The sequence below is a fragment of the Podarcis vaucheri genome (assembly GCF_965113315.1).
Source record: "Podarcis vaucheri genome assembly, chromosome: 7".
Classification (NCBI taxonomy): Eukaryota; Metazoa; Chordata; class Lepidosauria; order Squamata; family Lacertidae; genus Podarcis; species Podarcis vaucheri.
In genome coordinates, this window is record NC_138765.1 from 50,072,340 (window position 1) to 50,195,030 (window position 122,691).

Sequence of the window (122,691 nt, forward strand, 5' to 3'; positions counted from 1 at the left end):
GCAGGATAGCTTTGCTGAGAGCGAATACCTTCTGTAGCATACATTTTGCCACATGCAGCATGGGGTTAATGGCAGATGCCGTGCTTACAGGATGCCCCGCATCCATCCCTGGCAATCTCCCGCTACATAGGATCAGGGATGGGAAAATCTCCGCCGAGCCTACTGGACAGCAGCTGTCAGCCAGAGCAGACGCACACTATGTCATAGTAGTTAAGCAATGGCAGCTTATTATGTTCAGACAGGGTGAACAGTGCTTTATTTGCTCCACAAACGATGCCTGTGTTTCATCTGTCACCTGGAGAACTAGAATAATAGGATAATAATAATAATTAAAAACTTTGCTTGTGTGAAATGGAGTAAAGACATTTGTCGAAATTTATCTTCCCAACACATTTGCAAGTATATTGTTATTATTATGGAAGTGAACCAACAACAGTACCACCTTTGTTAACTTGGTGCCCTCCAGTTGTTACACTGCAGCTCCCATCAGTCCTAACTAGTATGCTAAGACTGATGGGAGATACAGTCCAGCAACATCTAGGGGGCGCCAGGTTGGCAAAGGCAGCATTAATGAACCTATGCTGTACAGAGAACATTATGTTTATCTGTGGTGGGATCCACCACATAAGAAAATGTTTAGTAACACCACAACTTTAATTAAACCAAAGGTAGGGCTGGCCTTAGAAAAAGGTGGCTGACTTTGTTGCAGGCATAGCTGTCAAGTCCACAAATAATAAGCCTCTTAGAGCGAAATATACATCAGTAGGCTTAGTTTGGTCAGAATTGAGTATACACTTCCAGAGTTAATGGGTGTAAAAATTTGTGTCCCCGGCTTTTTCGTCTACCCATGTACTATTTGAATCCAATGGAGCACATAGGCTGCCAGATGTGAAATTTATATAGCTGCAAAGGCTGAGGCTGCTGAAGAAGCCAGAGATCACATTGGCTGGGAGTCCTGGAAGACCTGCTCCACCTGGCCTGGGAGCGTGAGACCCTGACGACTCCAGCTACAAAAGCTGAGGCTGCTAAACAGACTCTCAGGCTGGGGTATTATTTTGTGGGGGTTGCTGCTTTTGTGTTGTTGTTTTTGTATCTTTATTTTTGATTTTGTTGTGATTTATGTGGAAATTATTGAGTTTGGTTTTGTATTTTTAATGCTTAATTTATTGTTTATGACTACATTTGTTATGTCGTAGCTATGTATTTTTTCATATTGTATGCCGCCATGACCATGATTTGGACTGTGAAAATGGAATTATGTGTGTATTAATCCTTGTGCCTTCTGAGCCCTCTCACCATCAGCAGAGAGCAGCAGTAGTGTTGTTATCTTCCACCTGCACTCAGCCTACATCTCATATTTGTATAAAGCAGAGATGGGTCCAGGTACCAAAAGGTTGTTTGTGACAGGGAAACGAACAGCAGAGAGAGAGAGAAAGGCCAAACCCTGCCACCTTCCTGCAAAGGGGAGAGGGCAAAAATGCTAGCACTTGACCTAAGTGCTGCATAACCATCTCTAACCAGCTCTAAGATTCTATGATTCTATATGGATGCTTTAGCTGAGATTCCTGCATTGCGGAGAGTTGCACTATCTGACCGTTGGGTCTCTTCCAGCTCTAAGATTCTATTATCTTGGCATGCCTAGCAGCTTTGCTGCTACAAAAGCAACAGCAAAGATGCTGAGGCTAACAGGTGATGTCTACCTTATCTCCCTGTTCCTCCTGTGTACTGGTAGTTAAATCCTGCCACTCCGTGAAGGGGAGACAAGAAGGACGAAAAAGCGAAAATGTATAGTGTGGGAGGTGGAGCAGCCTGGGAAGGGGGCACAAAGCACAGGCACTTGGCGACTGTGCCATGTGCCAGCCCCTCCTCCCTTACTTAGAAGCAAGCCTCCCTAAATTTAATGGGGCTTCCAGCCAATAATGCTTACGTAGGGCTGTAGGCTTTGTTATGGCTAGATTCAGATTCTTTTGAAAGACAGAGGTTAGCGGCTCATTTTATTACATTGCTGTTTCCCATCTGTCCTCCATTGTAGAACCCTAAGGACTCTAATGTGGACTTCTGGGCACCGACTGACCACACTCAGAACTCCTTCACTTTAGCAAACCCCTCGTGGTTTCAGTCAATGACTGGGATCCTGATCCATGGCAATACAGGACTCTGAGGCTACCCATGTAGTCCAAGCAGAGGCCAAACATATGTTATAGAAGGGTAGAAACCTTAGACACTATGCATGTAAAAGTACAGGAACACCGTTCACAAAAATGTTGTCTGAATGTCTAGCATAAATGTAGTCAGAAAAATGAAAATCCAGTATAGCTGCAAGTCAATTAGAAACACCAAGTCAGGCAAGAAGATCCATTATTCCACCATACACAAAAAATTATGACATATCACTAGGTGTCAGTTCACATTTGAGAAAGAAAAATGATGAAATCATATTAAGAATTATGTGGAGCCTAGAAAAAGAGACTTGTATATCAACCTGTTCTGATTAGCAGAAAGAAAAAATACATGTGTAAGTTGCAACCATATGTACTCTTCATCACCTTGTCGTGGTGAGTGGGCTTGCACATTCCTATGACCCTTGTGAGCAAAGCCGTCAGGTGTCTTGTACTCCCAGCAGGGTCAACTAAGATAAGGTCACGGGGAAGGAGCTAGACAAAGAATGAGCCAAGACGTCCTCAATGGGAGAACAGGCAGAAGATAACAAGCAGTATGTTACAAGGGTTGTGAAGGCGGATGAAGGCTGCAGCAGATAAGAATCTACCAGTTGCCGTGATACTCATGCCATCAGAATAGAGCTTTACTGCGAAGATTGTTTGTCGGTCAGCGTGCACTGATCTACACACATAAAGCAAATTCACACACAGGCGTCTTCCAAAAATCCATCCCAGATAAGAATGGCTTTCCAAGTGAACCATTCACAGTGGGATCAGGTGTTAAAGAGGCTTGTGTTATCATCCCAACTCTACTTATTATTTTCATCGCCATGATCCTACACTTTGTTGAAGTGAAACGCCCCACTGGAGTAAAAATCATATATCGAACAGATGGAAAGCTCTTTAATCTGAGTAGGCTGAAAGAAAAGAGTAAGGTTACCATAACTTCTGTCATAGAGCTTCAGTATGCTGATGGCAATGTAGCATGTGCACATTCAGAGATTGACCTCCAAAACATCCTAAATATCTTCACAGAAGCTTGCAAAAAGCTTGGCCTATCGCTCAACATCCAAAAAACCAAAGTGCTGCACCAACAAGCACAAAACAACCCCTCTGCAGTGCCACAAATCAAACTCATTGGTGTAACGTTGGAAAGTGCTGAACACTTCTCCTACCTGGGCTGTTATCTTTTCCCAAGAGCCGACATTGATGCCGAAATCCTGCATCGCCTGAGCTCTGCGAATGCAGCTTTCTCCTGATTGAAGTACAGAGTGTTTGAGGACCAGGACATTCGTAGGGAAACCAAAATGCTTGTTTACAAACCTATTGTACTACCAACCTTACTGTATGAAATTATAAACGCCATCTCCAACTCGAAATTCAGCAAGTGTCTCCAAAATTTTTTAAGTATCACTTGGGAAGACAGGCAACTAATGCCAGTGTACTGAAAGAAGCAAAGATCACCAGTGTCAAAACAATGATTCTTCAACATCAACTTTTTGAAATGGTCATGTTGTTTGGATGCCTGATTATCGTCTTCCAAATCAACTACTCTATTCCAAAGCGTAATGCTGATGGACAACAAAAGAGTTTTAAAGGCTCTTTCAAGGCAAATCTTTAAAAATGTAGTTTAAACACCAACAATTGGGAAACACTGGCCTGTTTGTGCTCCAACTGGAGAACAGCCTTTACCAAAGGTGTCATGGACTTTGAAGACGCTCAAACTCAGGATGAAATTGAGAAACGTGCTCAGAGGAAGGCATGTTTGCCAAACCCTTACCATGATCAACTCCCATCCCGAAACCTATGTCCCCACTGTGGAAGGACATGTGGATTCAAAACGGACTCACGGTTATGACCGTGTTCATGGAAGACAATCTTACTCAGCTACAAGTGATCACTAAAGAAGAAGACCTTGCAAATAAAAGTCTCTTAACCAAGTGAGATAGAAAACAAAACACTGAAATGTGTTTAATCAAAGCAGAAACAAGCAAATGCCATGGAGTAGGTGGAGGAAGAAAGAACTATTAGATGTTACAGACAAATTACAGACTGCAGTACTGTATAACAAAAACAAAATATATTTTATTCAAATTAAGCATATTTGCTAGCACCTCAGGATAACCAGTAAACTAGAACAGTCCAACAGATAACCAGTCCAGTAATCCAAGCAACTGAACGTATTTTAGTGCATAATGATGGTAGAAAAGTACCACGACTTGTCACAACACACTTTTGAAACACTCTCAGCCAGCTAGAATGCACCGTCTATTTACAAAGAAAGAAAACTAGTGTGCTGCTTAAGGTCTCAACAGATGCATACAGAGCAAAATGCAAGCTGTGTGACCAAACTTGACCTAAGCACAACACACGGCAGTAAATTTGTCTGTAGTTTTCTTCCCCACTTCAGAAGTATTGGAGGGGGGCAGCACAGAAATCTGCTAAGATTGGAAAAAGAAGATAGTAATTAAATTAAAAAAATACTAGTTACAAGCTGAATCATGTTCTAGCAAATTCTAGTCAAATAATTTGATACAGTCTACTATCTTGTTCAAACAACAGACCAATTCCCCAATGACTACAGCAGAACATCCGTGAAATCCAATGAGGTTAGAGTTTATGGTGTGCTGCTGCCTCCTGCAATAAACCGCGGAGTCAATCACACCAAGAATTGAACATGTCTTACGACCTACAGTACATATAGTCAGACAAACAAGGGACATGTAAGAAATAGGTTTTCTTTATGGTATTTTTTCAAGCTTTTTAATTGTTTGAGAGAATAATCTCCCCCTCTCCATTTTAAAAAAAATATTTTCTTCATTGCTTTTACTGTTATTGGTATATACAACGTATATAAGCAATACAAGCTTGTGGTTTCTATTTGAGATTTGTTATATAAAATATAAAAAATACTGTAACAAAAAAGAAAGAGAAAAAAATGGGGCAGATGGCCATTCTGACACTAGCCAATCCCTGCCAGTCACAATAGTTTCAACCAAAGGTATTTTTACACTTGAAAATACAAGCCAATCTACATGCCTACAGTTGTGATTTTTAGTTATGGGTTTGATAAACTCAAAAACTCTAGCTAATGCATTGTGTTTTTCTTTCTTTCTTTGTGAAATGAGATGTTCTGGCATTCTCTGCATAGCCATGCAGAGTACACACACCGTTGTGGACTCTTATTTGAAGTATATCATCAACCACACTGAATACAATAATCAGAAGCATCTATTTGGTGCTACACAGACATACAAATATTGGTGGGGAGGGGGTTCATCTATTTCTGACAAAAGTGAATCAGGCTATAGGGCAGGCTGCTCTCTAATCTCTTTCCATCTTCATATCCATGGAGATGCAAACTGACTCATAAATATCTGAAAAGTACAAGTGTATCTCACAAATTTATCAGTCCATGGTTGTGACATTAACATCTTCCAGGTTCTTAACAGAGAGTGTTAGAATGCTAATTTATTTAGAAGTATGAAAGGTTTGCAAAGCCACTGTAACTTAACCTCATTCCTCTTATGCTAGCCAGATTGCATCCCAGTATATTATATGTGAAAAGGAAATAAACCACACAATACTGGTTTACACAAGAGAATATTGAATCATTGCTGAAGTAAAAGAAGCAGTTGTTGAATGCCATGATGGGCAGGGAGTCATCCAACTATGGCATGGCCATAATAATCCCTTGAAACTAGAAACAGAAAAAGGGCAAAACACCAAATATAACTGCATCCTAGGAATACAGACTCCAGTTGCCCTCTTTAATGATTAAGAATGAACTTGGCATCAAAAATGGCATACTCCATATCAGTAGTTTGTGGGTGGGGGATGACAACCCACATTTTTTCTCTCTCTCTTTCCATAAAGAGAAACAAACAAAATCCACTGATGGCCATGGTTTCTAAGGCGTTGATCACCAAGACATTTACTGCAGAATAATCATAGGAAAGTGCCATGACTTTCACTAGACTATTCCAGAGTAAATGATTTACAACCCGAGTGTGCTTGTGTAGAAAGTAACTGTTATTGTTCCTCAAAATTAGCTTTGCACTAAATTTAATCCCACTGGTGACAGAAGCTCATAGCCCTACACCCGCCCACTTAATGGAAACATCCAGCTTTATCAGAGATATTTCCCCAGCAATGCTAAAAATGGACCAGCTCTCACAGAATCAACATTACTGAGAGTACCAAAGCAGCTGCTGTCTGCTACTGTGCTTTGAACAGGACATAATACGAGTAGAGCATCAGCTGATAACCAATAATCCAGACTGTACCCATCTTTTTATGTATATAAAAATATTGTTGTAGCCAACTCCTGGAGGGTACTTCTCACAGAAAAACATGTAAAAAGTGAGTGTGTGGGTCCAGTTAAGTGTGGGCCTGCTCACACACCACCCTGGGCTTCCTGACAGGAGAAGGAAATGTCAGTACATAGTCAAGAACTGGTGATTTGCCTGTCACAGTGTAGACCTGACTGAAAGGGACCAAAAATGTATCTTGGGCAGCAATACCACACCAAGCTGTGGAGCACCATTTGTCCTTGCTACAACTGCCTGCCTGCCTGCCTCCACCCACCCACCCCCTTCGTCCTGTTTAGGCATTTCTTGCCACTTCTGTTTGCAAACAATACCACACAGGTCGATTTGTGCTCGGTCCCCTGCCCTACATGAAACAAGCAACTTGAAGAGCAGGACCCCAATCCTAAGGGGGGCACGTATGTCTCAGAGACCATGGCGCTTGCGAGCCACCCCTCCCATGCTGGCAGCATGCAGCAGGCGGTCCTTCTCCCGGATCTCCTCACGGAGTTGGGCTTCGGACAGGCGCAGGCGGCGGATGCTGCCCTTCATCTCCTTCATCTTCACCTCCAGCAGAGCAATGATGTCCCGCTGCTCGTTCAGTTTGCGCAGCAACTCCTCCGACGTGGTACCCGACGACAGTGAGTAGGAGTGGTCTGGCGGGCTGTCCACCAGGGGCCCGTTATCTGTAAGGAATGCCAGGCTAACAGGGCCCCCGATCATTGCCCCGGGGCCTCCCAGCATCGCCCCTGGGGCCCCGAGCATCGTCCCAGGGCCTCCCAGCTCCACCTGCACGGTCAGGTCCATAGGCTTCACATCATCTCCTGCGCCTCCTCCCCGGGGCACACCTTGCCCAGCCGCGGCGGCGGCAGCAGCTCCCTCCTGCAAAGCGAGCAAGACCGCGGCTTGCGCGGCGGCGACCGCGGGCGCCTGGGGAGGCGCGGGGGCGTGGCGTGCGCGCCGGTTCCCACGGGCGCCCTTGCGCTCGTTGACGCCCCGCAAGGGGAAGATGGTGGGCACCCGCACCAGGTAGGACTTGCGCCCGCCGGGGAAGTGCTCGGAGCAGACGCGGTGGCCCGTCGTGGGCTGGAAAGTGCTGAAGCATCCGCTCACTCCGGCCCGCGACACATTCTTCAGCCAAAGGCGGCGCAACTCCGCGTCCTTCGGGAAGGTGTAGAAGTGGAGCGCCTTGTCTCGGTGCGAGTTGTTGTAGCAGCCTGGCACGCAGCACGTGAACCCGGGCATGGTCTGTGTGGTGTTTCGCTGCGCCCTCCTCCTTTCCCTCGGCGGGCCGAGGCAGCCGGGACTACAGATCCCACAAGGCCTCCCGATGCCGAGTCCCAACGACAAGGCGAGCCTCCTCCGCCACCGCCACAGTAGACCGCTCTCCGCAACAGCGCCACAGGAAACGGAACTACCCGCCCCACAAAGCACCGCGCCGCCGCCGGAACTACGTTTCCCACAAGGCACCACTGGGCGGGGCAGCAACGGGAGTGTTTAACTTGGCCGCAGAAGAGCGGGAGAGAAAGCGGGCTGGGGATTCCACGCGCGCTCTGCAGCTTCCCACAATCCTCCGCGAGCCCCATAACTTTTTCGAAGGCGGCAGGAGGCTTTATGAGGCAATAAATAAATATAAATAGTTGGCCTTTGTTTTGGCTTCTGCCGTAATAATATTTGTTAGTCTTTAAGGTGCCCCAGGACTTCTTATTTGTTTGCTGCAGCAGACTAACAAGGCTCCTCGCTGGAATTTATTTCGAGTCCTGTGCATGCTTACCTGGGAGTAAATATAATTGAAGCCAATGGATCTTGCGTCTCAGTAGACGTGGGTAGCATGGCAGCCTGGACTGCGTTCACACGATACTGCTAAAGTACATTCTTTACTTCACATGTATTCTGGGCACTGCAGTTTACCCTTAGAGTTTCAATTCCCAGCCTGAGAGACGGTGTGGTGGTTACAGTGTTGAATTAGGACCTGGAAGATCAGGGTTCTAATCCCTACGCAGCCATAAAGGTAAATCACTTTTAGTGTTATAAAAATTTAGGTTGTACACACATAGCAGACGCACATTCCACAGAAAACCAATCTTTCACCCATCAACATTTAGGAAATATTCCCTGAGAAAAATTACACTTTATTTTAGCACATAGAACAATCCCAAAAAGCCATCTTAGCTCTCCTAAATCTGTAGAAGGAAATATCTTGGAGAAACTTTTCCCAACAGTTATTTCACTTTCAAATCCTGATTTAAGGGCATATTTTGTGTATGAATGGGGTAGGCCTGTGCATTTTTAAAAATGCATTGCTATACTGCTGCTTAATCATGTGGATGTGGATGCACCCTAGAAATTAATAACTGCTAGGATTTTGGTTATTTGTGGAATTAAGGGATAATGCAAGCTGTAAAGGAATTCCTGCGCTGGGGTATTCATACTAGTTTACCTGGCTGGGCGAACAGCAAACCTGTTAGTATGACAAAAAAAAGGTGTTAATAAGACATCAGAGAAGGATCCTTTGCCCTGGGGAGTCAGATGTCATAAAGGTTCCCGGGGTAACTGTGTGTTTGAGTGGATAGGAAAAGGGAGTTTTGAAGCAGGGATTCCTGGGAAGAAGAAGGAGGAAGAAGGGCTGAGATCCATCTTGGCCAGGCAAAGGAAGGATTGCTTGCAATGCCGTAGGCCATGCTGTAAGATCTTGACTCCCTCCATGCAGACTGAAGGTGTAAATAGGTAAATAAACCATATTTCTTAAAGCACAACGGTCTCTGCTGTGTCTTCTATTATCCAAAGGAACACAGACCCTGTGTGTGTGCCTGAGAATCCATGGGCTATTGCCATCGCTCGACAGATAGAAGAAGAAGACTTTGGATTTGATATCCTGCTTTATCACTACCCGAAGGAGTCTCAAAGCGGCCAGCAATCTCCTTTTCCCTTCCTCCCCCACAACAAACACTCCTTTGAGGTGAGTGGGGCTGAGAGACTTCACAGAAGTGTGACTGGCCCAAGGTCACCCAGCAGCTGCATGTGGAGGAGCGGAGACATGAACCTGGTTCACCAGATTACGAGTCTACCACTCTTAACCACTACACCACACTGGCTCTTTTGTAACAATATTAAAAGGCACAATAATATAAAAAATAAAAACTATTACGTATTAAAAATTAAAAGCACAATGTAACAGAATATAATGCAGATGCAACAGGCCAAAAAAGAACCAGAAGTGAAATTACATATATGCAAGTACCTTATTAACTGCCCATACTTTTGTGCTTTTAGCAATTTTAATTAATTGGTTGTGTATACACTATACCTTTTAAGCTGATTTGAAGATCATTATTTACGTCAAAGAATCCTGGGCACTTGTCGTTTGTTGAAGGTTGCTGAGAATTGCCTCAGTGAGGACTAAATTGCAGTGCCCACAATTCTTTGTAGGAAATAATGTGTTTCGAGCTACAGCACAAGCTTTTGTGCACCGAAATCCACTTCATCAGATTCAGTAATCTTCAACTGGCATGCATGCATACACCCACAACCACCCCCATACAAAGGTATGTGAGGGAAATGTAAACGTTAAAGAGTTAAATAGCAATGAAATACAAAAGGCACCAGGCTGTACAGCATACATTTAAACTATATTTCTTTTCCCAAAAGAATCGTGGGAACTATAGTTTACTCCTCACAATGCTACAGTTCCCAGCACCCTTGGCAAACTACTGTTCATAGAACTCCTTGGAGGAGAATAGTGTGCTTTGAATGTATTGTGTGTATGCATCAAATATCAACATGGCTGCAAAAGGAGTACAGTGGTACCTCAGGTTAAGAACGTAATTCGTTCTGGAGGTCTTTTCTTAACCTGAAACTGTTCTTAACCTGAAGCACCACTTTAGCTAATGGGGCCTCCCACTGCGCTGCAGCTGCACAATTTCTATTCTCATCCTGAAGCAAAGTTCTTAACCCGAGGTAATATTTCTGGGTTAGCGGAGTCTGTAACCTGAAGCGTATATAACCTGAAGCTTATGTAACCTGAGGTACCACTGTGCTGGCCTTTTAGTTCATTTTCTATGGGTTAGCCCTTTTACAGACATGTTTTCATATATTGAGGCTCACTGTAGATAGTAGTGATTCTGGATTTATACTATTCTAAAATATCCCGCGCTGAACTTCATACATGCAAAAACTTATGCTGCACCACTCTGTAAGTTACAGCAATATGAATATTTATTATTAGGGCACAGCCAAATGCTAGCCTACCATATTGTCTCAGTGTTTGATCCTAGGATGGGAGACCTGTGGGTGGCCGGCCCTTCAGATATTGCCGGCCAACGATCAGGGCTAACTGGAGTCATAGTTCAGCAACATCTGCAGAGCCACGTGTTCTGCATCCTTGGTTTATTCAGTACTGTAGTTCGAGGAATGCTGTAAATCTAGACATCCTTCTCCTTCTCAGTCTTAAATAATCAGATTAGGGAAACGGGGTGAGCGGAAGTATGTGTTGGCAGAGAATGCGCCCATGTGAACTTTGAGCTCTACAGGTGCATCCACGTACCGGGTTTTATTCGCTCTGTACAGTAGAGGATCAGGGAGGGCGCATGCAACAGTAACAGACAAAGGAGCCTCCGCTGTAGCTACTTCCAACGGCAGAACTACATCTCCCAGCAACCAATGCGAGAGGCGACGACCCGGTCGTGGGCCGAAGCGAGGAATTATCGCGAGACTCTCTCAGCTGATGCGGCTTGAATCCCTGAGCGGGAGAGAAAGAAGCTGGCTTCGGCAGCCGTTTGAGTCTCGCGCCTGCCGGCCGGTGGCCGTTTGCACTATGCGAGAGACTCGCCTCAGCGGCCGCCTGTCAGCAACTAAAACGCAGAAAGAGGCAGCCATGGCTACTCGGGGGAGCTCGCGCGAGGAGAAGCTGGAGACCCCACGGCGCCTGAGGCGGTCTCTGCGGTTGGAGATGAAGGTAAGATGAAGGTACCGGGCGGGGCAGCACGGACCCTAATTATCAGTTATAACAATTTTTTTTATCTCGCCCTTTCAGGATACGTATCTTTCCGAGCAGCATCCATGCACTTTTAAAAATGCACACATGTGAAACAATAAACATTTAGTACTGTAAGTCATAGGGAACTCAAGGGTTGGCCCTGAGGTTTAACAGGAGCAGACTGGTGATTTCTTCTTGCCCTCCTTCATCTCCTTTACAAAGGAGCTGGATTTTGTTTTATTTTTACTTCTTAGGTGTATATTCTACTATTATTGTACAGTGGTACCTCGGGTTACATATGCTTCAGGTTACAGACTCCGCTAACCCAGAAATAGTGCTTCAGGTTAAGAACTTTGCTTCAGGATGAGAAGAGAAATTGCGCAGCGGCAGCAGGAGGCCCCATTAGCTAAAGTGGTGCATCAGGTTAAGAACAGTTTCAGCTTAAGAACAGACCTCCAGAATGAATTAAGTACGTAACCTGAGGTACCACTGTATTATATCCTTCTTCCCCGCCCCCCCCCCAAGGAACTCAGGGCTACAAAGACGGTTCTGACAGCATTACCATTTTATCCTCATAACAGCCCTGTGAGGTATGTTAGGATGAGATACAGCATATTGTCCGTAATTACTCCAGTAAGCTTCGTGGCTGATAGGGGATCTGATCCTCCTCTTGGGCTGTATACGCACCATACGTTAAAAACAGGGCCCCCCCAACCATGGGTCTCTAGTTATTTATAGACTACAGTGCCCATAATCCCTGACCACTAGTCCTGCTAGCTAGGGATGATGGGAGTAGTAGTCTGAAAACAGTTGGCAATCCAGGGAAAACAAGTGTTTTCTGTTTGGGAAACACTGATTTAAAGCATTGTCGTCCCCACCCCCCAAGTTTGGGAAGTGTAGTTCACCCTTAACAGAGCTACTGCGAACAGTTTCCAGAATTCTTTGTGATGGCAGAAATGTGCTTTAAATGTATGGTGTGTACACAGCCCTTAGGCTGATGCTCTTAGCTGCTATATCACCTAGGTTGCTGAAGGAAATGGCATAACTTTGCAGCAGCCTGTTCCTAATGTGGTTACTTTACTCATAAATTAAGCCCTACATAGGTGTTGCAAGAGTGGGACCTGCTCCTGTGTTGAGCTTCTGTCATCACTTGAAAGAAGGGCATTTTTCACATACCTACAAATTATAACTGAATCATAAACTGGAGTTTAAAATGAGGTTGTAATCTTAAGTCTGATTTCTTGAATGTTTGCTAAAATCAAATGAAGGTGTTAGTGACTCATGTGCTTCATTTAAGTCCTCTTGGTGCTTACAAATTTATTAATTTATTACAAATTTATTAATATAAAATAAAATCCATTTTTTAAAGAAGCATACTCTAGTATAAACCAGCTATGTACAATAGAAATCTGAACTATAGACAACAGCTTGTTCTCTCTCATCAGTCCCAAAATAGAATTCAGGTAGCTGTTCAAAAGTTCCATACTCTCCCTGGGATTAGTAGGTAGACAGGAAAGGTAGAACTACTTGTCATCAGCATTTGGTGGCAGTACAAACCATTATTTCCCCCAGTAGCTTCATGTAGATTTTGAAGAGCTTGGTGGTATGATGGACTCTTGAAGCACCTCACAAGCCATAGGACACAGGGTGGAGAAGAACACACCCACCCACCACTGCACTACCTTCATCAGCATTACATCAGGGTCTTCTATGTAAATAAATAAAATGTTTGGGGGTTTTTTAATATGAGTATTTTACTTCATAAGAACAACCCCTAATCAGTCTGCGCAGTAACTATCAGACCTTACTTTAACCTATCAGTCATGGACATTTCATGTTTGTTTGTTTCTGTGGGACTGGTGTTGGACCCAAAGCAGAGAAAAGCAGAAATGAGAAACACTGAAAAGAAGAGCAGAAGACAGAATTGTCCGTTGCTCAGGTTCTTGTATTCCCATACTTAACCTCATTGTAATGGCTGCTGTTCAAAAGAAAGATCGTATATGGGAATCATTAAAGACATTCCCTCAGGAGGTGAAACAGTTTTCAAAAACATATGCACTGACATGGAGGATCTAGTTTCTAAAAGTGAAACAACAATAATACTCAGTTATAAATTAACAGATTTAATGTTCATATTTGTACTATTGTTTAGGAAATATCTGAAGAAGTAATCAATGGAAAACTTGATTTAGATCAATGGCTTATATTGGCCTTTTTCTTGTTAGTTTAAGGCACTTTGATTTAAATCCATTCAATCTAAGACATGCCCTTAGAATTCTGTTGTAACATAGAAGTGTGCTACCTGGCTTCAGGAGTGACTTTTTATCTCCCCAGGAGAGACCCTTCAGATCCATGGCCTATGAAAGACCTGGTGCCTCTATTTATACGGATTCAGTAACACCTCGAACTCTATTCAGGAAGGTTCTGGAGACCCGTAAGTAGGGGATAGAAGAATGTCTCTGGTGCTGTTGAGTAGAGGGAAGGGGCAGTCATAGGAAACAGCATTATACCAATAGACAATTGGTCCTATTAGTTCAATACAATTACTGACTGGCAACAGCTCCTCAGGGATGAAGAAGAATTCTGGACCTTCCTAGAAATGTTGGGGATTGAACCTAGGACCTTTTGTATAAAACCTTCTACCACTGACTTCGGCAGTATGGTTTTTTTGGTAAAGCTGCTACAGTATGTCCCAAAACTAGAAGACAGTTGTTACTCCTCCAAACAGCAGGGACAAAGTGTCATTTATATAAGTGTCAAAGCAAGTGAGGAGTAACCCACTTCAGTACAGTATACCATTCATCCTCTGAAAATAAATCTTCACATTAAGTTCAGTCTCCTGATGCATTTCTGAAATTAATATAAGTCTAATAAATTGAATATATCTGTCTGCCACTTTAAATATTCATTTAAAAAGTTTGTTTTGCACAATGCTATTTTGAGCATGATGTAAAGGACAAAGTCTTTTTTATGGTCACAGTCCAGTTAAATCTCTCTTGTCTATGGCAGTGTTACAGTCATTATTCTCTGCTTTAAAAGTGCAGTTAGACATATTTTTCCCACTCATCTTCTTGCTGCAATTTTAATTTGCTTGGAGTTCCATTAGAAATACAATTTGTCCTTGTATTCTTTTAACAGAACCAATAGTCTCCCCTCTTGTTCCTGAAAAACCTGATTCCCCCAAACCAGTGGAGACAGTAGTCCAAGCTCCTTTGGACAGTGTACCCTGCAGGTAACTAAACATGATTAAGGCTACAATCCTAAGCATATTTCTTTGTAAAATTCTTTTGAAAACCTGTAAATTTTGGCCAGGTTGTTTTCTTGTGTTCTTGCAATACATTATATTGTGCTCACTGACATTACGTAATGGAACCAAAATGTAGAAGTTTGAGGAATGACTATTCAGTTTGTAAGGGATGATGTGATGGATGCCAAAACGTTGAATAGCTGTTGAATGGTTGCTTTAGGCAAGTGGGGGCTGGAAGTTAACTTGCTTTGCTACTGGAAGAGGACCAAATTGAATCAACCAGCCACTTAAAATAACAGATGTTTTAAGGCAGGGATGAGGAGCCTGTGGCCCTTCAGAAGTTGTGTTGGACTTAAGTTCCCACCAGCCCCCACCAGTGTGGTCAGGAATGATGGCAGTTGTATTTCAAGAGTTGTTGTCTAACAGCATCTGGAGGGACACAGCCTGTCAAACTCTACTTAAAGAGGTAAGGGGGGGGAAATATTTTCAGAAGCTTAATAACAACCCCACTGCTTATGTGGCACCTCTTCTATTTTGAGACGCTTTCACAGAAGTAGGGCAACAAAAGTGCTGAGTGGCTAGAAGATGATGCGGGCAATAGTGGTGACATGGCATAAGACAGGTGGTTCTGAGACGGAACTTTCTGCACTTGGCTGGGAGAAAGGGAGAACAGCTCAATAACAAAATACTTGCAAATTTTATTTTAAGTTGGTGTGGGCTCACATTCCTTTATAATGTGCTATGAACACTGATGGTGCTACATAAATAATTTTAATTATAGCTAAAAGCAAACAGATTCTCTCTGCTCTTGTAAATAGTAGGTGGTCCTTGATTAGCAATGAAATATATAAAGCTTTTTTCCAGCAAGACCATACAGAGCACAGAAGTGTGATTAGACATGGATAATGACTTAGAGCATCTCAGCATGCTGCTAATATAGCTAGTATCCTGACATTTCATAAGAGTGTGATTTCTCACTGATGTTCTGTGCATGAAGCATGTTTGTATACTTGCTGACAAATGTTTTACTCCTTCTGAGTATACAGTTCTATCAGATTATGGCTACAGTCCTATCAACACTTTTCTGGAAATAAGCCTAAGTGAACAGTAGGACTTACCTCCCTGTAGGCTTATAAAGGATTGCATTGTAAAATGTCTTTTTTTTTCTCTTTGACTTTCCAATCTGAGCAGGCAGTTTTCCTGTAGGTATGGTCCCACTATGTCACTGACAGTAAGATTGAGCAGCTGTACAGCGGTGCCCCGCAAGACGAATGCCTCGCAAGACGGAAAACCCGCTAGACGAAAGGGTTTTCCGTTTTTGAGCTGCTTCGCAAGACGATTTTCCCTATGGGCTTGCTTTGCAAGACGAAAACGTCTTGCGAGTGTTCCGATTTTTTCCCGCTTCCCCCCTTTTTCTAAGCCGCTAATAGCCTTTTAGCCGCTAATCCGCTAAGCCTTTAATAGCCGCTAAACTGCTAATAGTGCTAATCCGGTAAGCCGCTAATAGGGTTGCTTCGCAAGACAAAAAAACAGCTAGACGAAGAGACTCGCGGAACGGATTAATTTCGTCTTGCGAGGCACCACTGTATGTTGGTATTGTGCAAGCTCTGCTCAGGTCACCCAATTATAGTGACACTAAACTTTAGGCCCTCATTTGTTCCTTAACTATGAAGGCAAATTCTTTCTTCAGCAAGGCTGGAGAAATGTTGGCATATTGCCTGGAAGTTGACATTAAACCATTTTCCTGACTGAAGACTGGCTTTGTCATCTTTCAGCAACCTAGAAATCCATTTGTCTGACTCTGCTCCCAAGGCTACATCTTGGACTGCACTGCTCAACACCAGGTCAAAAAAGAAGGTCCGTCTTTCTGTGTTTGAGAGAGCTGTGGATGAGCAACTTGCCTCAAGTGAGTGGGAGCATTGAAGGTTAGGGTGCACTAGAAAAGCTGAGGATTTTATGAATCTTATTGTTTGAAGGTCAGAGTAAAGTAAACTGTTAAATGAGTTGTCTGCTTCTCCATTGCTTTGGGGAGGTTATAACTTTAAGAAAACCAAATAGGAGAATGTCACCCTTGGGCTGCAATTCACTGACCAAGCTCAGTAATTTAGACACCAATAAAAGTAGGGTTATACCAATCTAACACTAATTTGAAATGGGGAATAGAACTACCTGATATACATTTGTGAAAATTATGTTACATTTAAGTCGTAACTATGAAGGAAAATGAGTTCCAAAAGGTTTGTTATATTATTTTTGTTCTGAGAATATCCTGGAACACCTTACTGTAACCTTGCTTGCCAAATGAAATTATAAACAGCAATGCACCACCAGGGTGGGGGTAGTAAAAGTGAAAAGCCGAAGTGATACTGCCTCTCTACATAAAAAACTCAGCACATGCTCTTCCTTTGACTAGTCAAGTGCCCAAATTTGGGGGGGGGGGGCAGCAGCAGCAGTGATGGCTAAAGAGGATAATTAGCCACTATATGTGTTGCAGATGAAGGAACACCAGTTCCTAAAACAACAAGCATTTTTTCTATAGCTGAAAACAATAGAATGAGATGTTCATGGTTTGCTGGTGCCTTAAGTCTGATATTTCATGGGTGTGCGCCCACAATTTTCGGCATCTGTGCAGACGCGATTTCCGGCGTCATGGAAGCGAGTCCCCACTGGTTTAGCGCAGCGTGCGGGGACTCGCCTTGGGGGCGGTTCATGGGCCGGTTAAACAATCCCTGTGGGCTGCTTGTGGCCCATGGAACTTAGGTTGCCTACCCCTGCTCTACTGCATTTTCTCCTTTTTGGATTACTTGTTTTATCATATTCTCTTTCTCTCTGTCTGAAGGGCGGGGGGAGTATCTGTTTTCTCCTTTCTAGTTTTCTGAAATTGCTCTTTGTCCCCTGCTGGTTATCTGCTTTTTGGCTTAAAAATGCGCATGTCATTCTTGTGCAGGGGCCGTACTAATCTTGGTAATGTTCCAATTTTAGTATATCTGTTGCCAAAGTGAAAATTTCTGCTTTCTGACATAACCCATCGCTCTTCCCAGTGACATGGAAAAGTCACAGCCACCTATTTGACAGACAAAAATGCATTAGAGTTGTTAAAGCTCTGAGTGCACTAAAGAGAATAACATCTGTTGCACGTAGCCTCTTCCACCATGCACTTCTTTACAATGAGACTGTGAGTGCTTCAGCAACTCCAGCATGTCCATGACCCAGCTAATGCTAGTTGCTTTTGCAAGTCCTTGACACAACCCTCTGTTGTGCCTGCCTTAAAGGATTTTACATCCATGCTCCTAGCATGAAGCTCCTCAACAGTCCTACCCAGCTAGAGCTAGTTGGTATTCAGCTTCTTGATGACATGGGTAAGACTGCTTCAATTCCAGACAGGACTTCATCCCCTTCATTTGTTAGCATAGAAAAATTGTCATTTGCATCCATATTTCTTGGTGAGTGGCTGTCTTCCACAGATTTTTCAGTGCCATTTTTTTATCCTAATGGTTGCATGAAGAATCCTGCCAGAATGTGGCATTTCCCTCTCATTTTCTTCAGTTAGACTTCTCCTTTCCCAGAACCAACCTTGGCACCAAATGCCTTTTCCCCAGCTTTCTGAAGGAGCAGTTTATTGGGGGGGGGGACCTTTGATTTTTGCTAGTCTGTCAGGCATGGGTTGTTTTCCTTCCTCAAAAAGACCTGTTGAATCGCTGTATATTTGCTTGGCCATAAACAGAAATGGAGGAAGCACTAGCAGGATAAGGGAAATATAAAAAAGGTGGTTTTATGATTCCTTGCCTCTCTAGGGCAAAATGAGGGCTTAACCAATTACAGTCATACCTCGGTTGTCGAACGCCTTGGTACTCTGATGTTTTGGTTCTCCAACACCTCAAACCCAGAAGTGAGTGTTCCACTTTGTGAATGTTCTTTGGAACCCAAACATCTGACAGGGCTTGCACAGCTTCTGATTGGCTGCAGGGACTCCCTGCAGCCAATCAGAGGCCATACTTTGGTTTCCGGACATTTTGGAAGTCGAATGGGCTTCCGGAACAGATTCCATTCAACTTCCAAGGTGGATGGATGCCTTGTTCACCTCTCCAGAGAAAAGTATGTTCAGGGTAACTATCCAAACTATACATAACTCACTCTGAGCTGTGAAGAGGAGCAGTATAAGTAAAATAAGTAATCCTTTGATGCATGGTCATATTTTTTAAAAAACTATGTTTCTCTCTCTAGTCTTAGAATGTGATATAATTGAACTTTTTCCAGCAGTAAAGCATAGTTTATTCATTAAATAATATTTCTGGAAAACTTGCATGCTTCATTAGCATAGCCATCTAAAACATGTCTTGACTTCTTTTTCAGATCATTCATTGTTGGACATCACATCTCAGTCAAAGTAAGTTATTTTTGCTCTGTGACTATGGTGTAACAACCGATTCTTCCCCTGCTGAGCAACATAAAGTCAGCATCTAGTATATTGTGGAAAGGGATGAAAGAACAATTACAAAATTTTATTGTATTATTTATTAAATCTCTCATCTGCCCTTCACCATAACGTCCCAAAGCAGGTTACAGGAATGATGACAGAAGTGTTGGAAGTACTTGGTTGAACTATAAGTCACTACATCCAGTATGCCTACATTCTGATGATCCTTCAACCCATGGTTTGAAGGGCTGGGAGTGAGCACCATAAAACTTCAAGATGATGAGCTTCCTCCTCCAATTTAGATAAAGAGAGGAGACTAGAAGCAGAAGTTTCTAATCTCCTCTTACCTATGTGGCAGAAAAGGGGAGTACATAAGCCCAAGGACTGAACTGCTTGCTTCTGATCCTTCAAATCATTATTTGGCACAGGGGTGGTTAATGCTTGGTTTGGAGGATTACGTTGTCTACTTGTGAATATCTAGGCAGCTTAAAACACCCTGTTTTTGAACACTGCCAAAATTTAAATGATATATGTGGGAGTGGGGTGCATTTGCTGAGGTAACTGAAATTCATTAGGTATTAATTAAATAGAAATTAAAATGGAATACATGGGGGAAGTAGCCATGTTTATCAGCTTTCTCTTTTTTTTACTTTCCTGCCCAGTGTTAGAGATTTCAGCTTGGTCTGCAGCATGGACAGGATGGGGAAAATCTGCCTATGCTACATCAGCCTTTCACACATAATGTCAATTTCTTGTTTCCTGCTTCAGAACCACAAATATCCAGATTTTGTGTGTGTGTGTGTGTGTGTGTTTTAAAGATACTGTTCCCTGAGTTTACAAGGTTTTCCTTGTGGCAATTCAGTAATGAATTTTCCCTGATTCCCACACTGCTAAAAAACATATTCATGGAAAAGGGTAACACAGCTGTCACTAAAGACCGCAATGACCCATTTTCTCACAGGGTCCTTGTTTTTATTTATTTGCATGGGGAGGGGGGTGTTGTTAACCTATGTGCAGAATTCCTAAAGGAATTCACAGCTGTTTGTTTAGCTGACTGAATTCTATGGCTGTGAGGGGTCTTTCACCAGCTACTTTGTGGGGTTTATCCGTCCACCCTAAATTGTGTTCTTTGAGCTTGGTTTGAGTATGGCTATGACAGTTGAGCTCCATGGGTCCAATGATATGGGAACTGTCGGCTCCATTGGGATTCAGTGAGAAAGATCAGAGTCCATTGGGAAGATGAATACAAGAGCCAGCTGGTGATTCCTTGTATAGGGCTCCCTGTTCATTATACTAACATGCAATAATGACCATTATTAGAGGGAAAGCAGTGCTAGATAAACAAGCAATATGTTTCATGTGCTCTGTTCCTATATTCTCAGGTCTCAGATCTCTTTTAGAACCCCACCACCATTGCGCTCTGCTGGGAAGAAAGGCTTAGTCCGTAGGCCAAAGAATTTCAGAGTTGTCACTGTGAAAGCTTTTGAAGATGGCATTGAACAAAACTTGCTGCAAACAAAAGGCTGTGAGTTTCCTTTGGTTCTTATTTGGACCAGGTGCCTGTGTCTATTCCAGTGCAGAAGGAAGTGTCTGAAAGTTGTAATGGTGGAGCATGGAATGATCAGACTGTTATCTCCATTTAAAAGGCTAATCCGTTTTTGATTTCTTTTTCTCAACAGCACAGAGCTACCTTGTGGCTCCAAGTATGTTATCAAATGATTCCTCAGCACAATTTGCTGATACAGAGTTGTTTGCCCAACCTGAGCTCAGCAGGCAGAGTGGAGCAGGGCTTTCTGCTGTTCATCCTCAGCTTCACCCGACAAGGCAGTCTTTAGCCAAAGGGAGTTTGCCATCTTCTATTCAGACACCCTGGCAGGGTGCAGAGACTGATACGGCTGCTGAAGTTGTGACAAAGAACAAAGGAAATATAAGTGAGTAGTCTACTTTTCCCCATCTGTCTATTTAACAAAAATCAGCTCATGCTTGTATTTTGCCTAGTAATGTGCCCAGCAGCAGAAATAACCAAAGAGGTCTTTTGCAAGGAGACCAGTGCACTGAACAATGCGCACTCCCTTTTGTGGAGGATTGTTGGAAACAATCAGAGCTAGTGCTAATGGTATTCTGGTGCCTTAGCCAAATATGTCTTGCAATGAACAGGCCATGTGTAGGCTTTGGAATATGTCAGTGAGAATAATTGCTGTGTCCTTCTGAACTCACCCATGAATACGGCTCAGATTAACACTGCAGAGAATTTCCATATTTAATATTTCTGAATTGACTAGAGAACAGTTAGAAGGTACACGATACAGTTTTGTTGCTGAAACTTAAGCAGGTCTGGCCCTGGGAAGTATTATAAGCCACTCTGAGCTCTGAAGAGGAAAAGTATAAGTGAATTAAATAAATATTTACACAGTACAGTGGTACCTCGATTTAAGGAACAGTCCTGTTTAAGTACAATTCGGTTTACGAACTCCACAAAACCGAAAATAGTGTCCCAGTTTGCAAACTTTACTTCGGTCTAAGAACGGAATCCGAATGGTGGAAGGGCAGTGGTGGCAGGAGGCCTCATTAGGGAAAGTGCGCCTCAGTTTCAGAACAGTTTCAGTTTCAGAACAGACTTCTGGAACCGATTAAATTCATAAACAGAGGTACCACTGTATTAATCATAAAGCATAGTTGATTCATTAAAAAATATTTTTATAAGATGTAGAATTTGCACACTTCACTACCATGGCCATTCAGTATATGCCTTGATCTGTTTTCTAGCTCATTCATTGTTGGACGACACTTCTCGGACAAAGTAAGTTATCTTTGCTCTGACTATGCTGTAACAACAATTCTTCCTCTACAGAACAACATAATGTCATCATCCAGTACATTGTCAACACTGATGAAAGAGGAATTATTATTTTTCTTATTTATTTGATTTCTTACCCACTTTTCATGATATGTACCTATTGAGGGCTACAACAGTGATGGCAGAGGTGCTGGATCTACTTGGTTGCTCTATATGCCACTACATTCAGTATGGCTTCATTCAGATGATCCTTCAAACAGTGATTTGGAGCACCAGGAGTGAGCACCAGAAAGTCTCAAGCTGATGAGCCTGTTTTCTCCCCGCTGCCCACCTGCAGGAAAAGGAAGAAGATTAGGAGAGGTTTCTAAATCTCTTATTTATCAGGCTAGATGGAGAGAGAAGTGAGTGCATAAGCCTAAGGCTTCTACTGCTTGTTCCTTATCCTTCATACCATGGTTTGGAGCAGGGATGGCTAAGCTGTGGCCTGTATACACAACCCCCAAGAATGTCTATGTCCCCCAAGCAATTTGGCTGCTGTATTGGATATTTGGGGGGAGGGGTTGTAACGTTTTGCAAAGCAGCAAGTGGTGCTGTTGAGCCCTTTAGGATCTTAGTTAGATTCACCTCATTGTCAGGTATTTGCATGAACAATGGCAGACACTGAAGCCAGCAAGGGAGAGCAAATAAGAACTACAAGTAAGTAGCTATAGAGCCTGATTTGGATGGGATGGAAGCAGGAGGAATCATGGAGCATGGCCAGGCTCCCCATCCACAGTTGTAATGCTGCCTTAGAACCATTGTTATTCTTTCACCAAAAGTAGCTGCACGGGAAGTAAGAAGCAGAGAAGGTCCCAATTTTTCCTTCATGGATTAGCAACAGGGAGAGGAAGCTGCAGGGTGCAGTTTCATGGTGTCTTGGGTGTGCATGTACTCCGGGGGTGAATGGAGCCCACCATGCACCAGTCCTTGCCGCCAGAGTGACACCAGCCCCAAGCCACTTGGCAAGGCTGGAATGATCCCAGCCTTGCAAAGTGGCTCCGGGAGGACAGCATGAGAAGGGCACAACAGCCATGCAGCCTTTGATCCCAGCCCCTTAAGGGCAAGGCTGAGATCAATGGGCACCTGGCTTCCTTCTCACCCTCCCTGAGCCAGTCCCGCTTTGCGAGGCTGGGATCTGATCAGATCCTAGCCTTGCAAAGCAGCACAGGTCTGGCTTGGGGAAGGCGTTGTAAGCAGCACACCCCTCAGAAAAAAGTGCCCAGGGTGATTGCCCTGACAGCCCCCCTCCCCCCGCCACACTATGCCCCTGGGAAGCTGGAACCAGTGCAAAAGCCTTTCCAAGCTATTTTCCTTGTTTCTGGAAACAGCTGTGAATGAAATTTTCAACTTGAATGTACATCGAAGGAATAAGGAAAGTAGAAGTGCAGTGATGTTGGATAGTACTTATTGAGGAAAGTGAAATTAATAAGCAATAAGGGTGAGAAAAGGCCATGGCTGCTTTTATGTGTGGCTCCCAGTGGGTTGGCCATGGGCCACTGTGGTCCTCTGTCTGAAAAAAGGATAACTATTCCCTGGTTTGGAGAATTGTCTGATTTTAACCTATGTGTGAATATTTAGACTGTTTTTGCACTGCTGAATAGTATCAGTGGCAGACCTTGGGATCTCAACTTTAAGTGGCACCCCGTGTGACACCAAAATTCAGCCCCTCTCCTCTGCCTCTCACTTTCCATTTTCCCTCATAATTGTGGCACCCCCAAGGCTCCATTGCCAGTGTGACTGAACTGGTTGCACTCCCCTAAATCCATCTCTGGTATCATAACACACACTGTGTGTCAGTAAAAGTTATCAACTTTCTATTCTTACTTTGCCTCCCCATAGTTAGGGATTTCTGCTTCATCAGCATTTGACACATGATATATACCAGGGGTTGTCATCCTGGTCCCTACCACCCACTAGTGGGCGTTTCAGGATTCTAGGTGAGCGGTAGGGGGTTCTACGGCACACGCTGAATCCTCCTTCCATCAAGCACTGGTGGGCGGTAAGGAAATTTTACCATCAAGAAAGATGCATTAGTGGGCGGTAGGTATAAAAAGGTTGACTACCCTGATATATACTGTCAATTTCCTTAGGTTATCTTGTTTCAGAGCCATAAACATCCAGAAGTTATTTTAGCTTTTAAATGAGTCTACAAGTAGAGTTTCCTTATGGTAAATTAATGGCTGAATTACCAAGTTTCCCTTATTCCCACAGTGTAAATAACATATTTGTGGATATGTTATTTATAACATATAATACAACTATCAGTAAGGACAGCAATGGTCCATTTCCTCAAAGGGTACTTACTCTTGTGTTGTTTCATTTTTATTTATCTGAAGGCATTATAGGAACATCAATAGGATTATAGTTACAGGAGATACAATTAAAAATCAGTATGAATATTTAAAGTGATGGATGTTCTTCACACCCATACCTAAATGAAGCTCATGATCCATTGGTGGTCTGAGGACCACAGTTGGGAGCCCCTGGTCTAAGTGATGTGTTTGAGTTAGCTTGGTGGATGAAACTGAAAGATGGGTTTGTCTTCTTTCAGGTTTCATGACACCTTTTTAAGGGCCTGTAGATTTTTTACTTGAGCTTTGATACCTTCAACAGGGGAGCTTGCCCTCTCACTCGCCCTCCCACTACTATGTAAGAACAGCTCTAATTTGCATATTCCTGCCTAGTGGAGTGAGTGGGAAGGACAACCTGTCCAAGGCTCACCTCTATTACCTACATAAAATGAAACTTTACGGTCGGTCCAATGCCACATTTGTCTACCCAGGATTGTGTTCTCTGAGCTTGGTTTGAGTATGGCTATGACAGTTGAGCGCCATGGGTCCAGTGATATGGTAATTGTTAGCTCCATTGGGATTCAGTGAGAAAGATCAGAGTCTGTTGGGAAGATGAATACAAGAGCCAGCTGGTGATTCCTTGTATATGGAGGGCTCCCTGTTCATTATACTAACATGCAACAATGACCATTATTAGAGGGAAAGCAGTGCTAGATAAACAAGCAATATGATTCATGTGCTCTGTTCCTATATTCTCAGGTCTCAGATCTCTTTTAGAACCCCACCACCATTGCGCTCTGCTGGGAAGAAAGGCTTAGTCCGTAGGCCAAAGAATTACAGAGGTGTTAATGTGAAAGCTTTTGAAGACGGCATTGAACAAAACTTGCTGCAAACAAAAGGCTGTGAGTTTCCTTTGGTTCTCATTTGGACCAGGTGCCTGTGTCTATTTGAGTAGCAACCTGTGAGTAGAGGGGAGATTAATATTCCAGTTCAGAAGGAAGTGTCTGAAAGTTGTAATGGTGGAACATGGAATGTTATCTCCATTTAAAAGGCTAATCCGTTTTTGATTTTTTTCCCCAACAGCACAGAGCTACCTTGTGGCTCCAAGTACATTATCAAATGATTCCTCAGCACAATTTGCTGATACAGAGTTGTTTGCCCAACCTGAGCTCAGCAGGCAGAGTGGAGCAGGGCTTTCTGCTGTTCATCCTCAGCTTCACCCGACAAGGCAGTCTTTAGCCAAAGGGAGTTTGCCATCTTCTATTCAGACACCCTGGCAGGGTGCAGAGAATGATTTGGCTGTTGAAGGAGTGACACAGAATGAACAAAAAGAGATATTCACACAATACACTGACTGTGTTGATGGGATTGAAGCTGTACTTGAGGAAAATGCTGCTAATCCAATGGAAGAGCATCAGCAGAGCCTGCAGGATAGTGAAGAAGGATTAATACGCCATCATCAAAAAAAGATGCTAAGGCAGAGCGCTGAACATGCAAATGGTTTGAAAGTTGGGTTCCAGGAAAGGACTGTTACTCCTGAAAGAGGGCAGCAAGAGAGCCTGCATGGGAACAGTGATATGGAACACTTCTTAAGTCCTGGAAATCATCTGCCCACCAGTAAGTAATCTGCAGTGGAAGTGAGGAAAGTTGAAGACTTTCACAACTAGCAATTGCATTAGTGTTTTATCTCCTCCCTTCCAGGTGATTTGGATGCTTCTCTTCTTGCTTCCAATACATTCATTTCCTCGCCATAAGAAATCTGCTATGACTCCTGGAGCACATCTGGGACAAGCTTAGCTAATACGAAAACCCTCCACCTTTCCCTTCCTCCTTTCCCTTATATATAAGGACAAACATTTAGGAGGTGTCTGTCAATTTGGGAATCTTCCTTCTGCCTATCTTTTGTATTTTCTGAACACCTGTAATGCCTCTCTAACTTAATTTTGCTATTGTTAATATAGACCCAGTAAGATCATCACCAAGATCTTTCTCCTTAAGCTTACTCTAACTTGTGTTTCGGTGTCACGATACAATTCATGAATTAATAATAAGAGTCATAGGTCTATATTAGCATTTGAGAATTTCTTCCACAGTCTATTATGGTTGATTGAGTCAAAAGCAGCAGATAGGTCAATAAAGGCAGCAAACAGGTTACTTTGTTCTGTTGAGTATATTTGTTGATGATATGAGCCAGTGTAACACACTGGTCAATAGTACTATATCCAGCTCTGAACCCTGCTTGTTCCTCATATAAGGTGTTATTTTCACTTAGCCAGTCTGTTAATTTGGTAAGCAGATGACGGGCATAGAGTTTGGAGGGGATGTTCAGCAGGCTAATGGGGCGATAATTTTGAGGGAGGGTTTTATCCCCTTTCTTATAAATTGGCACGATGATGTTCAATTTCCAGCCAGCTGGCATTTAAGCTGTATTATTTATATGGGTGTAGACTTTGGCCAAGATGGGTTGCCACCATTCCATATGTCTTAAATAGCTCTGGCGGCATCATGTCCTCGCCTGGCGCTTTATTTGATTTTAAACTCTCTATCAGAGATTTTATCTCTGCAGGAGTTACCACTTGCCATTCTGGAAGATTTGACTGATTGATGGTCACCTCGGCATCAAATTTTGTTTGCGGATCATAATGTTGCAGAGAACATATGTCTCAGGTGTGATCTCAGAAACTAAAATGGGATTGAGTAGTGCCAGTACCCAGAACATAATTCCATTTTTCTTGTGGAGATGAGACTCCAGAGGAATTTTTTTCATGTGCCTTCTCTGCTGAACTCCAGCAATACTGTCAAATCTAAAAACTATTTGGCAATATGTGAATGAATAGTAGCAGATCCAGGTGTATTGTGTGTGACTGTATTTCTAAAAGTTCTCTAAGATTTTATTTGTCACTGAATGAATACCTTATTTGCCTCTAACTTGTAGATATTCAGAACCCTCAAAGTACTAAAGCTGGAACTCCAAGCAAACGTGTAAGTAGAAAGAGATCTGAGCAGTTTGAGGGGCTACCAACAAAAGAAATGGACGGCGGAACCTCTCAAGAAAAAATGCTGGACCGAGAAACAATGGATGACATGGTTTCAGAAGCTGAAATGGATTCTGAAACTGAGGAGGTGTTAGAGACTGAAATGGATTCTGAGAATGTTGGTGAGAAGATTTGTTTTGGGAAGGGGAATGGAATTGTGGTTACTCATGGAAGTGTAGACAAATGGAATTTGAACTACCTGTTGGTGAGCTCATTCCTCCAGATTATCAGAACAGAACAGAGTATTTTAGGACTGTCACAGTGAGACTTATCAATGTACAGCCCTATTCTGGAGCATTACTTGTTCTTGAATTATTTCCTTGTAGATGTTCAGAACCCCCAAATTACTAAAGCTGCAACTCCAAGCAGACGTTTAAGTAGAAAGAGATCTGAGCAGTTTGAGAGGCTACCAACAAAAGAAATGGAAGACGGAACATCTCAAGGAAAAATGTTGGACCCAGAAACTATGGATGACATGGTTTCAGAAGCTGAAATGGATTCTGAAAATGAGGAGGTGTCAGAGACTGAAATGGATTCTGAGAATGTTGGTGAGAAGATTTGTTTTGGGAAGGGGAATGGAATTGTGGTTACTCATGGAAGTGTAGACAAATGGAATTTGAACTACCTGTTGGTGAGCTCATTCCTCCAGATTATCAGAACAGAACAGAGTATTTTAGGACTGTCACAGTGAGACTTATCAATGTACAGCCCTATTCTGGAGCATTACTTGTTCTTGAATTATTTCCTTGTAGATATTCAGAACCCCCAAAGTACTAAAGCTGCAACTCCAAGCAGACGTTTAAGTAGAAAGAGATCTGAGCAGTTTGAGAGGCTACCAACAAAAGAAATGGAAGACGGAACATCTCAAGGAAAAATGTTGGACCCAGAAACTATGGATGACATGGTTTCAGAAGCTGAAATGGATTCTGAAAATGAGGAGGTGTCAGAGACTGAAATGGATTCTGAGAATGTTGGTGAGAAGATTTGTTTTGGGAAGGGGAATGGAATTGTGGTTACTCATGGAAGTGTAGACAAATGGAATTTGAACTACCTGTTGGTGAGCTCATTCCTCCAGATTATCAGAACAGAACAGAACAGAGTATTTTAGGACTGTCACAGTGAGACTTATCAATGTACAGCCCTATTCTGGAGCATTACTTGTTCTTGAATTATTTCCTTATCTCAAACTCCCAGCAAGGATTCACAGCTAGACTTCTACCCAGTGCTAAGAAATCAGTTGCTGGTGAATCACTCAAGCCCTTGCTGTGGAGTATTAGGTCAGCGATGAAAAGGGAGGAAATCCCAAGTTGCTTCAAGCAACCCTATCTGTGACTCACCTACTGCCTTTCAGCCTACTCTTGAGTGCTTCTTGGAGATGGCATGCACAGGGCTTATCTTTTTTCTCTCCCATCAGACGTAACTGAAAAGACACCGGCATTTGTACGTACTAAAGTTGTCCAGTGTACACCACTGCTGTCTGCCCTACATGCTCCAAAAGTGGCTGCCTCCAGGTAACTATATAATTGCAATGGGATAGAATTTCAGCCTCGGCAACTGACTTCTATTAATCTGAAATAGCTGTTTTGCCTTATGCTGCCTATAGCATAAAAGGACTATACATTTGAGTGTCTGGTCTGCACAAGCATTGTAGCTTCTTGAGCTTCTTTGCAATGTTCAGTTTCTCAATGCAAGAAGTACATTGTGTTGCCTAGAAGTCATTTCCTCTGACCTGGAAGTCCTGCTCCAGCTCTCTATTTTTAATGGCTAGTTGCTGTTATTCAGTGATGGGTAAGCATTTTGCACATGCTTAATTTGACCTCAAACTATTCTTTAGCTTTTCTGATTTAATATCCTTGTCACAACAGTGCCTGAGATTGTAGCTGCTGATGCTAAAAAAGGTGTGGGAATGCAGATCTGCCAAGTATCTGTTAAATCTTTCTAGTGGAAACACAGGACTACTCCTTTTTTGACGGAGGCGATGTTATTGGGTTGTTTTTATTTTGATTATACTGTGGTTTTTATGTTGATCTTTTCTGTGAACCACCCTGAAACCTCCGGGTATAGGGTGGTATATAAATTCATTAAATAATAATACATAGGAATTCTGAATTTTCATACTACTTTGCCATTTCTGGCTATTATGTACATTATTTCTTCCCTTTCTGTGTACCTCTGTTGGTAGGCCAGTCACATTGTTACTAATTTACATGAAGCACTCACTCTTTTCAACATTAAACTAAGGTGAAACTTCTCTGAGGAAGTAAAACAGGAGGATTATGTGTTGTGTGTTGCATCTGTTCCTGTAGAGCTTGCTGCATACATTTAACATTTTTTTCCCTTGGAGGTCTCTTTCAAAACAGCATTCAGTTAAGCAGGCTACAAAGCCAGCTGCGAGGGCATGCAGAGGAAAACGTGAGCCGGCTCTCCCCAGCAAGTTTGTAAAAAATGTATTTGCCCACTGTGTGAAGATGCCAGTGGCCAAGGATGCTTTCAAGGCTGTGGAGAATTGGTGAGTAATGGTGAACACCTTTCATACCAATTAATGATGTGGGAGAAGAGGTTGCCAGCTGAACACTGTTGGACCAAGAAAACCAAAGTGTGGCTATAAGGCATGAAGGATGTTGTGCTGTCAGTTTCTATCATTGCCACACGTTTTGAGGACTGGGTCCTCTTGTTTTTCTTGTGGCCTTGCAGCATAGCCATCCCTTGGAATGTGGGAAGGCTGCAGCTTGCTTAACTTGCTTTTCGTATCCTTTTAGTGTGAACTTGTACTTTAAACAACTGAGTGATGACTTGGAAGCCTATGCAAATCATGCCAGAAGAAAGACTGTAGAGCCAGCTGATCTGGAGCTTCTCATGAGGCGGTAAAGGATGTTTAGTTTGTTGTTTCAAGGGCTCTTCATCAAATTGAAGGGATGTTCAAGTCCAGTGCTACTGAAGTTGTGTATATTTCTGAAAACAGATCTCTCAAACAGTAATTGACTAACAGAAGGGCATGCATACTTGAAGACTAACACTTTTTATAGAGTCCTGCGGCCTTCTGCAAGTCACTTTCCAGGCAGCTTTATTGCAAAGCAAGTAGTCTCTAACCTGGCCCTTGTTTTCCTTCAAGCAGACATGGGGTGTAGAAGTAGTCAAGACTACTTCATTGGTGTCTTTGAGTAAAATCTGTTCTGCTAAAGAAAGTTTTGAGGTCATTGTATTACAAGAACCTCTTTCCAATACCTGACATAAAAAAGAGGCAGTTGTGTGTATCATGGGGTATGCAGTACAAAAGGGAACTAAAATGGACATTTCAGCAGAGAGGAATGTGATGAAGAGGGACTGATAAATGCTAACTGGGCAGTCCCATCTTACACTTACACCCATCGTACTCAGTGCCAATGCCCAGCTTTGGACAAATGTCTGGTGAATGTGTTAAATTCAGAGCTGCTATTTGTGCCTGCTTTTGGAGATCCTTAAAAAAAACCTTGTGTGTGTGATCTCATTCAGACATAGGTTTGTGCTGTCACACATCATGTCCCCAATGCTCATTCATTCATTCTTGTCCCCAATGTTTTTAGTTTGACATGGTAAGCGATTTTTGTATACCCTGCCTTTATTTAAAATGTCTGTCTGGCCTCTCGATTATCTGAAGCTACAGTCACAGTTCATGAGGGCAATGATCAGAATGAACAAATTTAGCTGAGAACTCATTTTCTGCCTAATAGCAAATGGCAACCTGATAGTTATTTGAGTTATAGCCATAATGACCATTAGTTGTAAACAAACTTTATTTCCTAACTCATGTATTATTTTCTTCCCCTTTTTAATCCAGGCAAGGACTGATAACTGACAAGATTCCTTTAAATGTGCTGATAGAGCGTCACATGCCTCTGGAGTACAGGCAGCTGCTAATTCCTGTTGCCACTAGTGGAAATAAAGTGTTCCCTCCCATGCTATGATGAGATGCTGGTGACAATCTGTTCTCAATATGGGGAAAGGAATGCAGTTCCAGAAACACCCTGGGAGGCTCTAGAATTAGAACATTTACAGTACACCCAGCAAGTTCTCGGTACTTTACTTAAAAGACTCGGGGGAAAATCTCAATTATGAATAAAATAAGTATTCACTCTTTATACCTTTGTTTTCCTGTGCTACAGAAGCTTTCTTCATATTCCTATACAGTGGTTATAAATAAAGCAATGTTTTGCAGAGCACAAGTTCTGTATTTTATTTTGAAAAACTGATATGTATTACACAGTGTGCTGGAGGACTGAAGAGTCACAGAGGCTCAAGTGTGCCATCTTAAACTTCATAGCATAAAATTTTGCTCCACTGAAGGCTACACAAACACCTGATGAACTGCCTTTGCAATAACAAAGCAGATCTAGGCTTAGTGGAAATACTGGTTTAAATGCCAGAAAGAAACAGAACCATTTTATTTTCATCTCACAGAAATTCTAGCAAGGGAAGTAGATGTAAAGAATCTTCTAAAAACATTTATTCTTAAGCTTTCAATGTGTAGTTGGGTAAACTGCCACTTTGACTTAATGGAGGAGCCTTAGTAAATACTAAATTACATAGCTGTGAGGAGAAAGGCATGCTGCCAGTTGTGAACAACTTTTAGCCCTTTGGTCACGGCCTCTAAGAAGTCAAACCCTCTATTACCTAAGGCTATACTCCAGCAGGGCTGTCACCAGAGCTCTTTGAGGAAAGTTTTGTTCTACATTACTATTCTGTAAAATTTATTACTCCAATTACCCTTGGAAGGGGTGGCTATAGGGTGTGGCCAATTTAAATATTGACAAGAGCTTCTGTTTCTTCTAAAGCATGGGATTGGAGCTGATACTTTGCATCTCCTATAACAGTTCCTTGTCGTCTGATATCTCCAGCCTTAAGCCTTTTCATCAGTATTTCTATGGGGATGGAGACCGCAGGGTCCAATTGGTCTTTGGTAACTTGGAACGCATAACAGATGTAAGACTCCAGGGTTCGCTCTGACAAACCATGGTCGAGTATGCAGAAAGCTGCCCGCAAGTCATCTGGTCTCACTTCCCTGTATGTAAAAAGGGTAAAGTAGTCAATGAGAGTCATTGATGTGTAAGTATGGCCTACATTAGAAAACTGGTATTCAGTTTTAATGCTGATCACCTATCCAAGTTTACTGCATCCTGACCTGCACACTACCAGTACATAGTTTGAAGTTAAGAAAACAGGTCATTAGTCTCACTTGAAGGGTGGTTTTCAAGTGTATCAGGCTGTCAGATGGGTAATCGGTGACCCTTAGTATAAAAAAGCAGGAAATGCGCAAGTCAAGGAATATATGACTGCTTTCCATCCTCACTCAGACTAACACAGGACCTCACTAGCAGACATGATCAGGAAAACACAGGAGGCACACAACAAGTAATGGCTACAAACAAGCAACAACAAAAACAACCCCAAAAAGGCATGGAAGACCAGTAGTCCCCCTAGTTCAGAGAGTGGTTTTGACAGTGTCACCCATGACAACCATCCTGCAGATGAGACCAATGGTCCCTTTTCCATGGGTGTCAGGCCATCAAATGGGGTGTACCCAGTAGAGTTGATTTGCCAGGCTGCCTAGGTCTGCAAAACCACTTGTAACTTTCCTCTTGAAAGAAAATTTACAATGCTTAACAAAAGTTATAGCCCTGCAAATGTCAAAAGCCCAAGGTGTTAGTGGCAAATGAGCCATGATGTGCTCTGCGGGACAGGAAGCTTGAGACACTCATAGGCAAGTTACCGGTAAATAGAGACCTGCAGGTAGCAAGCCGAAGTAACAGGTGAAGTCTTCCTCCCCAAGGTCTTAGGATTAAACAAAACTAGGAGTTTGTCAAGTGGAAGTATTTGGTTAGACTTCTTCCAAAGAACAAAAGGAAGGCAAAATGAAGACAGATGGACCACAGCTGCCTAAGGGACAGAGGACCCAGCTGGAACCACAACCCCAAGGAACAGGCCTGGAAATAAATGATAAGTGGTGAAAAATTCATCTCCATGAGAAAAAGACTGGCAGGCTAGGATGGCAGAAAAACAGCCTGGGGTGTGGGTGGAGGTGAGCAGAGGCAGGAAAAAATGGCAGGCAGGGAAAATTTGGGTGGGAACCAAGGGAGGCAGTCATTGGAGTGATATGGCAGTCTGGGAAGGTAAAAGGGCCAATTTTTAATTTTTAAAAAAGTGGAAAACAGAATCAAGAAGAAAAATAGGAACAAAGCCACTGGAAATCATTGAAGCAGAGAGGTCTGCCTTAGGAATGCAGGAAACGGACTGAGTGGTGACAGAAAGTATCAGTATATTCCTTTACTCTTGTGCATTTCCTGCTTTTGGATACTAGGAGATGCTGACGACTCATCTGATGGCCTGATACCGATGGAAAAATTGCATTTATCAAATGTATAGTCCTAAGGAGATCTCTTGCTGCCCTGGCTAACACCTTTTTTCTTCTATTTTTTAAAGTGGCAAGGAATTCATGAAAAGGAAAGCATCACATATCTCTCACTCTCTTTCTCTCTCTCTCTCTCACACACACACACCTTTGTGTGTGTAGGATTGTGAGAGTGGGCAAAAGAGGGAGAGAGATTAACTGTCCGACCAACCAGGGATTAGATCTAGATGAAGACTATAATACCATACATATAATTTGAGGAGTAAGTCCAATTGAATTTAATCATGCAGATGGAAGCTGCGGTGTAAATTTGAATTCCATTGAGACAAGTTAATCATAGCTTCTATTGAAATCAATGAGTTAATTTCCAATTAAGATAGTCGGGATCCAATTCATTTCAGGCTGACACTCACATCAAGGTTCCTAATTGAGCCTGTATCTCACGGATATAGTCTCTTTTTTCATTCACATATTGCTTCTTGAGATTCCTAACAAAAGGTTCTGTTTTTCCTTCTTCATCCTGCAAGAGTAAACAATCATTTTAGGGCTGGCTTTGTTTGATGCAATTAACACCCTGAGTTGGGAGAGGTAGCATATAATCTGCCTTCTGTCAATGGAGGCAGTGGTCAAACATTAGAAAATTAACTGGAAACAGCTCTCCAGTTTCCACTGTCCAGTGTTCTCTGGACATCTAAGCAGGATGCTTAATTGCTGTTTTTGAAACAAACATGTCCAGCCATTCAGACTTTGAAACAGCAATTAGATTCAGTTGTAGGCTTGGATTTGGACGTTTCTGGAATATGATAAGCTCTTAACCGCTAGTATGGAGAAGCTACATTGCCCCTAGGGTTTGTCAATATAGCTTTAATTACCTACTCTAATGGCAGGGGAGTTGCTTGGACCCTGCCCTCCATGGATAGCCAGTGTTTTTTTAGCTTGGTGTCATAGATAAAACAAAGGAAGAGCCAAAGTTAAGACTTCAGCTTCTGCGACAACACCACTGGTGCACTATGAATTCAGGAAGTTCCATCAGTCACTTAAAAACAGGCACAATGCAGCCCAAAGCAGTGTGAACAGAAGACCTGCTTAATTTTTTTAAAAAATCCATCTAGTCCAGCATTCTTTCACACAGGGGCCAACTAGAATCAGTAAGGCTGTGGCTTTCTCCCATTGATTGTTCCTCTTCTGCTAGTCAGGGACCGTGTCTCAACATGGAGGTCTGTTTAGGCAGCATAGCTGATATAAACCCATCCTCTATTAAAGTGCCTTCTCTCCTTTTAAAGCCATCTAAGACAGTGGCCCTTCACATAACCTTATGATAGTCAACTCCATAAGCTAAGGAGGTGGTGTGTAAAGAGCTATTTTTTTAAAAAAAAAAAAGAATTTACTGAATTTATTGCCCATCTTTAAAAAAAGTACTGTATACCGAATTTTGTCCACAAAGCAGTGTACAATCTCCAAACAAAATTTCGCTGGTCTTGCAGAAAGAAAGAAAAATATTCTCCCCAAAGAAGTTTGGCCAGTTCATTAGCTCTTCTGTTTATGCTATTTTTACTATGTATAATTTTAAAAACCTAATCATGTTCCCCCAGCCATCCTTTTTTCTAAAACTAATTAATTGCTTCTGGTTCTATGCCGTGAGCGGAGAAACCTACCTCTATGAATAAGAGCTTGTATGAAAGAGAGGTTTCAGGATACTCCGGTTTGTAGCCTGCAGCTACAATTAACTCTTGGATAGATTCTTCGGTCTTTAGTGGAAAAGCTGCCCTCAGGGCAACGCTACAGGAGGAGAGAGAAAACCCTTCAGCTTATGTATTGGTTTCATATGTACATGCACTATGTATGTGTGCTGTTTTTTAAAATACTGATGTTTCAGGAGAAAGAGGTGACTTTATGAATTTCCCCATACCATAATGTACCAAAGGAAGGGGCCCCATCTTCACTCCTTGCTTTTCAAATATATTCAGAATACTGTACTATAAAACTCCAAGGCTGTCCATGCAGAGAAAAACAATTCTGCTTAAGTTTTCTAAAATTAAATATACAGTGGTGCCTCGGGTTACAGGCGCTTCAGGTTATAGACTCCGCTAACCCAGAAATAGTACCTCGGGTTAAGAACTTTGCTTCAGGATGAGAACAGAAATCACCCTGCGGCGGTGCGGCGGCAGCAGGAGACCCCATTAGCTAAAGTGGTGCTTCAGGTTAAGAACAGTTTCAGGTAAAGAACGGACTTCCAGAATGAATTAAGTTCTTTTTTTTAAAAGAATAATTTGTTATTAACCAACCAATCACATCAAATCAAACCAAATTACATAAATTCCAAATTACACAGCCGAATTTTAAATTTTTGTTGGGGGTACCCATATTTCAAGTTCCGAAGGAGATCCAATCAACTTCTTGCTTCTTACTGCTGTTTTAATGTCCACAAATCTAACCTTATGATGTTCACAGTACTATCCAGTCCTTTCTTATTGTTTTTCCACATCTCTTGTTGTTATTTTCATATATTTTTCCTTTCTCTTTGTGATCTCTGATAGTCTCCACAAGCTGGTTAGAACAGTTTGTAATCCTGCGTGGATATTTTTTTTTTTATCCAGTAGCCATATCCAGACGTTTTCCATATAACATCACTTCCATACATCAAAACAGTCTTAGTGTCATTAATCTTCACCAATCTGCCTCCTTTCTCAAAACCTCTGAGGAGATTCACCAGGAATGCAGTCTGCAAATAGTTCCGTTCCTCCTCCCGGCTATAAATCCTTTGGCAAGATGGCGACTCCAAATTAATTGCTGCGCCATTCCAAAAGCTCTTATTGCTTCTCGATCTCCATAAAGCATACTTTTGGTTAAAGTTTATCTCCACACAGACCTTAATCATCCTGCTTGGGTCAGTTCAACTGACGATTCTAATGAGGAGGGGTTCTTGTAAATCATATAGAAGGAAAGTAAAAAAGGTTTTCCCCCCCATTCAGTCCCGTTGTCAACATATCCAGCCTTTGGTGTATCTTCATTGTAAAATATTCCTGTTTCTCCAACCCGTCGTCTTCTTTCGCAGAGGTCACTTAAATTAGCAGACTTCACTCCCCTTCTTCACTTGAAATATGTGCATTTGCTTCTTTTGTAATTAATTATTCCAAATTGCTGCAGCTAGTGTGTGATCAGAGACAGCTTCCAGGAGAGCCGAGGTCCACACGGGGGCATTCTGCCTAGGACCCTCACCCCATTCTTTCGAATTAGGGGGTGATTTATGGGCACAGCAGGCAAGGGCAGTGTTCCCCATTTCCTTGGTGCAACAAGGGAGGCTGCCTACTCCCATAACAGCCTCTTAATTACCCCGTGTGGGTCGGAGAGATGGTATTGTCGGCCATCTTCCAATGCGCCCCTAGTGCCCCCCCCCGAATGAATTAAGTTCTTAACCCGAGGTACCACTGTACACTTCTGCTAATGTCCTTTGCACCTGGCTAAAAATGACACCTCCCTGCTCCAAACTCTTACATGAACTCGTCACGTGTCAGCTCGCCAGTATTTGCAGTATCAGCAACCGTCATTTCCCTTGCGAGGTTGGCAAGTTCCTGGAGGTGGCTGTGGTATACTGCTTCATCCAGCTGGGGAAATGAAGGGAGAAGAGTTAGGCTACAGCACCGTCCAGCATTAACTCATTCTGCAATAGGAAAGGAGAACAGTAGCACGGACCATCAGCACAACAACTGGACATCTCAATCAGCTGAAATTATTAAGAGGATTCTTCAGTTCTGAATTTACTCCAACTGCAGGTGAATTTCTCAGAAGAAAAACACATGCACCAGGGAAACTTGCTCAGACGAAGTGAAGAACACGTGATCTAAAAAAACCACTGTGAGCAAGAAAGAGGAATACACAATTTCTTCTTATAGCAGGTTAGGAAAAAAAGTAGACTGGAATTTACTGTCGGGGGTGTGTGTGGTTATGTAGATCTATGGAAGCAAAATCAACTTTAAGTGAGATGAGGGACTGCTCACCTCTCCAGTCAGGATTTGATGAAATAACGACATGGCTTCATTCGATTTATAGAGCTTGATGTTTTCATAGACGCTGTAAGTCCAGTCAAAAGCAGGAGCGTCACCATACCTTTTCTGGAAGAAGTTCAGGAAGAACTCTGGAAAGCTGGATTGTTTGCCTTTCTGCAAGAGAGACAGCTGCAGTTTCTGGAACAGAGTACTCAGCTGTTGAGATTCTTTACAGCTTCTACTTGAATCACAAAAGGCTACCCTCCCAATAATTTTAAACTGCATAGTAAAAAATATTCCTCATCAAGAAGATAGACTGGGAATCACTTGTAGTAACAACTGCTCAGCTAGGTTTGGGCCTCTCTCTCTCTCTCTTTTTTAGTTTAATCAACCAGCCACTCATGGCTAATCACAGGGTTGGTAACTATACTTCTGGATGTTTCTGCATCCAGTTTTGTCACATGAGGTCCTGGCAGCCTCATGATTGAGATCCTGTCAACATGTAACATCTTTGCTCAGAGACTTGCTCAAAGACTTGGTTGCCAATATGCTACGGGGCCAATGTTCATACTATTACAGTGGTACCTTGGTTCTCAAACTTAATTCGCTCCAGATGTCTGTTCAATTCCCGAAACGTTCGAAAACCAAGGTGTGGCTTCCAATTGGTGCAAGTACCCCAAAAACAATAGCCAACAGCCGCATCAGACGTTCGGCTTCCAAAAAACGATTAAAAAACCGGAACACTTACTTTCAGGTTTTCAGCGTTCGGGAGCCGATTTGTTCGTCAACTACGCTGTTTGAGAACCAAGGTTCCACTGTACTACTACTACTACTAATAATAATAATAATATGCAAGCACAAGATCCCAGAGTCAATCCCCAGCATCTTCAGGAAGGGTTAAGAAAGACACCCTGCCTGAAACCATGGACAGCTGCTGCTGGTCAGTGTAGGTAGTACTGAACTCAATAGCCAATGGTCTGACATGATACAACAGCTTCCTATGTTTCCAGTTGCCTCAAGCACATTCATAAGGAAATCCAAAGATACCTGCATATCCGATGCAATTTTCTCTTTCCATATTTCCTTCAGAATGGTCACAATCTCCTTTTTGGTCAGCTTCTTATTCCTAACCACACCATCACACCTCAGGTACACAGGGACCTTCTCGCTTCTCCCCTAGTGAGAGGAACAGTATTAGGTCCTGTGCAAAGCCAACCTCTTAAATCAATACACAAGCCATAGTCCCTACTGCTGCTATTACTTAAGCCTTTATCAGGTGCCTGGAGTGCTGTGCAAGGACACAAAACCGACACACCCACTGCACTTTCAATGCAAGTGAGAAGAAGGGAAATGCCAGTCAGCAGGCCTACCAGGTCTCCACATATAACCCACAAGGCCATTTTGGCCAAGCTGCATCTACCCACCCATCACCAGATGGCTGGTAAAGATGCAGCTGAGAGGACAGCTGATTGTTGGCACCTGCAAACTCCTGTGCCTTTGTCTGCATAGCTTAATTTAAAACTCTGTGAACCTGATGTCACTGAGATGCCAGATGATGGACAGGCAGCCACACCCACCTGACAAACTTGGCGGGGGGGGGGAGGTGGACTGGCGAGATGCAGTCTAAGTAGTGTTCTTCTTTCAAAACAGCTTCTGAACAGTTGCAGAAAAGTATCAGAACACAACATTTTGGCTAAACAGAATTTAGTAAGACAGGACTGTGTTGATTTCAATTATAATTAGTTTGGTTCTGCCCAGAAAGATTGATTTGTTACATCATATCCCATTTTCCTCAGAGGAGGGTTTTATACATACTGTGTATCTCCCCTGCTCCCATTCATTATTTTTATTTCATAAAATTTATACACTGCTTGATTCTAAACAAAAACCTCAAAGTGGTTTACATTTATCCTCACATCAGTCCTGTGAGAGAGGTTAGGCTGAGAGATAGAGGTTTGCCCAACATTTGCTTTGTGGCTGCATGGGGATGAAATCTAGCAAGCTAGCCCTGACGTGATTTGATTCCCCAAGAGGGATGGACAAATCTGTCAATTTGGTTCTCTCTGTTTCCAGTTCTTTCCATTCTTAACAATTCTTCACATTTTCATTGGAATGCAATATTTTTAAGTCCTCATGAAAACTGATTAATATTTTAATTTATTTTAATTTATCCTACTATGCACATATTTATATGCAATTTTGCCTAATAGATACATTTTTGCAAAGAAATGGCCCCTAATATAATTTTTGTGTGTGTTATTTTCACAAATATATACATTTTAATGCACACTTTACCCTAGTGTGCATTTTTGTATACTTTACTTGGCTGGAGAATGATACTGAAAAATCTAGAGCACTGTGCATTTCAAAGGATAAGATAGTTGTTTTTCAGAAAATGTCCTGTTCTGGAAAGGGTGAAGTAGGGAGGCTCTCCTTTAAAGGCAAACTGAATCAAATTAAACCCCCATTCCTGCTCTCAAGAGATGGTTAGCGGCTCACTTTATAAATCTTTTGCAAATAAAAGATAGCAAATTTTGAGAAAGCCACCTCCAGTTCCATTTTGCTTTCACTTGCTAATAAAGGAATACAAACAAAAAATGAGATGCCCCAAGCATCTTCTGCAATGTGCAGGTGTTTTTAAGGAAATGGGTCTGTGTGGAAAGTAGCACTTGCATTTGGGAGAAGGTTGTGGTTCAATGGTAGAACACCTGCTCTACACAGGGAAAGTTCCTGGTTCAATCCCCAGCATCTCTGGGTACGGCTGCGAAAGTTTCCTGTCTGAAACCCAGGAAAGCAGTGGTGTACAGAATGCCGAGCTAGAGGAGCCGATTGTCTGATTCAGTATGCAACATTTTGAAAACTGCTCATCTCTTAGGCAGGAACTGCTTCTCTTCCCTTGTCACACTTCAGCACAAGAGAGGGAAGGAAAGGGTCTCCAGGTTGCTGGGAATGAGGCCAGGCCCCTTGGAGAGGTGGAGACCAAGACTCCTCTTGACCTTCTCTGCAAAATGAGGAACAATCAGGTGAAAGTCCCAACAGATGCAATAACCAGCACAGCCATACCAGCGCTACGAAGGTGTCCCTCTCTCTTAGAAGTCCCGCACCAATTTCTTCCAAAAGCACGTCTACCAACTGATCACTAGTTTTGCCCTCTGACAAAGCACTCCAGCGCTCAGCCCCATCTGCAATCACATCTGCAACAACAGGAAGATGTGAGGTATCGGATAGGGCCAAGCAATCCATGCAGCTAGAAGGAGAACGTTATATAAGAATTTAATTAGTTATCAGATTTGTTGTAGTGAGTGTAGCATGTAAAATTATTCCAGGAGCTATTTAAAACACAAAGAAATCTCTGTCGAAAGTGGCTTATAGTCAGTAAAAGATGTGGCTTATAAACTCTGCAAACATTCTACTTGCTAATCAAGAGAAACAGGAGAGAGAGCCAGTCACACATGTGCGCCCTGCTCTGCTTCCTCAATCTTCGAGGCAGCCTGGCACCTCTGATAAATAGACATTAACATATGCAGATTTTATTCACTTTTACTTCATGGGCCTGTGCCCCAAGTCCTTTAAGTAACCAGTAACACCTCTGCTTTTTAAGGCATAAATAAATCTGGGCTCCAGCAGTTGGCATGGTGAGCTAGCTATGGTTAATTAAATTACTCCATTAGATTTATAATTTTTAGACCCTTTGATGTTTTCTGTTGTTCATTGTGTAATATTGCTGTGTACTTGTCCTGGGCATATAAAGACAACAACAACCACAACAGCAGCAGCAACAACAAAAAGTACCTGCACATTTTTCCCAGCTAGGCCGCGGTGTGGAGGACCGCTGGACATTGATAAGGTCATTATAGAACTTGTCCCGTTCCTCAGAAACTTGCTTGTGTATGTCCAGCATTGTGTCATATTCTTCTTGGAGATCATCAAAGTCTTTTTGAAGAATTGTCATCTGAAAGGCAAGGCCAAAGGACACGAGTAAATATGTGGCAAGGCATGCATCTATTCTCTGGAACTCCCTGCCCTTTGATATTAGGCAAGCACCTTTCCTGTACTGTTTTAGCACCCATTAATTTTGCTTGCTCGTTTAGGCAATCCTACTCATACAATTTGATTATATACATTTTAACATCTTCTGATTTTACACACACATGCACATGTGTGTGTGGTGTGTGTGTGTGTATTTGTTCTTGATGTTAAATTTTATTCATGTTTTTAAATGAATATTCTGCATTCTACATAGACTTCTTACATTTTCTGGATGATTAAGTGGTATATAAATAAGATGTTAAAATAGTAGATAGACAGCCTACAGGTGTGTGGGTTGCTTTAAGTGCTTGTCAAGGAATTCCTGTCAGAACATTAAAATCCCTGTCATAAATGCTAAATTGGGAATTAAAAGACATTCCAGAGAAAAGCACCGTATCACTGAGAAAACAGGAGTGTGATTAGGAGAAACCTCTTCCACACATAAAGGAGTCTTGCTTTGAATAATTAAACCCTGCTTCTAGTAAGGGTGGGGAAATGGGCCCTGATTCTGAGATCCAGATTCTGAGGCCTAGATTCAGAAGTGGCCAGCTATTCATGATAGCCACTCACTTGTAGAACATATGATGTCAGGTGACCCAAACTGCAAGCTGTGACTGCAATAGGAGAACTGGGGAGGGGGCATACTGTGCTATGGATTCTTCTTTTCTACTTTTGAAGCCCCAGCTTGAACTCAAAAATAATTCAAATGGGGGCTGCAAAGATTAAATTCAGGGCAACAGAAAAAGGCGTCAAATTTTAAAAGTGCAAAATTCAAGCAGCAAAAAGAAATAACTGGGAATGCACTTCAGCGTGAGCTCCCATTTCTTTGTTTTTAATTTGGCACCACGGATTCACGTGTTAGATGCCTGATGTGATATGACATCAGAAGAAACTCACAGGCGGGTGTGGCTGTCCAAAACAGTTTTGCAGGCCAAACAGGGCAAGCCCAATGGCCTAATTAGGCCGATGGGTGAGAGGTTCTCCAATACTACTCTAGAGCAAATGGGAGGAGATCCCACTCTGAAAACCCTCCTCAAATAATGAAGAATCAGCCAACCTTGGAGCATCAGTAGGGCTCAGCAAAGCCTTTGGTTACCTTTTCAGTCAATTCATTACATTTGTGTTCCTGCAACTCAAACTCTCTTCTGGGCACTACGTCGCCATAGTTTGCCTTCATAGTGTTCAGCTCCACTTGGGCTTTGGTGAGGTCGTGTCGTGCTACCTTTAAAGCAAGCGCCAGCTTCACCGAATCTTCCCCCTTTTCATCTTTAAGAGAAAATGGTTCAGACAGGGCCAAAGTTTCCACTGGAAATTATGCTTAAATTACTCTTCTCCATTAGGGTGAGATTCCCCCACCCCACCCCCCAATATGGCAGTATCTATTGATTGCTCCTGCAAAGGCTGTCTCAGGACAATAAGATAACACAGACCAACTGACTTGACATTTCTACATGATGCTAAGCAGAAAAATTCCACTGACTACATAATGGGCTGAAAAAGTCAAGGAAAGAGGGAGAAATGTTTAGCCAGGCTAGTCTAGGTTAAACTAGGGGGCAAAGCAATGTTACATTAAAGCAACTGCATATTTTTAAAATGTAAAAAAAACTACTGTAGGAGCCATTTGCAAGATCAGTACTATGGAGAAAGGTTAGCCATCAGTCCCTGGCTCATTTCCACCCTGCCTTCCCCATCCCCTGCTATGGTCTCAGTGGCTGAGTTCTTCCATTTCCTAACAGCAGTCTTGGTGGGGAAATTTTTTGACACTGGAGCAGGGAGGGAGGTCCTGTATGCCATGGATCCTGATATACCCTCCTGGAGGCCCAGTCCTGCTCCTCTCTCCTGCATCATCCATTTATAATTGCTAAACGTGTGTGTTAATTGACATTTTTATCCAGCACTTCCTCCAAAGAACTCAGGAAGCCATATATCGCAATCATCCTGTGAGGCAGGTTGATCTGAGACAGGAAATGACTCCATCTTCTGATAGCAAGCAGGGAGGACATATTTGGGACATATATTAACCATCCCTACATTGCATTCCAGTTTCCCACCTGAAGAAGAATCTTCAGCCCACCTTATGTAGAAGCTACCCATAACTGGGAAAACGACATCTTCTACCTTGGATTTGGGAAAACTTCATTTCTTCCTTCAGGCGGTACATTTCATTGAGATCTATAAGTAGCAGCTTGCGGGCATCAGACTCATTCAGGTAACGGAGGTATTCCTCTGCCACTGCCTTCCGCATCTTAGCCACCTATGTGATGTAAGGCAGAGGAGACTGCTAATCACTGGTGTGACAAGCTCACTTTGTCAGTGGCTGAAGCCTCAGCAGTGGAAGCAAGTACTGTGATCTCTCTACAGCCAACCAGCAAGTACCCTTGATGGGCCAAGGAGGTGATAACTTCTGAAGTGACACTGTATGATGCAGTGCTGTCAAATGTGTGTGTCGTGGAAGGAAGCTAACAAACTGTATTTCTAAAACTGAAGGCGGCTGTGTTAGCTGTGTTGGTCCATTAGAACAATGCAGCTATCTGCAAATTTTATCTACTTTGGGGAGGGTGGTAGTGTACCAAATTTAGCTGCCCAAAGGATTCTAGAACTTCTACCACCAAATGATGGGGCTTGGACTATGTAGGAATCTTGCCCTCAAACTATCCTATGAAAAGACTCCTACAAAACTATTCTGTGAACAGTGAAAGAACAGTCCCAGTCAAAGCTACCTGGAACCCAGGGGGCGTGGTGCAGCAGAAATGGACCAGAGCGCCACTGTTTTGTTTTTTTTAACCAGAACAATGACTTCATCAGCCAAAGCACAGAACTTGCTATTGTTATCTCCTGATGTCAGACAACCTCAGCTGATACACCTTAAAGCATAAGGGCAGTTTTTGCAAAAACTCCTAAACTGACTTGTGTTTTCTATTTTAATAAACAGGATGCAAGATCAGATTCTTGAGTCATAGTTGATTAAAGTGTAGATGGGGAGGCGTCTGTCTCACCTGGGTTTCTAAAGAATATTTCTCCCCCTTCATTTTGTCAATAAGCTTCAGTAAGTAGATCCTCTCATCCTTCAGCTTTGCAATTTGTATTTTCTCTTGCTCCTGAAAGGCCAGGATTTGCCGAGTACATTGATCAGAGGCTGTGACCAGAATGGCATTCACTGACTCCAGGGAGTAGATCTTCTCTTTCAGATATGCTAAATGTCATAAAAGACAGGTTCCAAAGTTACTTAAAGTTTCCAGGACCCGTGAAGGTTCCTTTTTAAACTTTTAAAAAAAATAAATGTGTGGGTTTTGTTGGAAATCTTTTGTCTGTTTTCAATGTCTTGACCTCATTAGAAGGGAGTTAATGAACAGTTCATTTATTTATTTTTAGTGGTGAAGTCTACTGTTTACCTACTGTTTGGCCTCTGATCCTCTATAGCTAAGCAAATTTGCTTGTTCAGAATTACATCTGGTATAAAATAATTGATGCTCTCTTACCTATAGTCAGTTCATACTCTCTCTTGATAGAAGCCAACAAAGGCTTGTAGGTTCTGAATTCTTCCATGAAGAACTCAAATACTTCTCTATAGGGCTAATGAGAGAGAAAGGGGGGGGGGGAGGACAACAGTACTACTATAAATCCTGTTAGCTGAATATATTCTATATCTAGACCTGGTACCCAGCAGTGAGATATAATCCTTTATTAAACAAGGATGTGTATCTTACTTTGACAGCTATTAGATTGCTTGCACGGTATTTTAAGGAGATGCTCAGTCAGGGGCACTGACACCAGTCCTGTGTTCTGTGTGGCTGTTGGATAAATTGAAATTAATATATCCTCTCCTACCCATTAAAACCTATCCCCAAGTCAGCACTGGTTGTATGAGGCTTCTGTATACACCCCTTTTCCTTTGAGAAAAATCTTGGTGGGCTAAACTTGGTGGGCTAATTGTAAAATTAGAGCAGAGTTTATTACTCAGACCTGGAGTTTAAGTTCCTGAACTTTCCCTTTAGTAAGGTCAAGTGCTTGCAGCTCTCTCCTCAAATGGGATTCCAGATCTTCAAGGTAGCGTGGTTTTGGTATGGAAAGAGGAAGCTGTTCTTTGTTGATGCTGAAAGACAAGAAAATTAAACTTTATACACGTTCACATTTTGATATACCGTACATTTTTGTGCATTGTTGTAACTGTAATATGATCCAAAATATCTGCATTTCAGAATGGAAATTCAATACAAAGTCGCAAACACCACTCACAGAGATGTCAAACGGCTCTCCGTGGTCACATCTCAACAGACAGCTGTTCCTTCTTCTCAGAGAGCCTTGGGAGTTCTGAGAAGGTGTTGGGGATATTTAACACAAGTCTCAACATTTAATTAAACTATGGTTCCCAAAATTTCCTCATGACAATTCATATATGGAACTCCTGTCAGAAACACTCACTGAAAGTTGAGGAAGAGCAGGAATGGAACTCGGAGGGGCTTCCTCCACACAAAATGTCCTGGCTCTCACCATATAAAAAACTTGGACTCTGATTTTAACAACATAGGAACCTTTAGCGCTTGAATTGCTACACGGTAAACTGTTGGTAAGGGTAAAGAGGTGCAACAGGTGCAGGCAAGGCTAGGCAAGTTAAGATGTTGATCCAACAAATGACTCACACCCACCCCTACAACCCTCTTACATAGGAATGGGGCAGGCACAACTTAGCACAGCAAAGGGGACTGTTCCTTCGACTGGGCAAGCAATTGGGAACTCCTCCAGGAAGGCTGGGCCTGAAATGTCTGTCATGCCTGCACTGGCATCTCCATAGGAGCCAACTCCTAGGGGTCGAAGGGGCTTTGCCCCCCCTAAAATATTTAAGGGGGCTGCCCCCCAAGTTGATGGGCATTGCCATTCAAATGGTGTGTGCAACCCATCATGTGATAGATTATGTGGGGCAGGACTTACTTGGAAAAAACCCCCAATATTTTATTCAAGTTTGGCGCCCCTGGGCATCTCCATAACCTAGGCAATGAAGGAGCTGTTGCCAACATCTCTAGAGAAGACAGAGCAGCAGAGTCTTGGGACTCTGGAGCCAGTGCTGGTGCAACAGGCAGACGTTGTGCAGATGCTGTGTGCTGGGAAGACTGGTAGGGAGAGGGGATGGGGTGATCAGAAGCCAGGATCCTCTTCCCCAAGCAGTTCCTCAGTCTCCCCACACCCTGGCAGGGTCTATCCTAGACAGCTGAGTCCCTCCCCATGATTGTCTGCAGAAAACTCATCACCTGCCTTCTAATAATAATAATAATAATAATAATAATAATAATAATAATTTATTATTTATACCCCGCCCATCTGGCTGGGTTTCCCCAACCACTCTGGGCGGCTTCCAAAAGAATATTAAACTACTATGATACATCAAACATTAAAAGCTTCTCTAAACAGGGCTGCCTTCAGATGTCTTCTAAAAGTCTGGTAGTTGTTGTTCTCTTTGACATCTGGTGGGAGGGCGTTCCACAGGGAGGGCGCCACTACCGAGAAGGCCCTCTGCCTGGTTCCCTGTAACTTGGCTTCTCGCAGTGAGGGAACCGCCAGAAGGCCCTCTGTGCTGGACCTCAGTGTCCGGGTAGAACGATGGAGGTGGAGACGCTCCTTCAGGTATACTGGACCAAGGCCGTTTAGGGCTTTAAAGGTCAGCACCAACACTTTGAATTGTGCTCGGAAACGTACTGGGAGCCAATGTAGGTCTTTCAAGACCGGTGTTATATGGTCTTGGCGGCCGCTCCCAGTCACCAGTCTGGCTGCTGCGTTCTGGATTAGTTGTAGTTTCCGGGTCACCTTCAAAGGTAGCCCCACGTAGAGCACATTGCAGTAGTCCAAGCGGGAGATAACCAGAGCATGCACCACTCTGGCGAGGCAGTCCGCGGGCAGATAGGGTCTCAGCCTGAGTACCAGATGGAGCTGGTACACAGCTGCCCTGGACACGGATTTAACCTGTGCCTCCATGGACAGCTGTGAGTCCAAAATGACTCCCAGGCTGCGCACCTGGTCCTTCAGGGGCACGGTTACCCCATTCAGGACCAGGGAATCCCCCACACCTGCCCGCCTCCTGTCCCCCAGAAACAGTACTTCTGTCTTGTCAGGATTCAACCTCAATCTGTTTGCCGCCATCCATCCTCCAACCGCCTCCAGACACTCACACAGGACTGTCACTGCCTTCACTGGTTCTGATTTGAAAGAAAGGTAGAGCTGGGTATCATCTGCATACTGATGAACACCCAGCCCAAACCCCCTGATGATCTCTCCCAGCGGCTGCATGTAGATGTTGAAAAGCATGGGGGAGAGGACAGAACCCTGAGGCACCCCACAAGTGAGAGCCCAGGGGTCTGAACACTCATCCCCCACCACCACTTTCTGAACACGGCCCAGGAGGAAGGAGCGGAACCACTGTATGACAGTGCCCCCAGCTCCCAGCCCCTCAAGACGGTCCAGAAGGATGTTATGGTCAATGGTATCAAACGCCACTGAGAGATCCAGCAGAACTAGGAAACAGCTCTCACCTTTGTCCCTAGCCCGCCGGAGATCATCAACCAGTGTGACCAAGGCAGTTTCAGTCCCGTGATGAGGCCTGAATCCCGATTGGAAGGGATCCAAATGGTCCGCTTCTTCCAGGCGTGCCTGGAGTTGTTCAGCAACCACTCGCTCAATCACCTTGCCCAAGAATGGAAGATTTGAGACTGGGTGATAGTTGGCCATCGTGGCCGCATCTAAAGATGGATTTTTAAGAAGCGGTTTAATAACCGCCTCTTTCAGCGGGTCTGGGAAGGCTCCCTCACGGAGGGAAGCATTCACCACCCCACGAAGCCCATCGCCCAGCCCTTCCCGGCTAGCTTTTATAAGCCAGGATGGGCAAGGATCAAGGAGACAGGTGGTTGGTTTCACTCGTCCAAGCAGCCTGTCCACATCCTTGGAGGTAACAGATTGGAATTGATCCCACTCAACTTGACTAGACAGAACTCTAGCACTCTCCCGCCCCAGCCCTGCTCCCACGGTGGCGTCTACCTCTTCCCGAATCTGAGCGACTTTTCCCGAATCTGAGCGACTTAATAATAATAATAATAATAATAATAATAATAATAATTTTATTTTATTAAATTTGTATGCCATCCTTCATCCAAAGATCACAGGGTGGTTCACAACATAAAAATACAAAATGAGAACACAAAATACATTAAAAAAACAACAAACCAGTAACCCCCCCAACAAATGCATTTAAAAGGCCATAGAATGTGTAACCAGTATTATAAGAATTTTAAGGTCTCACATATAGAATAAATACTCATAAATGCACACATATCTAAATATATGACCCATGTGTCTGAAATAGTATGGGAAAGCAATCCTGAAGCCATTTTGACTCTCCCAATGACCTCGACTATTCCTCTGCAGTAAGGGAGGCAAATGGGGAAAGACTTTCCATTGTCTTTTTGCTTGCAAATCCTGTCTTGAGAGGTGTATTTGTGTATGAATAGGGTGAGCCTGTGACCTGGATTCAGGAACTAAAGTACTGAAGCATAACTTCTTTTATTTCTAATAGCTACTACAAACTAAAGAACTTCTGGCTTGCAGGAGTGTGACAGCTCCCACTCAGCCATCTGGTAACTATAAAGATAAGACTCTCTCCACACACAGAGTCAGGCAGTCAGGAGCAGAAGAACAGAAGAGCAGTTTCCGCCCCCTCCTTTCTCAAAACATCAAATCAGGAGATTCTTGCAATGGGAGGGGGTGAAAATATCAACAGGCGCAGGTGTGCAGGGCCACTGCCATGTCCACACACCTCTTTCCCTGGCTTAGGCTGCTAGTGGCTGCAGCATGCAGAGCAGCCTACGCCTGTGCCACCTATCCATTAGCCCAAGCCCACGCTGCCCAAATCAAAAAAACAAAACAAAACGCAGACATCTCCTTTGAAATGTAAAAATCCCCCTGGATGGGCATGTTGGCCCCCCAAAAGAGGACATGTCTGGGATTTCCTGGACATATGGCAACCCTACCCAAGGGCCATATAAAGAGAACTATGGGGGCACATTTGGCCCATGAGCCTGAGATTACCCACCCCTGCTCTTGAGCATGTGGGAGGAGAAAACCCATTCTGGATATGCTTCGCCCCTAATGAGAAATTTTGGTACCTTTACCAGACTGCAGTTCCTAGATTCTATGCTGAAAACCATGACAGTTGGCAAAAATACAAAATCAGTTTACAATGCAGAGAAGCCCAGAAAACTTCACATTTAATGTACAACATTTATCCTACATACCTTGGCCATTCAGAGGTAGTACATGGTTTTCGATTCTGCAAGATAATGTGTCCTGGTGCGTATGCAGGCCATGAAGACAACTGACTGCTAGAGTGGCTCTGAAAAGTGATATATTTTGATTATGGGCAGTGGCAAATCAGACCTTCAAGCAGGATCCTACCCATTGGTGTGCATTTCAGACCTCCCAACATAATAGTGGTTTCAGCTACCAACCAGTGACATCAGCAAATATGAACTGAAACGTATGACCTTTATTGTAAACATGATCTTCTTCATGTACTTCAGGCATTCAGCATAGGAATGGTTCAGCTCCTTTAACAACAACCAGTCACCCAACAAGGGAAGAGAATAAATCCAAGACTTAGGATGTAATCCTTACTCCTTACTCCACTTACTTAGGAACAGTGCTTTTTTTCTATAAAAAAAATGTTTAGGGGTACTCTCATTTTCCTAATCATATTGAAATACTGCCCCTCAATGAGGCCAAACTTAGATTCACAAAATGTTTAGGGGTATGCTTACCCCTGCGTACTCCCAGAAAAAATAACTGCCTAGGAATAGGCCTTATCAGAATAGTACTGTTGGTACTGTTAGTCCTTTCCTTAGCTCTCGGGCCCCTCTTGCTCAGGGTGAAACAGACTCTTGCTTTTCTTACTTTACAAAGGGAGGGCATCAGAGCATCCTTCTTGCCTAGACCTGTAGCCATGTGGCAGCCCTAGGATAGCTAAAGTAGTTAGCAGACTGCTAAGATCAGAAGGCCTGGCACCGGCCCTGTTGTTGTTATATTTAATTGTCACTTTCCATACAATAGTGACCTAAAGCAACTTACAAATTAGCAAGGGGTGAGCATTGTCATGCCTGATCTGCTCAAACTCACCAGAGATTTTCTTTTCTTCTGAAATGATTCCTTCAGATCAGGTAATTTTTCTTGACAATTTAGATTCTGAGTCCTTTTCAGGATTGAGACCCTGGATAATTGGCAAGAAGGGGAAATTGCAGTTCTATGGAGGAACTCACATCAAAATGAGAATGAGCAATGTCATTTCTCTCAATCTAGGGCCTCCTTACTGCATTTCAAAAGAAAGGCTGTTAACACAAATCAACCAGCTATTAGGAACAAACTCCTTAGTTGCTATGTCTTATATCTGTCAGTGTCAAATTCCTGCATCCCAAGGCTCAGGTGTAACATCACTTATTTTTTTAATGAAGCCACAAGCAGGCATTGGGCTCATGTACTCCTCTCTTCCTCCTATTGCACAAAAGCTTTGGCACACAGATCCTGGTATGTTTAAAGCAGAATTCCCTATTGTATCCAAAACTGGGAATTTTGATTTCATGTCAGTTAGTTTACTAACCAGGATATTAAGGGCATGCATGCTATTTGAGGGTCTATAGGATGCGGCAGAAGCCCTGCTTTGCAGGTGGAACATCAGATTCAATGATTCCAATGCAGATATGCTAGTGGAACAGATATGCCAGTAAAATACTCTATGACAGAGCCATTCTACCAGCAAAGAGAGATAGTGTTCCACTGATGTATCTGGAATGTTCCCATGGTGTATTTTTCATGCCACAGACATATCTTGAATCCACCAATGTAGCTGGGTTTTCACCAAATCCTATGGTCCATCAGCCAGTGTAGCTCAGATATAGGATTGCTCCATAAGGCTGTGTACACAGCACACATTTAAAAGATATACAGTCATACCTCGGGTTACAGATGCTTCAGGTTGCACGTTTTCAGGTTGCGCACCATGCCGAACCCAGAAGTACCGGAACAGGTTACTTCCAGGTTTTGGCGCTCGCACATGCGCAGAACCACTGAATCACACTTTGCGCATAAGCGTCAAATCACAACCCGAGCATGCGCAGACATGGCACTGTGGGTTGTGAACGCTGCAGGTTGCGAACGTGCCTCCCACATGGATCACATTCGCAACCCGAGCTTCCACTGTAATCAGGCCTGCAAGCCTCCTCATTTGGCCCACAAGGCCATTTCAATCCAACCCATCTGCCCCACATTTGAAGCATTTGCATGCGTGTCTTCCACAGCTCCCTGAAACAGTTGCTCCGCAGGCTGAAGAGAGCACATTTGCCAGCACTTCTGCTGGGCAGTGAAAAGTTATGAGGTGATGGGCAGATATCTCTGTCCAGTGTGTGACTCCTCCTTTCCTGCTGCTCAACTGGTGATGGGAACTATGGAGGAAGTAGCTAGGTAGTGAGCAGTTATGGGGTGCCTCCTACCTACTCCAAGCCCCTGCCTGCCTGCCTGCGTCAGTGTGCATGAGAGAACGGATATGGTACATGTGTGTGCAGCCTACTAGCTGCCAGTGAATGTAGTCCTCAAGACCAAAAAGGTGGGGAACCTGTAGTAAGAACTGTCAAAGCCAAAGTTCTTACTGCAACCACAAAGCTAATTTAAGTAATTAACTCTTCTATTTTATTGCAATACCTTTTATCAGAGTCCTGACTACTGACCCTGAAATAAAAAGAGAAAAAAAGATTATTGTATGACTACAAGATGCTGCTGAATCCTACCAAAGTCTAGTTATTTAATCAGCAAAAGTGTCTTTGCCACCGTATTCCAAGAATGACAACAGTCAAAAGCAGGAAACTTTGTCCGTACATAATAATTTGCCCAACTGCCTGAAACACTCAGACACTAAAGGTCACCAGAGCTACTCCTACCATTAATTAGATTGAGGTACTTGACTCAGGCAGCAAATATTGGGGAGCAGGGTGTGGTGGTAAGGTCTTAGAGTGCTGAGCTGTTAGTCTCCTACACTCATGTGCGATGGAGGATGTTGTCCTATCACTAGTGTTGAAGTAATACACAACCAGTGGCGTAGCGTGGGGGGTGCCAGGGGTGCCGGCCGCACCGGGCGCAACATTGGGGGGGGGCGCGTTTGGCCGGCCCTTCGCAAGACAAAAGTCCATAGGGAAATCTCCGGGACAGCGGGGAAGCGCAGCGTGTCTTCCCCACTGTCCTCGGACCTCCTCCGAAGCCTGGCGGTGGGGCGGAGAGACCTTCTCCCCGCGCCAGCCTTCGGATGGCTGTCCTGAAGACTTGTGGTGGGAGCAGTGGCGTAGTGTGGGGGGTGCAGGGGGGGCCTGCTGCACCTGGCGCAACATCTGGGGGGGCGCGGAAGAGACTCGGGTGCTAAAATCCACGGGTTAGGGGGCGCAAATTACTTGCCTTGCCCCGGGTGCTGAGAACCCACGCTACGCCACTGTACACAACTACCAGTCCACCTGACTTCAAATGGAGGGGCACTATCTCATCCTTTGCCAAATGTCTTGGGAAGTATATTGTAAACTAGAAGGTTTGCCTCCATACCGAAAAACATATAATAATCTCCATACTGTGTACAGCATATGAGTAATATCATTCAGGGGTCAGCAAACTTTTCCAGCAGGGGGCCGGTCCACTGTCCCTCAGGCCTTGTGGGGGACCGGACTATTTTTTTTGGGGGGGGAGAACGAATTTCTATGCCCCACAAATAACCCAAAGATGCATTTTAAATAAAAGGACACATTCTACTCATGTAAAAACACGCTGATTCCCAGACCATCCACGGGCCGGATTTAGAAGGCAATTGGGCCAGATCCAGCCCCCATGCCTTAGTTTGGCTACCCATGGTTTACCTCTAATGTTGATTAAAATGATCAGGGCTGAACTGTACCTGGTGAAAAGTCTCTGCACTTACCCTATGAGATGCTGGTTTACATATTGTATTGGAAAGTGTGAATTAGGTAGCTTTGCCTTTAAATGCAAACTGAATCCTATTTCTCCTTCATCCTCACCAGGGAGAACTTTGTCTTAGACCCTGGAGAGCCAGTGCCAGTCAGAGCAGAAAGCACTGGGCCAGTACAACCTTCAAGATACTATTGTCCTCCATATGTTTTGGTCTACAACTCCCAGCAGCCCCTGCCAGCACACGCTGTAGTCCAAACCATCCGGAGAGTACCAGGTTGGGGAAGGCTGGCTTGGTAGACGAACAGGCTGACCTGCTTGAAAGCAGCTTCCAAGTACGTACAGTATGTTGCTAAGCTCGCCAAAGAAACCGGCAGAAAGAACATGCCTCGCTTCATGTGCGAAGTGCCTTTTCTTGGAGCAAGCGGAGGTGATCCCCACCTCTCTGGGATTAAGGATATATATTTCCAGAATGGCCTTTCCCGGCCTTTCCCCCTCCAACCCGTCTCCTTCCTGACGGACTCACGGCAAAAAGGTGGAGGCGCTACTCTTCATGGCTGCGAGGAGGGTAGAGGAACGGCGCCTGCAGAGGATGTTTACACTCGGTCGCCATGGCAACCACCGCCACCTGCTGTCTAGACTGAGGCCGCAGCGCCCTCCAGAGGCGCTTGAGAGGATAACGCACGACCCGAAAGCTGCTTTCCCAGAGGATTTCAAGCCTGTGCCCGGCTATATAACGCGGGTGGCTGGCTTAGTCCGACGGGTGGTGGTAGTGACGTTGGGCCCCAGGATGCTGATAGAATGCATTCGTCCTGGAGGAAGGCATAAGGGAAGGTTTGCTAGCCGTGCCGTGACTCGTGAGCCGTTCAGGAGATGCTACAGGTTAAATGAAAGAGCTAGTCGTGACGCGTCCTATTTAGCTCGCGCGCCCACGCCAACACACGCACACCGTTTATTTTGTTTTTGCTTCTCTAAACGCCGCTTTCCAGCGCGTGAAGGGCTCGATCCTGTGTGTCTGAAACTAGTCCCTTATATAAAAAGCGAGCTGTGCTTTGGGACAGTGGTGAGACTGGTGTCCCTTTTCTTAACGAGATGCATGCGTGACACGGTGTACGTTGCGTATTTGTGTAATTGCCGTCACCGGGTAGAAGCACCAATCTATTTGTCCGTCCATCTCCCTTTTCTACCACTAGTTTATAGCTGGCCTGGATGATCCTATGCATTTTTATTCAGAAGTGAATCTCGCTTTACTCACTGGCGCTTACGTTAAGCATGCACATGACTGCAGCCGTCTTGCCCAACTCCGGGCATGTTTACTGTATGGGGCTTCCCCCCCCCCGCCCCGCCCCGCCCGGCTTAATAGTTCTGAAAGGTGAGAAATCTCCTGGACTGTCCCGTGGAGTCCTTACTATACTCATTATCCCGGCGGGCTCTGCGGTGCCAGGAGTGGGCGGGCCCTCCTGTGCAGTGTTCCTCGGAACTTGTAGTCACTCACCACCTGGTTTGACCAAGTCCAGAGGTGGAGCTCGGACTCGATTTCCCATCGGGCCCTTCGGCTCCATTGTGGCCGAGCCCGCGTCCCATTGGACAGCCAGGGAAACAGGTCCCGCTCCCCTCCTTCTGACACAATAGTGTATCCAAGATGGCGGACGCGGGTGCAGCGAGCTCACCTGGGGGAGACTCGGTGCTGCCGCCGCCGCCACCGCCGCCTCCCCCAGAGGAGCAGGAGCTGAGCGAGCGGCTCCGACGTCTCTACCCGGCTGTAAACCAGGCCGAGACGCCGCTGCCGCGCGCCTGGAGCCCCAAGGACAAGTACAACTACATCGGCCTCTCCCAGGGCAACCTGCGCGTCCACTACAAAGGTAGGGGGTGGGGAAGGCGGCGGGGGGAGACGCGCTGAGGGGGGAGAAGATTCCGGGCGGGGGCGGTTGGGGCGAAGGCCTGGGGCTGTTGGGGGGTCACCCTCTGAAGGTGATGAGCGGTGGGTGTGAAGGAGAGAGAGGCGAAGATGGTGACTGGGTGGAAAAAACGCTTCGGGGAGAAGGCGTTGAGGATCGGCAGGAGGGTTTCAGGAGGGGAGTAAGGTGGCAACGGGCCCTTGTCGCATCGGAGGGGTATCGGGGGGAACTGATCCATGGAAGACCCTGCCAAAGGGCAGTTCTCCTGGGGCGCTATTTGGAGGATCCGGAGCGCGGGTGGGTTTGGGGCTTGGCTCGACCTGACTTAATTGAACTTGCCTGTTGCGCTGCCAGCGATGGGATCTCTCCAGGGGCCAGCGCAGTTCCTGTGAAGCAGGCAGAAGGGGATTTCCTCCCTGTCCTGATAGCTGTGTGGGGTTGGCACGAGCCTTTCCCAACAGCAGACAGCCAGATTATTGTTTACATGATCATGGCAGAAAATCATTCCTTTGTGCCTTCCCTGGAATTTGGAGTGCTGATCTGTTTGCCCCCAAATAGGGCCCTAGTGCCTATATTTCTTCTTGTCCTTTCATGAGAACTGACAAAGGAAGAGACAGAACCATGCATGCTGTTTCCTCGTCCTTTCCCCCCGTGGTGCAGTGCAGGGGCCCACTGCTTTGTCAACCAAGCATTATCTTAAGGGTTTCTGTGCAGAATGATTCTGGCTCTTTTAAAGTCTGTGTTCTAGTCTGACAGCTGTCACTGAGGAGTAAAAGGGCCCGGAACCTCACCCCTTTACCCCTTTCCTATATATGTTGTTGGGTTTTTTTGCAGGACATGGAAAAAATCACAAGGATGCTGCTTCAGTCAGGGCTACCCATCCTATCCCTGCGGCCTGTGGTATTTATTACTTTGAAGTGAAGATAGTCAGTAAAGGTAGAGATGGGTAAGTATGTTCTTCTAATGCCTCTTGGACAGTTTGTCTTTCTTCTTAGAGGGTTTGGAACGAATCTCACTGCATACACTTCAACTAGATAGGGATGCTTTGTATGGTGGGGGGAGCCATATGGATTATATCAAACTCATACTTAGATCCACTGAAATTAATGGACATGACTGATTTAGGTCCATTACTTTTAGTGGGTTTACTCTGAGTGTGATTCAGGTAGGTAAAACCTAATGTGTCTATGCAGCCCCAAATGTAGGATGTTGCACTAGTTTTAATTTTAAAATAGGGAACTGAGCCAGGTCTTTGGTTTTGATTCAGGTTCAGTTGGGAGGATACAGCTGTGATTCAGGTTCAACTCCAGTTCAAGGGAAAAAAAACCGGTTTGACTTCCTGCCATCAAATGCCAAGCCAGTAATATAGACTTAGATGAGGCATGCTTATTATGCTGCTCCCTTTGCTGGCTGTTATGGATAATTATACCAAGCAGACGTCTTAAAATTCCAGTGTGGCTTGTTAGTGTGTTGGGACTGAAATCCAATATGGCAGTGACTGTAATGGATGTGGAGGAGGAGAATCCACATAGCTGAGTGGAGCAGAAGAAAGTGCTATTCTGCTTGTAGTATTAAAAATGTGTATAAGAATTCTCTTTTTGTATTTGCCCAAGACAAAATATATGGGTGACATGGTAGGCAGTTTTATGGTCATGAGGAAAATGAGAGCATAGATGGTCCATTAAATCTACAGGATAGTTGGAATTGCAGTTCAGTAATGTCTGATCAATAGGAAAATGGCAGCTTTCATCTGTTAAAGCAGCATCAGAAAATCTTTTTTCATGTGATACTACATAGGTCATAGACTTGAAAACATTATGCTGGGAGAGTCTTATTGTCTTCTTTCTTGCATGTTGTTATTATTTAAATTTATTAGTCACTATATCTTGCTGAGGACAACCCAAAGCAACTTGCAACCCAAAACAGACTTTACAACAAGTAGCTTTGAGGTAATGAACTCTTAATAATGAACAAAAAGGGTTTTTTCAAAGATGAAGGTCTGGAAAAAAAGAGGCCAAGGCCAAACGTAGAACTCTTCTTAGAAGATATTTCTTCATTTGCTTTGCCAGAAATTGTGTTTGTACATTGAACAGTTGATAACTTGGAGAGAAAGGAAATAAGAGCTTAGCAATGGGAGGTGGACTTTGGTGACTTACATTTGACAAATAGTTACAACTGTTTGCTGGGTGTGGTGATATATCTGTGGGCAACACATCTTTATAAATCCAGTGTCACAACATGGGTGTGGAGACTAAAAAAACCTCTTCTAAATACTGTTTCCTCCCTCTGGTACTACAGTAGAATTTTTTGTGTCATTGTTTCAGTTGCTGAAGTGAGAAATCAGATACCAGCTGCTCTTGAAGTATCTGTTTACTCTGGGCATTGCTAAGACCAGGGTTCAAATCTCTTCTCAGTCATGGAGCTCAGTGGGTCTCCTTGGACCAGTCCCCATCTCTTAGCCTAACCTACCTCATAGGATTGTTGTGAGGATGAAATGGGGAAGAGGAGAAACATGTATACCATATTGAGCTCCTTGGAAGATAAAGGTGGTATATATATAAATAAATAAGTTCTACCAGAGGCTCCATTTTTAGGGTTCCATATAGACAATTGATGACCAATGGACATAGATAATGTTAAGATTCGTAACCAAATATCCTTTGGGGAGCAGTGATTTATACCTTATTAGCTATGCCCAGAAGAAGCTGCTAATGGAGGCATTGGTATGGTATTTAGCCAAGCCATCCTCTTATATTGTACAAAATTTATAATCAAAGTACTAGCCAGTGTGGTGTAGAGCGGTAGACTCGTAATCTGGGGAACCGGGTTCGCGTCTCCGCTCCTCCACATGCAGCTGCTGGGTGACCTTGGTCCAGTCACACTTCTCTGAAGTCTCTCAGCCCCACTTACCTCACAGAGTGTTTGTTGTGGGGGAGGAAGGGAAAGGAGATTGTCAGCCACTTTGAGACTCCTTTGGGTAGTGATAAAGCAGAATATCAAATCCAAACTCTTCTCTTCTACTAAGGTGCAATCTGACATATAGCTTCTTGTGTAAGAATGGGACTCTTACTCATTGCTTCCTTGAGACTGTCTTTGTCCAAAGAGTGGTGGATATGGGATGATGCTTTGTTTGTGAGTCCTGTTGAAAAGGCACAGTTGGGGATTCCAACGCAGCTAAGGGTGGGAGGCCTGGTGATGAACTTGGGAAAGCAGAGGTCTGCTTTCCAAAAATATTGGAAACTAAGTTATGCAGATATCTTCATCCTGGACCACCAAGTGTGTTTTCTAGGCCTTAGAGAAGTATTTCACCTGCAACTAATTTCAGTCTCTTTGGGGTTCAAACTGGGTGTATTAATTAATTTTCACTTGGCTAACCAAATATGGAGCGTGGAGCAATGTGTCCTAGGACAGAATTTCCTTGGTGGTTTTTTTGATGCCATCATTCCACAAGAGCTTCAAAAACATCCAGTAAAACAACTCCTGTGGTATATATGGTTTGTTTTTGTTCAGAAGACACTCATTTTTGTTACCATTTAGTCATGCTTATTTATCCTTCAAACTGGAGAACTAAAATAAAAACCACTTGTACTTTTGGGTTCCAGGCCTGCGGAAAGTGCAATTACCTGGCATTAATTTTGGCTATATTTTGTGTGGGTCTGCATGTAGAGACGCCATTCCTATTTTTAAGTTCAGGATGCATCTTGCCTACTTCATGAAGACTGAAGCAGCATTACCAAGCAGCTAAGAAACTGAGGAAGAAATATTGGCTGAACAGAGTGGCTGAACACTTTTTAAAGTTGGGAGGAATTTGATGCATTGAAGTCCAAATAAAAATCTCTGCAAGGTTCTAGAAATGATAGCAGCATGGCGTTGTCTGAGAAATGCCTAAGCCATTTAATTCTGAAGCACTTTTTTTGTAGGTTCTACTGCCTGCTAGGTCCTGTTCAGTTAACCAGAAAACACTACCTGTGCCAAGGAGCAAAGTTTACTAATGTCTGCAGCATAAAATGCTTTCAGTATCACATTTACTCTGAATATTATTACTTCCTTCCCTAATGCAGGGAGGAGAATAGTGAGGTAGAGAAGAGCTGGACAAAATATCATACGTTTTTGCCCCATGTATTTTGTCCCCCAGCTCCTTGTGGAGTTTCCTAATCAAATAATCTGGCATAAAGTGTACTGATAGTAAGATTTTATGTTGCATAAGATTGGAGACAGCAGTTCAAAGAATGTAGAGTGAATTGCTATTAACAGAGGTTGAATTGGAGGATCTATTTCAACATTCTGTTTCCAGAAGATGTTATCCAGCGGTGGATGCAGCTCTAGATCTATGTAGATAGGCACGTATCAAGACATGGGGTTGTTCCTGGCTAAGTCAGAGGAGATCCATAGAAATTAGTGGATTAAAGTTCATCATGACTAAAATCCACTTATTTCAATGGGTCTACTCTTAGTGTTACTTAACTGGATACAGCCTATTGGCTTACACAATTTGGTGAGTGGATCTGAGTCAGATTTTATTACAGCATTGCTTTTAAGTAGTAAACGCTTCTGGTTGGAACAAATTTAATTTGTTATGCAGTTCCCAGAATGTTTGTAAATATTTGGTATCTGATACTAACTGGTAGGTAAATACAATTTCCAGAGTGGCCATGATTGCCACAGAAGTGGTCTGTGGCCTATAGTGATGTGAGGATTACCCTGTAAAGTAATTTTAAATTGAAACCTTGAGCATAAATCCAGTTACTGGATGTTGATTGTTTTAACTAGAGCTCAGAAAAAGGGGCTACTATGCTGTTCCTACAGCAGGTGAGAATTTATTAGTTTGCTATCAGTGGTGTTATCAGAAGAATAAGAAGAGTTTGGATTTGATATCCCGCCTTTCACTCCCTTTAAGGAGTCTCAAAGCGGCTAACATTCTCCTTTCCCTTCCTCCCCCACAACAAGGAAGTATTCTGTTCACAACAACTGACTCAAAGTGATCAGATCCATGCAGACTAGAATCAAACTTCTGAGGATAACTTGAGTAAATATCAGGTATATGATGTTTGTGCACTTTTCCAGCTGTAACCAGTTGGTCTTGGCAATACAGAAACATTGATTGCATTGTCAAGTCAGAGAGAGGCTGAGCCTGGTGGTGGAAACAGTCATTCCCTGAATGTGGCCTATTGTGGATCCGGTGGGAATTGTCAACCCTGAAGCTGCTGGAATCTTAGAGTATATCTTAAAAACTGTACCAAGTTTGTTCTAGCCACTGCTAGTTTCCAAAATTATATTGGTTCATGCTGATTCAACCTCATGGGAGGAGAGCATGTATATAAAAATTGAAAGTAAAATGGTTCACTTGAAGAACTAGGTTGGTAAACAGTTGCTTAGTACAGTGTGATAATACATATAGTTGTGCCATAGCATTGTGGCTACATCTAACACAGCAGTTGTCCCCCCCCCAAAAGAACTATTGAGATCTATAGAAAAGCTCACACATTCACTATGCATTTGTTAGGGACTGCGTGAAGCCCATTCCATTAATGGAATGTATGAACCCTTCTCCCATATAACCAGTGCAATTGCAGGCTGTGTTGTCAGCAGCAAAGACTTCCTTCTTGGATCTTAGGCTCAGGTGAATCCAGCAAAAAATATGCTATTTGGAGTGCATTCGGTGGTGGCTCACTTTGGTACCCTAGGCTTGTCTGTTCAGACAATTGTTGGACATGTTGTGTTGTGGGAATGGACCTATACCAGGGATGTCCAACAGGTCAACTGCGATTGACAGGTTGACCCCCGGTTGTTAGAAATCAATTGCAGTCGATCGCAGGCTCATTTTTGTCCGTGGGTGAAAAGGAGCATTCGGCCTGCCCCCTCCCTCTTTCCTTTACCGCACAAAATTTCAAGAGCGGAAGACGGAGTTTCTGCTGGTGGAATGACTTATTTTTGTTGCTGCCCACCCCACCCCCCAAAAAAGGTTGACAATTTCGACCTCCCTCCCTCCCCAAAAAATAGGTAGATCACTTCCAGTTTTTCATTCTGTGAGTAGATCACAATCTCTTGGGAGTTGGACGTCCCTGACCTATAGTATATGCTTTATGGAAATAAAGTGATATTGACATTATGGAAAGAGGTCTTGTTTGTGTATGTTTGGTCCTTAATTACAGAATACCCAAAGTTCCAAACCAGTATGGTATGGGGATGACGAGAGAATGAAATAGCCCAGTTCTTAAAAGAGTCATACTGGCTACCAAGAGGCTGATTTTGCAGAAATGAAAGCTCAAATGAATAAGATTATAAATCACTTGGGTTTTTTGTGACCCTTGCAGTAATTGAGAAAGTGGCCTATATTAAAAGGGAGATGTTTGAAGATATTTTGCAAGGCTTTTTTTGGCCTCAACAGGGTTAAGGAGGTGCTTAGGACTTCTGTTTACCTGGGGCAGCTGACAGAGAATCAGACACACACCTTTTTTTCTTACATATATTATTTATCATATTACTGAATCCTTTCTCATTTTCACTGTTTTAGTCAGCTTGCCATTTTGATTTGGGTATCTTGGAGTTAGGACTTTGGGAGGGAGGAAGAACTCTTAAGGGATGTGTAAAGTTCTATAAGGAAGGGGTAGGTGGGTTGGGAAAAGGAAGAGTTAAAAGCTCAATTTGAACTTTTTTTTTTTGTTCTTTTAGCATACCATTACATTTCAGATAGTAAAAACTGAATAATGAAAGGAGGGGTGATGTTAGCATGACAGTAGCAATTAATAATACTTGTTATTTGCACAGTGTGTTTCTGCAATACATTGATAGAGTTTTGAGTATTATATCAGTAAGCTTTACAGCAGCCCTGTAAGGTAGTCTTGCTGGGTGACCCTCAGATTACAGGTGGGAAACTGAGATGTAATGTCGGTTGTCTAAGGTCATCCTGCAGGTTCATGACTGAGCTGAGTCTTGAATCAGGGACTTCTGATATCTTAATTGTTAAATGACAAGATTGTTTTGAATAATTAGGACCCTGAAGAAATAACTAAAAATGGAGACACGTGGAATGCCTTTGGAAACAGAAGCAGATTTTCTTCACAGGAAAGTGAGAAGTCACTCCCATGTTGTGGTTCTTCTGGTAGTACATTTCTGTCACAGTAGTAGCTATAAGCTACTACAGTATAAGCATTTCCAGGGTAGCTTAATGATATGAAACACCCTTCCGTTAGGATTTAATGCATAGTGCCAAGGGCTAACGTAGACAAGGAGTTCCTGTACCAGGGTTTGGGGCACTTTTTCAGTAACAAGCAGAGCCACTAACGGTCTTAGCCTTCTTATAGCTGAAAAACTGCCTTCTCAATTTTAAAGTGGTGGATGATTATGCCTAGACCATTCCTTGCAGAGCAGTGGGTTCATGCCAGTAAAGTGCCAGCTAGCTGTAATGACAAGAGAAAGCCAGTGGACATTGACATCAAACAGTAGCTGAAAGGAATTGTAAGGAAGAGATAATAAAAGGGGGGGGGGAGCCCTCAGGAGCAGAGGCAGCTCAGTACAGTAAGAGCTCTCAATGAAGGGATTAGACTGTCTGCATCTTATTCCTGTAGGCTTCCAAAAGGCTGAATTCATCCAGCATCTGTAGCTGTAGGCAAGCCATTTTAAGTATTTGCACTTTTCCATTTGACCATGCTAATACCAGCCAGTGTATGCTGTGCTGGTGGTGAATGTGTCAACTTTGATGACAGAACACCATGGATTTCATAGTAACTGTTGGTAAAAATGGCACAGTGCTTTTTGTGCTGTTAACTGTGGCATTGATGCTTATGCTACTCAGCTGGTGATGCTGGGTTGGGTGAAGTTTTGTGTTTGAAATAATGGTGATGCAAAGAGTGCTGTACAATTGCTTTGTACTGTAAGTAGGTTTGTATAATTATTGTACAGTCATACAAAGACCAGCGATCTCATGTTTTTAATATTTTGTTGGGAGCTTCCCAGAGTAGTTGTAACAGCCCAGTTGGAAGGGCGACATATAAATAATAAAGTTGTTATTGTTATATTTTCCCTGGAATACTGCAATTTGGCAGCACCGACATTTCGACACGGTAGTGTGTTTGGACATGGGAATCTATATATGTTCAGTCATGACATCTCAATGGAGCATATCAGTCTTTCTGCCTCATTCCATCTGCAAAATGGAAAACAGTTATCCTAGCTCATAGTATTCTTGCAAGTGTGGTGTCCTGATAATACATACCTGCATGTGCATATATAGCTGTAGTGATACGGCATGGCATGATGGTATTGTTGGATTGTTTGCTTGGTTTGGAATTCTGTACCCTGGTTGTACCCGTAAATAGTTTTCTGCTAAATTGGGTGTTTATGCTTGGCTGTGAGAGTGGCTCTTCTTTAGAATGGGGATGAGCTATTAATACAATAAACAGCATGAACTGTGTGACTGTCACAACTAGTATTTCATCCCTGGCATGCAATGTTTATAAAGTACATGGATTCTTTCATATGAGTTACATACACTTAAAAAAAACTATGCTCCAGCTATTGTTCATAATGGGGTTGGAATGTGTCCAGTCCCCCTGAAGCAAACAGAGGTCAGTGCCAGCTGCCCACTGGAGGGCATTTTAATTTTTGAGAGCAACAGTTTTTCTACTTTGGCACCCAAACCTTTAGCAATCTACCAGTAATCTGGACTGATATGAAAGAGTACTTCTACTTGTAGAGTTGCCTGAATCTTCTTATGGGAGCCATTTTGCTTTGCCTTCCCCATTGACTTTGTGAAAGTCATAACTTCTGGTGCTTAAGAACAGTTTTTCTATGTTTAAGAATTTGAGACTGAGAACCAGATCACCAAGGATTGGTGTACTCTTAAATGGGGCACTTGCTTTTCCTCTGTGTGCCTGCAGAACAGTTAATCACAAAACATACAAGCTTAAAGCATAAATGCAATTTAAAAACATTAGTAAATGCCACAGGAAGAAAACAGATAACAGAGAAACATTTCAGAGGATTTTTCTTTTTCTGTACAATTACTCAGCTCCCTGAAATTAAAAACAACAACAAAAACAGGAAAAACAGTTACTGATAAAGTTCAAGAGAACCCCCTTCTTCCTGAAAATATCATATTGTTTGAAAACTGATTAATAGTGAAATAATTGGGGGGAGAGGAGTTTCTCTCCATATTGACAAGAATAAGATCTACTAAAGATGTTCTCCTGTATAAAAGTAGGAATCTTTGCAATGGACTTAGTGGTATTAATACAGTGGACCCTCGGGTTACGTTACCTTAGGGTAACGTAACTTTTGGGTTGCGAACGCAGCAAACCTGGAAGTGTATATTTCTGGGTTTTGTCGCATGCACAGAAGTGCTGTATCATGCCACATGCGTGTGCAGAAGCGGCATTTCTAGATGCAGACTTTTTGGGGTGCGTACGGACCCCCAGAACGAATTAAGTTCTTATCCGGAGGGTCCACTGTAATCAGCTCTGGTGGTAAGGAGCACTTCTTCACAATAATGCAAGGCAGGCAAAACAATCCCTCCAAGATCTGAAGAGCTGTAGCATGGAGGCTAGGTTGTTTTGGTAGCATATGAGCACAGTAGCAAGGAGGAGAAAACATGAGCAAAAAATTAGCAACTTTAAGAGTATGTAGTTAGAAATACTGAAATATGGTAACTAAAAGTGGGTAGACTGCTGAGTGGTTCAGCCAACTGAGATTATGTAGCTGTGGCCTTGAAAGAGCTGCACTGGCTGCCAGTATGCTGATAACCCAAATTTAATGCACTGCTAGCAATGACTCATAAAAGCTTATACAAAATGAGACCAAAATGCTTGAAGAAGCATCTCTTTCTGCATCAGCCTGTCTCCACTCTTCATGCTAAGATCATTGGTTGGATTTCCTCCTGTTGAGATCAGTTATGTGGCAGCTTGGGAAAGAGCCTTCTCTGTGGTGGTGCTCCATCTATGTAATGTCTTCCCTGCTGAGCTAAAGCTGATGTTGAATCTTACTAGATCTTGTTTAGAGGTGAAGAGTTGTCTCCTGACAAAGGCCTTTATGGTTACAGATTATTAATGCTTGGGCCAGGTGCTGAGATGGTTGTACTGGTTTTGTTCTGTGTGTGTCCTTGCTAAGGTTCTCTCTGCCCTTGTTTTATGGCATTACAGTTGATACTGTAGCTTTTTATTTTTATTGTACCATGTTGTGAGTTGCTTTGCAGTCAAGAGCCAGCTTAAAACACTTCTAAATAAAAATAATATGAATAAATCCTTTTAAGGATTTTGGATAAAAACTGGACTAGAGTCTGAGTTATGGGGGCATGTGATCAATTCCTTCCAGCTTCAATATCCTATGAATAATATTACTGCCCAGGGCTCCTTTGTGAGGAAAAATAGAAATTTAATAAATGAATAAAAAATAACTGATGGACTTAACTTTAATTAGAGCTAGACTAGACAGTGCTCTAGACACCTCTCAAGTGTCATCTGCTGTAACACTGGAGTCAGGTTCCTGGTGGACGCAAGCAATTTTGTCCTCATAATGCTTTGCAAACATTTCATAGCAAGCTACCCTTGGTTCTGTCACCTTCAGGGATGCAGCAGTGACTCAGACGTAGGGAGGTCAGGTGAGCAGTGCAGCCCCACCACTCCATCCAGAATGGGTAGTTGGTCTGTGCATATCAGGTAATTAAATCTAGGCTTAGAATTTTGAACATGGACCCTCTTCCAAACTTCTGTTGTCTGTTTTGGAGTAAGGACCTTAACTTCTCCTGTCTTTACAATGGCAGTTAAATACTGCAGGTTCTTTGAATGTGTAAACCTCTTTTTACTTGTCCCAACCAATTAGGTTTCCTTTTGTGTGAAATGGTAAGGCCAAGGATTACAATGTAAAAAGATCAGAAGCTTCATGAACTGTGGGAGGCCAAGATGGGGAAGAACTCCTGCCAGCAGTAGATAATTCAACCATCCTATCTCTGCTCGACAATGCACCCTGCTTAGTCACTGGAGAAGGAAGCAGCTTGTGTGCAGCTGGAGATGAGGCATGCATGCAGTGCTTCTACAAAGCTGCTGTTCCCAGATTGCTGCATGCTAATTCTGCCTGGGGGGTGGGATGCAGCCCCATTTAAGAGGCATCTCTGTGTACAATTCTTACCTTTGGGATAGGCCTCCTAGCAAAATTAATTTACATGTGTTACCAATGACTACGGTATATTTTAAAAGCATATACTTTTTGATATTCCAGCAAAGGGAGGTAGTTTGCTGAGCACATCAAGAAGGTTTGATGAGGAACTACTGCCCTGGCCAGCTGTGCCATTTTGTGCAGGATTTCAGAAAGAATCTGATCACAGTCTCTGTTGAATGATAACTTAAACTGTGCTTTCAGTTAGGAAAAGCAGCATTGTGTGATTTTGCTTGGCCATTCTCTCTTTGCTGTATTAACACACTTTTGTTTGCTTGAAGGTACATGGGAATAGGACTCTCAGCCCAAGGTGTCAACATGAACAGACTTCCTGGTGAGTCACTGTTAATAATTATTTGTGCTTGTCCTGTGTGCCAGTAACCACTACGCTGGAATTGTACAATTCTAAGAGGGGGATGTGCCCACTACTTGTGGAGGCAGAACATTGTTTGGAGGGAACTTTGCTACAAATTTACTACTTAAAATTTGTTAAACACATACAGCTTATGAAACCTCTTCAAACACCCTTGAATCTTACACTTCCTTGCTTTTCTTTCCACAAACCTTTAGCTGTCCACCAGTATTTCAATTTCTGTAATAGGATTCTGAGATGCAGTACATCTTTGATTGCAGCATAGTTCCTTTGTGCCACAGAATGTCACTTGATCTGTCAGATGGGTATGGCGCGTAGGAGAAATGGGCATTGTAGCTTTCTGTTCTCTTTTGCATCGTGCAGATATATTTCTTCTGTGCTTCCGAACGTATTTTAAATCACTTAATATTTTATTCTGTCCCCACGGCTAATTTTTTTAAAGAGTAGGAGTCACTAACTCATTGTCTCAAAACAGAATTCAGCCCTTTGAGAAATGCTGTTTCTGCCACGCACCACCATCACCCACATTTCCCAGTCCCTCACTTTGGTGTGGTATGCCTAATGCATGCTTGTTGACTGGCATCATTTAGGGTGTTGTGGGTCAGTCTAGGTATTGACTTGTGTTCTGGAAGTGCCTCCCTTGTTGTGCTAAGCTGGCTAGATGCTGCCTGGGCTCCTCCCAGTACTGGTGATATTATTTGACCCCAAATGGTGGTAATTTAGTGGCATAGTTCCGGTGCAGACACTAACTATAATGGACTTGGTTTATCCTTGGCATTGTAAGGATTGCTCACTCAGGTGATCTTAGCGATCATTAACAAGTTTGAATAAAGTCTTAGGATATTCAGTCCTCAAATCCTATATCAGTTAGCACAGAAGGACTTGCATTGTGCATGAGTTACTCAGTAACACCAGCTAATCTTGTGATGATGATGAGAGTACAGCCCTAGTTTGCAGTCATTTTATAACAAAGGTATTGATCAAGATTGGAAGAGCCACTGGCTCTGAGTACTGACTCAACACCCTCAGGAGCCACAGTACCTCCGGTAAGCTTTTTAACCTCTGTTGTCCACTATGAACAGCAACAGAGGGTTTACTAAAGCTTTCCCCTTTGTATGCACTGTAGCTCAGCTGGAACTGTTGTATTTCAGATCCCTTCCAACCGTGTGCATTTATACCTATAACACAGGATAACACTTCGTGCTTCTGATGAAGTGGACTCTGTTTCACAAATGGTTATGTCCTAATAAACATGTTAGTTTTTAAAATGACACAAGACACTTTGCTGTGGTTGCTGTGACAGGCTAACATAGTCACCACACTGAAACTCATAATTTTTCTTTGTCTTGATCTGAGTAGCAAAGGTAGTGCCGCCACCAAGTTCTTCAGGGGCATCTTTTGCAATTGTTCTTGAACTTGTCTGAAGCAAACAGGCCAACACTCCCTCTCAGTGAAATGAAGAGCTCATTTCAAATTCCACAGATGGAGATGCATGTCCCCATGTGAGGGAGTGCTAGAGTTTGGGCAGTGGGACTAACTTTCCTTTTGGCCCCTCATGCTCCTGCTCGCAGACAGTTTTGCATCCTTTTGCAAAGTGGTGGGAAAGTGCTGCAAAATGGAGCTTCCTTTACAGGTTGAAAATGTGTGCCACTCCCTCGCTCCTGCTTTCTGCTTAGCTCTAGTTTGAGATGCATAATCAGACAAGGCTCTGCCAAAACCCACTGTTGCTTTTCCCTCAAGAGAGCCCTTGGCTTGTCAGAAGTGGGTAATGGATTGGGATGTAGGATCCTTGGGATCAGGAGTTAAACTAGGAGCTGGATTAAGATGTGGTATCTCCTGACTGCCATTTATTCAAAGCTCAACTTTTTATCTCCATGTGTTTGAGTTTATTTTGGAATCTGTTCTTCAGATAGATGGTTCATCTTTTAAAAACAACATCCTGCAGTGGTACTAATTAATGATCGGTCTTTAATAACAGCTTCTTACTTGGCCTGGAACTGCACATGCTTTAGTATTTAAACTTGATTGCAAGGTCACATGGAAATGACAGTGTCAGGCGAGATCTGCAAACATTATTAGAGAGTGCTCATGTGATTTGTTCTAAATGCAGGTCTTTGGGGCTGTGTTTGCCATTTAACACCTTTGTCACTGGCTACTAAAAATGCACCGGGCTGCAGCTTCCCATAGAGAGTCCATTCATATGGCCAAAGGGCTGGCCTGTGGCCAGACTTTTCTAGTAAAAACATTTTGACAGCGGGTTGCTAGAAACAGCAGGTGTTGAATGTTAATTTGCAAAATTTGTAAGAGATGATGACTCTATCTTGAACATACTTGGAGCAGAAGGAACAATTCAGAAGGAAGAACAGTTGTTCCACATGCCACTCTGGACTTGTAGAATTACTTGGAGCTCTAACAGACTTGGCATAGACGGGTAAGTTAACCTTTGCCATAGTGCTTTGAAGGTACTCAGAAGTAGTTGGAAGGATTCTTCCTAGATCCTAGGATCTGCGAGGTCCAGTGCAAAAGTGAGAGGCTGACCTCCCCTCCCCCAAGACCCTTGCACATACCAAAGGAGTTAGGCAAGAGTGGGTTTTCTCTCCCAAGTAAGATAAGTCTCCCTCCCTTGTTGTCATGCAGAGAGAACCTTGAGGGGAAGGGAGGGAGGGATGTATCACATCACTCAGGGACTGGGCAGATAGTTGCCAGGAAGAGATGACTGTATTTATGGAACTCTATTAATGGGACTTCATAGTCAGCATGTTCATAATTACTTTTAATGTAAAAACAGGGCAATTGGTAGTGTGCGCTTTTGTGCCGCTCTGTTGAGATGCTTTGTTCTAGACATTTCCAAGGTCTCATTCAGAAACATACTTCCAACAACTGCAGATTTCAGCCATTGAGAATCTAGTGGGGTGGCAAAAGTCTTATTCTGTATTCATTTTTTAATGAACTTTATGTAATGCAAAACCTTATTCTAAAGTGTGGTATGTTGGTAAGGTGTCTGTTGGTTTCTGAATTTTGTTGAAGAATCCATTTGTGCCACTTATTATAAAACAGAATGTTGTAATGCAGAGAGCTCCTGTTCAGCAATGCCCTTTCTTTCCCTCCAACAGATAGTCAGCATTCTGTGGTTACTGAGCACGCACTGGGATCTTTGGGTCCCCCCCCCCCCCATTTAGGACTTTTTTGTGCTTATACAAATTTGCGGGTTCCCCCAAGCCTGGTGATACTTTCTTCCTCTTGCTTCTGCTTTCTTACCTACATAAACGATGGTATTCACAGAAGTATATTGATTTTAGGTAGCTGTGGTTGGCAATTTCAAACCCTTCGTTATACTATTTTTGTACTTCCACTTCTTTTCTTTCCAGAATAGAAACTACCTGGTTGAAGGACATTCCTCTCTTAACCTCATTTGTTACTGACGTAAAGCAGCAGCTGTACCCATTGTGAGGGAGGCTTTGCAGGTGTGCGTGTCTGGCTCTTTGGTTTGTCTCCAAAGCTTTTACTGCAGTTTCATTCATCCAGTCCTGTTTCCTATTGTCTACTTTCCTGGTGCTTATCATGCAGATGGGAGCAGCTCAGAATCCAGAGTGCCCTAGTGGCTGGGTAATTCAAGTGCACTTTCAGAAGGGTGTGATGACTAAGAAGTCCTGGAAAATACTGGTGATTCCACTCCTCATTTGTCATATGGGTGTTCACTCCAGAAACTATTGTTGCAAACATCAGATTGTTGTTCATCATTCTTAAATTAGATGATTACAAGTTTGTGGCTCTAAGAATGAAGTAGGTCACTCTGTTCCTTTTTGATTCTGACTTAATAAGGAAGAAGTTGTTTTCAGGTGGAGGAGTTTGGTATATACTCTTGAGTCATTCTAGATAAAGGTGTTGACAGCGTTTGGGATAGTCTGGCAGTTAATTAAAAAGTACTTAGAAAAGGAAGCTCTACATGCCATGTGCCCAAGCGCCTAGTGATGCTGGCCATGAGATTGCAAAGTGGTGTTTACACTTCCTTTTGTAAACTTCATGTCAGCAGATCCAATGTGACATGGAGTATAGTACTACTCCAGAACCTGCCGCTTTTGAAATGGAAGCATTGAGACCCCGTACTGTGTGTGAAATTCCACAATATGCATTACATCAGGGCGACCAACACAATGCCACCCAGATGTTGTTAGGCTCCCAGCCCCTTTGTTCCTGACAATTGGCCATTTTGGCTGGGGCTGATCTGAGTTGGCGTTTAACATCTGGAGGGCAGCACACTGGCTACCCCTGCATTACATATATTCAACTACAAATAATCCAGTCTGGACCTAAGTGGCTTCACTTTCATTTCTCAAAAGAAACCCAGGAGGCAATCTGTTGCACTGGGAGCATAGGGCAATATCCTCATGCTTTTTTGGCTCTGAGTTGCCAGGACTCTTTGTCCTGAACATGCAGTGGGTTATTTTGGTAGCTTTCCTCTCGGGAGTGGGATCCCACTCCTCTGCCAGCCCATGAGTGCTTGTGGAGTAGCAAAGTATATTTAGTCCATGATGACTGGACTGTGGTTTGTGTAACATGATGCTTCAATGCCTCCTTGACTGGAATCTCTGTGGTTTATGTTAAAAGAAAGAGAAATGTGTCTGCAGCATGTGGCTGAACATAAATCTGCTGGAAGCTACACAAGAGCTAGTTTTGTCGACTACAAGGCCTTTCTATTAAAACAAAGAGGCCTTCTCCGCAGCTGCTGAAAGATGGGCTTTCAAGGAGGATTCTTCAGCTTTCCTGCAAGATGCAGGTGCTTATTCCTGGCTCTTGGCAGGCAGCTGGAATCAAATAGTGCTGAAGGCACCAAAGGTGGCTTACAGTCAGCCCTTCATCTCAATCAGAGCTTCATTTTCCACACACACGTGTCAAGAGAACAAAAAACAACAACCTTGCAATGTTAGTGCTGTTCCTATACAGAGATGCTAGCTCTGCATATATGCAGTTCTCAACTCTGGATAAAGGCTGATAGGTAACTGTGTTTTCCTGCAAGATCTACAGCCCAGTACGAATATAATTTCTCAATAATGATTAAGAGATTAGAATGGGGCCATGGGATCACCCCACTTTCCTTTTTAATTAGAATTTGAAGTCAAGACTTGGAGCTTATTCACCAACTTTGGGTAAAATGGGATCTAATAATTAAGGCTGTTAGAAATTAAGACATTAAGGTTGTGAAGTAATTGAGAAATTTAAGCTAAAGAGGGCTGGGGGAGAAAGCATGCATTCCATAGCATGCTCCCAATATCATGGCCATAGTTAAGAAATTGACAGGAGAGAGAGGCCTATGTGTGAACACCACCCTTATATCTTAGACTTCTTCCTGCTTTGTGCTGAACACTGTTGATTATGTTGTTCACACTAAGCATGAAATGCTTCTTCCTGTTCTGGCGGTTATATTCACTCAATAGCAAAATGTGCTTCCGATTTTGGGGTTCATCCATTTGCTACCCAAGAGTGCTATTCCCAGAATTGTACTTGGATACTGACTTAACCCTTGCAAAAGGGTGAAAGCAAACAATATTTAACACTAGTACTAATCAGTTGAGCTGCCCTCACCACATTCACTTATTTGTAGGTTATTTACTGCTATATGTTTAAAGAAGGACAATGGAAACTTTTCAGCCTGTCAGAATAGAGCTTTAGGTCTCTGACCCCAGCAGGCCAAACTGGATAGGTGAGGTGCTGTCTTTTGGAAAGAAAAATGCTTCTTTTAAAAATGGATAATTTTTTAATTCACAAAGGAGCTTGCAGAGCCCTTTACCTGGTGCTTCGCAAGAGCCTTAACTGATCTGTAAAAATGGTTTTGTAAGAAGAATCTCATGTTTGCTTTTTGTATGTGCTGCATTGGAAGTTGCCACTAATTCGTCCTTCTGTGGCAGTAAACAAAAGTGTGTCTTTGAAACAACACCAGAACAGTTGACAGTGCTCCTTGACCTACTGAGTTTATAGAGCTTTCTCAAGTGCCCTCTATCTCCACAGTAATGTGACAAGAAAATAGGAAGAAAAAGGTATACTAGCGGGGGCTGGCACTCAGACTTTAATGCAAGACTTTCTTGACATAATATGCCTCTCCTCAAGATAGCAGATAAATTGGATTACTAGACATATTCCTGGTCATTACTGCAAGAATTGCTTTACCTTCCTTTCCCCACCCCACCCCACCCCTCCTTGACTTGGTTTATTTATTTCTTTGTTGTTAGTGCGTCTTTCTCAGATCTATGTTTACTTTAGTTATTAGCTATTTCTAACCTGTATATTAGTTGATCTGAGGATGGGGTGTATTTCATTGAAAAAATCTCTGTATAAATAGTCGAATAAAACCATAACTGACAAGAGAAAAACATAAGAACACTGAGCAGATCAAAATACTTACCGGTAACTGCAATCAAGAAAGCCCTAATTCCTGAGCAAACAACCAGGCATTGGTGCTGAGACAAGGCCAGTGTTGGTGCTCATTAGACTTCAGAGAGGAGGGTATTCCATAAATGGGGCAGCACAGCAGAGAAGGCCCTTTCCCATGTCACCATAAAATGTATGCACTGCCTGGGAATTTTTAGAAACAAAAAAATATTGTGATTTTTAAATGGATAGTGTGATTGGTGAGTTTGGACCCATCATGTCAATGACATATTGGTCCACCATCTTTATTCAATTTGGTACCTGGCATCATTGCAGCCCATTGCCCCCACCTTGGGAAACATTGTCCTGAATTTGGTGACGATCTCTTGAGAGAAGACCAAACATAATGCCAAGAAATAGGCAAAGTCATGCCAAAGTCATATTTTGATCCCCCATCTTGATTTAAAATGGTGCCCAATGCTTACACAGTCTGCCACCCTTACTCTGAGAACCCTCTGGCCTAGTTTGGTGATGATTTTCACCCCCTCCCATTGCAAGAATCTCCTGATCTCATGTTTTCAGAAAGGAGGGGGCGGAAACTGCTCTTCGCTTCTTCCACTCCTGCCTGACTCTGTGGGGGTCTCTGTGTTATCTATGTAGAGATTAGATGGCTGAGTGAGAGCTGTAACACTCATGCAAGCCAGTAGCTCTTTAGTTTAGTTTGCAGTAGCTATTAGAAAATAAAGAAGTTAGGTTTCACAGCTTTCTTCCGTGTTGTTCATACTCTGCTGAGTTTGGTGCTCACAATGGACAGTTGTGGGTCCAGTGCACTTAGACCTGCTTTCCAGGAGTGGAAGGTCTCGGGAAGTGCTCCAGTCATCTAGCCCAGTCGTGGCAGAAGAAGTTGTTGAGCCCAGTCGTTGATATCGGCTCAAAGGCGTACTGACAGATATCTCAAGAGGCAGGCAAACCTATACCAGAAAGGGCCCAGTTGCATACCATAGTCACAGTTTGGCCCTCAATTCAAAATGGTGCCTGGCACCTAAACATTGAATAGACCCCCCCCCCACCTCAGGACCCCTCGTGCTGCATTTGGCGATGATAACTTGAGAGGCACCCGAACGTATAGAGAACAAACTGACAATCCACTTCCCAAAATTACAGTAGAATTCTCAGTGGCTGAAATTTGCAGTTATTGGGGTAAGTTTCTAAATAAGATATTGGAAATTTCTGGAACCATTACTGACACCTTGAAATCAGACTGGGAAGTATGTTGGCAACCAGCACAGTTCTTTTAGAACTGGAATTATATGGGCCCTCTATGCTTCCACTTAAGAGGCTAGCCACACATTCTGCAATAGCTGCTGCTTCCACGTCACCTTCAGATTTGTCACAGAATGTAGCACAGTGGATTGTACAGCCATTTCCAACCTTATCCCTGGAAATCCAGCTGCCTTATTGACTTTCAGGAGTGTACTACGTCTCATTTCTTGTGGGCTCTGGATCAAAATCAGAAGAATCAGTTAAGCCATGAATTACAATTATGGACAGTAGTGGGGGCAGGGACAGCTCAAATGAATAATGTAGAACCCCTGTATTTCAGCAGAAGAGTCTTGAGGCTTGTAGGTGGGCTCCTGTCTGTTCTATCTGCCAACAGTTGGGCATACCTACCGTATTTTTCGCTCTATAACACGCACCCGACCATAACACGCACGTAGTTTTTAGAGGAGGAAAATCCATAGGCATGCCACCCATAGGCATTCCCTCCATAACACGCACAGACATTTCCCCTTACTTTCTAGGAGGAAAAAAGTGAGTGTTATGGTGCAAAAAATACGGTACCTAAGACGGGGTCATTTGAGGACATTTGGTGCTGCCTGGGTGCTCTTATCTCTCAGGCACAGCATATGTGCCTAGTCTGCTGTCCTCCACGGTTACAGCATCCTTTGCTAAAGGGAAGAAAATGCACTCAAGATATAGCAGAAAGTGTGTGCTGCCAACAAGTCTATAGGTTAAGAGGAAAAGGAAGACCACTTGGAAATGTACATGAGAACAAGTTAGCAGTCCCACAAAAAGTCACAATAATCCGTTGCATAGGAAAGCAAAATTAATAGTAATTGGCTCTTAAGAATGAATGGAGGAGTGGGTGAGAGTGTATGTATACACACACTTACCATGCACATGCACATACGTGTGTGTGTGTGTGTGTGTTATCCAAACTGCAGAGAAACAAACTGAACAAGATGGAATGAATTTTGATGTTATTAGTATATTAATGTTGAAAATAAAAACCTGATAGTCTAGTTGTATCAGCACTGAGTCAGCTCTGTGTGCAGTACAGCACGTAATTTCAAACACCGGTTACATCCATCAGAACTGAGACACTCAAATCAGTCTGCTCATCAGAATTGGATTTCTGCTACAGAGCTTGATGGTGTAAGGGTTACCAGTCACCATTTTTTCTGACTTCTCCTCCAGAGCTTATTTGTGTCTGATATATGAGAGCTTAAAAGTTACCACCTTGTATTTTAACAACTCTTCTTTTCATTAATGCTCTCAAATGTTAACTACATATCTCTTTACTCCTGCTTTGTATGAGGATATATCTCTGCCTCTTTCCTGTTTATGTATCCTATAATATGGTACTTTTTGTTCCTATTGTCAGGCTCAGCCATCGTTTAAACTTGCCGTCTGATGTTGTCTTCTCTAGGTTGGGATAAACATTCCTATGGCTACCATGGTGATGATGGACACTCCTTCTGCTCTTCAGGGACAGGACAGCCTTATGGCCCCACATTCACTACTGGAGATGTGATTGGCTGCTGTGTAAACCTCATCAACAATACCTGCTTCTACACAAAGAATGGGCACAGTTTAGGTAGGCAAACAAACTTCTGGACCAGCTTTATTTTGTTTTGGGCTTACAAACTGAGCCACTGTCTGCTCTTCTTTAACGTACAATCAGCAGGATGATTTCTTGGGTGAAACAAAACCAACATGATCTCATTTATTTGTGTCAATACTGGTAGATAACAACTAGTGCTGTGAACAATTCATGTATCTACATCCAGTTTTTTCCTTTACTGCTATCTCTTTGTCCCAGCTGGAAAGGAAGGACTGATAAAGACTTACTCCCATTTCTCATGGTTCAGATTGGGAGCAAAAGTTCAAGGTTATTGCTCTATATACACTAAAGCAGACTGTCAGCCCCACTGCAGTTCTCTAAGCAGGTGAATATATTGCTATGTGAATATACAAGATTGAGTGGGGAGGGGGAGAATCTCAGTTAATATTCATTTTAGGGATTCTTGAGCTCACAGTGAAGTGTCTTAATGATTAAACTGGTTGCTAGAGAAAAGCAAGCAGCAGCTGAGGAACATTTGATTCAGGATAAATGATGTCTAAGGAATTATAATGAAAATGTTTTAATTGTCCAAATAGGGAGGGTAGAACTAGACATTGAAAATGCATGGGCATATGACAGCAGTCCAAAGAGGCCAAAATGCCATAGGATAAAACTCACGTGCCAAAGACCTTTGGAGAAGAAGACCCTGTATAAGTGTTTATATGCTGATGCTAGAAGCCTCAGAGCCAAGATACATGAGTTGGAGTGCCTGATTTTAAGGAGAGCAAAGGTACAGTGGGCATCATGGAATCCTAGCGGAACAGAGAGAACCAATGAAACAAAATTATCTCTGGATATAATCTCATTCAGAAGGGCATACTGGATGAGTTGTTGCTGCGTATGTCAAAGAGGTTGTAGAATCCCACAAACTAAAAATCTCAGAAGGGACACCCATCTCAACAGAATTGCTGTGGGTGGCAATACCAAGCTGCCAAAATAATTTAGTGCTGGGGATCTTCTAAAATGTTCAAAGTTATCTTGGGATGGAGAATGATACCAAAGAGGTATCCAGAGGAGGAAGTGACTTCAATTATTCCCACATAGACTGGGTACATGCACATTTTAGTCATGACAAAGAGGTAACATTTATAGGTATCCTGAATGACTGAGCCCTAGAAGAGTTGGTCATGGAGCTGACCAGAGGGGAGGTAACCCTGGACTCAATCTTAAGTAGTGCCCACTGTGATGTGAGAACTAATGGAGAACAGAAACCATGGCACTGTCAAATTTAGCCATTTGTAGACAATTGCCAAAAAAGTCCAACACAGTCATATTTGACTTCAAAAGAGGAAAATTCCCAAAAATTAGGGGATTGGTAAAAAGGAAGTTGAAATGCAAAGTCAATGTTCTCTTAAATGCTTAGCGGTTATTCAAAACTGCAAAAATAGAAGCTCAGCTAGAAATATACTGCAGAGCAGGAAAGGGAACACCGAGGCCAAGAATATGGTAGCAGAGTCAAGGAAGGCTTTCATCTAAAAAATAGAAGTCTTATCCAAATGAGGAGAACCAAAAGGAACATAAACTTTGGCAAATAAAGGGCAGGCAGACAGTAAGGGATGTGAAAAAAGTGAGGAGCACATTGCTGCCTGAAAACATAAAGACCAACAACTAAAAAGTTCTTCAGATGCATTAGAAGCAAGCAGAGAGAGAGGCAGTTGGACATTTGGATGACAGGTATGCTAAATGAGACAGCACTGAAGCTGAGTGAATTCTTTGCATCTTCACTGTGGAAGATACAGGGAAAATTCATGTGCCTGAACTTTCTCAGGAAGCGAGTCTGAGGAACTGAGGTGTCAAGAATCAGGTCCAAGGAACCAGATATGAAAAAGTCCAGATGGCACTCACTCAAGAATTTCTAAATGTGAAGTTGCTGATCTTTAAGAGAAATGTGTAATTTGTCCCTAGGATCAGCCTCCATACCAAGAGAAAGTATGCAGATGACATGTGCACAAATGTACTCTTCATTTTGATTTGGGGCTAAGCTGTGGAGGTACTGACCAGAGACTAGAGAGCTATGTAGAGCATGGTAGTCATTTTCCTATCTACTAAAGCCCCGCCCCCCCAAAAAACCCTATGGTTTATTTTCCTTTTCTTTCTGAGCCTTCAGTATCATGGTGAGAATGTAGTCAGGTTTCTTTCTTGTAATCCATCAGTCTAGGTCAGGGATGAGCACCTGTGGCCCTCCAGTCTATGTTGGGCTTCAGCTCCTTTAATCCCTGACCATTATCCATGCTGGCTGGAGCTGATGGGAGCTGTAATCCAGCAAAATGTGAAGGCCACGGGTTGCCTGCTCCAGCCTACACAAAGAACAAGTTCAGCATCAAATACAGCTTCCACTGAAGAATTATCAGTGAGGTCCTCTAGTGAAGGCACTGCATGGGCCTGTTCTCTTTCTGAACATCAGCAGATTTTAGACAGACTTTCCTGCATTCCCATTGGTTGTCTGCTTGCTTGCATGGATGGATGTTGTCTATAGAATTCAACTGCATTTTGTGCTTTAGTTGTTAATTCTGGGTGCAGTCAGAGAGAAAGCTAACATACTGGGGATTTTTAGTTGCAAGAGAAGTTTGCCAAGCTCTGGTCTCCTTTAATTGTCTTTGAGAGACAGCTGAGGTTTTATATAATGATCCATGGTGTGATGGAAGCAGGGTTTTCCCCTCTATTTCTCAATTCCAGAATTTGTGGTACCCAAATAAATTGATTAAGAGTACAGTAAGCCCGCAACTTACATAGGGGTTATATTCTGAAGATCACACCCAAGGCCAAAATTATGTATAGTCAAACGCATCGGGATCAGTGGTGAGTGGGATGGCCAAAGTCTTTTTTCCTAGACTGCCCCCTTTCTTTTTTTAAAAATTGCCAAGCGCCTAAAGCTGAATGTACACAAGTTAAATGCATGTAAGTTGCGGACTTACTGTCATTTCAGGACTGGCCAGAAAAAGTACTTCTTCACACAGCACCTAATTAGCCTATTTGATTGCCTCAGTGCACTGAAGGCTGTTGGCTTAGATAGCTTTAAAGGGGTACAAATTAGTGGTGGCTTTCCACTTAGTGGCTTCTGGGTGTGATAGCTGAATGGAAAGATCCTGATTCAGAGGCAACATGCCATTGACATCCATTGCTGAGGGACAAAAGCGGGAGATGGCTCTTGCCTCCATGCCCTGCTGGTGGGCTTATTAGAAGCACCTGGCTGTCCATTTGTGAAGCTTTGCTGGATTGGAGAGTCATCTGTCCAACCCAACGGATGTTCAGATGGCCTGCTACCAGACCTGCAAGCTTTGTTCTTCTGGATTGCTTCATTGAGGGGAGGATTTTTCCTACTGTGGAGGGCAAAGCTGAGAGACCAAACCTATTCCTAAAAGAACTTCTTGTTGTTGATGGGAATAATAACCTGCTTTCAGAGCATTCAAGTTATTTATTTTAACAATCAGGTGCTGTGTTGCAATTACATTAGCACTAATGTGTTTCATGCCCAACTCTTCCCTATATAGTGCTTGTCGTCCTTTCCAGCCTCCAGCATTGCTGGTCTGTACGTGTTAAAGCTGCTGTGCTTGGCTAAAACTGGAAGCAATCTGTCCTGAGATGCTCCTATTTTAGTGACAGCTTTCTAAATGCCTGTAGAACAACTGTGTCACCAGAGACAGGCAGCCTCTCGTGCAAACCCCAATTAGGGTTAAGTGCACAGAGAGTTGTTCTGGCAAGAGGGAGAAATTGGATGAGCTATCTTCCTGGTATATATCCGTAGTATATTATTGGCTTAGTTCAGGTGGGCCCAGACTGAAGCATAAAGGTTGGTTGGTCAGTCAGTGTAAATTTCACTGATAGGATATTGCACTATAGTTTATGCATATTACCTTTTCCATTAAGGCTTGTTTCTGAATCTACACATCACCCTGGATCTAAACAGACATGTTTGAAAACTGATATTGTCTGAGGATATTGTCTAACCAACAGGTCAGATGAGTAGTTTTGTATTCTGGGAGCTCTTTCACACTATTGGATAGAAATTGTTGCATTTCCCAGAGTGTTTGTAAGAGGAATATAGTCTATCCAAAAGTGAACAAAGAGCAAATTATCTAAAATCAGTTGGACAACAGAAAAAATCTTTAGGTGTTTGCAGTCAAGAAAGGTAGGACAAAGACAGAGGTCTACAAGGAATGATTTCTGCATGGAGGAACTGCCATCTTCAAGCCTGAGGTGCAGTAAAAAGCAAGTGGTATCTTAATGCAAATTCCCCTCCATGGTAAGGATATGAAAAAATAGGTCTCAAATGTAGTGAGGGACTATGCTGTTGTTTGGTTACTTAAGATGTGGAGATGATATTTCAGGGCTTCTGAAAATAAGGTGTGTTTTGCAGGGCTGGTTATTTCAATCTAATACCAGATCCTTGTTCTAAAAAAGGAGCCCTGATAGAATTTGACAAAGTAAGAAATCAATCCATTTTGAGGATGGCAGGGAGTGCTTGCAAATTTCACAACCCAAGCTCCTAGTATTCAGTTCTGTAGGATGAGTCTGCCTGACATTTTCCACCCTGCTGTGAAAGAAATCTGCCCCCTCCCCAATAGCTTAATCTGTTAAAAGGAGGGTATTTTTGGTTCAGATTCCAAATGAAACACCAAAGTTGAAACACCACAGTTGTTTGAGGGGAGGAAATTGATATTTGCTGAATAGCCAGAAACCATAATTTCAAATTTTCAAACAAGAAAGCACAAGTGAAGTCTGGGTAGAAATAACAAACCAGTGATATTAAGTTCAGTAATATCTCTCTCTCTATATATATATATATATATATATGAATCTCTTGTTTATATGTAATCTTATATTCTAGGGCTCAACATCTATACTTGTGAGATCTTAATTTATCTAAGTTGTTACTCAGCATCTCTTTCAAACCTTCAACCTGGTTTGGAGGAGCCTGATTGTATCAGATGTGACGGGGGGAGCAGTTGCAGGCTCCCTGATTCTGCCAGCTAAGTTGGCAGCCTTCTTGAGAGCTCTATAACCTTCTTTGAAACTTCTCCTTGAGAGTCCAGTAGTGCATTGCTTTCTTGAAAGGAAAAGGTGGTGATGGTGGAACATCTAGTTTATTGGGAATTAGAGCTGGCATTGTAATTGACCTTAATCTGGAAATGTACCAAACTCTTTACTTTGAGTTCTGTAACCCTCAGTGTCTTATCTTATCTCACTTGGGTGGAGTGAAATGGCTGTAAGTAGGATACCCTCTGTTAATGCCAGAAACTTCCCTTCCCTTCCCCAAATACAAAGTCTCTATCCCTTATATATCCTGTGTTAAAACTTTCATTCAGATCTTCAGTGCACTGTCAGAGGATTATTTTCTGTGGGACAGAATTACTTCTTGGGTGTTGCTTTAATAACAACACCAAAACCTTTGATTAGATGTGCCTGGAAGCCATTTTGAATTATGCAAAGTATAATTCACAAAGTCTCTGTGGTTTTTCTTCAAGCAGCAAAAGCTATAGGGGTAAAATGTAGGGTTCTGTGTGTGTGCATATGCATGCAAATTCTTCTGTAACAAGTAACGTGAAAACTGTTGCTCTTAGACCTGTTTCAGACGTTACTGCAGGACACCCATATTACAATGACTTTGGAGTCACTTGAATGATTAAGATAGTAGTTTCACTGTGGATGCAGTCAGCTGGTTTCCATCTTTCTCTAAGTTAGGGTGGGCAACCTGTGGCGTTCCAGATGTTGTTGGAATCTATTTTCCATCAACCCTAGGGATGATGGAAGTTGTAGTCCAACAACATCTGGAGGGCCACAGGTTGTCCACCCCTGCTGTAAAGAGTGAAAGTGACATGAAACATACCTGCATCTAACAATTTCCAAGTGAAACGTGTCTCCTGAAACAATGGTTCTCTCCAGTACTATGTGCAGTTACCCTGTAATTCTCATTTTAAGAAATGGTATTAAATCACTTGAGTGTGGCAGTTGTGTTTTTCTAAGGTGTCACCCATGTTCCTAAAATTTTATAGACTAACATGACACACACTCCCAAAGGCCTGGTTTCTACTCTACGGGGCATTCAACCTGAACTTTGTAACTGAAGGAGATGACAGAGAGTGGAAAGGGAAAGTCAGAAATAAGAGAATGAATGTACACAGATGTAGTTGCAGGTAATTGGGCTTTCCTGTAACCGAAAGCAAAGAGAAGAGGAAGCTCAGAGCCAGCTCAGACCTTCCAAACCTTTCTGTCTGGGACACTTGGGACTCTTGCTTGGCCACACCCCTCCCCAAGCCACATTCCTCTCTTACTTCATCTGAATCCTCAGCTGTTTTTCTCTGTCTGAAATAAATCCTTAAATCATGATGATGCCTTAAAGAAACAAATAAAACTAACTAAACTTTGGATGAGTTTTATTGTCACTAACAGATCTGCATTAAATTAACACACACACACCCTAGTTTAATTTGATTCCTTATGCAGGCAAACTCTGAACTACTAACTCGGATCCTATGAATTCCATTGGTACAAACCCATTGACTCTGTTGCAGCTGTCCTGGAGGGCAATAGAGGGCAATGAAATTTTGGTGTTGGTCTTTGTCTGAAAATTTATTGGCAACTTTAACCTCCCTGAAAAGGTTCTAATTCACAATGTGAGTTAATTCACTATTTATGAAACCTTTAGTTCAGCCTTAAGTTGAAGGTTAAGTTGAGGAACTAATGCTACAGTCCTAAATATAATTGCATGGAAGTAAGAACCACCAAACACAGTGGGAATTGCTCCTGAGAAAGCACAAATAGACATTGCAAGTCTTCCTAATGTCACCGAAGATTGCAATACATGGAAGATCCTGCTTCACAAACCACAAATTGCTTCTGTTGAGGCCCAACATAGAATTTATTATGCTGTAGCATGTGTAATACATTAAAGTTGTAGGCAAATGGGAGGAAATCCTCTGTCTTAATTCTAATATTTTTCCCCCCACAGGTATAGCCTTTACAGACCTCCCTGTAAGTACAACTATTTTCAGTATTTTAACAAAAGATTCAAATTGAAGGGAGGGGGAAATTGACTGGGATATTTTGATGTCTTCTCTTTGCCATGCCATCTGGAAGTGGTTAGTATAAGGCTCCTTGCTTGATGTGTTTGCATTGAATCAGGTTGGCAAGTTTCTTTTAGCAAAACTAGCTGCAGAAAGGGTGCTGGTTATTATCAGGCTTTTCTTGGAACATACTGGAAGTGTAGGGAAAACTCAAGTTATTGCAAGGTTGTTTGGAATTCAATAGTTTTTCAGGGATATGGTTTGCTTTAAAATAAACAATGCAAGACGTCTGTCTAGAATAAAGCAGGACCTCTATGTTGCCTTGGGTGCCTCAGGCAAGCTAAAAATAACATGAGTTAGTGAATTGTTCAGCAATGCAAGTTAGCCAAGCAAACAAAGACAATTCCCAGTTTCTGAAATGTTCCATTTTGTTTTTGCTATACAAACTACATCCACAATCCAAACATTTCCTTGCCTCTTGGACTTGCTAGTTGGAGTCGAAATCTAACAACACCGTAGCAAATCAAGTAAGAAATTTCTTTTCAGCATGAGCAAAGTTCAAAGGCTCTTGGATAGAAATGGTAGACTGAGGGTTGCTTTGTTCCATGGAACTTTGCACATGAGTCCCAGAGCCGATAACAAAATGCACATGCATTGGTTCCATTAGAAACAGTGCATATATGTGTAATTTTTCCCCTGTTTAGAAATGTGCATCAACATGTGGGCTGATGCATTCTTGCTTACCACTGGAGCATGTGGCAAAGGAAAAGTGGGAATGCATACCAGCATGTACTTTTAAAGTCTGAGATTATGCATTTTGTGTGCAGGAATCAGCACCAGAATACAAAACATGTAAGCAGTTGCACTTCAAAACATGCAAGACAAACAGGCTTACAAAAAGAAAATTTTGCAACAGCAGTAGGGAGAACAGATAGACCATTCATGAGTTAGGTTAGGAGTGGGAATCTGTGGCCCTCCAGATATTGCTGGGTTACAACTCTCATTTGCCCTGACCAGCAGATCTAATGGTTAGGGGTGATTGGATTTGTAGTAAAACAGCATCTGGAGGGCAAAGCCATTTCCGAGCCTCGGGGAGGAGAGGGGGTTGCGGGCTGACCCCTCCCACATTCGCGGGGGATGGACTTTGGCCCCCGCGAGAGCTAGGGAATCCCTGGGCTTGCCTTCGCCCCTGCCCACCAATCTGCGGGCCGGGGAGGCGTGGCCTAGTGTATTTAAGGCCAGGCACGCCCCGGGACCGCCCTCTTCACTCCTCGGCAGCTGAGCGCGGAGAGGGACGCGCTGGAGTGAATTTAAGCCAGCAGTGATGGCGAGAGCTGCCTCCGAGGGGCCACCTGATGCCTTGGTGATTCAGTTAGGGGAGAACGACCTCGCTTATCGCAAGGCTATTGATTTGAGATGGAACATTTTTGATGATCTGTCTGATCTGACGACAGTATACCTAAACACCACAATATTGTGGTCCTCATTGCTTGAGAGGAGGACATGGAGGGATTGTGTGAGCCCAGTGGGAGTTAATAAAGCGAGGAAAGTTTTAGAGCGGGCAGTGGGACGCAGAGTGGCGGCTCTGGGCGGGTGTGTCATAGGACACCCAAGCATACAGTTCAGCAACGAGGCCCTCTACAGACGAGATGGCGTGCATCTGTCTGATGCCGGAAACGATATATGGTTGGGAGACATCATAGTAGGGATTAGGAGATGGTTACAGGCCTGAAGGTATTGGCGGCGAGCTCCGCTCGAGTGGCGGTTAGGCATTGGCAGGGGTCATTAGTTATGCAAATGGACGGGGGGGGAAGGAAACGCCATCACCTTCCCCCAAGGAAAGAAGGGTAGTCCGGTAAAGGACTCCGGGGGGCGTTGTCTTGTCCGAGACCTAGTAAGGTAAGGGCCTCCGGCACGCCCACGAGCGGTGACACCCGTGGGGTCCTAGTTGGCGTACTTCAACAGGACCCCCATGGTTTGTGTTTAACCCTTCCCGGTCACCATGCCGGGTAGTTGATAGGAGCCAATGCCTAAGGCCAATACCTTCAATTCTGTAATCAATAAAGTTGTGGCCATTTACGCCCATTAACCTTAAATAACGTGTCCTGTGTCTTATTTCATATGGGGGAGGGAACTTGCCGCGCAATAGACTTAACTTGAGCATATGCAAGTGCTGGAATTTGCACTTTGAAAGCTACAGCAAAGATACCAACCTTGTATTTAACAACTCACTCAGTTGCCATGGGCAACCAAGAATTTCATGCAGGCAAGTGAGCAAGCTGGCAGAAGAGGAGCATTCACTCCATCACTTTTCCATTAGCCCACTTGGTATCTCTGCTAGCTGTGGAAGAAAAGAAGTCATTTTCCTCCATAACCATCAGGGAAATGCACCAGATTAATGTAGGGATGGGTTGCTTTTTATCTTTTCTGTCAGCCTACTTGATGGAAGGCGTTAAAAAAAACAAGCACCCGTTAACAGGCCAGTAGTTTGCATATACATGCTGCCCTCTCTTCCACAGCCAACATGGGACACACAGGGTACTAGCCCCTAAGCAGGTTAGCATCCGCACTCCCAGATTAGTAACTTTGGGGAGCTAGTTTACAAGGCTGGATAATATTGCAAGCCAAATGGAAGTGTGCATTTTGTGGGTCCATAGCATAATAGACTAGCTTAATACTTTAAAACTTCTTGAAAATCAAAACCAAAATGTATGTACATGCAGATATTACATGTCCCATGGTTGCTTAGCTTTGAAAGCAACTATTTAACAACCAAGGAACAAACTTTTTGGGGGAGGGAGAGCTTTGTTTGAAACCTTTAAGTCAGGCTTCCTTAACCTTGGCCCTCTAGATGTTTTTGGCCTACAACTCCCATGATCCCTAGCTAGCAGGACCAGAGGTCAGGGATGCTGGAAATTGTAGTCTCAAAACATCTGGAGGGCCGAGGTTGCGGAAGCCTGCTTTAAGTGCAGCTGAATTGCAGTCCAAGGTTTTCATTGCTATTATCAGTCTGGTTGTTTCGCTGTTATCTGTTGCTGCATTCAGACATGTCATTTGTTCAGATGATTTGTAGGTAGCATTAGTTCCTTTCAAAAAGTGTTCATGAACAGTTAAAGATCCAGCCAAGGAGCAGGGCCCCTGCTTGTTTAAATGTAAGTTTATATAATTGCAGAGTTCACTCTTAGTTGGGTACCTGCAAACAGTTTAAGAGGTACTTCTTTGCAATGGCTAGTTCCCTCCCCAATATTCTTCCATGTCCTGCAGCACATCCAAGATCCTGCCTACATGCTGTGTTTCATGCCAGTCCTAATGAAAGATAGAATGCTACATTTTCTAGTCAGCCTTGGCTCCCCAGATTTTATTGGACCACAATCTGCATCAGCCATAGCCAGCATGCCTAATGAACAGGGACAATAAGAATTGTAATCCAACAATATCTGGGGAACCATGCTTGGAAATCTGTTCTAGGTTATGGATTTGGTTACTGCATATGGATTTCCCTGTGATCCAGAACAGGGGGATATTGACTTCACTAGTAGAGTGTGAATTACAATACAATGCAAAATCAATATAGTTCCAGAATCAATAAAAATAAATGAAAACACCTAAATCATATGATTTCTAGCACCCACTGTTAGAAATGAAATTAAGTTGGTTCATATCTGTGAATGATGATACTCTTTTCAGAGATCATCTGCTTCTCCTGTGCTGAAAAGTTCTTACGCAATCAGTCTGCAACTCCATGAAATACTTGCGCACGATAAACATTCTTTGCCCTTTTGTCTACAGTCTACTACTTCTGAAGTTGTCTTCTTTTTCCAGTTTAGTAGCAGTCCTTGAAGCTTAAGCTGCCTTTTATCTAATCCTTCCCAGTACACTGGTTTTCTTACTGCAGTTACTCTGTTGCTTGGAAGAGTGTTGCATGAGTCTTACTCTGAATTTTAGCTCTTCAGCTTCCTTTCTGCCTAGGCACTGAACTCTTCTCTACCTGTCCACTTAATTCTGAACCTTTGGATATTCAGTTCTTAGCTGCATGGCAATGAATTTATTTTCTGTGAGGGCTGTTCCTGTAGCATCACTTGAATTCAAAATCAGCTGTAAAGGAGAACAGCTATATACAATCTTGACTTGACTGGTATCACGAAAGATTTTGGTTTCAAAAAATACTGTGAGTCTTTGGTAGACTGATCCAATCAGATGTGATTTTAGACTTCTTTCTGCTTTGGAATTACAACCAACAGGATAGGGTACTCTTCCAACCCACCCCTCTTCTTTACTGTCACCCTCTACACAGACTCAGGCTGCATCTAGTCAACCAAACCTGTCCATTCTTCCTCTCCTGGTGTGAAAAGTAATGCAATTCTAAGAATGTTTCTTGCTGAGAAAAACTGAGCAGCATATGTAAGGACTTCATAATATTCCCGATAAAGTACCTAGATTTTCAGAGCATGCTTGACCATTGCTTCTCACTAAGGGTACTGGGTTTCAGATTTATTTATTTTTTAAATTACATTTATATATCGCCTTTTTCTCAAAGGAACTCAAGGTGGTGTACATGGTTCTCCCTTCCCATTTTGTCCTCACAACAACCCTGTGAGGCAGCTTAGACCTAGAGACTGGCTGACCCAAGGTCACCCAGTGAGCTTCATAGCTAAGTGAGAATTCAAACCCTGGTCTCCCAGGTCCTAGTCCAACACTCTAACCATTACACCACCCTAGCACCTGGAAAGGAATGCAAGAAATGGATCTTCTAGCTATTAAAAAGAAAGCAGCACAGCAAGATTACCTGAATGAAGATAAGGAATAGAAGAGAATATTGGGGAAGGGTCATAGCTCAGCAGTAGAGCACATGTTTGCATGTAATTGGGAAAAGACTTCCTGGAGATCTGCTACTGAGATACTCAGGACTGAGTGTAGACAGTACTAAGCTAGATGGGGCAATGGTCTGACTTGGTATACAAGGTGGCTTCCTATGTCCCTTTCCACAAAAATGTGGACAAGCTCACTAGAAGGTGACGTGTAAGTTATTAGGGAGGTCAAACGAGTAATTTGGAATGAATGTACAAGATAGATTAGAAAAGCACAATTCACTGCCTGGCATGACTTGTTGGAAAGGAAATGTAGATACAGTGGTACCTTGCTTTTCAAATGTAATCCATTCCGGAAGACAGTTCGAGTTCTGAAACATTCGAAAACCAAACAATAGCCAACAGCTAGGCCTCAGGATCTTGCACTCAGCAGAAGCCGCGTGGTATGTTTGACTTCTGAGGCGTGTTTGAAAACAGAAGCATTTACTTCCGGGTTTACGGCGTTCAAAAACCGAGGTACCACTGTATGGGCTAAGTATCTCACATACCTCTTAAAGCCTTGTTTTGTAGTTATTTGGTATATAGGCCTTGTGACAGTAATCAACGCTGCTTTCTCTTAGTTGCTAGTATGTTTTTCCTCTGCTGGTAGAAGGCCATTTGATCCCTGTATGTTATTTAAAGCTCACCTGTGATTGTTGATTTCTATTTTGATTGGACTGGGAAATACTGCTTGCCTCCAGATGCTGGAAGCTCTCTTCCAGTTCTCCATAGTAGCTTTGCTTTATCTAAGCTGTCTTTTTCTTTCTTGCTCAAAACTGTTGGTGCTGTTAAAGCTCTATCCAGCACACATTGCTTGTACCTTTCTCAGAGGCACTTAGAGGATTTGTTTACAAAGTATTTTTGCCATAGGTAACTACAAGCACGACGGTAAAATGTTGTGGAGGTTCTGGAGTAGCTTTCATTCTAGTCTTGGAAGATTATGAGTACATATTATGTGACTGTCATTAAGGCAAATGATCCTTCCTCCATTCCCACAGTCTGTTTTTAGGAAGACTGAAGTCCCTGGGGAAACTTGCAATCTGCAAACTCATGCAAGGATTGACATGGAGCCATGTGTGTTTAATTTTGCTCTCTCACTTCCCAAACTGCTCTTGGAAGTCACAAAGATTCAGTAAAACCTTACAGCTATGTCATAAAGGGTTGGGGTTTTTTGCTAGTTGGTTCCTCATATATTGTGTTCGGTTTCTTATAAATTGCTCTGAATAGTGCTTGTCACGTCTCCCTAATCTGGAGGCTTCATTTGAGCTTCCTCTAAGTTTAGCACCCTTGCTTGTTTTCAGCTGATCCTTGGAGGCTCAGAGAAAAATGTATGTTAGCTTTCTTCCCGAAAAGGGCCCTATTTTTTAACTGGGGTTTCTTCTTTTGGCAGGCCAATTTATATCCCACTGTGGGGCTCCAGACACCCGGAGAGATAGTGGATGCCAACTTTGGGCAGCAGCCGTTTGTGTTTGACATCGAAGATTACATGAGGGAGTGGCGAGCAAAGATTCAGGGCACCATTAAGCGGTTTCCCATAGGTGACCGGCTAGGTGAATGGCAAGCCATGCTACAGAAGTGAGTGGGAGCATTAATTTCTTTTTACTTAGAAGCTTCATTAAAGAACATCAATTGCTATAGAGTGGTCTGCTTATAAAGTATGTCCTGCACCCCTCTTCCTTTATGTTGGACAATTTTTGTGTGTGTTAAAGTTCCTTAATGCTAATGAGGAACAAAGAGCTTACTGTTTGCTCTGCACATGTGTTTCATTTTTAAAAAACAAGAACAAACCTGCACAAATCTCATTTTCAGTAGCAATCTCAAGAGTGGAGGGCTGCTTTCAGGAACTGTCTGGCTTGATTGCTTTTTAGCCTGTCTGAGGACAAGTCACTGGCAAATCACTGAACCAGATGCGGAGGGAAAGGCAATGGTTTGGAGAAGCATTACAGCTTCTATATCTTTGTGTCCCAGACAGAAATGAGGGGAAATGAAGCACAGAGCTCCAGAGCACAGAATTTGAAGTGACTGAGAATCTGATGTCCCCTCTTCCCAGAAATTGTTTTGGATGAAGCTTTGCAAAATCAACAGGCAGTTGACCATTGGTTGTGAATTGTAGACCACAACACCTGGAGGGAAGCATGTTACATTCCAGAGGACAGGGGTGCTATCGCTTTGGATTTTTTATATATTTTGACATATTTTTATAATGCCCTTTGATTATTTTTGTAGAGTGGTTTACAGCACAGTGATTAGTGTTCTATTATATATGACTTTCAAAAAGGATTAGATAGGCTTATAGGACTGCTACAGACCTCAGTAAGACAGGCAGTGTATTTAATGGTTCATTATAGGATTTCCAGTAAATTGGTCCAGGGTCATTTGCTGTTCACTTACATTAATACAGTATCATTTTGAACATCTTATGAAGTGATACTAAAAAAAAAGTTTGCAACATTAATGTAGGTTTCCTTCACCATAATGCATTCATTTCCTGGGTGCTCTTTAATAACAATTTGACTGTTCATACCCAAGCAGGAGTTGATCGCTTCCCTTTGGCTAGCCTAACTCCTGTGTTGCGTGTGTGAATGTACCAAGAGTAGTGTCTTCTGTTCCCTTCCCAAAATGCTTTTGTTCACCATATAAGAGTGTGACATTTTCATTGTAGGAAGCAGGGCCAAGGACAACTCTGGGATACACCGTCTGACTTCAAATTAATGTGATCCTCCCAGATATATTTTATAGCAGGGATAGCCAACTTCCAAGAGACTGCAATTTACTCACACAGTTAAAAACTGGCAGTGAGCTACCCCTTTTTGGGGGGTTCTGGTCAAAGTTGCTGAGCTTTTTTTAGGGAGGCAAATGCCGTTTATTGGGGGGATCAGAGCAGGGAAATAAATAATAAGTCGCTCACCAAGAGATTGCGAATGAAACAGTCAGCATCGCAGCAAGAGCTCGGTCTTCCGGTATAGCAATCTAAGGGGGGGGGCAGATAGCGGAGCCAGCGATCGTCCGCGATCTACAAAAACCTCCTGGGGATTGACTAGTAGATCATGATCGACCTGTTGGACAGCCCTGTTTTACAGCTTTGCCATGGCTCTGTGCTGATAGAGATACCCATTCTACAATTTGCTTTCTGTATTCTCCCCCCAGTATGGTCTCTTCCTATCTGGTCCATCACGGGTACTGTGCTACAGCAACTGCCTTTGCCAGGGTGACGGAAAGTACAATCCAGGAAGAACAGATCTCTATAAAGAACAGACAAAGTAAGTTTATTCTTACAACTTCCTCACAACTTTCCCTGAAGACTTGAGAGACAGCCCTTCCTGCCTGCAGCATGACTTCAGTCCAATATCCACATATTCAGATGCCAAATGGAAGTGGTCACTAGGTAGAACCTCAATATCCTGCACAACTTCCCTTGGGTCCTCTTCTGTGGCTGCCAGTGTTCCAATGTCTCATCATTTCCCCCCCTCATCCTGCCACTCCCAAACCAAATGTTTGGTTTGAGAACTTTAAAAGCAGGATAGTCTACTCAAGGAAAATAGGTACTCTTTTATTTAATCTGCCAAAGCTATATTATTTATTTCTATTTTTTTAAATGCATACATAAAAAAAGCCTTGCATGTTGTCTTTGGCTGACCTTTTCAAAGAACTCACTGCTTTGGGTACAGAGTTATACCTCTAACTCCATGCAGGATTTATGGCACTTGAAAGACCACTATCTTCTCTCAATTGCTGAATTACTAATATTTATTTGGAATATTTATTGATAATCTTTCTGCTATAAGAATTCCCATAGTGGTTCACAATGAAAATAAAATCATTTTATGTGGGGAGTTTTCCTTTTGCCTCTTAACAAGTTCTCAGAGTAGCTTTCATATAAAGTAATGTAAAGCATCAGTAAACAACTATCAGGTACAAAGTTCAGACATCAATAAAATTAATAAAATCAATAAACCAACAGGAAGCAGCATGAAGGTATTGTAACACCAGCAGATAAATCAGTATTACTGTTCAGTTAAAAACTTAAGACAAGAATAACACTTTTTATCTGACACCTAATAATCTGTAGTTGGCACCAGGTGTACCTTCTGGGGAAGAAATTCCACAACTGGGGTGCCATCACACTGAAGTCGCTATTTGTGGTCACTTTTATCTATCCTCTGAAGTTAGGAGTATCTAGAAAAAGGCCTTTGAACATCATCTGCAATTAAATAGGTTCATGTTCTTCAGGTATTCAGATAGTCCAACATTTTTATTGCCTGTCTACCTATGGGATTATATGCCGCCTGTCATTATAGGCAATCTTACTGTTCCATCCCAGTGATTCTGCTTTCATCTACAGGAATACAGAAGCTGGTCTTGGCAGGAAGAGTGGGGGAAGCCATTGAAGCCACACAACAGCTATACCCAGGACTCCTAGAGCACAATCCTAATCTCCTTTTTATGTTAAAGTGAGTACATCCAAATCCTTTCAAGTACAGTAAGACCTGCAATGTGAGGAACATAAGAAGACAGAGGCTTATACTGGAACTACTGGCTGTGATCTATCAAAACGAGTCTAATGATACAATGATACAAACATTCCAGGTTTGGCAATTACAACTTTGGCAATTACAATTAGAAGCTGTCAGGAGAAGATCACTGCACTTTGAATGGTGGTTAATAAATTTATTAAATGAAGGAAGAATAAGTGATGTGTAGTGCTGAAAAGGTGACCCCATTGGTTAAGGTAGCAGGCTTGAGCCACATTCCAACTTATTCCAGAAGAGCTGGGGATTGCAAATCATCCAGTGAAAGGTTGCTTTACCTATAGAATGATGCTTTAAACATCTCTCTCTGTTAAGACATTATTTGCAATGGTACCGTTTTCCTCCATGGTATCATTCCTTGTCCTTCTCTGTACTTCAAGACATGCATGCAGACTTGAATTGCTTGTTTTCATTATTAACACTCATAAAACACCTAACTTTTTTAATTGCTGTACAAGCTCACAATCTAATAATCTAGTACAGGTAGATCATCTGGTTGTAGTTCATCAACATCTGGAGATCCAAAGGTTCCCCACACTGGAACTAGTTGGTCATACTAAGTAGTGGTCTATACCACTTTCACAGAGATTCAGTTTTTTTTACTCTTAACACACTTGTGATTTTAGAAGTGGCTGTCTGCAGTGATGGAACATGGAATAAGGTGCTAGGCTTTGCTGTATCTGTTCTTTCAAACGTAAACTATGAAAGGGTCTTGTAATTAATTAATTAATTTGATGCCAAAGTAGGCTTCTAAGCAGCTTACCAGTATAGAAACTTGTCTCATTTCTTCTTCATGGTTCTCTTATTAACACTTGCTGCACAATGCTAATTTCTATGAGAAGCAAAGCATTAAGGGTGAATGGTTGCTCCCAATGTGAAGCCAAAATGCTATGGCTCAGTGGTAGAGCACGTGCTTTGCATACAGAAGGTCCCAGATCCAAGCGCTGGCATTTCCAGGAAGGGCTGAGAAAGACCCCTGCCTGAAACACACCCTGGATTAGACAATACTGAGCTAGATGGATGAATGGCCTAACTTGGTGTAAGACAGCTTCATGTGTTGATCTTATCTACTAGCTCCAGCTCCTGAAGAATACTAATTCAGCAAGAGAGAAAATTTTCACTCGTTAGTGCCACTTTCAGACATTTTAGTAAAAAGATTTTGCTCTGTGGCTGGAGTGGTTTCCTGTCTTGGGAAGGGGCTTAACGTGTGTCTGGTTCCTTTATACTGGGCTTTTGAATGGAACATTAAATTTATGCATCATCTTGTGGGTGACATCTCTAGCTGAAAACTTTACTTTCGACACCAGAATGCTGCTTTTCTCATCTGGGTGTTTCTAAAGACCCTTGTTTGTTCTAGGCTGCAGCTACTAATGGGTGCTAAAATGCTTGTATGCTTCTCATGAACCATTGCACAGCATCCATTGCTCTGACATTTTGTGTTTCAACTCTTTCTCTTCCTGTCTCCTTGCACACAGGTGCCGGCAGTTTGTGGAGATGGTGAATGGAACAGACAGTGAAGTACGTTGTTTCAGTGCCCGCAGCCCCAAATCCCAGGACAGCTACCCTGATTCCCCCAACCTAAGTCCAAGGCACGGCTCTAACAATTTGCACATTCACAGCACTGGTAAGTGTTGATTTCTCTGCTAGGTAATCAGTTACTTGGCTTTCTTCTACAGAGCACTCTAGCCACATTCAGGCATTCTGCAAATGAACCCTAACCCTTTTAGTACTTTTCCAGCTCCCTGCCCATTGGTACTTATTACACAATGTGCACCCATAATGAAACACTTGAGATGTTTGGGGAGAATTCTTGGTGTGTTCACACCTCACTCCACTTGTTAGGAATTCTCTCCCTGTACTGTGAGAGAAGAGCCAAAGCTCAGGAGGGTGTGGAGAAGTACTGTCCTATAGGCCTTACCACTGTATTCATTCAGTGCCCTGTCTGTACATAGGAACATAGGGGGCTGCCTTATACCGAGTCAGACCACTGGTCCATCTAGCTCAGTACTGTCCATGTTGACAGGCTGTGGCTCAGGGAGGGATTTCCTCAAACCCTACCTGGAGAGGCCAAGGATGAAATCTGGGATCTTCTGCATGCAGAGCTATGGCCTTTCCCCACTGTAGGTTCTGTAGGCCTACAGGGAAGGCGAAACTAGAAATTACCTTGATGTGTAATTGGATATCCTGTCTAATTTTAAACTTTAAAAAAGTCAACAGGGGAAACGGGCATCCAGTTAGATCAGGGCCGCAACACTAAAGGATGGGGCTGGGGCCAGCCTTTTCCTCTTGTGCCGTTTGCCCATTTTAAAACTCCTTCCACTTCCAAGAAGAATTGTCTCTTAAGTGTTTTCCTAATAAGGGAGATAGCAGGAAGAGAGAGGGTAGTGTCACCTCCTCCCAGCACCACAGTCTTGATCAGAACCCACACACAGAAAAGTAAGTATATGGCAGATCCATGGGTGAGGTGAGAGAGGTGTAAATCCTCTGGCCTTGAAATGCTGTCTCAGGGACCACAGAATTGCTCCTTAAGGAGCTTGTCTTTAGAGGTATTGTCCAATATGGATGTCCATGTCACATAACCATTGCATTAATTAATATCCATGTTGCTTAGGCACATTCCTCATACCATTTTATCTTGCCAGTGCCTGTCTACTGATAGTAAGTACTTGGCCACTTGCCTTTGCCTGGATATGTGTGCTCTGTGCACATTTCAGTAAGATGTATTGTGGTGTGTGGTTTTCAGCTTTGAGTAAGCATTAAATCAGACCAAGGTCTTGCTGCTAGTGGTTAGCTGCATCAGAAATAGGGACTAAGTACTGTATATACTCGAGTATAAGCCAACCCAAATATAAGCTGAGGCACCTAATTTTAGGACAAAATACTGGGGAAACGTATTGACTCGAGTACAAGCCGGTTCAACACACCACAAACCCTGGTGGTGGCGGCAGTGGAGAAAGGGCTGCTTTTGGGCTGCTTGTTCCTCCTCTGCCACTGCCAACAGTGGCAGAAGAAGAGGAAGAACAAGTAGCTTGCTCTTCCTCCACTGCCACCAACAGCGGGCAGGAGGAGGAGGAAGGAGCAGCCCAAAAGGGCTCCTTTCAGGCAACTCATCCCTCCACTGCTGCCTCTGCCGCTTGCAAGAGCAGGCATAGCAGCCCGGGTGGGGGAGGCACAGTGCAGCGCAGTGCCTCTCCCAGCCACAGCTCCTGTGCCTGCCCTTGCGAGAGGTGGACAGCGGCGGAGGGACAAGCGGCAAGAAAGGGCTCCTTTTTTGCCACTCGTCCCTCCATCGCCACCCGCCTCACTCAAGTATAAGCCGAGGGAGGCTTTTTCAGCATTAAAAATATGCTGAAAAAGTCGGCTTGAATATAAGTATATTCGGTAGTCTAAGGTGGACATTGAAGTGGGTTTGTCCAGATCCCCTTGCAACATTAAAACAGAGCAGGGTCACCAGTCCTCATTCTTTTCCTTCTGTTTCAGGAGCGGACAGCCCAAGCTGTAGCAATGGAGTTACTTCCATAAAAAACAAACAGAGCCACTGTAAATATCCAGCACTGAGCTCGTCGTCATCATCCTCTTCCTCGTCATCTCCTTCATCGGTGAACTACTCAGAGTCTAACTCCACAGATTCCACCAAATCACAGCAGCACAGCAGCACCAGCAACCAAGAGACCAGGTAGCACAGAAGCGCTCTTTCTAGTGAGAAGTTTGTAGCAGGCAGCTGTAACAGGGGGTGGAAACTGATGTAGCGTCCTGCTTCTTACGCCTAGGCATTTGCAAATGCACAAGCAGCAGACACACACACACAAATCCATTTTTCCGACCCAGTTGAATTCCCTTTCAATGTAATTTGACACTTGTGTTAATCACAGCAGTTTATAAATTTTATAATTTCAGTCTGAAAATCCACCAAGAACTTCTGGTTGATCTGCAGTGTGCTTTAATACTCACTGACGCTGTCTTTGCTGTTAGCTATTCCTCTCATTCCCCCAGGAAGACTCCTTTGCTTTCTAAGACCCTCCTTTTTTTCACACAGTGACAGTGAGATGGAGATGGAGGCAGAGCACTACCCCAATGGAGTCCTGGAGAATTCTGCTACAAGGATAATGAATGGCACTTACAAACATGAAGAGATTCTGCAGACAGATGATTCCAGCATGGGTAGGGTTTAATGTGGAAAGCATCTTCTCATCTCTGTTCCAGGGAACACTCAGCTTAGCAAGTGTGGGTGATCTTCCCTAAGGAAACTGCTACTTGGGGTGCCTCTTCCAGTCCAGAAACCCGCAGAGAGGGCATGGGATGCAAAAAAAAAAAGTTTCTAAAATTAGTTAGATCATTAGAATATCAAACAGTAAAATTTTGAAAACGATGAAGTAATTTCTTGCACCACGACTGAAGTGCCAATGTAATTTATAGCTGCTGATGGACAGCATTTTAAAACTAAATGCCAGAGATTTACCAATTTCCTCCTGCAAAACCAGAACAATGTAACTGTATAAATGTCTGCATTTTATTAGTACCTGAATATTAACCTCAACATTTCATTGTCCTGTTATATGTCACTTAAAAGCTATAATTTCTGTTTGTAAACCAATAGCCAGGCGTGTACATCCAAGCAAACATTTCTTTCTTTAGCCTTACACTTAGAGCTGCACTTCACATGTGCTTTGGCACAGGATTTTGGTCCAGTCTTAACAATTTTACGCCACATGTTTTTGGAGGTAGCTAATGGTGGAAACCTAGCAGCCCAAAAGGACTTTTGATCATGCTTCTAGTGGTGGGACTTCCCTGAGCCTTCTGCTGTTGACCTCACTAGAATTGAACTAACTGGCTTTTTGGGAGACAGAGATGGAGGAAGGTGATTGCTTTGGTGCTCTAGCCCTTCCCTTCTTTTCACTTTCCCTTCCCTTCTTCTTTCCTTTGCTCTAGAAGATGGCTGTCCTCAGAGGCAGCTCTGTGGAGGGAACCATGCTGCCACTGAGCGGATGATCCAGTTTGGGCGGGAGCTGCAGACCCTGAGCGAGCAGCTGTGCAGAGAGTATGGGAAGAATACGACACATAAAAAAATGTTGCAGGTGTGCCATGTGACTGAGAACCCCATTCACATTCATGACCCAGAACTTGAAACCATTCATTCATTCAAAATATCCCCATTTCACCTCTCAATATAAAATTGCTATGGTGGCTGCTTGCAATAAAAAATAAAAACAGTATAATAGGAAGCTGCCTTATAGTGAGTCAGACCTTTAGTCCTTTCAGCTCAGTCTATACTGACTGGCACCAGCTCTCCAGGATTTCAGGCAGAGGACATTCCCAGCCCTACTGGGAGATTCCAGGGGTTGAATTTGGGACTTTCTGCACGCAAAACAGATGTTCTACCACTCTTGCTATGGCCCCGAAATAAAAAGTAAAAATAAAAGGCAATAGAGCAGTGTCGCAGGAGGAGTTTTTAAACTAATAAAACCATCAACACCCAATTGGTCACTTAAAACTGTTTTAAAACCCAAGGAAAATAATACTGTGTTGACCCTGACACCTAAGGGTTTTAGATTCGCTACCAAGAAATAGCTAAAAGAGTTCCACAGATGAGATACCACTGCCAAGGAAGCCCTGGAGCCCTCTGTTTCACATCAGGAGAAAGGGTTGCACAAGAAGGACACTCTATGCCCTCCCATTTTCCAGAGAAGTCACCTTGGTTTGCACTTATCATAGTTCATAACCCAAACTACCATTCAGGCTTTCAAAGATAGAACAGGCAAAGATGTAGATTAGTGTCACTTGCCTGCTTTCATTTCTGTATACTCATCACTTAGCTTTATCTTTGCGCCTGCATCCATGGTGCAATAGCCATAACTGCAGTTTGTCACATGAGATAGGATTCCTTAAGCTTGGTTTTCATACTGCCTGCACTGAGCCATTATACATCATGATTGGACCAAGAATAGTAGTTAAATACCAACAGGACAAACTGCTGTCCTCTTTGGGTTAAAAACTATTTAGTTCAATATTTTAAAACATGTTGGGAATCCATATAATCATTTCCCTGCAATTTCTTTAGATTCACTTTCTCCCAAGCAGAGCAGTGAGTTCATGTGACATATGAGAGTATGTGTTCTCTGGTCTCAGTTTGAAGAGACTCAGTAATTTCGGGTGGCCCATTCCATCAGAGAATCCTGGTGTTTTGTGTATGTGTTGCAGTGCTGTTCAAGCCTCTCTTCTTTCACTCAGGATGCGTTCAGCTTGCTGGCCTACTCTGATCCATGGAACTGTCCCGTTGGCCAGCAGCTAGATCCAATCCAGCGGGAACCCGTGTGTGCTGCACTCAATAGCGCTATATTGGGTAAGGTGACAAACGGTGAGGTAGCTCAGACCTTTCTCTTCTGCATGCACCTGTTTCTGCAGTGAGGCTACTGATGCTGGAGGGCAGCTAGCAGGATTATTGCTTACCTTGCAAAATCACTGCAGTGTTCTTTAATTTTCCCCAACATTTTGCTTAGTTTTCCCCATGTTCCATGAAGACCTCCTGAAATATATAGTGTTAAGCCGCTGCCATAGTTTTAAGGACTACTGAGCGAAGCCATAGCTACTGTGTGTGCTTTTGCTGCACACATATTTATCATCACAGAGGTGAAAGCTGGAGTGGGGAGCAGACTTGCAAAATCTCACCCCACCCATGAATTCAGTAGGTAGCTTGAGCTTCAGCCACCCTTTCTGTAACGAGGGCATAATGCCACTAATTTGTCTTACAGGGTTATTATATAGAGTAATGTGGTAACATATGTAATGAATTTGGGATACCTTGATAAAACTTGAAGGCATGGTCCAACAGATGCTGAGCTTTCGTTGGTCTCACTGCTTACCATGAAATAAAGCTATGCCTGTGTATAATTTTCATATTGAAACCAGTGGGCTGCATCATTGCTGAACTTGGGCCAGATTCATGTACTTAACCTTTGACTGTCATCAAGCTTCAGATGGATCTTGCCCTTCATAGGGCTTGCATGCATTCCAGAGCCTGTGTCCCTCCAGATGTTGCTGGACTACAGCTCCCATCACTCCTGACCACTGGCCGTGCTGGTTGGGGCTGGTGGGGGTTTGGAGCCCATTGACATCTGGAGGGACCCCCATTCCTCTTCTGTGTTTTTCAATCCTCCATGGGGAAGAGCCTTCTTGCAGCTTTGGGGTGGGGGTGGGGATGGAATAAAGTAGCTTTTATCAATGACATGCTCTTTGTGCATCGCCTCATTGTCACAATGCCCTCTTTCTCTTTCTGCAGAGTCTCAGAACCTGCCAAAGCAGCCCCCACTGCTGCTTGCCCTGGGCCAGGCCTCGGAGTGCTTGCGGCTCATGGCACGCGTGGGCTTGGGCTCCTGCTCTTTCGCCAGAGTGGATGACTATTTGCACTAGCCACTGAGTGAGACAGAGTGACCCCTCCAGTGCTGCCACCATCACTTCCCCCTGCCTCGCATTTTCCCACTGCCCCCAAGGGCAAGCTGCCCAGCGGAAGGACACATTGCTGACTGAGGGGGAATCCTTGTGATGCCTTCATTTCTCACCTTGGAAACTGCTGGCAGGGCCTTCCCCCTGTCGTCATCACCACCACAGCCTGCTCTGCCCTGCAGCCATTGCAGCACTCAGTATTTTCACTGGTCATTCTGATGTAGCGCCTTTCCTACTTTAGGATTTATTTTATTTTATTTTCTGACTGAGCCACCAGTATTTATATCTGAAGAGTTTGTGCTGAGCTGGTTTCTACTAATTTAGAGATAAAAGTGTATCTGTTGGTGATGGCCTGCTTTTATTTTCACGAGGGCAAACTGCTGGCACGCAGGTCACCAGGGCAGTGTTGTTCTCTAGTGCTAGTCCCCTTAAAGGCAAGAGGCTTTGTGTTTTGACTGGAGACCAACCTGTGCCACCACTTCTCTACTGCCTGAGCAGAAAGGCTCATTTGTCCCTTTTTTGCCATGTGATATTCAAGTTCAAGAACTGACAGGTGGCCATTGGAACTTCTATGGAGAAAAGCTGAGAATGAGAACGAAAGGTGTGCAGAGTTTAGGTCTCATCTTCTAGTAAAATGGCCTGATACTCTGAGACAGATGGAGATGGTCTTAACCAGGCATACCCCCCCCCTAAACATGGTTGAGAGCAGGAACAATGTCTTGCCTAAACACATCCAACATTATAACACAGGCATCGGAGATGATGACCTCCAGTTCTCATCAGCCCCAGCTAACATGATCAGTAGTCAGGGATTAGGGGATCTGTAGTCTTAATAACATCTGGAAAGAATCATCTTAACTACCCATGCATTAGAGGAAGGGATCCTAGGCCCAATGCAGTTTGATTAGCACATTTAATCCAATATGGGCATTTAGGTGGCAGCTAGCATCAAACAAATGGGACTTATCCCATAGAGATGTTGAAGGCAGAGTGACTTTACCTGTCTTTTAAATGGAATAGTGTCAGATGATGTGGAAACTAGGAGATATGTGTCACTCTAGCCTTTTCTATTTGAGCTAGAGACTCTCCTAGGGGTTTTCACTTGGACTGCTGTCTGCTTTTTTATACAGTTGCACACCCCCTGTGTTTTGGGGTCATTCATAGTTGACAAGCTCCCAGTCCAGGTTTGGGGCTCAGGTAGATCAGATCACACCTCCCTCATTACCTGTGGATCTTTGTTCCACACTGAACTTGAAGTCCGTCAGATGCTTGAATGACAACTGATCAGCCACAAACGAAAATGTGAAATTGAGGACATAAGCCAATATTTAGTTTTTCCTTTTTAAAAAAGTGTACAGTTTTTATTCCAAGGAGTAGCCATTAAAAAAAAAAAGGACAGACACTTCTAAACCAGGGTATTGCAGAAATCCTCACAAAAAGTTGCTAGGCATAATGGGTGAAAAACTCAGGTGCCAGCCTAATTTATATGAGGGTGTATATATGTATATCAAGAGAGGCACACTACTAAAAGCAATTTTGTCAGATTATAGTATGGATTATGCAGCTTCAGAATTGTTGGCTAGCTGGCATATTTCAACATCTTGTCTAGCTTTTAGTATACATTGCTGATGGGAAAAGTGACTCCTATAAAATCAACAATCGAGACATTTAGCTCAAGTGGTTTTTCAGTATTGCAGAAGCTTACGGGGAATGTGCTAAATAAGAAGTGTGCCCCTTGAGGTGAAGAACAATGGTCACATTTAGAACAGGCATAGGCAAACTCTGGCCCTCCAGATGTTTGGGACTACAATTCCCATCATCCCTAGCTAACAGGACCAGGGATGATGGGAATTGTAGTCCCAAACATCTGGAGGGCCGGAGTTCGCCTATGCCTGCATTAGAAAGAAGCTGACAGTTTAGTTTGGGGCTTGCAGGTATAACAGTGAATAACACACGTGTGTGCAGTAGACTTGGAACATACAGAATGAGCATCACATTCAAGAATGTGACCTGTACCTGTAATGGGAATGATCCTGCACAGTGCTCATCAGTTGTAGACCACCTCCATTTTCATGTGTTTGTGTGTAAAGTAGTGGTGGTGGAAGTAAACACACTGTTTTCATCCCTTGTTCTGCTGGGCTGACTATTACTGAGAGACTACAGAAACACTTTAAAATTAAAGAGATGGCTGTGGAAGACACAGTTCCAAATTCAATCCCCCCCTGTCGCTGCACTGATAGTGTTACATAACTGGCTATGATTGCTCTCTTGCACAGGTTAGATCAAAGCAAAATATCATCTTGACTGCATTGAATAAAGGAAAGCATTATCCTTTTTGGCCAGCTGCCATCAGTAACTGGTCAACATGATACTCAAATGTGTAGTGTTGTTTTAACAATTCTATCCTGCCTTAGATCTTTTTTAGAGAGTGCTCAGTGCTAGCTTACACATCAATAAGCAAATCCTGTTTAAAACACTGATTTTAAAATCCATCCCTAATTGTGTCTTGGTGTGAAAACTGACATCTTCATATCTCCAATCTCATTTTCTGCACCAGCAACCTATCAATTGGCTGCTATTGCTGTATGCAGCTCTTAGGATTTAATTTTTAAATTTTACCTATTTTGGACGAGTCTTTAACCAGCGATCTCCTGCCTCCATAACATTCCTTTTTACAGAGTTGCTTTGAATATTTTCTCAGAAACAAGTTACCCACACTTATGGTGGGTAACATGCTTTTGATCTAAAGCAATCTGCTTTGATAATGTATGAAAGCTTGAAATCCTGTAGACATTGGAGGTACTCTGTGTCACACTTGAAGAAGACTTTCAGTACCAGCCAGCTCAGCTCAAGAGTTTCCTTGTGGTACAACTGCTGTTTAGACCCAGAAACTCCTGGAGTGTGTAGCCAAAATGTGGCTGTTGGTATCAAAGCCTATAGCAATTATTCTTAAATTGACAGTGTAAATGTTTAGAGGTTAAAATTAATTCAATCAAAAACACTATGGAACTTGTGAAACAAAATCTTCCCAGATGTGTTCATATTCATATTGATGAAATAGTATTCTCTTTTCACAAACTATGAATACTCCACTTTGGATACAAAATACTCATTTTTTAGTAGGTGGTCATCAGAGCCATTATGATCAAGAGCAACAAGAAATAACATGCATAGGTGATATCTAGGCTATGGGGTGAAATTGCAGAATTTACAACAACCTCCCCTTCTAGGGCATTTGCCATATAGATAGAATAGAGATTGAAAGTCTCTAGTTGTGGTGTCTAGAATCCAACAGTGTCACTGCTGTTTTCTCTTCAATCTGGCAGTAAAATAGTCTCTCTAGACTATAGCTGTTTTAAACCATTCTTTGAAATACTATGCTGAAGAATGCTGATCCATCACTTGATAAGAAAGCACACTCTCTTGTCTATGTAGTCTCCCCATACTCTAGAAGCTCTTAACACTGTACAAATGAGAATTTCCACATATAAGGAATGTTATATCTGATCTCATATTAGGAGCAGGAGATATAAGACAAGTGGAGATATAGTTCTATAAAAGGAGGGTCACAGATTAGCCACCCCTGTCCTAGAATGTAGATGCAGTACACTCATCACTTCTTCACTCTGACCCCAAACAGTTCCTTTTGCGCAAAAGAAGAGTGATTTTGCTTTTAGATTAACATCTTATTTTTGGACAACCTATCTGCCTTGCAGGATGAGATTACCAGACCATAGACCTGAGCTAGAGCTTTGGTTCTGTAGGCCTTTTGTAACATGGCAGGTGGCACTAGAGGTTCAATAAGGTACATGTTTCTGATGCTTCCCTAAATTAATCATTTTAACCACAGGCGGGGTAGCATGCCTCCCAACAGTACCCAAACACCCATCCTTTCATCAAGCCCAAGCTGCTCTTACTCATCTTCCATATATACTTTGTAACTTACTTGAGGAATTCTTTGTTCTAAATTAGTGGCAGGTTTCAAGCACCGGGCTCACCAGTTGGTGATCTGTTGGCCAAAACTGGTCTCCTGGATGCTAGTTGCCAAACCTGTTCTTTAAATAAGGGGGGAAATGGAGCAAAAGGGGTGGTGTGGAAATGGTTGTTGACATGCCACTGGGCATTCGAGTCATGTGCACAACACTTCCTTTCAGGCAAAATTAGTTGCTGACTAGGACTCTCCTACAACCAAGTAGCTTTTGTATGGTGGGGCCACACTGCTTGGGGAAGTACTCTGAAGCATACTGAAAAGAAAAGATTGACATTTACTACAAAGAAACATTATTTAAGGTTTAAAACTATGGGTTGGTGGTTGTTTTTTGCATTTTTAATGTTGGGGTGTCTGTATTCTCATCTTAAATCGGCTGACAGCAACGTGAAGTGGGTGGCAGAGTGTGACTGGATTGCATCTTGGATGTCAAGCTAGGACAAAAACAAAACAAAACCCTACTCAGTGAAGTGCTTATTTTAATTCAATTATCTCCCACCCTACCCCTGCCTTTTCCAGTTGTTCAAAACTCAGGTACCAGCTCTAGCATGGAATGTCAGGACACTTTTTTGTTAACTTTTTTATAGCACCATCAACTGTACGAAACAAAAAAAACCCAATCACCAAATAAAACAGGCTGAGCAGAACCTCAGCTCCACCAGGCTTCCATCATCACTTGGGAGTTCTTTCTCTTCATTGAGGACATTGACTCAGTGGACATCCTACCAAGCTGTGCACATTGGTTCAGTCTCTGCTTAGTATTTGTGAGTTCAGTTATCCAACGCTAGCATGAAACCCTTCCGAGGGGAGGAAATTTTAACTGAAGAAAAAGAATATGGGGGGGGGTGTACTGGAAATATGGTTTAAAAAAAACCCACATTCTGTTGTATTTTGACAGAATTATTTTTATTAAAATATACATCCATGTGCACCTGCCAGTGTCCTGTGTCACTCTCCTATGCTCCATTCTGGTACTGTTTGTGTATGTTGTCTGCTTGGGGAAGGGCCATAGCTCAGTGAAAGGGCACATGCTTTCTATGTACAGGTAGAAGGTCCCAGATGCAGTCTCCAGGTATTGCAAAGCACTCCTATTGGAAATTCTGGAGAGACACAGCTGGTCAGCAGAGACAGTACTGATCTAGATGGTGAATCAGTTGTCTGACAAGATACAATACAGCTTCCTTTATGTGTGTTTGCGTGTGTGCACACATTTGCATTTGTGCCCATACTCTGTGCGCCACAACATTAGTTTGTACATTGATGTGCAGGACTGTAAATATTAAAAAGCACACTTCATTGTGTGCTTCCCCACACCTTAAATGTTTACAGTAGGCCACTGTGATCTTGTATTTATCCAGCTATTACATCATTATGAAATTGGGCGAAGACAAGCTTTAGGTAGGCAATACCTACAAGAATGAATAACATTTCATAGATTAGAGCAGGGGTTGCTCACAAGCACATACATGTTCATCCACAGAGGCTTTCCCTTATGCCCACAGGGTCCTCTTCCCCCTGCTGAAATTAGGCTTGAAAGAAGCATTGGGTTGTAGTTAATAACCTAGGTTGTGGTAAGTGCTTGTTTGCAGTGTGTGTGTGTGGTGCCCAATACACAGCTTCTCTCTATTTTCAAATGTGCCCACAGACCCAAAATGGTTGGCGATCCCTGGATTGGAAATGTAGGCTTTATCCAGGTAAGCTCATGCCATGAAGGATTCCCATTAGACAAAGGAAGATTAGAACTTGCCCACATTGACTATCAAGGGTCTTAAGTCTTCGGGTGACGTCTATTACCAAATCAGGTGAATGTTAAATGTTTACCATAATTTTTAATGCCAAGAGCCAAGTTGACATTCACTGGTAAATCTCAAAGCCTCCGTACCTTCAATAAATATCTATAAGTCCTATTTTCATTTACTGTTGAAGAACACTCTGTGGCATATTTGCCTAAGTCACACAAAACTCCCATTGCTCTCAAGTGTCTGAGAACAAGCAGCAAAGAAGAATTTGTTCCACAGTGTCTTGAGTTTTCACTTGAATTTGCTGAAATTAAGAAGTGTCACCCTTTTTAATGAGCAGGTTGTTAGTTTGGCAAAGGATGGCAAATGTGCTGTGTAAGAATTAGGGTCCATATCTTCTTACTATATAATTAAAATGTAAGACATCACACTGCTGTTTGCCTGGCTGCCGACAGCGCTCCAAATTACATTTATTAAAGAAAACTACCCTTCATCTATATAACCTTCATTGCTCAAAGGTCACAATGAAGTGGAGGGGACATAAAATAAACTTTTGAAAAGCATGAAGGTAGAACATATCTGTACAATACTAACAACTTAATGTGCTGATTATGTTATATATAAAAAGAAGTGAGAAGATCCAGAGGCAGTAGAGCCGAATTGTTTCCTGTGGATGAGAACACATGAGGGACTTGAAATGCTGGCTTTAGGTATAAACAGTGCTTTTTTCTGGGGGGATGCAGAGGTACGCATACCCCTAAACATTTTGTGTCTCTTTCAATGTGGGTAGAAAATGAGAGTACCCCTAAATATTGGTAACATAAGAGGTAAAATGACTTATTACTCATACTTAATCTAAGCACAACCCAAGGGCTCCTGATTAGGCATCTAGCTATGCAATCTTATCTGTTAATTCTGCTCTATCCTGTTTTCCCCTTTGTTTTTATTTACACCAACTCACGAACCATGAACTTTCAAGTTGACCACTAATAATGAACCACAGGTTGAAGATATTACTGCAAATTTACTGTGCTTTCTGTGATATACAGATGACATGAGGAGACCTGGTCTATTTATTTGTGTCATTTACTATTCCTTATTATTAAGGAAAAATAAAAATATATACCGTAGTTCACCTGGAAGTGCTCACACGCTCTCAACAGACTTCTTACTTAGGAGTAGTTGTTCTCCCTCTCCTGCTGGGGTGTGGTAGCTGCCACCCTAACTAGTAGAGCAATTAGAGCATCTCCCTTATCTGTTTTCTAAATTTTCTAACATCATCATCATCATCATTTTTTATTTATACCATGCCCTCCCCAGCCAAGACCAGGCTCAGGGCGGCTAACACCGAATATAAATACAGTAAAAACATTAACAACAACAACAAAAAACCAAACAAACAGTTGATTAAAATATAAGTTAGAATGCAACTTAAAATGCAGCCTTGTTTTAGTAGTAGCCTTGAAATCACCTGCCAGACCAGTTTAAATGACCTTCATTAGTAGTGTTCACTTACCTTATTCCAATCTTGTGGACTTAAAAAAACAACAACCTTATTAACACTATTAACAACCCATAAGTGCAGTAACAGGATGTTGCATCATACCATATATAAAGCAAACAAGCAATAAATAGTAAGAGAAAGAAATGATGACACATCAATATAAATCAAGACATCCATATTTCACGAGCTAATGTGGATGATAAATGTTGAGCATCTAAATCTAAAGCATAGGAAATAAAATCCCACCAGAAGCCATAAAATCCTCCTGGATCCTCCAACCCACTGGAAGCACAGAATTTATGTGCAATTTCCCCCCCACAATGACTTCCGCAAGTTCTTACGCCACACAGCCAAATGCAGATCTTTCAAGGTTTTCCTTTGCTAGGCTATTGAAACCCTAGCTGCAGCTAACATGCATGTCAAAAGCTCTTTAGAGTAACAAGCTTTCATCTCGTAAGTGTTTGAAAATAGTATTTTAATTTTACAGATGTAAAGGAAGCTAAGGAGAAGGTACAAAAACATGTATGGGGATGTGGCCTGAACATAACTTTCCCCCTCATCTTCCTCTGAGCTGTGACCACCCTCAAACCGTTGTAAATCTGAATTGTCTTCTTCTCTGGAAGTGTCAGGCTGGGGAGACGATCTCCACCATTTCTCCTTTGCCCAGTCCCTGGCATTGGGTTAGTTTTTATATGCTGGTTAATAGTGACATGGTGTGCTTTTTTATCATTTTTTCACATTCTTTCACTAATGAACTTGGAGTACATAGTTATTTGCTTCACCCTGTTTTTTAAATCTTCATAACAATCTTTCATAGCAATTTTTCCTTTGCTAATGATGTTGTTAAAACACGGAAGTGGCCAATGAGCTAGTCAGCAAATGAGGTGTTGCGTCCAACATAAGATTATCTGAAGATCAAGGAGGTGCCTACTTCCCATAAAAGCATCGCATGTGACGACAGGATGCTATTGAGGCAAGCGTTACAAGCATGGAAGCCAAAGGCTGCAGCTCTAAGGGGATGGCAACAGATTTCCCTGTTCAGAGTGTTCTGGTGACAGGATCCAATTCGGGAATTGGCCTGGGTCTGGTGAAGCAGTTTCTGAGGCTGCCAACTCCACCTCAGTGGGTCTTTGCTACTACCTTAGACCTGGATGGACCAGAAAACAAGGTGAGGACCAGGAATGTAGCATAAGAGAGTAGTGATGTTACTATGTTGTAAGAATGTAATGTCAGCTTTGTGTGCTGAATGGGGTTGATGGGAGTTGTAGTCCAAAACATCTGCAGGGCACTCGGTTGGAGAGAATGCTATTGCACTCATGACCTGCTTGCAGGTTTCCCATCTGGTTGTGAGATCAAGAGGCAGGACTGAGTGGGCCTTTGGTCTGAAAGTCCTTACCTTTGGTTTTTTTCTTTAAAAAGTAAGGTTTTGGTTTAAGCTTAACTATAGATGCTAAACTACCGTATTTTTTGCACCATAACACTCACGTTTTTCCTCCTAGAAAGTAAGGGGACATGTCTGTGCGTGTTATGGAGGGAATGCCTACGGGTGGCATGCCTACGGATTTTCCTCCTCTAAAAACTATGTGCGTGTTATGGTCGAGTGCGTGTTATAGAGCGAAAAATACGGTAATTGTTTTCAGGTTTTTGTAACTGCCAGTGCTCCACAACTGCACCATGAGCCCTGTGTGGAAGAAAGGCCAACCCAAATGTGCCCCTTTGTCTGCCCTCCCTTCCAGTTATCCTTTCTCTGCCAGAAATAGATCAGTGTCTATTTCTACCAGGCTGCCTAACACTCCCTTGTGCCTCCTCAATAACATTTCTTTGTAGTGTAGGCTGGGTATAATCATAGAGACCTGAAGGTATGGTTACCAGACGTCCCCATTTCCTGGGGACAGTCCACTGCTGAGGAACACAGGTAGGAGAGCACTAGGAGGGCAAGGACACGTGGCCAAGCCCAGGCCTGACCCAACTCCACAGTGGCTAGCGCTCCAAGAGAGCAGGCACAGAGGAAGGCCGCACGACAGAGGAGACCACAGAAGAGATTTTATATATATATATATATATATATATATATATATATATATATATATATATATATATAAAATAACTTTCACCCCCTCTTTAAAAAAAAAAAAGTTTCCCCAGATTCTTTGAAAAAAATCTGGTAACCTTACCTTAAGGACTTGTGAGCCAGGATTAAAGTTTTAATAAAATGATTAAAAAGTATTTCTTAGGAAAAAGGTTTTATCTTATGAATGGTTACATTCAAACAAAGCGATCCCCAAAGGAGCTAATAGAGAAATTAAAATAAGACCAATGCATCCTACGATCCTTTAAATAAACAGTGTCCTAACAGCTGAAGTCTGACACTGGAATTTATGTTGATCCTCCACAGTTTCCCTTCAATACATTCCCCTGTGGGCAACTTTCTGGGGGCTGGGGGGGGGGGGTCAGAAGCAAAAGTGGGCCAGTCAACAGATATGGCTGCTGCCCTTGTATAATAGGCTACATGCCACTGATGCAAAAGTCTACATACACCTCTCTTCATCCTCCATCAGAACAAGTAAAAGGCACTGTGACAGTACAAGGGCATATTTCAGTCAGGCAAAAGCATTGAGGAGGGTGTAGAGCAATGCCAGTGAGGGGTATGACCTGGTGAGAAAGAGGCTGTGGTCTCGGGAGAGTTACAAAGCCTGCATAGAGGGAGCCGGCCTAGGAGGGAGGAGGAGAATGAGGACTTTCAGACTCCTTACCACTTTTCCTTGCCCCAGGTTTTCTGTCCATCTCTGATGGTGTGCTCACCCTATTAATATTGGAGAGGAGGATGTTATCCTGGCAAGGGTTTGCTCTGAGTGAGATTCCTAAGTGTCTGTTACTCTGCTAAGCATTTTCAGGAACCAGCTCTAAGGCTCTGGGTCTCTCTTGCTGCCTAGTTCCAGTTTAATCAAGGAGGTAAAACATTTCTTTTTTGACAGGAAATAATGGAGTTGGCATGCCAGCATCAGAATCTGGTGGTGCTGCAGCTGGGTAAGTCTCACGTTCCAAGTGTGGGATGAATAGACATTCCCAGCACCAGTGGAAACCAGTACAATCCACAAAGCAGTAACTGGAAAACAAGATGACTTGCTCCCCTGTTACAGAATATCAGTGATAAGTACTTTTGATTCTTCCCACAACTTCACTGAAGCTTTGAAATGAGATGCACCTATATGTAGTCTCTATCCATATCATCACATAATAGATGTGTGGGGAAGGTTTGGCCCACCATATGTTTGTGGAACTACAACTCCCATCATCCTTGGCCATTGATCATGTTTTCTGGGACTGATGAGAGTTGTAGTTCAGCAACAATTGAAGAGCCATAAAGGAACTTTCCAAAATGGCTTACAAAGGCATGGGCTAACGCTGTCTCTTATGGGTACTCTACTTTTCTGTGTCTGTGAATTCATATAGAAGCAATATGACACAGAAAGACAAGGCTTCCAGAACAGGTACCACAACCCCTTGTATGTTACCATAGTCCACAGAATAAAGTTCAGGCACCTCTCCACTGATGCACAACCACTGATGTACACATCATTTTTGGCACCTCAAGGGGCAGGGAGGGGGCAGAACAGGGCAGAAGGGGGGCAGAATAGGTCAGAGGCAGAACAGGGTAGACTTGCACAAGTGCTGCCCCAAAACCCATACATACGTGGGGATTCCCCTATACATTGGTACCTCGGGTTACATACGCTTCAGGTTACATATGCTTCAGGTTACAGACTCCACTAACCCAGAAATATTACCTCAGGTTAAGAACTTTGCTTCAGGATGAGCACAGAAATCATGCCTGTGGCGCAGCAGCAGCGGGAGGCCCCGTTAGCTAAAGTGGTACCTCAGGTTAAGAACAGTTTCAGTTTAAGAATGGGCCTCTGGAACGAATTAAGTACTTAACCTGAGGTACTACTGTACTTGGGACTCACAGTGGCCTTGTTTAGGGCTCAGCTTTACCTTCTATCTGTCTAATTGTCCCAAATATTTCATAAAAAGTAAAGAATAAAATGTTGGAAGTGAAACTGCAGGGATCATTCAGTGTGCTTCATAAAAGTTAATTATGTTAGTATAAGGTTACCAGATTTTTAAAAATGAATCCACGGACACTTTTCAACTTCAATAGGAATGATAGGATTTTGTCAGGGGACTGATTGTAATTCCAGGGACTGTCCCCGGAAATAGGGACGTGTGGTAACCTTATGTTAGTGTTGAAGTCAATTAGTTATGAATCAGCTGGGTGGAGGTGTTGATTAGGAAGCATGCAAAGCAGCCTAAGCAGTTTTCTTCTATATGTACCTTTGGCTGAATGTCTTCTTGCTACAGTATATGCAAGGCCTGAACTGAGAGAGACAAAATTTCCCCACAGCTTTCTCCCTAAATTACACACAGTAAAGTGTTGCCAAATTTTTCTCTCTGAATTCCACCTACATTAAGTACTTTGGCCTTACAATTGCCTTGCTTTGAGCTCATTTTCTGACGGAGTGATATGAATATGATGCAAACATTTTTAAAAGCCAGGCCCTCACTGTGCTCCCTGTAAAAAAACACACACCTCCATGATTCAGAGAAGCACTTGTTCTTCCGCCTCAAGTGGGCTGTGGTAGCTGCTACGCTAACAAAAAGAGCTGACAGGCCAAGGGACAAATAAGTGGACTGAAAAGCACCTCTCAAACTTGTAATCTGTAAGATCCCCCCAAGCCACCTGCCTTGGCAGTTTTAAAAGGGCCTTTTTATTAGTCCCTTGGGCATCCCCACACCACCCAGTTCTTAAGGGCAAAGAAATGTCATTCTGCAGATGTCACTGACCTCCAGAGCATCAAGGCAGCTGTGGAGCAAGTGCAAAGGTGTGTTGGAGAATGTGGGTTGAACCTCCTGATGAACAATGCTGGTATTATTACTGGAAGCGACCTGGAGAAAGAAAATGCAAAGGACATGGCAGATGTATATGCCGTCAATACTATTGGGCCACTTCAGGTGAGCCAGGTAAGTTTTTGCTTTTCATGGGGCTGCAAGACCCTTTACCTATTGCCCTGGTACAAACAGATGTTCTGGCCCTTTGGGAGAATTAAACAAAAGCAACAGACTGGGTAGGAGAAAAGCAGTATTTGTTTGCGCAATTAATTTTCATGAGGATTTTAAGAAAATAATTGCAATCTGATATGGAAATTCAGAGAATTGAATTTAAGGTAGGAAAAATGATAAACCAACATTGATAGATCCACCAGTCACTGAACATCAGTCTGGCATAAAAATAGGAATGCTTTCTACCTTTCCTTCCCCAGAAGTTTAATGGGGCTGCTCTCATGAACATGCAGACAATTTTTTTTAATAGAATGGATCAATATGGCTACTTTCTGGAAAGCAGATGACATTAATGCCTTTCCTATCTTAGTGTGCTGTGCACACACATAGTAAAAGAGAGAGATTGCAGAGGTTGTGGGGGAAGGACAACTTTAAAATGCCAAGAAGCGAACTAGAAGGAAGAAACATGGGTGAGACCTTAGAATAGAGAAGCTTCAGGTCCTGTTGGGGGCTGCATAAAATGAGGCCAGGGCACAGGTTGCCCAGGTGTGTGTTCAAATAATTCTAAATGTATGCTAAGTCTTACGGGACTCCTTGTGCAAAAGCTTATAGAAAGTATTTTTGAATCAGAAATCCTAATTCTGCTACAAGCATTGTTCATATATACCTTCAACAGTGCATCCAGTGCTTTCCTCTGGTATCACTGCCCTAGGATAGCTGCATTCATTGACTTAACAACAGCCATGATCTCTATTCTCTTTTAGGCATTTCTGCCCCTGCTGAAGACGGCAGCTCAGAGATATCCCCAGGAAGGGCTGACCTGCTGCAAGGCAGCCATTATCAATACATCCAGTGCTGCAGGCTCCATTGAACTTATTTTGGCATGGGAAAGAAAGATGGCTGTTGCCTATCGCTGCAGTAAGGTACCTTATGTGAAATCCATGCGAAACTGTCTGCTCCCTCCCCTGCCCAGCTGCGACTATCTTTCCAAATGATAGCTGTATGTGTGAATCTGGGCAATAAGAGCGTATTGCTCACAGATAAATGTTGAGAGACAAATTTTTGTTGTGAGGATGTTGCGTTTTCTAAAACTTTGGGTGGCATTAAGGGAAGATACCAGGATGTTTTCTACAAATAAATAACGTGTACAGTCCTTTTCTTCTTGCAGAACTTAGAACAAACATCTAAAGCTACATATAAGTTAGCAAAATGATGCAGCCCACAAGCATGGGGAACACTCACAAATGCCTGTCAAAAATCTTGTTCAAGAGTGGTGTCCATGATAGATAACTTCCAAGTTGCTAGTTTTTGTGCCAGGAATGCTCAATGATGTCCAGTTTCTCTTACAACCCTCTCTGCCTCCAAATCCTTTCTAGCCACCTTGCAGCAATTCATATTAAGCAGCTCCCCACAGTTCAATGCACCCTCTGCTCATAGTTTGTTTTTTCTCCTTCGTAGGCTGCTTTAAACATGCTCACCAGATGCCAGTCAGTCACGTATCCAGCTTATGGGATTCTGTGTGTTTGCATCCATCCTGGCTGGGTAAAAATTCAAGGCAGGCAAGTAAGTGCTCACGTCTTTTGGTAATCATGGAAAAGGTGGACAGCCCTATAGGATGATATTTCTTTTAACAGATTGCTTGACATTTTTAGTTGGAAGGTGGTGCCTGAGTAGCTCCAGTGCCCCATCCTTCACTGCTTGGAGGTATTAAAAGCACAAGAAAATGGCAATGAAGGCAGCATCTATGAGTTGGGGCTTCTAATAATATCCAGAATTGCTCCTGGAAAAGCAAGCATAGTCCTCTGAGGCCTTACAGTGAACTGCTATCCTTTGGCATGCATGGCCACTTGGTTGTCTTTCATAAAGCAATGTTTAATGTTTAAGACTGAAATCTTATAACCAAGACATCCAACAGCATCTATGCCTTCTGCTATTTGATGCTCAAGAATGACTTTTTCCGAACTTAATAAATCCTTCACTTACAATATTTTTCTTCACAGGTGGCGGACCTGACTGTAGAAGAGAGTACACGAGGAATAATTCATGTTCTCTCCACACTTTCTGAGGTGGATAACGGTACCTTTGTAGACTGGGAAGGACGCAGAGTACCCTGGTGAGGGATTTGTTTCACGATGCCAGGGGGTTTAACACACTAGGATTCTGCCTAGAGAGCATCTAATAAACTGCCTGGGATTCAAGGAAAAATGTTTTTGACTCTCTTCTTCCTTCAGAAGGTTCCATTGAAGACTAGTTATCACGCAGAATTGTTTTTAAGGACTAGCCATGGATTGAAAGATCTTTCAGTCTGAGGGTCACATTCCCTCAGGAGTGTGGGATGTAAACACAGGAGCAGTCAATGACAACATTCCTAGAGTGTACATGTTAGAACATGGTAAGGGAAGTCTGTCCAACAAGCAGGTAAACTTCCTGGGGACGGACGTCCTCCACATGTGACCAGAGGTGGGTGTGGCCTCACCTGTGCAGGTGAAGACAAAAGCACAGGGCAGGCAGCCATCTCTCTCTCTCTGCCATCACCTTTCGAAGAAGCAGGATGCCCTCTTGGCTCTCAGCCAAGAGAGGAGAGGGCTATCTTCCTATAAGATAGATTCTAAGTGTATTTTACCTTTTTAAGCCTGTCTGCCATCTGGGATCATATTGTGAACAGATCGTGAGTAAACTCTTTTATACTTTTATAAAGACTGTGTTGTGTCTTGTATTTTAAGAGGGAACAAAGGGGAAATTACCAGAGTAATTATTATAGAGGTTCTAGCGAACCTGTGCACACGTTACTGTTGCGTACTTAAAGGGGAATGTATATAAACTCTGCTGATATTTTGGGAACTTGTTAGCACAAGTTGGATTAGGATATAATCTCACAATATATCCTCTCCTGCACCCCAGAACATTCCCACAAAGGGTTAGTGGGCCCAGTATTGCATATTTCTGCGTATTTTGGAAGGATTGCATTGGATTGTGATTTTGAGTTGAGTAGTATTTTTCTGAGTTAACTTCCTGGTAAGCACATGGTCCTTTGTTCCATTGTGCAGTGGGGATTAAGCAACCCCCCCTTCCCTCAGAGTTCACAGTGACCCAAGGCAGTGAAGAATTGTTTTGTATTTTGAGATTTTGATTTTAAAATTTTGAGAAATTTTGAAATTTTGAAGAATTTTCAAATTTTGGATTTTAAGATGGCTAGAGCAGCTTTTGATAGTGATGCAAAGCTAGGAATGCCTGTGCTGAATGAGTACAATTTCATGCACTGGAAGCAGCGCTTGATAGCGTGTTTAGATTATAAGCATATTTTGGAAGCTTTAAAGCCTCAGCCTACAGGATCGTCTGAGGAAGATATAGCCAAGATAAGTGCTTGGAAACGCATGAACAGTGAAGCTAGACACATAATTTTGAGTGGACTTTGTGATGAGCAGCTATCATTAATAAATAGTACAGATGATGCATCTCAAATCTTAAGAGATATTGAGCGTGTGTATGGAGAATCTAGCATAAACAGCTTCAGAAACTTGGTGTGTAAATTAACCAGATTGAGGATGAATTCAAAAGAGGAATTCACAGAGCACATCAACAAGTTTACTGAGATTATTCAAAGAATTGATCTGACTCCCAAAGCTTTTGATGAGGATACAAAGATAGCATTTTTGTTATCATCACTTGGACCACGCTTTAGCGCATTTGTAAGTTTGATGGCTCATAGACAAGGTCTGATTTTTAAAGACTTGATTGGTTATTTAAAAGAAGAATGCAGAGATAGAGCTGAATCTCCAGTGAGAAATGCTAGAAGCAAGGACAGCAGTTATGCATCTAGGCAATGTACAAAGTCCAAAGAGATGCCTAAGAAAGTGATTTGCTTCAATTGTAACAAAGAAGGACACATTGCAAAGAACTGCAGAGCTCCTAAAGCGAAGAAACCCCACCCCTTTCAGCCAAAAGGGGAAAAGAAGGGGAAATGTGAATGCACATGGTTACTGCAAGAAAGGAACTTAGCTGTCCAGAATCGTGAAAATAAACGTAATAAATGGATTTTAGATTCAGGTGCCAGTTCGCATTTTTCATATAAAAAGGACTATTTTAATGAGATTAATGAAATAAATGATGAAGAAGGACCTGAAATTGAGATTGCAGATGGCAACATTGTTAAAGCAAAAGGTGCAGGTTCCATGAGCCTGAAATGCAATATAAACAATGAATGCATTGAGAACACAATCTCTAGAGTTTTGTACGTTCCAGAGCTGAGCTGCAATTTAATCAGCGTGTCCACTTTGGACAAGAAAGGTTTCCAGGTCACATTTGGAAATGGAGAATGTAAAGTGACTAGAAATGGCAAAGTGTTTGCTCAAGCAAAGCTAATAAATGGTGTATATGAGCTTGATCTTTCAGAGAACCAGTCTGCAAAAGTGGCACATTCCAGCCAGAAGGATGAAGCAGATCTGGACCTGTGGCACAGAAGGCTTGGACACAGGGACACCAACGTCATTCTGGATCTACAGAAAAGAAATCTTGTAAGAGGTTTGCAGGTAAAGCAGAGCAACAAAGCTCCAGCAAAATGCATAAGCTGTATTACTGAGAAGGCTATAAAACCTTCATTTCCACGTTGTGCAGAGCAAAGAAGCAACAAAGTGCTTGACATAGTGCACACTGACATATGTGGACCCATGAATGTTCCCTCACTGGGAAAGAATAGATATATTTTAATATTTCTGGATGACTTTTCAAGATTTTGTGTTGTATATTTCCTCAAAGAGAAGAGTGAGACAGTGGAGAAGCTCCAGGAATACATTGCCATGGTCAAGAATAAATTCCAGAGAGCTCCAACTGTGTTAATGAGCGACAATGGAGGTGAGTACTGCTCAAATGAAATGCAGGCTCTCCTGGCCAAGGAAGGAATTGCACACGTAACCACAATTCCTTACACACCACAGCAGAATGCCATAGCTGAGAGAAAGTTTAGGTCCATTATGGACATGACAAGGTGCATGCTAAAGGATGCACGTTTGCCACAAAAGCTGTGGGCCGAAGGAGTGTACACATCGGTCTATTTGCAGAATAGACTGCCAACTAAAGGTGCAGAGCGCACACCATTTGAACTTTGGCATGGGAAAGCTCCCAATCTGTCGCACATACGTGTGTTTGGAAGTCCGTGTTACTTCCACGTGCCCAAGGAACACAGACACAAGCTTGACTCCAGGGCAAAAGCAGGTATCCTTGTGGGATATGCTTCTGGAGGCAAAGGATACAGAATTATGGACTTACAAACTGGTAAGACAAATGCATACCATGCGGTTTATTTTGATGAATATGGAAAAGTAGACACTAAGAACACTGTTGTGGATTCTTCAGATGAGTCAGAAAGGACTCAAGAGTTTGTATATTTCCCTTTTGAGACCCCACAAAGTAATTATCTGCCTTCGAGTGTTACAGTGCCCCCTACAGGCGACGCACCAGAAGACGCAGAGGACCAGAACCCTGGCGGCACCAGAGACGAAGATGAGGACTCAGATGGGGACATGCCTGCGTTGGAGGAGGATGAGGAAGCTGATGCGGTCGCACAACCAGAGGTCAGGATCTCATCCAGAACCAACAAAGGTGTCCCACCATTACGGTTGTCCTACTTTGCAGGGTCGGCGTTTCCACAGGAACCTTCCACTTGGGAAGAGATACAGGAGATGCCAGCTGCAGAAGCCAGTCTCTGGAGGAAGGCCGCGCAGGAGGAGATGGATGCACTGCATCAGAACAAGACCTGGACACTCACTGAGCTGCCTCCCGGTAAGAAGGCCATTGGCAGTAAATGGGTTTTCAAGGTTAAGAAGGGGTCAGAAGGAGAAGTGCAGCGCTACAAAGCTAGACTTGTGGCACAGGGATTTTCACAGCGTTTTGGTGAAGACTATGATGAAGTTTTTGCACCAACTGTGAGGTGCAGCAGCGTAAGAATGCTTTTAAGCATTGCAGCCTCCAAGAAAATGAGGGTGAAACACATTGACATTGCTACAGCTTTTCTACATGGGCAGATTTCAGAGGAAATTTATATGAAACAGCCGAAAGGTTTTGTAAAACCACATGAGGCACATCTAGTGTGCAAACTGCAGAAAGGACTTTATGGACTTAAACAGGCTGCCAGAGCCTGGAACCAGAAGTTGCATAAAATGCTGACGCAACTTGGGTACAAGCAAGGCGACGCTGACAAGTGCTTGTACAGTAAGTCAAATAATGGACAATTCTCATATATCCTAGCATTTGTTGATGACCTGATTATTGCCACAGCAAGTGAGAAAGACTATACACAGATAGTAAAACACCTTAGCAAGGAGGTGGAGGTCAAGGAGCTAGGAGATGTCCAGTACTACCTCGGGATCCAGGTGGAAAGAGAAGAGGACGGCTCATTTCTTCTCAGCCAAAGACAGAAGATCCACGAGCTAATTGAGCACATGCAGATGCAAGACGCACATCCAGTTGCTACACCGATGGCTACTGACTTCCTGAAGAATCAGCAGGATTCGAAGCAGTTGCCAGACAACAATGACTACAGGTCGGCGATTGGTAAACTTTTGTATTTAGTTACCACATGTAGACCTGACTTAGCTAATGCTGTGGGGATTCTTAGCAGAAAAGTGAATTCTCCCACTGAGCATGATTGGGCAGGTGTAAAGAGGGTGGTGCGATATTTGAAAGGTACCATGAATTGTAAATTAAGGTTACCAGCCGTCAAAGACCCTAAGTTGGTTGGGTATACAGATGCTGATTGGGCTGGGGATAATGCTGATTATAAATCAACAAGTGGTCATGTTTTCATGTTTGGGGATGGACCTGTTTCATGGGGCAGTTATAAACAGAGCTGTGTAGCATTATCTTCCACAGAATCAGAATACGTTGCAGCAACAGAAGCCTGCAGAGAGATCGCCTGGCTTGATCAACTCATAAAGGACTTTGGGTTGGTGAGAAAAGGGCCTGTCAGCTTGCTAGAGGACAATCAAAGTTGCCTGAAGCTGACGCAGAGTGAGAAGTTCCTGGCCAGAACAAAACACATTGGGGTTAAATACCACTACATACGCCAGATGATCCAGGATGGACTTGTGGAGCTATCCTACTGCAGCACCCAAGAGATGACTGCTGACATCCTGACGAAACCCCTACCAAGAGAGAGTTTCCAGAATCTACGTGTCAAGCTGGGACTCTGGGTGGTTGAATAAAGTTGTTTATGTTTTGTATATGTTGTATTGCCTGAGAAGGGGTATGTGGGATGTAAACACAGGAGCAGTCAATGACAACATTCCTAGAGTGTACATGTTAGAACATGGGAAGGGATGTCTGTCCAACAAGCAGGTAAACTTCCTGGGGACGGACTTCCTCCACATGTGACCAGAGGTGGGTGTGGCCTCACCTGTGCAGGTGATGACAAAAGCACAGGGCAGGCAGCCATCTCTCTCTCTCTGCCATCACCTTTCGAAGAAGCAGGATGCCCTCTTGGCTCTCAGCCAAGAGAGGAGAGGGCTATCTTCCTATAAGATAGATTCTAAGTGTATTTTACCTTTTTAAGCCTGTCTGCCATCTGGGATCATATTGTGAACAGATCGTGAGTAAACTCTTTTATACTTTTATAAAGACTGTGTTGTGTCTTGTATTTTAAGAGGGAACAAAGGGGAAATTACCAGAGTAATTATTATAGAGGTTCTAGCGAACCTGTGCACACGTTACCGTTGCGTACTTAAAGGGGAATGTATATAAACTCTGCTGATATTTTGGGAACTTGTTAGCACAAGTTGGATTAGGATATAATCTCACAATATATCCTCTCCTGCACCCCAGAACATTCCCACAAGGAGCCCCCTTGTGGGGGCTGGATGCCAATGCCAGGTGGGTGTGGGTGGCACTGGTGAGACAAAGGCAAAAGTGGGCAGGGCAAGGTTGTGAATATTACCTTCCATGGAACAGGATGGGGAAGTTGTGTCCTCTGGGTGTTGTTGGACTGCGTCTCCCATCAGCCCAAGCCAGCATGGCCAATGGTCAGAATGATGAAAACTGTGGTTCAACAAGATCTGGAGGGCCACAGATTCCCCATCTCTGGTAAAGAAGGCTACATACAAAGGCCAGAGGTATTTAGTGCGTGCAACTCGCTGTTGTAGGAGCAGGGGGTTGGTTTGGATTATGTGTTTAGGTCCCCTCCAAAGCCTGTGGTTCTTTATCTGGACGATGGGAGCCTGTAGTAGGAGCTGAAGTGCCTGAACCAGTTTCTTTGTAAAAGATCAACCTGACCCTGCTCAGCGTCCTTTTATATGCCTAAAGACTTGAGCAAGTATGGGTGTGTTGTCATAGAAAAAGGAGCTAGTGCTGTCTCTACAAGGAAGGGTAGCCAGATCTCACACACGTGGCTGGACTCATCATCCTGGAGGCAAGAGAACAGTAGGTCAGAGGCTGGTCTTTGTCTTGTCTGCAGCTGGGAAGACACAGAGGCTTGACTTCCTCTCAGAGCTGAAACCAAACCTTGGGGGGATCTCCCTAGGGACCTAATGGAGGAGCAAGATCTGATGTAGCAGTGATGCTGTGAGCCCTTCATCTTGTGCTCTGGTTGTGTTTATTTTGCATACCCTCCAACATTTATGTGATGAAAATAGAGACATCCTATTCCATACTACTACTACTATTAATAAGTTATATCCGGCCCATCTGACCTGGTTGCTCCAGCCACTCTGGGCAGCTTCCAACATATATAAAAACATAATAAAACATTAAACATTAAAAAAATACTTCCCTACACAGGGCTGTCTTCTAGTTGTTGTCTTCTAAAGCTTGTTCTGTATAGTTACCTATCTCCTTGGCTTGGGGGTCGCATAACTCCATACTCTCCCAGCATTTCTCTGATGAAAATAGGGATAGCCTAAGCAAAGGAGGGGCATTCTGGTCCAGGATCAAATCAGAAACAACAATGGCTTCTGTAATCTGGGACTGTCCCTAGAAAATAGGGTCACTCAGAGGGTTTGTATGCGTAAATAAAACCATTGTCAAAAAGATACCACATTCTTCAGTGATACTATTCCAAAGAAACTGGGCCCAAGGGAAGCAATAGCACCCATGACCCAGGTGTGCCGGGTTCCCCTTGGGCCCAGTGTAGGGTCCATTGGAGCCTGCCCATGACCCCACAAGATGGTGCACCTGCCATGAAGTCTCTCACTGGTCTGAGATTGGGATTCACCTAACACACACTTCCTCTGTCCAAGCAAGGGGGACCTATCATCACTGCTCAAGGACATGTTGCAGCCACGCAAAAGCTCTTGAGGAGGTTGTGAAGAAGAGTTAGAGACGGGTGTGGTCAGAGAGAGTATTGAGGACCTCTTCTGCCCAGCGGCGGAGCATGTGCCCATGCAGCCTGGGGTGGGCGCATGGGGTGTGCCTGAGGAGGGCAGAGCGCGAAGGGTGCCTTCGAAGGGAAGGGAGCCAGTGTGGTGTAGTGGTTAAGAGCGGTAGACTCATAATCTGGGGAACCAGATTCGTGTCTCCGCTCCTCCACCTGCAGCTGCTGGGTGACCTTGGGCCAGTCACACTTCTCTGAAGTCTCTCAGCCTCACTCACCTCACAGAGTGTTTGTTGTGGGGGAGGAAGGGAAAGGAGAATGTTAGCCGCTGTGAGACTCCTTCGGGTAGTGATAAAGCGGGATATCAAATCCAAACTCTTCTTCTTCTTCCTCTCATGTGCCACAGTTCGGGGTAGGAGAGGGGCAGGGAAGCTGCTGTTCACACTCCCCCTGCTCTCCGCTACCAGATCAGACATGGCCCGGTGACGGAGCTGCTGTCAAGGAGGGTGGGTGGCAGCATTGCCGCTGACCCTCCTGCTATCTGCTACTGGGTCAAATCTGACCTGGCAATGGAGCTGCTGCAGCCAGGTGCACCTTGCCACAGCCGAGGAGGGCTGCTCTCTACTGCTGGGTCAGGAGAGCTGCTGGACGTGCAGCAGTGAGGAAGGTGAGCAGCAGCGCTGCCGTCCACTCGCCTCGCCTGATTCAGGGCAGAGCTGTGCCAGGCACAAGTGCTACAGCCAAGCCACAGGATCTTTGGCGTGGAGCCAGGCTCTGATGAAGGAGTCTGCTGTGGGGGCACCTGTTTGCCCCCAGCCATGTTTTTAAAACTCACATTTTTGCCATTTTGTCACCTCCCCCTCGGTGATGACACACGAGGTGGCCCACACCCACCACACCCACCTCCCTATGCCACTGCTTATGCCATTCCCCCTCTGATTAGTTTTTACATCCTGG

At 43.2% G+C, this 122,691-nt stretch overlaps 5 protein-coding genes across 14 annotated transcripts; 3 read left to right on the plus strand and 2 right to left on the minus strand.

Moving 5' to 3' along the window:
• Positions 1-4,224: 4,224 nt before the first annotated feature.
• THAP11 (THAP domain containing 11) lies at positions 4,225-9,315 on the minus strand. The gene has a single exon (XM_082229391.1). The coding sequence runs from the start codon at positions 7,709-7,711 to the stop codon at positions 6,893-6,895; it is 819 nt and encodes a 272-aa protein (XP_082085517.1). The 5' UTR covers positions 7,712-9,315; the 3' UTR covers positions 4,225-6,892.
• A 1,859-nt stretch (positions 9,316-11,174) lies between these two features.
• On the plus strand, positions 11,175-31,469 carry CENPT (centromere protein T). Of its 3 annotated transcripts, XM_082229300.1 has the most exons (17): positions 11,175-11,420; positions 13,776-13,875; positions 14,580-14,673; positions 16,464-16,594; positions 19,042-19,075; positions 20,488-20,630; positions 20,785-21,036; positions 21,872-21,905; positions 24,992-25,134; positions 25,316-25,849; positions 27,168-27,389; positions 27,594-27,815; positions 28,020-28,241; positions 28,682-28,778; positions 29,612-29,776; positions 30,027-30,131; positions 31,085-31,469. In XM_082229300.1, the coding sequence occupies exons 1-17, from the start codon at positions 11,190-11,192 to the stop codon at positions 31,209-31,211; spliced, it is 2,856 nt and encodes a 951-aa protein (XP_082085426.1). In that variant the 5' UTR covers positions 11,175-11,189; the 3' UTR covers positions 31,212-31,469. The 3 variants fall into 3 exon arrangements, with proteins under 3 accessions (XP_082085426.1, XP_082085428.1, XP_082085427.1); XM_082229302.1 differs by lacking the exons at positions 27,168-27,389; positions 27,594-27,815; XM_082229301.1 differs by lacking the exons at positions 19,042-19,075; positions 20,488-20,630; positions 20,785-21,036.
• A 189-nt stretch (positions 31,470-31,658) lies between these two features.
• On the minus strand, positions 31,659-55,435 carry TSNAXIP1 (translin associated factor X interacting protein 1). Of its 5 annotated transcripts, none has more exons than XM_082229311.1 (18): positions 55,308-55,435; positions 54,164-54,449; positions 52,396-52,422; positions 50,821-50,911; positions 49,944-50,041; positions 45,631-45,760; positions 45,147-45,240; positions 44,664-44,860; positions 43,786-43,921; positions 42,764-42,933; positions 41,431-41,590; positions 40,702-40,832; positions 38,686-38,814; positions 37,651-37,836; positions 37,148-37,257; positions 35,308-35,431; positions 34,066-34,172; positions 31,659-32,305 (listed from the first exon to the last, which is right to left on the minus strand). In XM_082229311.1, the coding sequence occupies exons 2-18, from the start codon at positions 54,190-54,192 to the stop codon at positions 32,044-32,046; spliced, it is 2,181 nt and encodes a 726-aa protein (XP_082085437.1). In that variant the 5' UTR covers positions 54,193-54,449; positions 55,308-55,435; the 3' UTR covers positions 31,659-32,043. The 5 variants fall into 5 exon arrangements, with proteins under 5 accessions (XP_082085437.1, XP_082085436.1, XP_082085438.1 ...); XM_082229310.1 differs by lacking the exon at positions 55,308-55,435 and adding an exon at positions 55,047-55,159; XM_082229312.1 differs by lacking the exon at positions 55,308-55,435 and adding an exon at positions 55,133-55,147.
• On the plus strand, positions 55,367-103,560 carry RANBP10 (RAN binding protein 10). Of its 2 annotated transcripts, none has more exons than XM_082229323.1 (14): positions 55,367-55,499; positions 56,370-56,481; positions 66,965-67,017; positions 76,133-76,300; positions 83,277-83,299; positions 89,569-89,753; positions 91,326-91,438; positions 92,521-92,629; positions 94,183-94,331; positions 96,188-96,383; positions 96,744-96,868; positions 97,637-97,782; positions 98,936-99,047; positions 99,984-103,560. In XM_082229323.1, exons 3-14 carry the CDS (start codon positions 66,969-66,971, stop codon positions 100,112-100,114), a joined length of 1,506 nt encoding a protein of 501 aa, XP_082085449.1. In that variant the 5' UTR covers positions 55,367-55,499; positions 56,370-56,481; positions 66,965-66,968; the 3' UTR covers positions 100,115-103,560. The 2 variants fall into 2 exon arrangements, with proteins under 2 accessions (XP_082085449.1, XP_082085450.1); XM_082229324.1 differs by having other exon boundaries at positions 97,640-97,782.
• A 3,554-nt stretch (positions 103,561-107,114) lies between these two features.
• On the plus strand, positions 107,115-114,641 carry LOC309535881 (C-signal-like). Of its 3 annotated transcripts, none has more exons than XM_082229396.1 (6): positions 107,115-108,546; positions 110,354-110,405; positions 112,210-112,388; positions 113,201-113,359; positions 113,895-113,999; positions 114,437-114,641. In XM_082229396.1, exons 1-6 carry the CDS (start codon positions 108,367-108,369, stop codon positions 114,551-114,553), a joined length of 792 nt encoding a protein of 263 aa, XP_082085522.1. In that variant the 5' UTR covers positions 107,115-108,366; the 3' UTR covers positions 114,554-114,641. The 3 variants fall into 3 exon arrangements, with proteins under 3 accessions (XP_082085522.1, XP_082085523.1, XP_082085521.1); XM_082229397.1 differs by having other exon boundaries at positions 107,116-108,546; positions 112,210-112,397; positions 113,201-113,354; XM_082229395.1 differs by having other exon boundaries at positions 107,119-108,546; positions 112,210-112,397.
• The last annotated feature ends 8,050 nt before the right edge of the window (positions 114,642-122,691 follow it).

Bases quoted from the DNA above. Each gene is read 5' to 3' on its own strand.
- THAP11 (XM_082229391.1), bottom strand. From the start codon at position 7,711: ATGCCCGGGTTCACGTGCTGCGTGCCAGGCTGCTACAACAACTCGCAC.
- CENPT (XM_082229300.1), top strand. From the start codon at position 11,190: ATGCGGCTTGAATCCCTGAGCGGGAGAGAAAGAAGCTGGCTTCGGCAG. The intron at 20,631-20,784 runs GTGAGTTTCCTT...TTTTCTCAACAG, and splicing joins CTTGCTGCAAACAAAAGGCT to CACAGAGCTACCTTGTGGCT. The intron at 28,242-28,681 runs GTGAGAAGATTT...CTCTCCCATCAG, and splicing joins AATGGATTCTGAGAATGTTG to ACGTAACTGAAAAGACACCG.
- TSNAXIP1 (XM_082229308.1), bottom strand. From the start codon at position 55,221: ATGGGACGCGGGCTCGGCCACAATGGAGCCGAAGGGCCCGATGGGAAA. The intron at 43,922-44,663 runs GTGAGACAGACG...TACATCACATAG, and splicing joins AATATTCTTTAGAAACCCAG to GTGGCTAAGATGCGGAAGGC. The intron at 40,833-41,430 runs GTACTTTTTGTT...CTGTTGTTGCAG, and splicing joins TAGCTGGGAAAAATGTGCAG to ATGTGATTGCAGATGGGGCT.
- RANBP10 (XM_082229323.1), top strand. From the start codon at position 66,969: ATGGGAATAGGACTCTCAGCCCAAGGTGTCAACATGAACAGACTTCCT. The intron at 76,301-83,276 runs GTAGGCAAACAA...TTCCCCCCACAG, and splicing joins AAAGAATGGGCACAGTTTAG to GTATAGCCTTTACAGACCTC. The intron at 83,300-89,568 runs GTAAGTACAACT...TTCTTTTGGCAG, and splicing joins TAGCCTTTACAGACCTCCCT to GCCAATTTATATCCCACTGT.
- LOC309535881 (XM_082229395.1), top strand. From the start codon at position 108,367: ATGGAAGCCAAAGGCTGCAGCTCTAAGGGGATGGCAACAGATTTCCCT. The intron at 110,406-112,209 runs GTAAGTCTCACG...GTCATTCTGCAG, and splicing joins TCTGGTGGTGCTGCAGCTGG to ATGTCACTGACCTCCAGAGC. The intron at 113,360-113,894 runs GTACCTTATGTG...TCTCCTTCGTAG, and splicing joins TTGCCTATCGCTGCAGTAAG to GCTGCTTTAAACATGCTCAC.